This window comes from Staurois parvus, unplaced genomic scaffold (assembly GCF_062004578.1).
Source record: "Staurois parvus isolate SC_StPar_1 unplaced genomic scaffold, SC_StPar_1.0 ptg002256l, whole genome shotgun sequence".
Taxonomy (NCBI): domain Eukaryota; kingdom Metazoa; phylum Chordata; class Amphibia; order Anura; family Ranidae; genus Staurois; species Staurois parvus.
In genome coordinates, this window is record NW_028320052.1 from 708 (window position 1) to 144886 (window position 144179).

General features: G+C 43.8%; 1 protein-coding gene across 1 annotated transcript; it reads left to right on the forward strand.

The window, feature by feature from the left end:
- Positions 1 to 2986: 2986 nt before the first annotated feature.
- On the forward strand, positions 2987 to 89103 carry LOC149431453 (proteinase-activated receptor 1-like). The gene is made up of 7 exons (XM_089665591.1): positions 2987 to 3150; positions 8083 to 8345; positions 9852 to 9962; positions 39362 to 39419; positions 40332 to 40499; positions 62643 to 62669; positions 85905 to 89103. Exons 1-7 carry the CDS (start codon positions 3006 to 3008, stop codon positions 86879 to 86881), a joined length of 1749 nt encoding a protein of 582 aa, XP_089521717.1. The 5' UTR covers positions 2987 to 3005; the 3' UTR covers positions 86882 to 89103.
- The last annotated feature ends 55076 nt before the right edge of the window (positions 89104 to 144179 follow it).

The following is a 144179-nucleotide window of genomic DNA, read 5'->3' on the forward strand; positions in this document are numbered from 1 at the left end:
TAATTTAAAGGCTCTCTGAAGCCTAGAAAGCCTTTTTATAAGTTGAATTCGTAGCGAATAAATTCGCATCGAATCAAATTTCTTCCTCAAATTCGGCGAATCAGCCGAATCGAATTTTTGAATAATTCGCTCATCTCTAATAGTAGCACTGAAATTGATTTTTTTTTTTTAGATCTTACTTTACTAAATCTTAACGGACGTATTGTCACCAAATCCTTTTTTAAAACCACAGATCGTAATAGTTTTATTCCCCTAGGAAGTTGCCATCATCCCAGCTGGCTTTTAGGCATCCCAAAAGGACAATTCCTCAGACTAAGGAGGAAATGCACAGATATCAATACTTACCACACACAGGCAAACATTCTCAAGAAGAGATTCCTTGAAAAGGGCTACAACACAGAGAATTTGACTAATATTGTGGAATCGGTAGCTAATATGAATAGGGGTGAGTTATTGGGGACCCAAACCAAACCACCTAAAGATTTGGTCTGTCCATTCATCACAACATTTCGGTCCAACACAGATCTATCAGACACATAATAAATAAAAACTGGGGGATTCTGAAGGCAGATTCCACTCTGGCGAGAATACTCCCAGAAAAACCCAAGGTTATTTTCTGGAGATCCACCACCTTAAGGGACAAAATTGCTCCCAATGTTGTTACAACACCCACACCACCTCCCACTCTGTTTATTTACACGGGTTTTTACCCGTGTAATAAGTGCATTGCCTGTAAGTGTAATGGCAAGAGGAAAAGGATAGATACTTTTGTCTCCAACCAGACCAGCAAATCATACAATATTGATAAATTTATTTGCTGCAACAGCAGATGTGGTATATTTACTAGAATGCCCCTGCCTAAAACAATACGTAGGGAGAACAACCAGGAGGCTTAGGGATCACCTCCACGAACATATCAACAATATAAAGAAAGGATACAAGGAACATTCCTTGTCCCTCCGTTATAGGAGACACCACAATAGAGATCTGTAGATTTGTAGGCATAGATACGGTAACCTCACATTGGAGAGGAACTTTTAAAACCAGGGCCGTCTCACAACTAGAGACAAAATTTATTTATGATCTGGACACTCTTCACCCAGCGGGACTTAATATTGAATTGGACGTCAACTGCTTTATCGATAACAGTTGAGTCCATTTTTAGCTGATTTTATACTTACCTGTACTACTGTGGTTCCATTCTTCATGACTGTTACTTTTACACAAATTAGATGGATATATACATTTACCTTTCACATTTATATATAAACTATCATGACCTTTACATTTAGCACGTGCGTCTATTGTACATGCTTTTAGGCCATTGGATCAGTCTTTACCTCCAATTTTACCTTATTTTATTATTTATATTATGTGAGACAATGGATCACACATTTGTTTCATGTCCATGACATACGTTTACTACACATGCATTTACGTCTCTTAGCCACTTTTTAGGTATGTGCGTGTTTTTTATACACGCTTATGTTTTTCAGCCACTGTATATAATTTCTGCCTAACCCACTTTATGTGGGATATGTACCATGTATGATCTTTTTATGCTTTTTTACCATGAGGGTTTCTTTTATATATATATATAATTTATTTATTTTTGACACATATTTCGACTATTTAATCTCCATTTATCTAATTGTAATTCTATTTAAATCCTCCCTATATGCTTATCAGGTTCCATAAGTATAATAATTCCCCATACCTGATATATATATTTTAATACTTACCTTTTTATATACAATGACCATTTACTACTTTTAATTACAAATGTCATTTTACACATTTTCAGTGCATGATTATATTCCCTTCTCTCGTGCACTATACAATTGTGGTGTATACCTCCATTGAAGTATTATCTTCTGAATACCAAATAAACGGAGTTGCTTCAAGCACCATGCACCTTTTGGCATCATCTGCCACCCACACACGATCCGAGCTCTGTCTCTGACATTCTCGTTACGATCGTATATTATACCCATGGTAAAATGGCGTCCGCGCATGCGCACTTGGTTAACACGGCCGTTCCGACTCTGGCAAGATGGCGCCGTGATAGTGGCGCATGCGCCAGTTACTATATATATATTATATATATATATATATATTTTCTATCAGTCCTCTGCTCTACCTGAAGAAGTGCGTGCGCACGAAACGCTTCTGGAGCAAAGGAAACCGTGGACACTACGACGCCGGTGCCACGTGGAGGCCCGGCGGCCATCTTTGTATTTAAAGGGTCAGTTTGTTCACCCATATCTGGCACCATTGCGGTTTTACTATACACCCTTGCTTTTATAATAGTCAGTTACCTACTACACTATGAGTTTTTCCCTGTGTCTCCTGCGAAGAGCTCTTTCAACTTTTACAGCCCCACAGTGATTCCTGTGTCAGCTCCTGAGAGGGGGAACTACATCTTGGCAGATTTCTCTGACCTGCTGGACCACATCTTCAACCACACGAGGGCGCTTCATCTTCACTTTTTCCAGTTTCTTACTCGTGATCAGACCAGAAAAGAGGGGAATCTTCAGGATATTTACTCACATGCGTATTACCAATACGCTTCTGGCTAGTGCGCATTTCTACCATCTGCACTGGGAATCAAGGAGCACCTTTTTTACTGGACTGTGACCTTTTGTTAATCATTTATTATTTCCTTCACTCATGTTTGGATATCACCACAACCACTTATGATATAGTAATACCAGATAGCGCTGCATTTTTTATATACATTTCTTAGGACTTTTTTTGCATTTTTCCTTGAATGTTCAGCTGCTAACTATTGAGAGCGCTCACTGCAGTTTTATATTTCTTCTATCAGTTCAATTTAGGTGTCTAAAGGTGGTGTCACGTACCACCTAGCCATGTCCAGCCTTGTTTCCTATGTCTACCATCCCCCGACCACACATCATTTTGTCTTCCTACACTTGGCAGTCATGTTCAGATGTAACCTATCTGTATGTTTTTGGTTTACAGATGGGACCCTCATAGAAGAATCCATGTCTCTAAAAACCTTGGTGACCCCACTTGGACATCCATTTACCTGTGAAGAAGTAATGTTGAGGATTGATCACAGATTGAGTCTTGTGCTCCTGGATGTCCAGGTTCAGGCCTTTACACTGGATGGGGACCATTTCCCAAGAGGTAAGTCACACTGGGATGACAATATTATAAATGTGCGGCTCTAGTGCTACCTTAGTGCACTTTAACAACTCTAATATATCAAATAATAAAACATTTGTGTCCCCACTCAGTGTCTGATATAAAATCCACCATTTATCAATATTTATATATTCCACCCTAAATTGAAATTCAATATAACTGTAGTGCCCCTAAACTTAGCTAGGGGGAGCAAGCTAGTTTTTTAGGTAGAAGCTGAGTAGCAGCCTGGGATGAGTCAGCCTGGGAGTGAGGTAGTCAGGTTACCTAGAACAGGGCAGGGAGATTCTGAAGGTCAGAGCTCTGGAGGCTTCCCACCTCTCTAGAAACCTGAGAGCTTTCTGGAGGAGGGGAGGAAGCTTCGATCTACTTACTTGAGGGACCTCGGCAAATCCCCTGGCAGAAAGTGTGTCATGGTGACCAAGGCAACCTTTACATACTGCAGGACCTTGGAGGAAGTGGTCAGAGTGTCAGGTGGAAGATGAACTGAAGGCTGGAGTGTGGAGCCTGGGAGGGGGCCCAGGAGAGGGGCTTACCTACAGGCAGGATCTTGAAAGGAGGCACTCTCTGCCTCACTGTCCCCTGAGAGAGGACAACCTGGGGAGCAGGGAAGGAGCCAGCCCAGCATATTGCCTGGAAGCAGCCACCAACCCATCAAGTTCACAGGAGAGACAGAATGAGGAATCCTACACCCCCTGGGCTGGATAAGGGGAGAGGGTAGTCAGGTGGAAAACCCAACTAGCTTCTCCTCTGGGCATGCTCTACTAAAAGTGGCAGCTTCTGGGTCCCCTTGCCCAGGGATTCACTCAGACAGCTGGATGAAGAGGAGGATTCATATGGGGTTGGAGGAGGTACACCAGAGAGCTAGCATGCTATTAAAGGAGAGACTGTTGCTAAGTCACAGTTTCCCTGGGCATCATATACACCCCTCAACCCCATCCAAAATCTAAATCCTTTAATAAAATCATTAAGCCAAGCTCAAGGACTGTTTCCGTGTTTTGTTTCACTTTGGATTTGGTATTCATTTTGTTTCCTCATATTCGGTATGTTAGAATTATCCCTTTTCGGAAATAATTTCTTATATTCATTAATTTCAAATTGGGCTGAATTTAGAAATCCAAATTTTGACATTTGAACTTTGAAATTTAAATTTTGGAAGATGGTTACAGTATATTTGATCTGTTTTATTCTATTCTGTTATGTTTTATGCTATTCATTTCTTTTTATTTTCTATTCTATTCTATAAAGCTTATTTCACTTTTATACCTTACTATATTTATTTCAATTTGTTTCCATTTCAAATTCATTTTCAAATTCAAGTGCAATTTTGTATCGGAATCCGGATAATTTGTTTGGATTCATTGAAATTTGTTTACTATTGTGATTCAGAAATTCAGATACATACGAATCTACGAATAACGGACATTTTGTCAGAATTGTGATTCATAATGAAACGAATCTCGCAGGTCTAGTTGCTTATTCTGCAGAGCTCTTCTGTAAAGGTCTCCCCCCAAATATGAATGTTCACATAAACCTCCACCTTGCTTCACATACAATCTCCTTCAGAATCAGATGTGATCTCGCCTTGTTTCTAGGACCCAATATTATGTTCCAGCTCCTGCTGCCAATTCCACTGATTCCCCTGCTCTGTGACAACAGGCAGAGGATCCTCTCCCCCCACCTGCTGTCACTTTTTGAAAACAAAATGAACGATCATCCTGAGGAAGAAGTGGGACTTTAACCATCTCCCGCCCGCCATATAAGGAAATGACCGAGCAAGGCGGTTCTCTTATTCTGGGAGGACATCATATGACGTCCTCCCCCTCTAACTGCTCATGCGCGCCCCCAAGGGTGCGCAGCGTGGCGATCAGTTTTGCGCTGTGTTCTGGGACACAGCGGATCACCAATCAACAGAAAAAAGATGAAGACGGCGGCTCTGTCACATGATCAGCTGTGTCCAATCACAGCTGATTGCATGTAAATAAGGAAATGCCAGTTATTGGCATTTCTCTTCTCACGAACTGTCACGTTGACAGAGGAGAGGAGAGCCGGTAATCGGCATTACTCAGAGGGGACATCTACACTGATCATCAGGGCACTGATGATCAGTGTTGCCCCATTAGTGCCACCTGTCAGTGTCCAATGCCACTTATCAGTGCCAGTCAGTGCCACCTATCAATGCCACATATCAGTGTCTACCAGTGCACATCAATGCCACATATCAGTGCCCATCTGAGCTGCCTTTCAGTGCCACCTATCAGTGCTGCCAGTCAGTGCTGCCTGTCAGTGCACATTAGTACAGCCTATCAGTGCCGCCTATCAGTGCACATCAGTGCAGCCTCATTAGTGCACATCAGTGAAGGAGAAGAAATCACTTAATTACAAAATTTTATAACAGAAACTAAGATGTTTCTTTTTTTAAACATTTTCAATTGTTTTTGGTTTGTTTAGCAAGCAATAAAAACCCCAGAGCTGATTAAATACCACCGAAAGAAAGCTCTATCTGTCTAAAAAAAAAAAATGATAAAAATGTAATATGGGTACAGTGTTGCATGATCGCGTAATTCTCATTCACAGTGCGACAGCGTTGAAAGCTGAAAATTGGTGTGGACAGGAAGGGGGTGGAAATGCTCGGCAGGAAAGGGGTTAAAGGCAACGGAACTAATACTACAAATACCGAGTCATTTTATTACAAATTCATACAAATCACATGACAGACATACTATATGTGTGTTATTACAAACACTGATTGACTGAATACAGAGATATGTGAGTGTCAGCTTGATGTAAATGAAAATCCTCCTCATCCCGATGGAGGAAATAGACAGGAAAGGATCCTTCAGTGAAGGACTGACGCATTTCAGAAAACATATTTCTTTCCTCAGGGGTAGACTGAAGAGGATGGCAAGATAGAACTCATCCAATATTGATACAAATGTTCACAAACAGCCATATTTAGTTAAAAACCCTCTCCCATCACCCACTGATGCCTCCAAAAACCGCCATCAGAAGTCCCCCCCCAAGGGTCCGCAAAGACCCCACACTGAGGTCACCCAGCAACATCCACAGCCAGGTTGTACAGCTGGTGCAGGATAGTTGTCAGAGGAATGTAATATATCTACTGAGCAACATATCAGCATGGATGTCACACCACGACCTCAAACTCAAACTTTCCAAAACCGAGCTTGTAATATTTCCTCCCCCCGACCCCCCACTCATGGCTTTACCATTGAGATCAGCAGCACAACCATTGGTCCTTCCCCTCATGCCAGGGTGCTCGGTGTAATCCTTGACTCTGACCTCTCCTTCAGCCCCACAACCAATCACTGGCTAAATCCTGACGCCTCGACCTCCGGAACATTTCCAGACTTCTCACCTTCCTGACTAATGGAACCACAAACCAACTAATCCATGCCTTGGTTATATCCCGCCTTGATTATTGCGAGTTCCTCCTCACTGGCCTACCGTTACACAGTCTATCCCCCCTTCAGTCTATTATGAATGCTTCTGCTAGACTCATCCACCTTACCAACCGATCAGCGTCTGCTGCCCCTCTCTGCCAATCCCTTCACTGGCTTCCACTAACCCAACGTATGAAATTCAAAATACTAACCACAGCTTACAAAGCCATCCACAACATTTCCCCTAGCTATATCACCAGCGTCATCCACAGATATCGTCCAAATCGCCCACTCCACTCCTCCCAAAACATCTTGCTCTTCAGGTCCCTCATCACCTCCTCCCACATTCACCTCCAGGGCTTCTCAAGAGCCCCTCCCATCCTCTGGAACTCGCTGCCCCAGTATGTGCGGTCAGCCATCACCCTCTCTGCCTTTAGGTGATCTTTGAAAATTTACTTATTCAGGGAAGCCTACCCCTCCTCCACCTAAGACCTGTAGTTGAGTCACCTCCATCAGATCATCCCCTGGAGCTATCGCCTTTTGTATCATTTCCTCCTTCCTTTAGATTGTAAGCTCCATGATCCGGGCCCTCCTATTCCTTCTGTACTGAACTGTGATTGGAATGTCCCCCTTTATATTGTAAAGCTCTGCGCAAACTGTTGGCGACATATAAATCCTGTATAATAATAATAGAACCGATGGTGTTTGCAGGATCAGTGCCAAATGGATCAAATGGATTTCATTTTTTGAAAAGAACAACTAGACAACTATCCTGAGAGTCTGCAGGAGCCCTGCATTGCACCTGCTCTGCAGGAAAAAAATATTCAATGCATCTGCAAAAAATGTGCATTTAATATATTTTATGAAAAAGTGAACTTATCCTTCAATAATGTCCACAGATCACCATTTTATAAAGAAAATCAGACTTCAGGTTCCAGGAGAACCATCCAGGTGATGTACACAACCTCCCAGATCCATTCTTCTCCAGGATTCCAGACAAGATGTGCTCCGAAATAAGACCTAGAAATGATCAGACTGCTTTCTGTTGTAATTAACCTAAACACCAATTCCAGACCACGCACATAGCCCCCCCCCCCCCGAAACAGGGCATCTGGACCCTAAATGTGCCCCCCACCAAACACTGTGCCACCAACTGTGCAGCATTTACCCCAGATGGTTTTGGAGAGTAATGTAATGTTATTATGGACAGGATTGGGGTAAGAGGACCTGTCATGTTATTATGGACAGGATTGGAGTAAGAGGACCTTTCATGTTATGGACAGGATTGGGGTAAGAGGACCTGTCATGTTATGGACAGGATTGGGATAGGATGACCTGTAATGCTATTATGGAAATATACCTCAAAATGTGGAACTTCTACAAATAATAAGCTGCTATCATTTATGATCCATGAAAAGAGATCGATTGATTGTTGATTTAGTCACCAAAAACCATCTCAGCTGTAGCCGTCATTGAGATGTCACTCATCTGTCTTCATCTCATCTTTGTATTGCAGAGTACACCGGAGGCATTGAGGCCGTCACACCAAGACCGACTACTATGCAGAATATAACGACTCCGCAGTGTCAGAATTGTCAAAGAAATACTGCCGACCACAACACCACACATCGTACCATTGTGCTACCAACCAATCATACCGCACAAGGACCTTCTCCTCCACCCTCTCCCACAGAATATATTCTGATTGGTGGATCAGGAGTCTGTCTAAGAATAAAGGCAATCTTTATACTAATACTGAACACCTCCGAGATCAGAAATGTAAGTCAGTCCTGAGCATGGGTGTGCTATGCACAGAGTGCAGGGATCAGGGGTGTGCTATGTACAGGGTGCAGGGATCAGGGGTGTGCTATGTACAAGGTGCAGGGGTCAGGGGTGTGCTATGTACAGGGTGCAGGGATCAGGGGTGTGCTATGTACAAGGTGCAGGGGTCGGGGGTGTGCTATGTACAGGGTGCAGGGATCAGGGGTGTGCTATGTACAGGGTGCAGAGATCATGGGTGTGCTATGCACAGGGTGCAGGGGTCAGGGGGGTGCTATGTACAGGGTGCAGGGGTCAGGGGGTGCTATGTACAGGGTGCAGGGATCAGGGGGGTGCTATGTACAGGGTGCAGGGTTCAGGGGGGTGCTATGTACAGGGTGCAGGGTTCAGGGGGGTGCTATGTACAGGGTGCAGGGTACAGGGGGGTGCTATGTACAGGGTGCAGGGTTCAGGGGGGTGCTATGTACAGGGTGCAGGGTTCAGGGGTAAACCACATACAGAGTGCAGAGTTGAGCTCTCTTTCACAGGCCCTTACCTCTGCATCCTCCATACACATCTCAATTCCACCCCTTGTCAGCTCTGACTTCTGCACCATTCCCTCCATCTCCCAACTCTGCACATCCCCCTTTACTGCTCTCATCTTCCCCCTCCCCCCATTCCCTCATAGCTTCCACACATTTTACCTTTATAAATCTCCCTGCACTGTAGGTGACTCTTCCTTTCTTATTTGTATCTGTGGAGCCACTGGGAGAGGCAAGCTGTCCTTGTAAGCATGGAAGCCAGGCTTCTGTGTATACAAGTGACAGTGGTAAACAGGGAGTGGAGGATGAGATCCAGAGGTGGTAGCACTGAGTTCCACCAAGTTCTTGCTGAAGAAAGCCCTGGTCCTGAGTATAATCTAGAATTTGTAAAGGCTTGAGAGCCAATGAAGATAATTAGATCCAGGTGTACAAGTTAGGATTGGTTTAGATTATCCCATCAAATCCCGTGATTTCCAGATCAATGACTATATGACATCCTGTTCTGAGGCCATAGACAGGGCTGCCAGCAAAGGGCACTGGCCATAAGTCTTACAACAGTGTGCTATTATCATTGGTTGTGACAGTAAAGATCCCCCAGCTCTTATCATTGTGGTGGGTGAGGGAAGGGAGATATGAAATCTGGAAACATTCACCCAGTGATTGGAGTCATTCATTATACAGTATGAATATGGTGTCACTGAAATATGATTGGATAAAAACTCCAACATAAAACGTACACTGCTGGAAGCAGCAAAACCAAAAAGAAAAGCTATGAAATGAAGAGAAGAGATTATATTGGGAATAACACATTCATGAAAAAATATACTAAAACATAAGTCAGTGAGTCTGATAGTTTAGGCAATGTTTAGGCCAGCAGAGAAGACTTTACTGGCTCTGATGACCCAACACTGCAGAAAACAAAGTATTTTTAAGTCCTCAATCTGGTCTGTTCTACCCTGATCATTGTCTGTGTTGCATTTTCTAGGTCACCATCCCATCACCTCCAATCACAGAGGCCAAAGGATTTTGTCATCACTTTGGAGCATACCTAAAATTGGTCTTTTCAGAGGGACATCTTATCCTGGCATTCACAAAGGTATGGAGGGAATAGACTGGGGAATGGGGTGAAATGGGTGGATAAGACATGGAGGGTAAAATATGTCTTACCTGGCTATAGATTGATCATTATCCTAGATTGTAAGCTTGAAAGAGTAGGGCCCTCTTACCCCTCGTACGCTGTCTGTTTTTATTGTACTGTGCCATGTATTGTCCCCCTTATTGTACAGCGCTGAGCAAACCCTTTGGCGCTATATAAACTCGATGTAATAATAATAATAATAATTATTATTTTTTCAATCATCCAGCAGGCTGCTGAAAAAAAACAAATAGATTCCCCCATCCACACCAGTGAGATGACTGAAGGAATCCTCCTTGCAGTAACATTGATGACTGATAATGAAGATTTAACCAACAGGAATGTTCAACAGAAGTCAATTGTTAGATCAATGTCTGTAGAGCGGGGGCAGCCACACATAGTTAATAATTCATCTGGTCCCTGTTGAACCGGCTGAATTTTGATCCATCTATGGCCAGCTTCATAGTCACAGGCTGTCCAGCAGGTAGAGAAATGATGAGTAGGGATGACATTCGGGTGTTGCTACTGAGAGTTTGCGGCAAATCCTGCGTGTTCGCAGACTCAGCAAGATAATCTGAGAATTCACTAGCCTGAATTTGTAAATATTATGCACTGCCTGGCCTCTGAACCTTGGTCAGCTAGCCTAGAAGGACCAGTAATGGAGGCGTTGTTATGTGATAATCTCCTCACTATAAATAGGTGGGTTCCCAGCAGCAAGAAGTGAGAGCTGAAAATCCATGGGGGGGGGGGGGGGGGTAGGATTTTGCTATACAGTGCTATCCTGTGCTGTATTGTGCTACCTATTTCTTGTGCACCCCCCATGTTCATAGTTCAGCAGAAAATGTTGCTGTTTAGCTGGGTTTATTAGGGTTTTTCTTACTTTTTATATTTTACAATTTTATTTCATGTTTATCCATAAAATTTTCTAGTAGGATACAAAATGGGATTGGAGGCGTGGTTTGGCACATGAAGAGGATGGCTGCATGTTAGAGGAGCTCTGGCTCTACAGCAGGAAATCCACAGCCTAAACTAAGACTATCCACCATGGGCAAAGTACGCATATATGCTCAGCCTTTTAAAACCCCACACTCACAACTCAGTACAAATTTACCCTAAATTTTCCAGACCCAACCTAGCTCCTCCAGCCAAGGCTCTATGGTGGCTGCAACATCCAACGTGCCTCATGGCTCTCTGGCTCAGGACTATAACAGGGTAGGAGATGCTATCTTACTCTCCCTAATGCAGTAAATAATGAAAATGTCTGACCTGCAAACGATAGCCTCAGACATTAACTACTTGCCAACCACAGATAGCCGAATGATGGCTACACTGCGGACAGCCAGTTCTGGGAGGGTGTCATATGACGTCCTCCCAGAATGCGCTCTCCTGTGTGCCCCCAGGGGTGCGCCCCCGGCGATCTCCATGATCATTGTGTCCTACGGACACAGCTGATCACGTGATGTGGTAAAAGGCCAATCACAGTGGCCTTTTACCACGTGATCAGCTGTGTCCAATGACACACTGATCACCGGGAAATGCAATTGTCGGTTCTCGGCTGCACTTTCCTCACGCTGTCAGAGTGTGAGGAAAGTACTGCAGAGAACTGGCAGTTGTCATAGCAGGGATCGGCACCAATCATCAGTGCTCTGATGATCAGTGCCCAGCAGTGCCGCCCACCAGTGCCCATCAGTGCAGCCCAGCAGTGCTGCCAGTCAGTGCCACCAGTCAGTGCCCAGCAGTTGCACAAGTCAATGCCTAGCAGTGCCCAGCAGTAATTCCAGTCAGTGCCACCTATCAGTGCTGTCTCAGTGCCACCTAGCAGTGCCGCCTATCCATGACACCCCATTAGTGCTGCCTATCAGTGCCCATCAGTGCTGCCTATCAGTGCCCATCAGTGTCGCCTATCAGTGCCCATCAGTGCTACCTATCAATGCCCATCAGTGCCGCCTATCAGTGCCCATCAGTGCTGCCTCATCAACGCACATCAGTCAAGGAGAAAAATTACCTGTTTGAAAAAGTTTATAATAGAAACAAAGAAACTTTTTTTTTTTTCAATTTTTGTTGCACTTTTTTTGTTTATAGCACAAATAGTAAAGTGCCTGGCAGCGATTAAATACCACCAAAAGAAAGCTCTATTTGTGAGAAAAAAATTTATAAAAATTTTATATGGGTACAATCTTACATGACCGCGCAATTGTCAATCAAAGTGCGACAGCGCTGAAAGCTGAAAATTGGCCTGGTAAAGAAGGGGGTATAAGTGCTTGGTAGGTAAGTGGTTAAATCTGTTCTTTCATCTGTTATATTGAGGATTTGAATAACGGGGTGAAGGAAGAATGTACAGGTCCGGGGCAAACCTGAAACACTGGAACTTGACCAGATACGCCACACTTCGAAAACTATTTTCACTGAGCTCCTGGAGAGGCCTCAGGACTCCCTGACAGAGTTTGAACAATACCATGTGATCGCCCAGACACAGCGCTAATGTGATCACAACAGCAATCATCGGCTCCCAGGTGCATGCTCTGTGAGCCATACATGAGCCTCTGATGAAGGGGGACGTACGGGTACACCCACCTGCCTCAGTGCTGCTCCCGTCCAGCCATTTCTGTACATGGGCCAGATGGGAAGCAGCTAAGAAACATTGCAGCACAATTTCTGCTTACAGAAAGAGGAGATGGAAGAAGGAGGCAGAGTGCGGCCCTCTTGCTGTCTACTGCCATCCTTCAGGTGCTGCTCCCACCGAGCTGTGTGGTGAGAAGTCATGTCTTCTTCATACATGCAGGACCCAAATGACTGATGCTATTACTATGCTTGAAACGCTGGTGACAGATACTGATAACAGCTAAGGTGTGGTCTGCAACATGTGCTGAAAAAGGCAAACACAGGTGAACCCTGTGGAGTGGACTGGGGATGACAGTTGCCTCACCATGGAGCTCTGCTATCTGGTGGAATAGGGGTGTCTGTTCCTTTCACTCCCCTGTGAAATCCCCCAAATTACATCCTGCTTTGCTGATCTTGTGCTTCTCCCTCAATTTCCTCCATTACTATATCTGACACCCAGGTATGGGTGGAAACCTCATCATCACACCTTTTCCTCACTGGAGGAGCCAACTTTGCAAACTGAATCTACAGGAAACATCTGTGCCAATTGGTCCTCCATGCCTTTTGTTCCCTTTCTCTATGCTCCTGTAGCTGTCCTCCTCAACCTATGATGCAATGAATTGCTGTGCATCCTTTTGCAGCAAGTGGCTGACGCTGTGTTTTAATAATTCAGCTGACCCCTCAATGCCAGTTCGTGAGGTAATGGTAGGAGTAGCTTTGGATGAGGAGGACAAGCAGGGTGCCCTTGTAGCTGAAGATGAATTCAAGATACTCTTCTCCTGGGAGACAAAGGAGGTTCTAAGGTTAAAAGAAAGGTAGATGCGTCCTGTCTCTTGATGCTGCACCCTGACCCCTGCTCTGATGTGTGCATACAGAAGCCACTTGCCCCCTAATAGCTCTAGGGGAACCTCTGCCTCTCCCATTAGGCCTCCCAGACTTTATGCTAGTGTGAAGGTTATTACCTACTTGTATTAACAGCTATGAACACATCCTCATTTTACAGTTTTCTCGGAGGTCCATGCAGTCCTCAACCAATCAGAGAACAGGGAGAGAAAGGCCACAGGCAGCTATACATTCTGCAACCATCTGGCTATTACTTTCACTTTAGTTCCCTGTTTTCTGATTGATTGCAGACCATATGGACTGCCTATATATGTGTGAGAGGGATAGGTAAGTCTTATGACTGCCCTATGTATGAAGCAATGCAGCCGCATAGTGTACATACATGGTGCACGCATCCATGCCACCATTATACCAATCATCTTGTGTGCGTAGTGGCTGTAGGGGAAGATAAGAGATGAGACACTCAGCACCATATTTGTTGGTGCTGGCCCATAGGGAAGACATACAAGGAGGACAGCTAAAGGTAAAAGCATAGGATTGTGGGCAGAGGGCAAACCTTATGTAGGACAGTCATGACCAATGGATGGCTAATATTGGTCTGATGATGTAAAAATAATTTTTCAGATTGTATTACAGAATACTGCAATATACTTTGTTTTTATCTTAGGTGACTCAAGTAATCTGTGGATTGATAAAAAATGGTGAAAGGAAGGAAGGGGGTGGATGGAAGGGATGGATGGAAGGAAGGGGTGGGTGGAAGGAAAGAAGGGGTGGGTGCAAGGAAGTAAAGAAAGAAGAGGTGGATGGAAGGAAGGAAAGGATGGGTGGGTGGAAGGAAAGGGTGGGTGAGTGGATGGAAGGAAGGAAAGAAGAGGTGGATGGAAGGAAGGAAAGAAGAGGTGGATGGAAGGAAGGAAAGAAGAGGTGGATGGAAGGAAGGAAGGGGTGGGTGGAAGGAAGAGTGGGTGGAAGTAAAGGTGGGTGGCGGAAGGAAGGAAAGGAGGGGGTGGGTGGAAGGAAGGAAGGGTGGGTGAAAGGGAGGATTGGGTGGATGGAAGGAAGGGATGGATGGAAGGAAGGGGTGGGTGGAAGGAAAGAAGGGGTGGGTGCAAGGAAGTAAAGAAAGAAGAGATGGCTGTAAGGAAGGAAGGAGTGGGTGGAAGGAAGGGGTGGGTGGGTGGAAGTAAGGAAGAGTGGGTGGAAGTAAAGGTGGTGGGTGGGTGGAAGGAAGGGTGGGTGAAAGGGAGGATGGGGTGGGTGGAAGGAAGGAAGGGGTGGTTAGAAGGAAAGAAGAGGTGATGGGAGGGGGGGGGTGAAAGGAAGGAAGGGGTTGGTGGGTGGAAGGAAGGGGTGGAAGAAAGGGTGGGTGAAAGAAAGGAAGGGGTTGGTGGGTGGGAGGAAGGGGTGGATGGAGAGAAGGAAAGAAGAGGTGGATGGAAGGGGTGGGTAGAAGGAAGTAGGGGAGGGAGGAATGGGTGGAAGGAAGGAAGAGAGGGGTGGAACGAAGGAAGGAAAGAACAAGTAGATGGAAGGGAGCGGTGGGATAAAGGAAGGAAGGAAGGGGTTGGTGAGTGGAAAGAAGGAAGGGTGGTTGGGTAGAAGGAAGGAAGGGGTGGATGGAAGGAAGGAAAAAAGAGGTGGATGGAAGGGAGGGGTGGGTGGAAAGAAGGGGTGGAAGGAAGGAAGGATGGGTCAAAGGGAGGGGTGGGTGGAAGGAAGGAAGGGGTGGGTGGAAGGAAGGGAGGCATGGATGGAAGGAAGGAGTGGGTGGGAAGGAAGGGAGGGGGTGGAAGGAAGAGGGTGTGGAAGGATGGAAGGAAGGGGGGTGGAAGGATGGAAGGAAGGGAGGGGGGTGGAAGAAAGGCAGGCCGGGGGGGGGGGGGAACGGAGGGGGAGTTGGAAGGAAATCATGGATGGGAGGAAGGGGGGTAGGTGGTGGAAGGGGGGATTGTAAGGATGGAACGAAGGAGGGAGGTGGAAGGATGGAACGGAGGGGGGGTGGAAGTAAGGAAGGGAGGGGGGAGGTGCAAGGATGGAAGGGAGGGGGGAGGTGGACGTGAGGGTGGAAGGAAGGGAGGGGGGTGGGATGAAAGAATGGAAGGTTAGGTCAAACTCACCAAGACTCCTTCAGAAGCATCAGAGCTGTCACTGTCAGCTGCTGTGTTCCGTTTCCCATCTACACCTCCTCTGAAGCTGCACAGACTGGAGTGTGGGTGGGCACAGGGGACAAAGCAGATCCAGCCTCTCTCCCCTTTTCTCCTATTGGTGTGGAGGATGGAGGGAGGGGCTGGGCACTGAGAAGAACACAGCGGCTGGAGGCGGCGGGAGGGGAGACAGAAAGAAAACTGAACTATTCTATGCAGCAGTGGGGGCGGCGAGCAGCACCGGGACTACGGGTGTGTGGGAGGGGTGGCGTTGGTAATCTCCTGTATGGCTTTAAATGAAGCAGCTGGAAGTCGAATCTCCTCCTCTCCCTCCTGTGGCTTTCAGCTGCTTCATTGAAAGCCATACAGGAGATCGCTGCTTGTCATCGAAACCACCACCACCCCTCACACACACACCCCTAACCCCGGCGCTATTCACCAGCTCCACCCTATTTCCATTCGCAGGCGAGTAGAAATTTTGAGGGCTGCAGCCTGCAGGGATGGTTGGCAATCCCAGATCCCTGGTGATCTCAAAGCTTGTCAGGGCTTCATCAACCAGTGCTCAATCCACTTCGAGCTAGCAGCCCACCATTTTTCTACTGATCGTTCCAAGGTGGCGTATAGGATTTCCCTCCTATCTGGTGAAGCATTGGCTTGAGATCCAACTATTGGTAGCCTCCCAGCCTTCCTGCAAGCTTTCCATAAGACATTCGATGTGCCCGGCAGGACTTCATCTGCCGCAGGAGCTCTTCTTCGTCTTTGTCATGGTAGCAGGACTGTGGGACAATATGCAGTTCTGTTTCGCACCTTAGCCTTAGAACTGGCATGGAATAATGAGGCCCTCTATGCAACCTTTTGGCAGGGTCTAGCAGACCGTATTAAGGATGAACTAGCTGGAAGAACCATACCCTCCTCCCTGGATGACTTGATTGCTCTTAGCATCCAGATCGATATCCGCTTCCAGGAGCAAGATCTGGAAAGGGCTCATCCAAGTCACCCTCCAGTGGGTTCTCTTGCTCCTGTTTTCTAGAAGGTCCCTGATAAAATTACCTCCGCAACTGTACCAACGTCTGAAGAGCCCATGCAGTTAGGTCGAACACACCTTACTCCACAAGAGCGATCGCGTTGCCTAAGATTCGGTCTATGCCTTTACTGTGGGCTGAAGGTCATCTAATTAGGTCTTGTTCTGTCCGCCCACCTCGCACTGTACCCATGGCTGTGGCCACCACCTCTTCGATGCTCTCTCAACATTGCCAGACCTTACAAGATGTTTCTTGTAGTAAGGCTGCTCCCCTGCCCACTCCTATTGCGGGCTCCCTTCCGGTGCTGTCCACCTCTAGTTCCTTACCCCCTTTGCTGCCCAAATCTTTGGTCCCTTTACATATGTTGCAGCTCAGAGCTCTTATATCGTGACCTTCTGGTTGGCTGGAGGTCCCAAAATCTGTGACCTCTGTACCATCTGAGTTCCCAGATTCATGTGCTCTGCATGCTGAGACCCCAAAACTTCCTTCAGCTGCTTGGAATCCAGCTGAGTTTTCCACATTAGTAGCTACTGTACTCTCTGTCCCCTGTCCTGCCCTCCTACACCCTACTGTGCCTTCTGTCCCCTGTCCTGTCCCCATACATCCTACAGTGCCCTTTGTTCCTTGTATCACCCCAGGTTCCTGTTCTGCACAGCCTGTTTTGTCCACTGTACAAATCAAAACCTTCTCACCTACTCCTGTGCCCTCCCTGGCAGCCTCCTCACCAGACCCTTCATCCTGGTCATTGGGGTCTGCTCCAGTCCAGATTCCTGTCGTATGTTCTCCTAGTCTTACTCCTTCTTTGGCAAATGTTTCCAAGAGTGTACATCGGTCATCTTCTAAGTACAAAGTAGCTGCAGATTGTCATCACCGGGTGAGTCCCAAATATTTCCCGGGTGACAAGGTTTGGCTCTCTACCAAGAGTTTCCGTTTACGGGTACCCTTTATGAAATTTGCTCCTCAGTTCTTTGGTCCCCTTACCATCCTTCGGCAGGTCAATCCTGTTGCTTTCAAACTCCGCCTCCCTTCACATCTGAGAATCCCTAATGTTTTCCATGTTTCTCTTCTGAGACCGTATATTGTCAACAGATTTCCCTATCCTCATTATCATTCTTCCCAATAGCAAGTTCTTCGGATCAGTATGAAGTAAAGCAAATCTTGGATTCTAAATTCATTAGGGAAGCTCTTGTATCTAATTGACTGGAAGGGATATGGTCCTGAGGAGAGGTGTTGGATTCCTTCTACTGATGTTTCTGCACCCCGTCTGGTGGAATTGTTTCATCAGAGGTTTCTCCTTAACTTTGGCCCTAAAAAAGTGGGGAGACCTCGTAAGAGGGGGGGGGGGGTACTGTCACAAGTTAGCTTGCAGCGTCTTGTGTGTTTACTCTTACCTCCTTGCTGCTCTTGATTTCTTCACATGTGTGTTTGTCTGTGCTCACCTGTGGGTGGTGTCTGCTATTCCCTGGGTTTTATGTCCTTCCCTTCCATCTCTTCCTGTCCTACCTCCTTGTCTGCCTGTCTATTTAAGATGTGCTCAGACTGGGCCACATGGTCTGAGCAAATTCATCTGTTGTCGGAGTTCCCACGTGTTTCTCCTGTGGTTCCTATATAGTCTTTCTGTGTACCGACCCCGGCTTCATTCCTGACCTTGCTTATAGTCTATCTGTGTACCGACCCCGGCTTTGTTCTTGACATTGCTAGTTTTCTGAGGATAATAAAATATATAGTAAGCGCTCATCAACAAAATAAAGCAGCTGAACATTAAAGGAAAACACATAAAAAGTCCCAAAATTCATAAAATAGAAAAAATGCAGCGCTCTTATGAAAAATAATGATAGACACAGTCCGGTGAAAACAGTGCTCCTTGATTCCCAGTGCAAATGGTAGAAATTCACACTAACCAGAAAGCGCATGGGTTATATGCATGTGTATATATATATCCTGAAGATCCCCCTCTCCTCTCAGGTCTGGTCAGGGAAATAACTGGGAAAGATGGAAATCCTACGCCCTCATGTGGTGAGAAAATGGTCCAACAGATCAGAGCAGTATCAATCTGGATAGGCCTCCAAAGGAGCTGATACAGGAATCACTAGAGCTGCAAGGATGGAAGAAGCTCCTCACAGGAGACATAGGGAAGCACTCATAGTGTAGTAGGTAAAAATTATTTTATTCCAGACAACACAGGTGCATAATGAGTATCACATAGCCAAGTATGAGCAAACACACTGACCCTTTGAAAATCAAGATGGCCGACGGGCCTCCTCGTGGCACCGACGGCTTAGTGTCAACGGCGTCCTGGGCTCCACCAAGGTGGAGACACATTTGTACTCATTATGCACCTGTGTTGTCTGGAATAAAATAATTTTTACCTACTACACTATGAGTGCTTCCCTATGTCTCCTGTGAGGAGCTTCTTCCATCCTTGCAGCCCTAGTGATTCCTGTGTCAGCTCCTTTGGAGGCCTATCCAGATTGATACTGCTCTGACCTATTGCTAGTTTTCTGCCTGTCCTGACCTCGGCTTGCCAACTGGATTTCCTGTGTCTACTCCTGGTGTACCCTGTTCCCGCTAGCGGTCTTCTCTATCTCAGCTGGGTGTACCTGGGGCCGAGACCTGGTTCCAGCTTGCTCCAAGTCCATCCCCACCATCAGGGGCCCTGGTGAACAAGCAGGCTGGGGCTTAGATTCCGCGCCATGGGGAACCCCAAGCTGTGGTTTTATAGAGCTCACTACCATAGGTGCTGACAGGAAGATAGAGGTGTGGAGAGGAGAAGAATGGAAGAGATACACTTTGTGACTCCTAGTGTTAAAGGGTTAAATAGCCCTGGAAAGAGATTTGGGATTTTTCAAGAAATTCAACATAGATTTTCTGCAGTGTTTTTTTTTTTTTTTACAGGAGACATATTTTGTTGCAAGAATCAAATGTGAAATTAAATTCCAGATATTATCCAATGTGGTTTTATGCAGATTCCCCAATTAAACGTGCCAAGGGATTGGCAATAGGTTTTGCGAAAAATATAATGTTTAAGCTGGAAGACAGATTGGTAGATTCAGAAGGGAGATTTCTGTTTCTGAAGGGAAAATTACAGGAAATAGACTGTATATTAGCAAGCATTTATTGCTCGAATAAGAAACCAGAAGGTATTCCTAAAAAATACTCTGAGGAAGTTAATGGATTTCAAAAAAGGCAATTTTAAGTGGCAGGTGATTTCAATCTTTGCATGGATCCCCAGATGGATATGACATCCCCTGTGCAGAGAGATGGTAGTAGGTCTCTGAATTCCTTGAAAAAATTATATACCAATGTCAACTTGTAGATATATGGAAAATTAAGCACATGAAGGACAGAGACTTTACATTTTATTCTCATGCACATGAGATGTATTCAAGACTGGATTATATATTGCTGGACCAAAGAATTATCAAGTCTCTGGTCAAACTAAAAATAGAAGTGATGTCAATATCAGACCATGCCCCTGTCACAATGCAATTATTATGGGGAAATGAGCAGATCGGGGGAAAATTATGGAGGTTAAATGAGATACTTCTCCAGGATTCAGAGGTGGATCAAATAATTAAAAAAGAAATAGAGCAATATTTTTAGGAAAATTATTCTGGGGAAGTGTCCATAGCAACAGTGTGGGAGGCTCATAAGGCCTATATTAGAGGAATCCTGATAGCGATTGGAGCAAAAAAGCAGAGGGAAAAAAGAGAAAAAATAAACACACTTTTTAGTGAACTCTGTGAGTTAGAGCAGATACATAAACATAAAGTAACAAAAGAGATTATGCAGAGGGTAATAAATAAAAGAGAATCATTAAATAAATTTCTGGAAGAGGATAAGAGAAGCGTGTTTAATAAAATGATAAGTGAGAGATACAAATAGGGAGATAGGCCAGGAAAGTATTTAATGAGGGCTCAGAGAAAAAAAAAACCTAGGAACTATATAGAGAAAATAAGAGACCACAAAGGAGAATTAATGTATTCAACTAAAGATATAGCTAAAGTGTTTAAAGAATATTATAATAAGCTATATAATATTATCCCCCACAGCTCCATAAGTAAAGATGAAGTAGGAAAAATAGAAAAAAAGACAGACATACTTAAAAAAGGCAGGATTACCAAAATTAAGTGAGGAGCAATTAAAATCCCTAGAATCAGCAATAACGCAGGAGGAAATACACTTAGCATTAAAGAGCACTATAGCTGGGAAAAGCCCCGGACCTGATGGATACACAGTAAGATATTATAAAAAATATAAAGAATTATTAGTACCTAAACTCAGGATATATATGAATGCATTGGGAGGAGAGATGGAAATGAGGAGGGAATCCCTACAAGCCCATGTAGTTCTCATACATAAGGAAGGTAAAGATGATACTCACTGTTCAAGTTATAGACCAATTTCCTTATTAAACACAGATACCAAACTATATGCAAAAGTTCTGGCAAATAGGTAGAAAGACCCAATGTTGGAATGGATACACATAGACCAAGTAGGCTTTGTCCCAGAGAGAAAGAGTAAAGATAATGGACTGAGATCTCTGTTTCTCATACAAAAAAGTAGGAAAGATTGATGCTGAAAAGGCATTTGATAGAGTAGATTGGGGATATATGTTGGATACATTAGAAGTATTGGGGATGGGACCTAGAATGAGAGAGTGGATAAGGAAATTATATAGTCAACCCTCTGCAGCAATCATGGTTAATGGGGAATTGTCAGAGTATTTTGGGATGCAGAACGGAACTAGACAGGGTTGCCCTTTGTCTCCATTGCTATATGTTTTATCATTGGAATCTATTTTGGCTACAATAAGCAATAATATATATATAAAAGGAATTTGGATAGGAGATAAGGTGGCAGCTTATGCAGATGACATGCAGTTCAATGTGGGAAACCCAAGGATAACATTGCCAAATTTAATGAAATCACTGAAAGATTGTGGGGATATGTCAAATTTAAAAATTAACCCAACAAAAACAGAAATTTTAAACATAAATCTTCCAAATAGAGAGAAAAATAGGTTACAGGAGGAATTTCCCTTTGTTTGAAGAGAAAAAGAATTGAAATATCTAGGAATAAAATTAACTGTTTCCTCCAAGAACTTGTATAAATTGATTTATATCCCATTGTTAAATGAGATCAGGGATGAACTAAGGAAATTAAGTGGGAGAACCCCGTCATGGATAGCTCGTAAATATTTGATAAAAATGGTGATTGTTTCAACAATATTATATAAATTTCAAATGATACCAATTAAACTACCAGAAGTATTCTTTAGATCAATTGAGAAAATGTTAATAAGATTTATTTGGAGAAATAAAAAACCGAGAATAAGCCAGGAAATTTTATGTAGAAATAAAGAGAAAGGAGGATTGGGAGTCCCAGATTTAAAAAGATATTATAACTCGGTAATAATGGCGAGAATTTTAGACTGGACATATAATGCAGAGGGGAAAAGCTGGGTTAAAATAGAAAATATACTAAGTAATACTATATTAAGTGGAATTGTATGGTTACCTCCACAATACAGGGGATTAGCAGACAGCACAAGTTTGTTCACATTTAATGTTTTAAGAGTTTGGGATGTTTTACAAAAACAGATGGGATGGGAATTTAATTCATTGTTAATGCCCTTAAAGTCCACAGAGTTTTTCCCCCCGGGTAAATAAGGTATCACAGGGAAGTGGATTAAGAAGGAAGATGCACAATTAAGGGATATAATGGTGGGGGAGGATATAGAATCACTTAAGGAATTGGAAAAAAAGTTTTTACGAGAATGGATGAGTGGCGTTATTTTCAATTGAAACACTTTATTGGAAAGCTTCCAAAGCCTTTAAGACTAAGAGGATTGGAATCCTTTTGAGCACTTATTAGGTATAAGGGGAGGTGGGAAACACGCAACCTCTAAAATATATACGATTCTCACTGAAATAAACACAGATATAAGTCCTACATATATAGAAAAATGGGAAAGAGAAATAGGAGTAACAATAGATGCGGAGAAAAAGAGAAAAATGCATAGAATAATCCACTGAAATATAAATAGGCAGGAGGTAGAAATAAATTATAAGTGTTTGGCAAGATGGTATATCACACCGAGTGTAGCACACAGTTTGAGTGGAGATATTTCACCTTTATGTTGGTGTGGATGTGGAGGTAGAGGCACAATGTATCACATGTGGTGGAAGTGTTCTAAAATACAAGAGTGTTGGGGGAATATAGTAAGCTTGATTCAGAAAATTACAGAGATTGATATTCTAGTAGACCCAGAGATTTGCCTTTTTCATAGTACTAAGCTTTCAGCTAAAAAATACAAAGAATCTGGTTTATTGTACTATTTGAATGCAGCAAAGGGAATGATACCCAAGTATTGGAGGAGACAGGAGGTGCCGAAAATAAAAGACTGAGTGGATAGGGTGGATCAAATATGTAAATTGGAGGAACTTTATCATTTGAATGAAGATAAGATGGAGAGTCACCATACAAGATGGAACAAATGGGAGGAATTCAAAAAGTGAAGGCTAGCCTTAGAGGTGATGGGGGATTAACATAGAATAATATGGAAACATATTTTGCTCTTCTTTTATAGGGATTCTGATCTCCAGAAATGAACAGGAAAATGCAGAGCAGAAGGGGTTAAGGATTGGATGGGGGGAATGGGTGGTATATAGGTAGGGGAAGGGGGGGGGGGGGGAAGAGATGAAGCGATAAATGTTTTGATAATATGCTAAGGTTTTAATGAGTATGTTTGTATAATTGTTTATCTGAAAAATTAATAAATATTTAAATTAAAAATAAAACAAATGTTGGAAAAGGCTTGGTCTTCAAGAGTGCATGGCATAAGCTTCTAATGTTGGCCCTGAAATGCCAGGATAGTAGAAGCTCTTTTTGGAAAGTAGACACTCCTAGGTGTTTGCTAAGAGGCATGGTGAGTATTTTGCAGATCTCATTTTTTGCCACGTTTTTGGAAAATGAAGAAAGAAAAAGTAAAAAAGTAATTTTTTTCCTTTTTTTTTTAAAAAACTCTGTGACAAAAATGATATCTGTAAAATGCTCACCATTCCTCTTATCAAATTCCTTGGGGTGTCTACTTTCCAAAAAAGGGTCATTTGGGGGATGTTTGTACTATCCGGGCATTTAAGAGCCTCCGAAACTGTGATAGGTAGTGAGTAAGTGGTATGAGGAAATATTCCCTTTGAAATCCTGAAGGTGGTCATTGGATTTTGGGAGCCTGTATGTAGATAGGTTGCCAAAAAGTCTCTCACATGTGGTATCCCCATACTCAGAAGAAGTAAGAGAATGTGTTTTGGGGTGTTATTCCACATATACCCATGGCATGAGTGAGAAATATATCATTTAAGTGACAAATAACAAAATGTGTCGTTTTTGAAAAATTTGTGGCAAAACATAAAATGTTCCATGCACTCAACATGCCTCTCTGCAAAATCCTTGGGGTGTCTGCTTTCCAAAAAGGGATCATTTGGGGGGGGGGGGGGGTTGTAATGCCCTGGCATTTTAGCACCTCAATAAAAGGTCAGAAAGTACCGTATTTTTCGCTTCATAAGACGCACCTGACCATAAGACGCACCTATGTTTTAGAGGAAGAAAGCAACAACAAAAAAATATTCTGAACCAATAGACTGCAGACATAGTACAGGAAATGACCAGAGACTGCGGACATAGTACAGGAGATGAGGTAAAGAAATGGTAAAAAAATGGGATGCCCCTATATCAGTTATAAAAAATTAACCAACAGGAGGGATGTCAACCGAAAATTCCCTAATTGAAAATAATATATGAATACCGGCTCACATGAGAATGACACAGTGGTGTCCTCAGAACTAGAGATGAGCGAATCGAAGTAGGCGAAGTGGAATTCGTTTCGAATATTAGGAAAATTTCGAAATTTTTCCTAAAATGGCGGCGACATGTGCGGCGACGGAGCGGGGATGTCTGGGAAGGCGCGCAGACAAGGCGCACTGACCCATAATGCATTCATTCATGACATGTGATCGCATTAGCCAATCAGCAGCCAGCCAGCCAGCACAGTGTAATGGTCGAGCTATAAATGGCGGCCATTTTAGAATTCTCCATTAGCCTCCGGTCATTCAACAGAGGCAGACCTGTCTGTATTCAGGGAGAGAGTTAGGGCCACAGAAACGTTACTTAGGGCCATAGAAACGTTACATAGGGCCACAGAAACGTTACTTAGGGCCACAGAATCGTTAGTTAGGGCCACAGAAACGTTACTTAGGGACACAGAATTGTTACTCAGGGACAGACAGAATTGTTACTGAGGGATACAGAATTGTTACTGAGGGCCACAGAATCATTACTTAGGGCCACAGAAACGTTACTTAGGGCCACAGAATTGTTACTTAGGGACATACAAAGAATTGTTACTGAGGGACACAGATTTGTTACTGAGGGCCACAGAATCGTTACTTAGGGCCACAGAAACGTTACTTAGGGCCACAGAATTGTTACTTAGGGACAGACACAGAATTGTTATTGAGGGACACAGAATTGTTACTGAGGGCCACAGAACCGTTACTTAGGGCCACAGAAACGTTACTTAGGGCCACAGAATTGTTACTTAGGGACAGACAGAATTGTTACTGAGGGACACAAATTTGTTACTGAGGGCCACAGAATCGTTACTTAGGGCCACAGAATTGTTACTTAAGGACAGACACAGAATTGTTACTGAGGGACACAGATTTGTTACTTAGGGCCACAGAATCGTTACTTAGGGCCACAGAAACATTACTTAGGGCCACAGAAACGTTACTTAGGGCCACAGAATTGTTACTTAGGGACAGACACAGAATTGTTATTGAGGGACACAGAATTGTTACTGAGGGCCACAGAACCATTACTTAGGGCCACAGAAACGTTACTTAGGGACACAGAAACGTTACTTAGGGCCACAGAAACGTTACTTAGGGCTACAGAATCGTTACTTAGGGCCACAGAAACGTTACTTAGGGACACAGAATTGTTACTCAGGGACAGACACAGAATTCTTACTGAGGGACACAGATTTGTTACTGAGGGCCACAGAAACGTTACTTAGGGCCACAGAAACGTTACTTAGGGCTACAGAAACGTTACTTAGGGCCACAGAATCGTTACTTAGGGCCACAGAAACGTTACTTAGGGCCACAGAAACGTTACTTAGGGACACAGAATTGTTACTCAGGGACAGACACAGAATTGTTACTGAGGGACACAGATTTGTTACTGAGGGCCACAGAAACGTTACTTAGGGCCACAGAAACGTTACTTAGGGCCACAGAAACGTTACTTAGGGCTACAGAAACGTTACTTAGGGCCACAGAATCGTTACTTAGGGCCACAGAAACGTTACTTAGGGCCACAGAAACGTTACTTAGGGACACAGAATTGTTACTCAGGGACAGACACAGAATTGTTACTGAGGGACACAGATTTGTTACTGAGGGCCACAGAACCGTTACTTAGGGCCACAGAAACGTTACTTAGGGACACAGAATTGTTACTCAGGGACAGACACAGAATTGTTACTCAGGGACACAGAATTGTTACTGAGGGACACAGAATTGTTACTCAGGGACACAGAATTGTTACTCAGGGACACAGAATTGTTACTCAGGGACAGACACAGAATTGTTACTCAGGGACAGACACAGAATTGTTACTGAGGGACACAGAATTGTTACTGAGGGCCACAGAACTGTTACTTAGGGCCAGAGAAACGTTACTCAGGGACACAGAATTGTTACTCAGGGACAGACACAGAATTGTTACTCAGGGACAGACACAGAATTGTTACTCAGGGACAGACACAGAATTGTTACTCGCACAGACACAGAATTGTTACTCAGGGACAGACACAGAATTGTTACTGAGGGACACAGATTTGTTACTGAGGGCCACAGAACCGTTACTTAGGGCCACAGAAACGTTACTTAGGGACACAGAATTGTTACTCAGGGACAGACACAGAATTGTTACTCAGGGACACAGAATTGTTACTGAGGGACACAGAATTGTTACTCAGGGACACAGAATTGTTACTCAGGGACACAGAATTGTTACTCAGGGACAGACACAGAATTGTTACTCAGGGACAGACACAGAATTGTTACTGAGGGACACAGAATTGTTACTGAGGGCCACAGAACTGTTACTTAGGGCCAGAGAAACGTTACTCAGGGACACAGAATTGTTACTCAGGGACAGACACAGAATTGTTACTCAGGGACAGACACAGAATTGTTACTCAGGGACAGACACAGAATTGTTACTCGCACAGACACAGAATTGTTACTCAGGGACACAGAATTGTTACTCAGGGACACAGAATCGTTTAATTAAAGAGTATGTCAGACAACATGCAGAGGAGTGGCAGAGGAGGCAATATTTTAGGAGCGAGCAGACGTGGCAGCAGAGGAAGGGGTCGAGGCAGCACTATTCGCAGCCAGAGGCCAGTGCTCCCGGTGTCATCCAGCGGTCGTGTCTCCACCGACAACCCTGCCGTCATCGATTGGTTGGCTCGGTCGTCTTCCTCTTCCCAGGTCACCTCTGACACCTACAGCCAACGGTCGGTGGGTACGTCAGACACAACCGTTAGTTGGCATGGCCCGGGAGCAAGCCCACTGAAATCACGTGTCCTCTACCTGCCCCTGTCCTTTGGTGTTCCCTCACCAAGCGAAGTATCGCATGCTGTGGGCTCAGCCCCACTGTACAGTGAGAAAGAGCTAACAGAGGGCGGTCAGGAACGGGGGGAGACATCCGCCTCTTCAGAAGCCAGGCGAAGAAGTAGTGGCGAGGAGAGTGGCTCGGTAGCCGGTCTAGAGACAGGTCTGTCTCCTGACCCACACGCAGCCGAGGGGGCTAGTAGTGAGGCGGAGACCCTAATTGATGATGATGAGGCTGATCGCACTTGGCAGCCTCGTCGTCATCAGGCTATTGCTTCCGCATCATCAGGAGAAGAGGGTGGCAGCTTGGCAGCGAGCAAAACAGTCGGTGGGTTGCCCAGGAGGCAGCAGGGTCGCAGCAGTGTCAGTGGAGGCAAACGGCCACGGAGTAGAGCACCAGCTCCACTGCAGCCTACCACCACGGCCAGTAGTGGTGCCGGTGTGCACGGAGGAAGCAGCAGTCAGCCAGTGAGGAGTATCGGGGGCAAAGTTTCCTACTCGGCGGTGTGGCAATTTTTTGTCAAGCCGCCCGAGGAAGTAAACGTAGCCGTATGTCGACTATGTGGCCAGAAAGTCAAGCGTGGCCAGAGGGCCCATGTTGGGACTACAGCGTTGCGGCAGCATATGCAGCGTCGCCATTCGGTGGACTGGGAAAACCGTGATAAAGATACGGCGGTTCTGCCCGCCCCAGCCCCCGCTCCATCACCCGCTCCGTTACTTGCTCCGTCACCCGACGTCAATCGCCCTCTATCAGCCAGTCAAGGCTCCAACACCTCTGCTGAGGGGAGTTGTCGCTCGTTGGCATCTACCGCTCGTTCAGATGCTCCTTCTCCTGCTACTCCTCTTCACGGATTCCGTCAGCAGTCTTTCTTGGAATCCGTTTCCAAGAGACAACAGTTTGCGAGCACGCACCCGACGGTGCAAAAGCTGAACGTCCTCCTGTCCAAGTTGCTGGTGCTGCAGTCCCTCCCTTTCCAAGTGGTGGACTCAGCACCTTTCCGAGAAATGATGGCTAGTGCCGCGCCGCGGTGGAGAGTGCCAAGCCGTCATTTCTTCGCCAAAAAGGCAGTGCCAGCCCTGCATTCACATGTAGAAGACATGGTGGGCCAGTCTTTGAGCATGTCGGTCTCTGCCAAAGTGCACGGCAGCGCCGACGTGTGGAGCTGTAACTACGGTCAGGGACAGTACATGTCATTTACGGCCCACTGGGTGAACGTGGTGCCGTCACAGCCGCACCAGCAACTTGGACAGGTCACGCCTCTTTTGCCTCCACGTTTGCACGTCCTTGGTCCACAAAAGATGTCCGCCTCTACCACCTCTTCTTCCTTCGTGTCCTCAGCCGCCACCCCCCGTGCCAAGTCCCATTACCCGACCGGCATATCACATGTGCAGGGCGCAACGGTGTCACGCTGTGCTGCACCTGGTATGCCTTGGTGAACGTAGTCACACAGGGGAGGAACTTCTGAGTGTAATGAACAGAGAAATCGACAGATGGCTGTCTCCGCTCAAACTGAAAATCGGAACCATGTTGACCGACAACGGAAAGAACATGGTGTCTGCTCTGCGTCAAGGAAGGTTGTGCCATGCGCCATGCATGGCTCACGTGTTCAATCTGGTTGTCAAGCGGTTCCTAAAATCCACCATCCCACTGCAAGACATCCTTAAAATGTCACGTAAACTTTGCATGCATTTCAGCCATTCCTACACCGCAAAGCACACCCTCCTTGAGCTGCAGCGGCAGAACGGAATTCCACAGCATCGCCTGATCTGCGACGTTGCAACAAGGTGGAATTCAACCCTACACATGTTAGACCGCCTTTACGAACAGCGAAAGGCCATCACCGATTTCCTGATGTTACAAGCGGATAAAGGTACTCCCCTGTGTAACTTCGATGTCAGCCATTGGCAGCTCATGCGTGACACCTGCCGCTTGCTCAGGCCCTTTGAGGAGGCCACGCTATTCGTGAGTCGGCAGGACTATGGGATGAACGACGTCATTCCTCTGTTGCACGTCCTGGAACAAATGCTGTTAACAATGGCTGGTCAGGGTGCGGTAGACGTGGCACAGATCTCAACGCCACATGACCCCTGTGGGGGCAGGACAGGAAGAAGAGGAGGAGGTAGAGGAGGACAGTTGTGCTCAGGAATTATTGAGTGAAATGGGTGGTTTTTCCACTCAGCGGACAGGAGTGGAGGAGCAGGAGCATGTGGTAGAGGAGGAGGAGACAGAGGACCCAGACGCACCGTGGCAGTATGCTGTGGAGATGGAGGCAGGGAGTCCCTCGCATTCCTTGGCACAAATGGCCCATAGCATGCTCGGTTGCTTGCGTAGCGACAGCCGAATAATAACCATCAGACAGAGGGATGACTTTTGGCTGTCCACCTTGTTGGACCCTCGCTACCGTTCAAAAATGGTGGCCTTTTTCACACCTGCTGAGAGGGAGGCCAAAATAACGTACTATAAAAACCACCTATGTAGTCAGTTGGTCTCTGCCTTTGTGCGCCAACGTCCATCCTCAGACACTGTGGGCCCTGTGCGCTCGCGTTCCACTGCCATGGCAGCAGGGGAGGGGTGGGGTGGTAGGAGCAGTGGTAGCTACACCAGCAGCGGCTGCCTCAGTTTGCAGTCGATGATGAGTAGCTTTCTTCACCAGCGCAGTGAGGAAACTACTAACCAGCCGCAGCAGCAGCAGCAGCAGCAGCAGCATCAGGTGGACCTTGAGCAGGACCTCAAACAACAGGCTTGGGCCTACTTGGACAGCACCCTGCCAACCGAGGTAGACAATCCCCTTGACTACTGGGCAACGAAACTTGACCTTTGGCCCCAACTAGCTGAATTTGCCCTTGAAAGGCTGTCATGCCCGGCCAGTAGCGTGGCATCGGAGCGCGTGTTTAGTGCGGCAGGAGGTATTGTAAATCCGCGGAGAACACGACTGTCCACCCAAAGTGTGGAGAGACTCACGTTTGTGAAAATGAATCAGGCGTGGATTAGTCTGGATTTCAAACCACCAGTTCCTGACACAACTGACTAAATCCGCCATGAATCATGCCCCTGCCATGTGCCACTTTCACGTCTCCTCACACTGCTGGTGTTTTCCATTTTTTGTCATAGGGTGCTGGCAGATTACGGGCCTCCCATAGCTGCTGCCAGGACCATAATCTGCCATGGGCCCCTGTACTGCCTCCTCATGCTGCTGCCAGGTCCACAGTGTCTCATGCCATGTGCCACTTTCAGGTCTCCTCACACTGCTGGTGTGTTCCATTTTTTGTCATAGGGTGCTGGCAGATTACGGGCCTCCTATAGCTGCTGCCAGGCCCCTAATCTGCCATGGGCCCCTATACCACCTCCTCATGCTGCTGCCAAGTCCAGAGTCTCTCATGGGTCCCTGTACGGCGTCCCATTGCTGCTGTCTCCATCGCCACACTCTGCCATGTGCCACTTTCAGGTCTCCTCACACACTGCTGGTGTGTTCAATTTTTTGACATAGGATGCTGGCAGATTACGGGCCTCCCATAGCTGCTGCCAGGCCCCTAATCTGCCATGGGCCCCTGTACCGCCTCCTCATGCTGCTGCCAGGTCCACAGTGTCTCATGCCATGTGCCACTTTCAGGTCTCCTCACACTGCTGGTGTGTTCAATTTTTTGACATAGGGTGCTGGCAGGCTACGGGCCTCCCATAGCTGCTGCCAGGCCCCTAATCTGCCATGGGCCCCTATACCGCCTCCTCATGCTGCTGCCAAGTCCAGAGTCTCTCATGGGTCCCTGTACGGCCTCCCATTGCTGCTGTCTCCATCGCCACACTCTGCCATGTGCCACTTTCAGGTCTCCTCACACACTGCTGGTGTGTTCAATTTTTTGACATAGGGTGCTGGCAGATTACGGGCCTCCCATAGCTGCTGCCAGGCCCCTAATCTGCTATGGGTCCCTGTACCGCCTCCTCATGCTGCTGCCAGGTCCACAGTGTCTCATGCCATGATCCACTTTCAGGTCTCCTCACACTGCTGGTGTGTTTAATTTTTTGACATAGGGTGCTGGCAGATTACGGGCCTCCCATAGCTGCTGCCAGGCCCCTTATCTGCCATGGGCCCCTATACCGCCTCCTCATGCTGCTGCCAAGTCCAGAGTCTGTCATGGGTCCCTGTACGGCCTCCCATTGCTGCTGTCTCCATCGCCACACTCTTCCATGTGCCACTTTCAGGTCTCCTCACACTGCTGGTGTGTTCAATTTTTTGACATAGGGTGCTGGCAGATTACGGGCCTCCCATAGCTGCTGCCAGGCCCCTAATCTGCCATGGGCCCCTATACCGCCTCCTCATGCTGCTGCCAAGTCCAGAGTCTGTCATGGGTCCCTGTACGGCCTCCCATTGCTGCTGTCTCCATCGCCACACTCTGCCATGTGCCACTTTCAGGTCTCCTCACACACTGCTGGTGTGTTCAATTTTTTGACATAGGGTGCTGGCAGATTACGGGCCTCCCATAGCTGCTGCCAGGCCCCTAATCTGCCATGGGCCCCTATACCGCCTCCTCATGCTGCTGCCAGGTCCAAAGTGTCTCATGCCATGTGCCACTTTCAGGTCTCCTCACACTGCTGGTGTGTTCAATTTTTTGACATAGGGTGCTGGCAGATTACGGGCCTCCCATAGCTGCTGCCAGGCCCCTAATCTGCCATGGGCCCCTGTACCGCCTCCTCATGCTGCTGCCAGGTCCACAGTGTCTCATGCCATGTGCCACTTTCAGGTCTCCTCACACTGCTGGTGTGTTCAATTTTTTGACATAGGGTGCTGGCAGATTACGGGCCTCCCATAGCTGCTGCCAGGCCCCTAATCTGCCATGGGCCCCTATACCGCCTCCTCATGCTGCTGCCAAGTCCAGAGTCTCTCATGGGTCACTGCACGGCGTCCCATTGCTGCTGTCTCCATCGCCACACTCTGCCATGTGCCACTTTCAGGTCTCCTCACACACTGCTGGTGTGTTCAATTTTTTGACATAGGGTGCTGGCAGATTACGGGCCTCCCATAGCTGCTGCCAGGCCCCTAATCTGCCATGGGCCCCTATACCGCCTCCTCATGCAGCTGCCAGGTCCACAGTGTCTCATGCCATGTGCCACTTTCAGGTCTCCTCACACTGCTGGTGTGTTCAATTTTTTGACATAGGATGCTGGCAGATTACGGGCCTCCCATAGCTGCTGCCAGGCCCCTAATCTGACATGGGCCCCTATACCGCCTCCTCATGCTGCTGCCAGGTCCAGAGTCTCTCATGGGTCCCTGTACGGCCTCCCATTGCTGCTGTCTCCATCGCCACACTCTGCCATGTGCCACTTTCAGATCTCCTCACACTGCTGGTGTGTTACATTTTTTGTCATAGGGTGCTGGCAGCTTACGGGCCTCCCATTGCTGCTGCCAGGCCCGTAATCTGCCATGGGCCCCCGTACCGACTCCTCATGCTGTGACGTTGCAACAAGGTGGAATTCAACCCTACATATGTTAGACCGCCTTTACGAACAGCGAAAGGCCATCACAGATTTCCTGATGTTAAAAGCGGATAAAGGTACTCCCTGTGTAACTTAGATGTCAGCCATTGGCAGCTCATGCGTGACACCTGCGCTTGCTCAGGCCCTTTGAGGAGGCCACGCTATTCGTGAGTCGGCAGGACTATGGGATGAACGACGTCATTCCTCTGTTGCACGTCCTGGAACAAATGCTGTTAACAATGGCTGGTCAGGGTGCGGTAGACGTGGCGCACAGATCTCAACGCCACATGACCCCTGTGGGGGCAGGACAGGAAGAAGAGGAGGAGGTAGAGGAGGACATTGGTGCTCAGGAATTATTGAGTGAAATGGGTGGTTTTTCCACTCAGCGGACAGGAGTGGAGGAGCAGGAGCATCTGGTAGAGGAGGAGGAAGAGGAGACAGAGGACCCAGACGCACCGTGGTAGTATGCTGTGGAGATGGAGGCAGGGAGTCCCTCGCATTCCTTGGCACAAATGGCCCATAGCATGCTCGCTTGCTTGCGTACCGACAGCCGAATAATAACCATCAGACAGAGGGATGACTTTTGGCTGTCCACCTTGTTGGACCCTCGCTACCGTTCAAAAATGGTGGCCTTTTTCACACCTGCTGAGAGGGAGGCCAAAATGACGTACTATAAAAACCACCTATGTAGTCAGCTGGTCTCTGCCTTTCTGCGCCAACGTCCATCCTCAGACACTGTGGGCCCTGTGCGCTCGCGTTCCGCTGCCATGGCAGCAGGGGAGGGGTGGGGTGGTAGGAGCAGTGGCAGCTCCACCAGCAGCAGCTGCCTCAGTTTGCAGTCGATGATGAGTTGCTTTCTTCACCAGCGCAGTGAGGAAACTACTAACCAGCCGCAGCAGCAGCAGCAGCAGCAGCATCAGGTGGACCTGGAGCAGGACCTCAAACAACAGGCTTAGGCCTACTTGGACAGCACCCTGCCAACCGAGGTAGACAATCCCCTTGACTACTGGGCAACGAAACTTGACCTTTGGCCCCAACTAGCTGAATTTGCCCTTGAAAGGCTGTCATGCCCGGCCAGTAGCGTGGCATCGGAGCGCGTGTTTAGTGCGGCAGGAGGTATTGTAACTCCGCGGAGGACACGACTGTCCACCCAAAGTGTGGAGAGACTCACGTTTGTGAAAATGAATCAGGCGTGGATTAGTCTGGATTTCAAACCACCAGTTCCTGACACAACTGACTAAATCCGCCATGAATCATGCCCCAAACATGTGCCACTTTCAGGTCTCCTCACACTGCTGGTGTGTTCCATTTTTTGTCATAGGGTGCTGGCAGATTACGGGCCTCCCATAGCTGCTGCCAGGCCCCTAATCTGCCATGGGCCCCTATACCGCCTCCTCATGCTGCTGCCAGGTCCAGAGTCTCTCATGGGTCCCTGTACGGCCTCCCATTGCTGCTGTCTCCATCGCCACACTCTGCCATGTGCCACTTTCAGGTCTCTTCACACTGCTGGTGTGTTCCATTTTTTGTCATAGGGTGCTGGCAGATTACGGGCCTCCCATAGCTGCTGCCAGGCCCCTAATCTGCCATGGGCCCCCGTACCGACTCCTCATGCTGCTGCCAGGCCCGTAATCTGTCATGGGCCCCTGTACCGCCTCCTCATGCTGCTGCCAGGTCCAGAGTGTGTCATGGGCCTCCCATTGCTGCTGTCTCCATCGCCACACTCTGCCATGTGCCACTTTCAGGTCTCCTCACACTGCTGGTGGTTTCCATTTTTGTCATAGGGTGCTGTATGGCCTCCCATTGCTGCTGCCTCCACCGCCACACTGTGGCTCCATACTCTGGTTTTGGCCCCGTGACTGCCCAAATGAGTGAAGTGTGCGGTGATTCTAAGATCAACGGCACTCATCTGCATGTCATACTGACTGTCAGTATTATTTCTCTTCCCCAGCAGACTCCAAGGGCATTTAAATTAAAGGTACAGTGTTCTGCACTAATATAAAGGCTCTCTGAAGCCTAGAAACACCCTTTTATAAGTTAAATTCGCAGCGAATATATTCGACTCGAATCAAAAATTTTCCATGAATTCGCCGAATCAGTCGAATCGAATTTTTGAATACTTCGCTCATCTTTACTCAGAACCAATAACACCATGGAAAGAACAGGAGAAGGGAGACCAGGGGAAAGAAATCCCTAAGGTCAAGAAGTCCCAATGAGGACAAACTGCGGCTAATTCTTAGTGAACAACCTATATAGACATAAATGGATAGACCTCACCACCACCAACAGGAAAGATGAAGGATGGAGATGACCTGATAGACCATGGTTACTCCATGCAGTAGGAAATCCCGATACCTGTGTTAGAGTGCCGTGCCAAGTCCCGAGAGGAAAATGAGGACAGGAGAGCCGTATGATAAATCTATGGAAAATTGAAGACCATCAATATGCATGCAAAAGATAATATCATAACAATAATTCTAATGCCAGGGAATAGTCTCCTCAATCAGACTTCCTTGTGAACAGGAAATAGTGACAGAGGGAGAGACACAAGAAATGAAATATGATATAATATAATATATTCTTCCAGATGGTAGGTAAGGATGGGGTCTTCTTGTATAAAGGAACGGATTCCAGAGTCCTCTGGGATAAAGGCAGCTCCTCCAGTGATAATCAAATAAAGATGGTAATACCATCATAGTCCCCTTGGTGGTAGGGCCTCATCATAAACATACTGCAGATGTATTGAATAATAATCAGCACAGAGATAATGATGATGATAAACACAGTTAGATTTGTTGTATAATGACTTTCATATATTTCCAGCTAACTGGGTCAAGTGATGACCATAGTGCTAGTTACTGGCTTAGATTATTATTATTATTATTATTATACAGTATTTATAAAGCGCCAATAGTTCGCTCAGCGCTGTACATTACAAAGGGGGACAGAACATGTGACAGAACAATACCAATACAATGTGATACACGAGGGGTTCGAGGGCCCTGCTCTTTCGAGCTTACAATCTAGGAGGCCATATATTATATAACATAGAGCTGCTGAGAAGGTCTCCCCACTCACTATCCCACATAATGGAGGGGATGTAGTCCCACAATATAACAAGGTGAAGGAATGGCCATGGCTGCTGGCTGGTTTAACCAGAATGGTATATCATATGCATGCAAATAACAATTCAAAGGTTGCCCTTTAGGGATAAGTAGCGTCAAACCTTCCATTCATGAGTGCAGAGTATGCAGCGGTGTGGTTCGATCCACCTGAAAAGTCAGGGATATGTATGCACAGCTTTCCTCATGATAATTGCAGAGTATGCAGCGGAGCCATTTGGTTTTCCTGAGGTATCAGGAGTATTTACAGAGCCTGCAGCTGCTTGGCCGGATGGAAGTTCCGTTGGTGGTAGCGTGGGAGACCATAAATGAATCCAGGCAGAGTGCGCAGGAAGGAACAGCGTGTCACTGCCGGTGTGGACCGCACAGATATATTCACAGACGCTACTGGAACCAAAAAGTTCCATATAAAACATTTTGCTAATTGTACAACTACTAGAGTGATCTACATGCTATGCTGTCCTTGCAATAAATTTATGTAGGTAAAACCAAATGCCCATTTAGAGTCCGAATGGGTGAACATATCAATAGTATCTGTAATCACCAAGACCGCACTCTAGTGGCGGAACATTTCGCACAGGTGCACCAGTCTTCTCCCACTGGACTGCAGGTTAAGGTTATTTATAAAAATAACCAAATTCTCATAAATAATTAGTAGTGATTAGTATGAATCCAAACATCATCAAAATAATAGTCCCATTGAATAAACAATTGTTTATATATAGTGACTTGGTGCTTGTTGTTCTTCAATTTGTGACTTTTGTGAATCCTTCAAATAGTGAAGATGTGCGCTCACCTCCTTTGATGCCTACAATTAGGCTATACACACTTTCGGTTCACTTTCCCTGGAACCTGCTGGACATATACTTTTGCTGGTAAAATTGGGAGATCCTTCCTTTAGGAGTAATGGATGTATCCTCTGGTGGCTGATTATCTCCTCAGGGATTACACACTCCTTTTGTTATCTCAGACCTCCTAATTATCCTCTCCTTGTGTTACTCCGCATGCAGGAAGAAATAGAGGACATAGTGCTTTACCTTTTAAAACTTTTTATTCCCACCATCCAAGTATTAAACTCACATTATACAGGTTTAAATAACGCAATATCCCATTGGAAATCCTCTGCTGGCCTCTGAGTCATACACCTGCCGTCTATCGTGTTGTGCAGCTCCTCTCCGAGTGATGACGTAGCCCTCCCCTACGCGTTACGCCTCCAATTACGTGGCTTCATCAGGGGGTTGTGATAGGTCAATCACTCATCCATTGCCAGCTTATATATATCCCGTCCTCCATTTTCCCGTAGATGTACTGGAGGCGGCCATGTTTTTGGGGTCAATTGGAAGAACAAACTCTCCTTCCTTTTGACACATTTGTTTCAATTACTACGCTACTATCTCGGAAAGATACTTTGCATATGACTCATCGGACTGCCTGTATTTAAACAACCTCTTCTTTTACTATGCATTACAATCTTTTTAATAATACATATAACGATTTAAAATAAGTGTGCCAATTAAAAAATGGCATAAATAACAAATAATGATACCATTAAACAAATAATAATTATATAAAATCAACAAATAATTTAATTAAAAATAAAAATAATTAAAAAAAAAATAAAAAAATTAATAAAAAGATAATAAAAAAATATATATTTATTAAAATAAACATTTTAAATGGTGCAGAAAGAATCCCTCACACTCAATATACAGGTCTGCACCTGTTTTAAATTCATACTGAATGTAAAAAGTACTCTCCCCCACTCACATGTTCTACATACTTAAAACCAAAAAATATATCATCCTATCATATATGTACGTATTATCCAAACCTAAATGTCACTGATAAAGCAGGATAAATCAAAATCCTTGTTCAAACCATCTGGTGCTAAACTTCCTAACTCACCTCTGGACTTGTCACCTCTGGACTGAATATGTGGCATAAAGATCTTGTTTTTATATGATTCCTACTTGTCCCCTTTAAGAGATGAGTGCAGAGTATGCTGCGGACACAGTACAGGGGATGACCAGAAACTGCAGAGATACTACAGAAGATGACCAGAGACTGCGGACACAGTACAGGAGATGACCAGAGACTGTGGACATACTACAGGAGATGACCAGAGACTGCGGACATACTACAGGAGATGACCAGAGACTGTGGACATACTACAGGAGATGACCAGAGACTGCGGACATACTACAGGAGATGACCAGAGACTGCGGACATAGTACAAGAGATGACTAGAGACTGCGGACATAGTACAGGAGATGACCAGAGACTGCGGACATAGTACAAGAGATGACCAGAGACTGCGGACATAGTACAGGGGATGACCAGAGACTGAGGACATAGTACAAGAGATGACCAGAGACTGCGGATATAGTACAAGAGATGACCAGAGACTGCGGACACAGTACAGGGGATGACCAGAGACTGCAGACATATTACAGGGGATGACCAGAGACTGCGGACACAGTACAGGAGATGACCAGAGACTGCGGACATAGTACAGGAGATGACCAGAGACTGCAGACCTTTGGTGAGCGGGTACCTGAATTTGACAGGTACCTCCTCCCACTTCCGCTGAATTTTCCTCCCTCCCTCCCTCCCTGTAGTCTTCTGGGACACATTACAGGTCCCAGAAGACTACGGGGCCATTCACAAAGTGCATCGCTTCTCGCACATGTGCAGTGGGCCTCCGGCTGTACACAGCCGGGTGCCCACACTAAAGATGCCGGCATCGGGGAGAGAAGACGGTGAGGACACCGCTGGACCGAGGAGCAGGTAGGACAGAGGAACAGGTAGGACCGAGGAGCAGGTTCTGCTGCACAGAAGAGCCGAGAGGCCGGCCCGGTGTTGACGCACAGACATTTTCCCCCAATTTTTTATATGTTTTATAACAAAAAGTTAAACATCTTTACATTTTTTAAATTTTTGTCCTTTTTTCTTTTATATTAAAAAATCCCAGTGGTGATCAAATACCAACAAAATAAAGATCTATATGTGTGAAAAGATATAATTTTTGCTTGTGTACAGCGTTGCATGACTGCGCAAATGTCAGTTAAAGTAGAGTATTGCCTCATACCAAAAAATGGCCTGGTCATGAAGGGGGGCAAATCTTCCGAAGGGCAGGGGAATAATGAGGGGGCTGGCACATAACAAAGCCTCCAGGATTGGTCCTTCTAAGCCAGCTGACCTAAGTTCAAAGCCTGAGCAGTGCATTATAATGACAAAGAATTGCATTAGTTCTCCAGGCTGGTGAACCTCAAACATGCAGGATTCACTGCAAACCCGTGATAGCGCTGAACCTGAAACATATCCCTAGTGATGACAGGCCGGTATCATGGGAAGCCATTTGTAATAAGAGGGGCTCATTGATCTCCAGATATCAGACAATATCAGTTGGACTATTTGGAATTGCGTATCCGGAAAATATGTATTTATGAAATATTTCTTTAATGTTCTTCTTGCAGGATGAGTATGACAGTTTGTTTTCCCTGTTGTACATTGACATTTCCATCAAGAGAAAAGGTAACATGCCAAAAAATGTAAACTGTAAGGATATTTTAACAACAAATTAAACTTGTCCGCACAGTGTTCAGATGTAAATGTACTAGTCCAAGTGTAAGGGCCATTCCATGGTTCCCAGGTATGCAAACTTGTAGTGGTGACTATGAGGAGTTCTCACAATACCTGCCCTGAGATCCAGGGTCTGCATATCTGCTGTGCCTATTATGAGGAGTTCCACCATCCCTACACAGAGTTCCCAGCTCTACATACCTGCTGTGCTCATGGGGGACATTTTTATGACACCCACAGTCATGTTCACCACTGTTGGTGCATGTTCTCACCCTACCTATCCCCGATAATTTCTGTACAAGTATCATTGTTATCTATGTGCAGAACTGCTCTCTGTGTACTGAGTCCCTGTGTCCTAGTCCATTTCCTGCTCAGCATTATATACTAGCAGTCTGGTTTTTATCTAAGACCATCTACACCCAGTATTCACCCCGGACACAGTAACCCCATACAGGTTGTATCTTTGCCTAATATTATATTCTTGAGTACTAGTCTTAGTCTTGTTCCTTTCATCCATTTTCATTAGTCCCTACTATAATCAGTTGGTCCATGGTGTTATGGCCTAAACTGCCTTCTGTCCATACACTAATCTAGGCAGGATTACAACCATTTTCCTTGATAACCCTACTTCTATTTTTTTCATTGTTTGTTTGGGAAATGCTCCTTATGATCCTCAGCTGGGCTGCCTTACAAATCAGTATATTAGTCTAGGCAGGTATAGCATCGTTCTCTTTGTATCCCAGCTCTAGCCATGTCCAGCCTTGTTTCCTATGTACAGTATACCATCCCCTGACCACACATCATTTTGTCTTCTTATACTTGTCAGTCACGATCAGATATAAACTGTCTATTTTTGCTTTACAGAGGAGAACTTCATAGGTAAATATGTGTTTAGAGAAGCCATGGTTACCCCATTCGGACAATCATTTACCAGTCAAGAAATTAAATTTAGGGTTAGTCCTGAGGTGAGCGTTGTGTTGGTGGATGTCGAGGTTCAGGCCTATGAACTGGAAGGGGACAATTTTGGAAGAGGTAAGTCACTCTATAGGATGACAATATCAACATTCATTATTTAGTATTTTTTCCACAGTAAAAATATATTAAACATTTTTCATGGTTACAAAATAACCTTGTACAAGAAACAGTACCACATCTCCGTTACAGCACAGGAAGGTAGCAAAATGGAAGACATGCGACATACAGAGTCCTCATGAGATTATATCACATAACAGTCAATACAGCAAAACACAGATGAGAAATATCACCATTACATTCATAGATAAACTTAGCATTATAAATAAAAAGGGGGAGGTGAGGGGCAAGATCAGGTAGAGTTTATCCATGTGGGCCAGATTTTATCATGCTTAGTTGGACAATCTCTCATCATATACAGCAAATGATACATAGAGAGCAGAACACCAGTCATTATAAGATGGAGGGGTAGGGCGTTTCTATTTGAGCAGGATCTCCCATCTATAATAATAAAATACATAAAGAATTAGAAGTTTGTTATGCTTTTGAATACAAAGATTGTTATGAATACCCAGTAATAGCACAAAAGGGTTTTAGGGGTGGGCCGATACCACTGCCAACTTTTTCGCAACCTGTTTTAAAAAACCAAGCAACAGTGCCATATCATATGATAGAAGGTACCGGTGTCACTTTGATATTTATTACAAAGAGGAGAAAGGGCTGGGTTGATAGGATGTAACTTCTGGGGACTGTAATATTATATTCTATGGGGAAATTTCAATAGGACAAATTTGTCTCTAGCAGAGATCATCAAATGAATGTATCAAGTCACCCCGTCCTCTCACTCTTCCTCTGATATAGCTGGTATATGGCTCATCCACTTTTGGAACAGAGATCTTAGAGGCCATGATGAGTTAAGAAGAGGGCATATATAGAAGAAATTTGTTTTTGGAGACCAGGCGTTCTCAGAGATTCAAGGGGATACTGCTGGAGAGATAGTGAGTGAAGAAATCAAACTCTAACAGTATGCCTAAGGTGGAGATATTAGAAGAAACTCTGGTTTGGAAGCCCATAGTCCTCTTTCAGAGAATTATTGGTATGGAGTTTACCCACTTGGAAAAGTTGGTTACCCACTCTCTACCAGACAAAAGGGTCAGGGTGAATAGTTAAAGAATAAGCATAAGGGGTGCATGCGCGACCGGCTCCTGGATGGCCACAAGTTGAACTCCACTCCGTCCACCCGCCAGAGCTGACGCGGCACACACCGGCACCGAGGGACACCACTATCCCAGGGAGTAAGATAAGAGGTATACTTACCTCAATACCCATGCCACGCTGCCACAAAACCCCTGGATCACCAGGGAAACTCACTGACTTCTTCTCCCCTGTCACGGCCGGATTCCAAGATAGCGCCGGTGGCAGCACTGAGAACTGCGGCAGTCATGAGGGGGATCACACAGCTCAGCCCATGGATGCCAGGCTACACTATCCACTATACCCTAGGGACCCTGGTGAGTCTTCTCCTCTTCTGTCCCCTACTATGCGCAGCCCTGTTAAGTCCAAGCCACGACTGAACATAGACCCCACAACTGACCACCAGACCCTCAGTCAACCACCCCCTCACTTCAACACTGACATACCAGGGATGGAAACGTTCCCTGCATCAGACCAGCCGCTCACGGAGAGAAGCATGAAAAACAAGCTATTATCACTTAGGCAGACCCTACAGAGCAACCTACAGTCATTAGTTCAGATTACATCCGTGGTCCAAAAACATGAGTGTAGATTACAACATATTGAATCCAAAATGGAAGACATAATTGTAGCGCATAACGATCTGATTGACGCGCATACTGACCACACAACCGAGATTGAACAAATAAATCTGAAGCTAGCAGATCTAGAAGGTCGATCACGACGAAACAACATCAAATTCAGAGGTATTCCTGAAAACATTTCTAATGAGGCATTACTATCCTATACAGTTGTGGCCAAAATTATTCAACCCCCAATGCTGTAAAGGGGTTTAGGGACTATAGTGTACATTTGGAATTGTATTCAGAATCAAATCCTACAAGGACGTTGTAACTACCCAAATGCAACTAAAATGACATCAATTGTTTATGTAATACAGTAGTAAATGGTTCTTATGTGGTTTCTTCATTGCCACAATTATTCAACCCCTTAAAGACTACCACTCTGAAGAACAGAGGTTCATACAGGTGCTTTCCATCAGGTATTGAAAACACCTGTGGATGTCACCGAGCAGCAATCAAGCATAATAAGCACCAATTAGGCAGCTTTAAAATGACTGTGATACTCAGCTCCTTCTAGACATTTACTGGTGTGGTTACAAACATGGTGAAGGCAAGAGAATGGTCCAGGAAGACAAGAGAAGAGGTGATTTCTCTTCACAGGAAGGGCAATGGCTATAAGAAGATTGCAAAGATGTTAAACATACCAAGAGACACCTTAGGAAGCATCATTCGCAAATTCAAGGCAAAGGGCACTGTTGAAACGCTACCTGGTCGTGGCAGAAAGAAGATGCTGACTTCGACTGCTGTGCGCTACCTGAAGCGTAGAGTGGAGAGAAGTCCCCGTGTGACTGCTGAGGAACTGAGAAAAGATTTGTCAGATGTGGGTACAGAAGTTTCAGCCCAGACAATAAGACGCACACTGCGTAATGAAGGCCTCCGTGCCAGAACTCCCAGGCGTACCCCCTTGCTGTCTCCAAAGAATAAGAAGAGTCGACTGCAGTATGCCAAAAGCCATGTGGACAAACCACAAAAGTTGTGGGATAGTGTTCTGTGGACTGATGAAACAAAATTAGAACTGTTTGGGCCCATGGATCAACGCTATGTTTGGAGGAGGAAGAACAAGGCCTATGATGAAAAGAACACCTTGCCTACTGTGAAGCATGGTGGAGGGTCAATCATGCTTTGGGGCTGTTTTGCTTCTGCAGGTACAGGGAAGCTTCAGCGTGTGCAAGGTACCATGAATTCTCTTCAGTACCAGGAGATATTGGATGGAAACGTGATGCAGTCCGTCACACACCTGAGGCTTGGGAGACGTTGGACCTTTCAACAGGACAATGATCCCAAGCATACCTCCAAGTCCACTAGAGCATGGTTGCAGAGGAAAGGCTGGAACATTTTGGAGTGGCCATCGCAGTCACCAGACTTAAATCCGATTGAGAACCTCTGGTGGGACTTAAAGAAAGCAGTTGCAGTGCGCAAGCCTAAGAATGTGACTGAACTGGAGGCCTTTGCCCATGAAGAATGGGCGAAGATACCCGTAGATCGCTGCAAGACACTTGTGTCAAGCTATGCTTCACGTTTAAAAGCTGTTATAACTGTAAAAGGATGCTGTACTAAGTACTAAGATTGAATGTCACTTGGGGGTTGAATAAAACTGATAATGCTGTGAGCACAGAAAAGACATTTGTGGTTATTTCATTATAACTGTTATGTTATATTTGTCTGACCTACAAGTGCCTCTTTAATGTAAATGTAAGCAAGATGACTGAATGATCAAAAGCAATGTCAAACTGGCCAAAACACTCAATTTCAGTGGGGGTTGAATAATTTTGGCCACAACTGTATACAGCAGTATGTAAAATACCTCATCCCGTCTGCATCAGATTTGGAGCTAGCCATAGACAGGGCTCACCGACTACCCAAACCGTCATTTCTAGCTGCAACAATCCCAAGGGATGTTCTGGCACGCATACACTTCTATCATATCAAGGAAAAAATTATGTCAGCAGCCAGAAATCCGCACTCACTCCCGCCATCACACGCCAATATCCGGCTATTTGCGGACCTATCCAAGGCTACGCTCCTTAACCGTGAAAAGATGATCACTATCACCAAAGCTTTATGAAACCACGGTATAAACTACCAATGGGGGTTTCCAACTAAACTTACCGTTAAACAACATGGTAAAATATTCACAATTAAAAACCTAGAAGCGGGCCTGGATTTACTGAAGGCATGGAACATACTACCTACAGATCCTCCACACCCCAATCACACTAATCTCCAACAAATGGAGGCAGAATGACGCTGACTATACACTCCCTATTCATATACTTTCAACGCTCCACCTTGGGTGCTACACCACATCCCACTAATCTCTGGCGATCGGTCCTATCTAAAAAATATTTTGGTTATCAGATAATGTTTGGCATGACCTTTTTTACGGTCAAAGCCTTCCCAAACCCCCCAGTTTTGAAGTAGCCATTTTGCTATTTATGTTGCTTGCGTTCTATGCAGGCCTTTTTTATCTTGTTCCACCCTCTTCCCTTCCTCTTCCACCGAACTCACCAGTCGATCAACTACACCATTCCTTCATCTGAAATTCACAAAACTTTATGGAATACCCGTCTTAATCCGTCGATCGAACCAAGAACACACCTTCACAATCTCAAAACTCGCTGCCACACGGCTTTCATCTTCCATCCACACCCTTCTCAAGCAACACCTTGACCCTTCCACAAACCTCAGAATCGCCTTATGATTAATATAACATCATTCAATGTTCGGGGATTAAATTCACCCTTTAAGAGACTGATGCTTCAAAAAGAAACTCGAAAGCTTCAACCCGACATCCTCTTTTTACAAGAAACGCATTTTGCAACAACCATGGCCCCTAAACTACAATTACACTGCTTCTCACACATCTTTATGGCTTCCAACTCCAAAAAAAAAAAAAACAACAGTGTCATTACAGCTATAAAGGACTCTGTTCAGTTCCGTTACATATCCGAATTAGCTGACCCGCAAGGCCGATACCACGTTCTAATTTGCCACATAAATGACATTCCCTACACTCTGGTGAACGTTTATGGCCCCAACAATAACCAACTCCAATTCTTCCACATCTCTATGCCACCATCTCTGCCCAAAAACAAGGCAGACTTCTCATTGGTGGGGACTTTAACCTGGTTGTCAACCCACTCCTAGACTCATCCTCTAACAGAAGATCCCCAAAACAAAATTTCAACCGATTCCTAAACGACCACGACCTCTATGACATCTGGAGATGTCAACACGGCGACGAAAAAGACTACACCTACTTCTCCCCTGCTCACCTATCTTATTCCAGAATTGACTTTTTTATCACGGATAAATGGACACTACAACATGCAATATCATCCAAAATCGGAACCATAACCTGGTCGGACCATGCTCCAATCAACATAACTTTAGACGACAATCAACGCTCTACAATTCCTCCTATATGGAGACTGAACTCTACAATTCTCAAAAACTCAGAAAACCAAAAATACCTACTGGAAGCACACAACCACTTCTTCGATTACAATCATACACCGGACATTTCTATAACTACTCTATGGCCCGCATACAAAGCTTACATAAGGGGTACTCTTATACAATTAAACTCCCGACTTAATAAACAACGATTCTAACAAATTGACCAACTTATAAATTCCAGAAAAATAAATGAATAAAAAGAACCCAAATGCCTCTACCTCTAACTCTTTAATGGCAGACAGAAATAAACTGAGACTACTATTACTCCACAAATATGACCTCAACCTTCAAAAGACAAAGTCACAATTCTATTCCTAAATAATAAGGCAAACTCACTCCTCATTAAAATAATTAAACAAAGACGGCTTAAATCCAAGATCACTTCAATCCAACACCCCTCCACTCACACCTCACTTACAAATCCACAAGACATAGCTAATGCTTTTGCAAATTATTAGCAAAACCTATATAATATTAAAGACGACCCGGACCAGGGGCGGACTGACAACTCATGGGGCCCCCGGGCAATTGGGGATCATGGGACCCCTGTGTCCTTACCCATACTCAAAAAAGCCTATGAAAAAGGTACCAGGGGCATCTCATGGAGCCCCCTACTGACCCCGGGCAGATTCCAAATGGTCAGTCCGCCCCTGACCCGGACACAACCCAACCGACTACCGCATCCATACTCAATTTCCTGGCAACCACTAATCTTCCCCAACTCACCACTGCACAACTCAAGTAGATATCTGCACTGATATCTTCCACAGAAATAGAGAAAACCATAAAAACGTTACCTCTCCACAAATCTCCAGGAAATGACGGTTTCACAAACGAATACTATAAAATATATGCCCCCAACCTTGCTCCATGGTTGTCCGCTCTTTTTAACCATGCTGCCTCCTCAGGACAATTCCCCAAGGGGATGCTACAATCTATAATCACAACTATTCCCAAACCTGGTAAAAACCACCAAATATTCCAGAATTACAGACCAATCTCACTGTTAAATACGGACATCAAACTCTATGCCAAAATAATTGCCCAGAGGTTACTCCCCCACCTCCCTACGTTAATCCACCCAGAACAAGTGGGATTTATCCCTGGTCGACAAGCACCAGACGCCACCAGAAGACTTATATCACTTATACATAAACTTGAAACCACCAGACAACCTTCCTTACTCCTATCTCTAGATGCTGAAAAAGCATTCGATTGGATACATTGGCAATTCATGAAACTCACACTTCAAAAATTTGGTATCACAGACTGGATGTTATCGGCCATTCTATCCCTTTACTCCAACCCTTCAGCCAGAGTTCTAACTAACGGCACACTTTCTCAAACCTTTCATATATCCAATGACACTAGACAAGGCTGCCCCCTGTCTCCCATAATTTTTGCTTTACTTATCGAACCCCTAGCATCCAAACTTAGAGATGACCCAGCATTCTCAGGCATTACACAGCTCAAAAAAGAGCACAAAATTAGCCTTTTCGCTGACGACATCATTCTGATGCTTACCAACCCCTTCAAATCTCTCCAAATGATCCACGTACATCTCCACAACTACTCAAAAGTCTCATATTATAAACTCAACAAGCCCAAATCCTCTATATTAAATCTCTACACACCAGAGAAAACCCAAAAACTACTAACCAAACACTTCCCGTTCTCCTGGGAACAACAAAGCATCCCCTACTTGGGGATCAAACTCACCACCACAACTGACCAACTATACTGCACTAATTATAAAACGCTACTTGAATCCATCCGTCAGGAACTCAAAAACCTACACACATCAACCCTATCAACACTGGGGAGAGTGGCAACTTTAAAAATGTGTATATTATTCAAGATCCTTTACATATTCCGCACTCTCCCCATTCGAGTTCCCAATATCTTCTTCTCCAAATTACAAACAACTCTTACCAAATTCATGTGGAACTCGAAAAGACCCAAATGCACTTCAAACCTATTAATACGCCCAACATACAGAGCAGGAGCAGGTCTTCCTCATCTAAAATCATACTACCACGCCTCGCTATTAGACCAGATCTATTTCTGGTGGCACCCAACTACTGAAAAAACATGGTCCACCATGGAAACGACCCCTTACCTCCCACCTACACCTGATAAAATGCTGTTCCTACCACAAACTTTGCATCACCAAATCATATCCAACCATCCATGCACAGGAGCCTCCCTTCAAGCCTGGCATGATCTTCTAACACTCAATGAAACAGATACCAGACAAATTCCTATCCCAATTACAGCTCTACGATACATCACTCCTGCTCTAAACCTACTACAGTGGGAAAACCAAGGCATCTCACACATTCGAGACATCTATACAAACAATAAACTAGACCTCTTCTCAACACTTCAAGAAAAATTTCAACTCCCTAATATGGAATCCTTCACTTACCTGCGTGTAGCGCACTCTCTGCAAAAAATCAACATTCCACATACAATAGCAATTCTTACCACTGCACTCAACTTCTTACAAAACCACACTACCCAAAAAAAGGAATATCAACCTTCTACTTGCTCATAACCAATGCTCACTACACTCTAAAAACGACTTCCCTAACCTCCTGTGAGACTACCTTTGCACGACTGATACAACCACACACAAGGGAAAGAACCTTCTCTATCACCTACAAAGCCTCCAGAGTGGCTCCCACTGGGAATCATACATGAAAATTCTACAGCAATGGTATTTAACTCCTGCTAAACTCTCCCTATTCTACTCTCAACATTCCCCCAACTGTTGGAGACAATGCGGAGAAGTAGGATCCACTTTCCACATACTATGGGCTTGTAAATCGCTCAAATCTTACTGAAACAAAGTATTCCAATTGCTCTCTTCAGTCACTGGAGCCCCAGTGACACCGAACCCAGCTCTTGCACTCCTACACATAGGAATTGATAAATTTCCTGCCGACTCCCACACCATCATCACCCATACATTAACAGCCGCCAAAACCAACATTGCTAAACTGTGGAAATCATCCAAAACTCCCTCTCTTACAAATCTCCTTACTGACCTTAATCTCCAATGAGAGATGGAAAAAAGATCAGCCTTTCACAATTCCTCATACCAAAAATTCAAGTACCAATGGTCTCGATGGTTAAAAAAACCCAATTGTACTATAAACTGATATCCATATAACCATACCATACTAAAAATATGCAATTGACTGGTGTCCAGTTCTTCTCCCCCCAGTTACCCTTCCCCCCCTCCCCCTTTCCCTCTCTCCCTTCTCCTACCCCTCACCCACTTTATGTAGAATAGTTTACTTAACCTTGGTTCACACCACTCCAAGAATACCTCTCAGGTAAACAGGCCTACCTCTTTGCTGCCCCTAGCCACTTGGTGGAGAATCTACTATCTATATACCTTGATGTACCTATTGTGAACCACATCAATGTACCATATAATGTCATGTTGAAAATCTTTTAATAAAAAATATTTAACCATAAAGAATAAGCATAGGGCTGTTCCATAGAGAGGTACGCGAGTACCAGAATTCAGGAATTAGGTACCAGTTGATATTTCCTGAATTCTGTAAATGTAGAGCAGGTCAGCATGGATGCATGTCTATCCAGGGCAACAGGGTGGACTCGAACCAAGTTATCTTAATACAAGGGTAATGCTTGAAATTATTAAAGGTCTGTAGGGTGGCCATCAAGGAGAACTGCACATCAGTCAAATACAGCAACACATCATCTGCATACAAAGATAGTATATTTTCCAATGACTCCACCCAAAAATCATGAATATTAGGCCAGAGGTTCCATAGCCAGTGCAAAGAAACCTGTAGAGAGGGGACAGCCTTGCCTCCAACCTCTATGGAGGGTAAAAGGAGTTGAAAGGACATTGTTATGTAGCATTTTACCTGCATCTTCAGGTCATGGTAATCTGATCTCAGCATTGCGGATGGATCACCAAACTTTGGAGAAGTTATTTATTATATGTCTTCTTCCTTTATTAACATTTGCTTTTCATGACATAATTAAGTTGGTTTTATATTATTGTAAACCTTAAGGCAATTTTTATGGTTTTGAATAGATTGGAGAGGGATTAGAGCCCCTGTCAGGGTTTCACTGGCATCTGTGAGATTTATAGATGTGGTTATAGTAGATGTCTATGTTTTCAATTACACATGGTAAAACCTCATTTACATCCACAGCTAATGGTAATAGTTAGTTGATTGAATTGTTTCTAGACTTCAGTGCGCAATATGTTATCTACAGTATATTATAGAATGCCCCTGTGGTCTACAATATGTTGTACGTAATATGCAAATGTTATGGAAACGTCTAAATAACACAGGTTCAGTATACACACAAACTTCTAAAAAAATAGTCTATCTAAACATTTTTCACAATACCATATGAATGACCCAATAGCATTCTGTACTACGTCTATCCAATCAATTCCAAATTCTATGGAGTACAATAGATTTACTAATTTGTGAAACTCTGAAATTGATGTGGATCTATAAACGAGGTACATTATTTCTGGGTGATCTTAATAAGAGTTTCTATTAAAATAAAATGATTTAATGTACAGCGCTGAGCGAACCATTGGCGCTTTATAAATACTGTATAATAATAATAATAATAATTTATTATATTGAACCTATTTATCACCCTGTTATGGCTCTATACAGTCATGGGCAAAAAAATATTGGCACCCTTGCATTTCTGTCAGGTAATGCACATCTTCAAATAGGTCATTCACCCTCGGTGTCTATTAGAAACTACACAAAAGACACCTTTACACTAACATCATCGCGCCATTGTGTTTAAATTGTAAATATAAGCATTGTGTGCTGCTATGAATAATAATACACTGTAAATAATAATACATTGTGATAAACCAAATAACCACAAATAATAGCGCAACCCTAAACCAAATCAATAAATAAATAAAATGATATATACAATATATTAATAAATTAATATATCCACCACCATGTGTGTGCAATAAATTAATCAGTGCAAAAATCATATATAGGAAGTCCACATATAATCCATTCAGAAAAGTCCATATATTGTTGAATATGATCCTCAATAAATGAAGCAATGAGATCCTCCTTCACCAATGTGATATTCAGTGCACAAAACACCCCATCAAATTGCACACTCACCACAAACTGGTGATAAACCAGCATATCTTTAAATATCCAGCATTCCACCACTGAGCTCCAGCTTAAAGAAATCCTCACATTTGAATGAATAAAAAGAATACTCGTCATTGTGCAGTATCATCCAGCAAATTTATTAAGATAACAAACCCTCCATTAAAACCGCACTCACAATGAGTTTGAAAATATACAGCATTTGTTAACAATCAGAGCCACATGCTCTCTCTCCAGCGTAAATGAATTAAATTAAGAGACAGTTTAAGGTCAGGGTTCTTGAACATTTGAGGAATAGTAGTAAGGGTTATAAGTACCACAGTGTATCCTTACACTTTAAGAAACATCATAATTGTGATCCAACTAATATAACATTTTGTGCCATAGAATCTATTCCTAAAGCTTGGATGGGATCTAACAGAATTAGGGAGCTATCAAAATGTGAAACCAAATGGATATATTTAACTGAAGCTTTATCTCCCAAGGGATTGAATGTTGAACTAGACTTAAATTGTTTCATTAGTGATGCATAATTTTATTTTATTTTAATTTTATTTAATTAGTTTATCTCATTGATTTATGTATTTTATTAATGTATTTTATTATAGCATTTAATGTATAATTGTGGTTATAATTATGTTGATTGTTATTCCATTTATATGTATTGATATTGCACTGTTACTATACTATTTGCATACAAGATGGTGCTGTTGTAATGAGGTAGTCCTTTGTATATACATTGGATTGTGCATACTAATGGAATTACACCTTCAGGTGTTTTATTGATTGGGCCAATTAGAAAGGAGGCGGCTCTTTAAGAGCACGCTAATGTCAGGGCTCCAGGTATGACCAGAGGGGTGTGGACTGACACAGGGAAACTCAGGCTTCAGATATGGTATAAACAATATGATTTATTAAGACTAACAATACAAAACGCAGTGCAAAACTAAACATAAACACAGTGCAAACAAACCAAACCACCCACCGATAACAATACATACAATACAAAGAGTAGTCAGGCAGGCCGGGTCAGTAGCAAATGGGCAAACGGAATACCAGGAACAGGCGGGAGAGTGGTAGGGGTCACAAGCTGGGTTCAGTAACTCACGGGCAGCGCGGTACAGAGGGTCGGGCAGAGAATGGTCAGGGTCACAAGCCGGGGATCAAGCAGGAGAAGTCAGCAGAGGTCAGGATCAGGCAGGGTCAGCAACAAGTCAGACAGGAACAGGAATACAGGATACAAGGTACAGGGGCCCATGGAAAAACACACACCAAGGCCCTGACTTTAAGTCTGGCCATTCCTTAAATACAACCCCTGCAATCAGCTTCAGATGTTTGGCTGATTGCAGGGGTGAGTCTCTGATTGCTGAGAGCACCCGCTGGCCAGCCCTGGTACTGAAGCCCACAAGGCAGGTGAGTCCCACCATTATTTGCAAGTCCATTCCTGACAGCTCCACGCACTGCATACCACTCCCTCAGAAGAAGTCGTATGACGGAACGCATTAGGGCGTGGCTAGCCGGTGACATCACCACGCACGCTGATTCCCATGTCCGGACCACGTGATTGCACCATCGCCATCTTGGTTGCAGGCAGGCTGGTGAGAAGCTGGAGAGAGAGCATGTGGCTCTGATTGTTAACAAATGCTGTATATTTTCAAACTCATTGTGAGTGCGGTTTTAATGGGGGGTTTGTTATCTTAATAAATTTGATGGATGATACTGCACTATGGTGAGTATTCTTTTTATTCACATGTACTATTTGGAAATGTGAGGATTTCTTTAACCTCCCAGGCGGTATTCCTGAGTGTAGCTCGGGGTAAAGTTTCAGTACCACAAACGGTAACCCTGAGCTACACACGGGAATACCATGTGGCGCTGCTCCGCGATCCCTCGATCACTTACCTTGTCCTGCGCTCCCGCGATGCCCCTCCTGCAGTGTCCCTGGCAATGTAATACGGCGGATGCCGGCATCTGTCTTCTGGGTTCCGTCCCCTGCGAGTGTTGGGACGTACAGGGAACGGAACGGCGGTAAATTTGAAAATGACAAAAAGTGACATTCACTAAAATCACATAGTAAAACCTTACTGTATCAAACCATTTCACATACATTTTGTCCCGAGTGCTTTGTCCGGCGCCCTGCCTGCATTTTTACTGTTCTTATTGCCTGGAAATTGAGAAACGTCCATGGTGACCAAAAAGCGTCACTTTAGGTCAAAAGCGGTTTTAGAACCGGCTAGAGAACAGCGATAGTAAATCAGAACCACTTGCAGAATTGAGTGATAATGATTTGAGGGGGAAATTTGTCATTAGACACTGAAAACAATTTTGCAGCGATGTGCAAATTTGGCGCTATATTTTAAATTTCAGTGTTTTTGGTTTGATTTATATTATTGAATTAAATTTATTATTATTATTATTATATTATTATTTTTTATGATTATTTATTAAATTATAATTTATGATTTCATGTTTCAAGTTTTCTCCTACCCGGGATGTTTACTAGGCTCTTGTTCGCACAGATTTCAGTGAGTTATTCCTAAGAATTACAGGCCTACAATATAAAACGCCAAATTTCCATGCAAAATAATGGTACCGCTTTCAGCACCAAAAATCTGAAATAATCCTACCGCCAGGGAGGTTAAGCTGGAGCTCAGTGGTGGAATGCTGGATATTTAAAGATACGCTGGTTTATCACCAGTTTGTGGTGAGTGTGCAATTTGATGGGGTGTTTTGTGCACTGAATATCACATTGGTGAAGGAGGATCTCATTGCTTCATTTATTGAGGATCATATTCAACAATATATGGACTTTTCTGAATTGATTATATGTGGACTTCCTATATATGATTTTTGCACTGATTAATTTATTGCACACACATGGTGGTGGATGTATTAATTTATTAATATATTGTATATATCATTTTATTTATTGATTTGGTTTAGGGTTACGCTATTATTTGTGGTTATTTGATTTATCACAATTTATTACTATAATGCACCACTTCGCCCAGAAAATTGTTGCAATTATAAATGTTTCGGAATTCTCATGTTTATTTTAGTTTGTTTGCATTGGTATGACACAAAAAAGTGGAGAAACAAAAAGCAAAATCTGATACATTTCACACAAAACTCTGAAAATGGACTGGATAAAATTATTGGCACTCTCAATTTAATATTTGGTAGCGCACCCCTTGGAACAAATAACTGAAATCAATTGCTTCCTGTAACCATTAATGTGTTTCTTACACCTCTCTACTGAAATTTTCGACAACTCTTTTTTTCTCCAAATACTCTTTGGCTCTTAGATTGGAAGGGTTCCTTTTCCCAGCTTCTGTTCTGAGATCTCTCCACAGGTGCTCTGTGTTATTGAGATCTGGACTCACTGCAACCAGTACAGTTCTCTCCAGCACTTTGTCTGGAACCATTTCTGGGGGCTACTTGGCAGGGCAGCTTCAATCCCTCCATGTGTATTTCCCCTCTGAACTATCACCTTTTTGACATGTGCTTTAGGTCATTGTCCTGCTGTAAGACCCATGACTGCTGATGGAGACCCAACTTTCTGACACCGGGCCCTACATTGCTCCCCAGAATTCTTTGGTAGTCTTCAGATTTGATAATGCCATGCACACAATCAAGACATCCAGTGCCTGAAGCAGCAAAGCAAAACCAAAACATCAGTGATCCTCCACCAAGTTTGACTGTATGGACTGTATTCTTTTCTTTAACCCCTTGCCCTCCAGAGGATTTACCCCCCTTCCTGATCAGGCCATTTTTTGCATTACGGCGCTGTGTTATTTTAACTGACAATTGCACGGTCATGCAATGATGCAACCAAATGAAATTTGTGTCCTTTTTTCTCACAGACTGTGCTTTCTTTTGGTGGTATTTGATCACCTGTGCGTTTTTTACATTTTTTGCACTATAAAAAAAAAATAGACCGGCAATTTTGAGAAAAAAAACAATATTTTTGCTATTAAACATGTCTAGTAAAACAATTTAAAGAATCACAGTTTGTCATAAGTTTAAGCCAAAATGTGTTTTGCTATATATCTTAGCTAAAAAAAAATCCCAATACGTGTAAATTAATTGGTTTACATGAAAGATATAGCGTTTACAAATGGTGGTGTATATACCAACTTATTTCGGGACTGCGGGACTGTAGTGGGCATTCTGACACTGAGGGGGAACTAACTTGGTGTCACTGACATCCCCAGTGACACCAACACACTGATCAGTTAACTGTGTGCTGTTTTACTAGGGGCTGTGTGTTAGTGCTTCACTGTGAGCACACTGCTTTGCATGGCTGTGCCATACACAGCCATGCAAAGCAGTGTGCACGAGCTGACAGGGAGGACAACTGTTTTGTTTACAATCAGTTCTCTCCCCCCATTGGAGATGCTCGGCAATCACCGGGCGCTATTGTGTAATCACCTGTTGGGACCCGGTGATTAACAGACGCGGCTGTGATTGGCGGCGTGGGTAGGGTGCGCGCATGTGCCCCTTACCTGGAGATGCAAAATCACATATATATGCGTAACTTTGTGTATCCGTGCTGCCCTGTAGCAGTACTTCTGTATCAGTACTTCAGTACGGGAAATGGTTAAAGGCCTCATTTCTTTTTCTGAAAAAGCTGTCATTTTGTTTCATCTGTTCACACAGCACATTCTCCCAAAATAATTTTGGCTTCCTCAGGTAAGTTTTGGTAAACTCCAATCTGGCTTTTTTATGTTTCTGTGTCAGCAGTGGGGTCCTCCTGGGTCTCCTACTATAGTGCCCCTTTTCATTCATTCAGACTCCAGGTCCATGCCCACCTCTCTATTAGCAACACACCTTCATATGCCACTCCACAAAGTTGACCCCTCGAACCAGTCTCTGGACTGCTAAGTATAACATTTTTTTTCTATTCTGCACCCATATTTTATCTCTTAACATCAAGGATCTTAATTCTAACACCAGAAACACCTGGTGCTAAGGGGGTTTAGGCATTCTACAGCAGATATCATTTTTGTACAGAAGACTCATCTGAGAAAAACTGGTATGAGGGCATTTGCTTTTAAAGGCTTAAGGTTTTTTACCGGAATGTATTCAATTCTAAACTCTCCCTTATACAGGTGAAACTCAAAAAATTAGAATATTGTGCAAAAGTTAATTTACTTCAGTAATGCAACTTAAAAGGTGAAACTAATATATGAGAGAGACTCATTACATGCAAAGCAAGATAGTTCAAGCCGTGATTTGTCATCATTGTGATGATTATGGCTTACAGCTCATGAAAACCCAAAATCCACAATCTCAGAAAATGAGAATATTGTGAAAAGGTGCAATATTCTCGGCTCAAAGTGTCCCACTCTAATCAGATAATGAAGCCATAACACCTGCAAAGGGTTCCTGAGCCTTTAAATGGTCTCTCAGTCTGGTTCAGTAGGAATCACAATAATGGGAAAGACTGCTGACCTGACAGTTGTGCAGAAAACCATCATTGACACCCTCCATAAGGAGGGAAAGCCTCAAAAGGTAATTGCAAAAGAAGCTGTATGTTCCCAAAGTGCTGTATCAAAGCACATTAATAGAAAGTTATGTGGAAGGGAAAAGTGTGGAAGAAAAAGATGCACAAGCAGCAGGAATGACCGCAGCCTGGAGAGGATTGTCAGGAAAAGGCTATTCAAAAGTGTTGGGGACTTTCACAAGAAGTGGATTGAGGCTGGAGTCAGTGCATCAAGAGCCACCACACACAGACGGATCCTGGACATGGGCTTCAAATGTCATATTCCTCTTGTCAAGTCACTCCTGAACAAACAACGTCAGAAGCGTCTTACCTGGGCTAAAAAAAACCAGACCTGGTCTGTTGCTCAGTGGTCCAAAGTCCTCTTTTCTGATGAGAGCAACTTTTGCATCTCATTTGGAAACCAAGGACCCCGAGTATGGAGGAAGAATGGAGAGGCCCAAGGACCCAGAGTATGGTGGAAAAATGGAGAAGCCCAAAGACCCCGAGTATGGAGGAAGAATGGAGAGGCCCAAGGACCCCGAGTATAGAGGAAGAATGGAGAGGCACAAGGACCCCGAGTATGGAGGAAGAATGGAGAGGCCCAAGGACCCCGAGTATGGAGGAAGAATGGAGAGGCCCAAGGACCCCGAGTATGGAGGAAGAATGGAGAGGCCCGAGGACCCCGAGTATGGAGGAAGAATGGAGAGGCACACACTGCAAGATGCTTGAAGTCCAGTGTGAAGTTTCCACAGTCTGTGTTGATTTGGGGAGCCATGTCATCTGCTGGTGTTGGTCCACTGTGCTTCATTAAGTCCAGGGTCAACGCAGCTGTCTACCAGGGGATTTTGGAGCACTTCATGCTTCCTTCCGCAGACAAGCTTTATGGGGGGATGTTGACTTCATTTTCCAGCAGGACTTGGCACCTCCCCACACTGCCAAAAGCACCAAAACCTGGTTCAATGACCGTGGGATTACTGTGCTTGATTGGCCAGCAAACTCGCCTGACCTGAACCCCATAGAGAATCTATGGGGCATTGCCAAGAGAAAGATGAGAGACATGAGACCAAACAATGCAGAAGAGCTGAAGGCCACTATTGAAGCCTCCTGGTCTTCTATAATACCTCAGCAGTGCCACAGGCTGATAGCTTCCATGCCACGCCGCATTGAGGCAGTAATTGCTGCAAAAGGGGCCCAAACCAAGTACTGAGTACATATAAATGCTTATACTTTTCAGAGGTCCGATATTGTTCTATGTACAATCCTTGTATTATTGATTGCATGTAATATTCTCATTTTCTGAGATTGCGGATTTGGGGTTTTCATGAGCTGTAAGCCATAATCATCACAATGATGACAAATCACAGCTTGAACTATCTTGCTTTGCATGTAATGAGTCTATCTCATATTAGTTTCACCTTTTAAGTAGCATTACTGAAATAAATTAACTTTTGCACCATATTCTAAGTTTTTGAGTTTCACCAGTACTTACCTGAGCCCAATCTTGACCCAGCGATGTGAAGAAGAGCAGCTCTATCCCTTTTCATTGGCTCAAAGATAACAGTAGGAGCCATTGGCTCCCACTGCTGTCAATCACAGCCAGTGAGGAGGGAGCAGGAGATAGGGTGGAGCCACACTCTGTGTGTCAATGGACACAACAATCAGGGCTCTGGAGCAACTCTGCACAAGTGTCCCCACAGCAAGTGGCTTTCCATTGGGAAACTCAGCAGAGGGGAGGAGCCAAGAGCACTGTTGGGGACCCAGGAAGAGGAGGATTGGGTCTGCTGAGTACAAAACCATTGCACAGACCAGGTAAGTATAACATGTTTATTATGTTTAAAAAAATAAAGTTTACAATTACTTTAAGCATTTCCCCAAATCTATATAGCTTCTAATTCTAAGAAAAAAGCAGGTGTAGCAATCCTCATTAGAAAAAGGTTCTGCATGCCAATTTGAAAATTTCCCACTGACACCCTAGGCCAGTGATGGCGATCCTTTTTGAGCCCGAGTGCCCAAACTGCAACACAAAACCAACTTGATTATTCCAAAGTGCCAACACTGCAATTAAACCTGAATACTGAGGTTTTAGTTTAGAAAAAACAACTTGTACAATTGTCCGAACTAGATAACATCTTTTGTCTTAAAAGAAAAACACAATTACAGGGCTTTCAGTGATACAGATTTTGATGGGTAGCACTGATGGGTGACACTGCTGGGCACTGATAATCGGTGCCCTGATTTTTAGTGCAGATCTCCCCTGTCATCTGCCCATCTGCTGGTTATTGGCAGTACATTCTCTACACTGTGACAGCATGAAGAAGGACACATAGGACACAGCGATCACTGACAGCACCAGGTGTGCATCACTGGGGGTGCACAGGGGGCATGTTCTGGAAGGCCATATTTTGGCTATAGTGCAGTTGGCAAGTAGTTTTAATCTCACCTCCGATAGTGTCGGTGTGGCTTCCAACCAAGCAGCCTATTCCCATCCACACTGAACTCGTCACCCCTGGCCCCGGAGCAGTGTGGGAGCCGCTTCCTCTCATCCACGCCCATCCCTTGATATGTCACCCCTGGAGCCAGAGCCGTGTGGGAGCCGCTTCCTCTCATCCACGCCCACTCTGGCCCCAGAGACATGTGGGAGATGTAGTTTGATGGGAGGTATAGTGTGGACAAGATCTGGATGGCCGGTCTGTGTGCGCTCATCTTCTTCTTCATAGCGTGCCCACTGAAATGGCTCTACGCGCCAGCTCTGGCACGCATGCCGTAGGTTCATCATCACTGCCCTAGGCCATTCATTCTTAAAACAACATGGAAGACCACTGACCTTACCTTCTGTAATCTATACCTTCCCAATTCAAATCAAACAACCTTTCTGGCAATGGGCTACAAATATCTTTTCAGCTTTCAACACAAATCTCTATACTCTTGGTTACTGGTGGGATTCAAACATGTCCTATTCCTCCTGTATTAATAAACCCACAATCAACAAAAAAAAAAAATAAAAAAAATATATATATTTATATATATATCACTTTCCATAAAACATGCCTTGTTCAATGTGTGGAGAACAGCCCACGCGTTGGATGAGCTATTTACTTTTTACTCGTACCCTCACAAATCCCATTCGTGAATAGATTGCTTTTTGTTATTGCATCAGCACTGATTGTATGTAGAGGCCCCAACATTCACCCTATATCTTGGTCTGACCATGCGCCCATAACCCTTTCACTTTCACTTCATCACATGCCATTTAGATCATTTGTTTTTACTCAAACATGGACAACATGGACAAGTGCATATGTATCTGGATATCCAAGATAGCGTCCACGTCCGGAATGACATCACCAAGCCTCGCCCTGTCACTACGTGCCGACGCATTGCGTCACGATAACCACGTGACCCTGAAGAAGTCACGTGGTTATAGTGATGCAATGCGTCGGCACTTGGTGACAGGGCGAGGCGTTGTGATGTCATTCCGGACGCGGACGCCATCTTGGATATCCAGATACATATGCACATTCCCTTAGCAGTGGATCTTTGTGAGTTATAAGCATCTTCCATGTGAGTGGGCAATTTTATTCTTCATTAATAAAGCGGTTTGCAGTATTACACTATGGGAGGTCTGTTTTGTTGTTTATGACTCTCTGGTGAGATCGGGTACGGATTGGAGCCAGGTGACAGGAGACCATGGTGGAGACATTTGAACATCTAGAGGGGCTCATCAGCGGTTGTGACCATCCTGGTTTATGTGGATATTCCACAAAGTGAGTTGACCCTTGTGGTCGCATTAAGGAGGTGAGGAGGCACTTTGGCTGTTCATGGATATCACTTATAGAGTGTGGCACTTATGATCATCATCCACCATCCGTGTGTCTGTGTTCCTGCACCTCAGTAGAGCATTTGGACTAATATTTATACACAGTGTGGACTTTTTACACGTGTTATGTTCCCTTGAGAGGCATCACTTGTGTCACTATCACTTGATCCCCATATTGGGTGTTTGTTTTGTTGATGGTCACATGTGTGTATATGTCCTTAATCATTTATTTAGATGCACATAGCGCTACACCATTTTTTGCATTACTATTAAGAGCTTTGTGGTTGAAGTTAGGTGTTAGCTGCTTAGGAGAGGGCATCCATTTGCAGCACAGGAGGCCTTTCTTTTTCTTTGTGTAGAGGGGAGACTGTTGGACAGAGTAGCAGTGGAAGCGGCACTTGGAAGAATGAATGCAAAACCTTTGTCACAGTGCCGGAGTCCAAGAAGTAGCAGAGCCGGCAGTGGTTTCCCTAGCCTGTCCCTCATCATCAGAAACCTCTCCCTAGAGCTAAGAATGCTGCCCCTATCCAGCCTGGATCCTGTCCCTAGTATATTCATTTTGCAACTGTGTGCCAACTGCAGCAGGGCATTGCCCCTACTAAAGATGGCTGCTGAGATCATCCAGTGTTGCAGTGTCCTGTTGGATCACTGCTCCTCTGGTGACACCTAAGCAAGCTGAAGAAGAACTGTGTTCCTCTCACCCTCCATTTTCTCTGCACAGCGGTCAGCAACACAGCGCCATCTACAGAATGGAGGGTAAACTACACCTGCCTACAAGTGGAAAGAAAAAATGCCAGGTGTTAAAGGTTAATGAGTTTTAAAAATACAATGTAAAAGGAACTGTCACCGACACATACAGCATAATCAAAAAGGTACAAGAGGAGAGAGTATGCATATCTTAAAAAGAAATGTTATTTACACCATCTAAAACCAAGCGAAACATAATGTGATGAAATGTTAAGTTACAGCTGGAAAAAAATAGAACTCTGAATGGTTATATGTCTCTTTGGTAATTCCAGTTTTTAAAGACTGTGGATGTATAATCAAGTTTTTAGCCAGGACTTGGGGTTTTAGATGGTCAACGTCTGTGGTCAATGGAGGGTGGGGGCATTGGTGCTCTGTGGGGGGGGGGGGGGGGTAAGGGGACACCCAGTCCTCAGTTTGGGGAGAGAAGGGCACAGGTACTCTGTTAAGGGAGGGCACTGGTGTTCTGTGGAGGGAAAGAAGTAACACTGGTATGATGTGGAAGGAGAAGGGGGGCCATTGGTATGTTATGGAGGGAGAGAGGGTACTGATACTCTGTAGAAGGAAAGGAGGGGCACAGGTATGCTTTGGATGGAGAGGGGGCACTGGTACTCTGTGGAGGGAGAGGGGGCACTGGTACTCTTTGGAAGTGGAGGGGGCACTGGTACTCTTTAGAAGTGGAGGGGGTGCTGGTACTCCATGGAGGTGGAGAGAGCACTGGTATTCTGTAGAGGTGGAGGGGGCACTGGTACTCTGTGGAGGGAGAGGGGGCACTGGTACTCTGTGAAGGGGGAGGGGGCACTGGTACACTGTGGAGGGGGAGGGGGCACTGGTACTATGTGGAGGGAGAGGGTGCACTGGTACTATGTGGATGGAGAGGGGGCACTGGTACTCGGTGGAGGGGGCACTGGTACTCTGTGCAGGTGGAGGGGGCACTGGTACTTGGTGGAGGGGGTGCTGGTACTCTTTAGAGGGAGAGGGGGCACTGGTACTCTGTGGACGTGGAAGGGGTACTGGTACTCTGTGGAGGTGAAGGGGCACTGGTACTATGTGGAGGGAGAGGGAGCACTGGTACTATGTGGAGGTGAAGGGGGCACTGGTACTCTGTGGAGGTGGAGAGGGCACTGGTACTCTGTGGAGGTGGAGGGGGCACTGGTACTCTGTGGAGGTGGAGGGGGCACTGGTACTCTGTGGAGGGAGAGGGGGCACTGGTACTCTGTGGAGGGAGAGGGGGCACTGGTACTCTGTGGAGGGAGAGGGGGCACTGGTACTCTGTGGAGGGAGAGGGGGCACTGGTACTCTGTGGAGATGGAGGGGCACTGGTACTCTGTGGAGGTGGTGGGAGCACTGGTACTCGGTGGAAGGGGTACTGGTACTCTGTGGAGGTGAAGGGGGCCCTGGTACTATATGGAGGGAGAGGGGGCACTGGTACTCTGTGGAGATGGAGGGGCACTGGTACTCTGTGTACCTGCAGTACTAGGAAAATCTGTTCAGAAATTTGCCAGGACTGCAAAATTTAATACCCCCAAGTTTCACCTTGAACCCATGGCAGCAGTGCACCCATACTTCATCCCTATTTACTGATTATTATTCTTGAGGTTTCTAGAAAAAAAACCTAACATGGATAGTTGGAAGTTATATTTTTTAATTGAAAAAAATTGTTTAATAAAGAACTGAATTGTATGTCCTGATTGGATGATTCTCTGACATTATACTCTGATACTTTTGCAGATGACGATTCCACGTTTACCATCTTAGGTAAGGAAATCATCATACAATATTATTTCATGTTTAACAAATTACTGTTTTGACTTCAAATATGTCTACAAGTTGTTTTGTTTCTATCATTCTCCTATTTGCTTTAAAAGGTATAACTCTTTGCCCTGAGATACGGACACTTTAGTTCCAGCAATATGTATATCACCTAATGTTCTAATTATTATTATTATAATATGGGATTTATATGTAGCCAACAGTTTATGCAGTGCTTTACAACTTAAATAATGATCAGGACTGGGGTAAGAGGACCTGTCATGTTATTATTATACTGGATTAGGGTAAGAGGACCTGTCATGTCAAGCCAAAAAAAAAAATCTAATTTCTTTATAAATTTAGGCCAAAATGTATTCTGCTACATGTCTTTGGTAAAAAAAAAAATAGTCCCATCAAGTGTATATTAAGTGGTTTGTGTGAAATTTTTAGTCTACTATGGTATATATATTTGCAAATTGATCAATCCTGATGTACTGACGGCCAGTCTCATTTCGTGAGGCCCTAAAATGGCAGGAAAGTACAAATACCCCCCAAATAGCCCTGTTTTGGCAAATGGACAATCTGAGATATTTAGTAAGAGGCATGGTGAGTTTTTTGCACTTGCAATTTTTTGGAGTATGAAAAAAATTAGTTTTTTCTCACTTTTGTTTCTTATTACATACTGTCACTAGAGCAGTACAGCGTCCTCGTATGACAGGTGTATCGGTGGTCAGGGATACTGACTGGTGAAAGCATGTAGAACGAAAAACTTTTTTCCTTTTTTTTTTTTTACTATTTTCTTTTTACATCCTGTCATCAAAGTAGCTCAGTGTCACCATATGACACTGTATTATTCTGGGGGGTGATCAGGAATGTTTTTACACTGTTTTTTTGCTTATACAGTGAGGATCACTGTATACACAATAGTTTTTGCTGTCATGAATGGGTTATCCATTCATGAACAGCTTGCTTATGGTTGTGATCTGTGATTGGCTACAGCTAATCATAAAGTACAGGTAGCCAGGTACCATGTGATTGCTATGAGCCAATCATAGATCACAACAGTAAGCAAGCTTTATATCAATGGAAAACCATTCATGACAGGTTGTTAACATTGTTAACCTGTAATCACTTTGACCGATCACATGATACCCGGATACTGGTAACTGTGGCAGGGCGGCAAGTGGCTGATGGACAGCTTGAATTTTGAATTTGGAGTTTCTTTAAGACCTTCTCTAAGAACTCCTTATGCTATTCATGGCTTCTACTAAAGACAGTCATATCTTCCACGTACCCTATTACCTCAGTCAAGTTTAGGTTGCTCACCATCTGCTCCATCAGTCGCTCGAAGGTTGTAGGAATTCAAAACAGATTTTTGGGGGATCCTGTCATATTCATAGAACCCCAACAGGCAGATGAAGGAAGTCTTTTCCTGATCTTCTGGATGCATGGGAATCTGATGGTACCTACTGCTTGGGTCCAACACACTGGACAGCTTCACCCACGATAGACATTGTAGAGCATCCTCTATCCATAGGGTGGTATACTGGTCAGGAATAGTCCTTCTGCTGAAGGTGCGGTATTCAATGCACATCTTCAGGGAACCATTCTTCTTTATTGGTTCACCTTCTGTAACATGGGATACATGCCCTTTTAAACATGTGCAATTAGTTTTGGCCTGAATCTAAATTCGGACAAATGTTTGGTTATTTAGAGATTCGTATGTATTCAAATCTCTGAGCAACAATAGTAACAAATTTCATTAAAATTTTCTTTGTTTTTTTCTTTTCTAACAACTTTCAAATTTTCTGAACAATTTGAATTGGTTGAAAAATGTATCAATGGATCTGAATTCTGTGTGAAGACTAACTGAATGTTAAGAAGTGGTCTGGGAAGCCGTCCACCTTATCCCTAACAAGCGATGATTCATCAGCTGTCTCCCCACTGACAGCAGAATGTAAAAAAACTAATTTATCTGAAACAAAATATTTTTTTTTTGTTCTGCACATGTCTATTCTATCACAGAGCTCCTTGTAAGTCCAGGAGGAGGATGAGGGCACACAATAACCAAGGTGTTGAGTGTATTAAACTAGTACAGATGGATAACATGCCAGTCCGACAGGCTAATACCCATCATAAGGGAACTGTTTAGCTCCAATATCCCCAGTTTCCAGATCCTCCAGATTCAGCAGGCGTAGGTGTTTTAAATGTTTATAGAAGTCCTCCTACAGCAGGGTCACTTGAGCATCCAAATCAATATGGGCATTTGTGTAGAAACTGGGGTTGCAAATCCATGTGGTCTATGCTTGCACTTCCCTCTAAGCATGATGATGCTTTTGCTGTCTATTCTGAGTTTTAGAAGATTGGCATGTATGGTCTTTCCTGGATGAAATATCTGGGGTCAAAGAAAGTGAGTTGGATGGTCTTTCAGCAGGTGCGGCCCTATCTGAGACTTTAGGCCTCCCTTGTCATTTCTTTTGTTCTTTAGAATTGAAGATGGCTGTCATGGGTGGGCACCTGGTTGCCTCCTGTCACTGGCTTTTGGACTTTAACTGTCTCATACAACTGTGTCAGCAGTGTCCCACTCCTCCACAATTAATGCAAATCACTTGGCTTTGAACAGGGTTTGAAGATGGATCATACCCCAGAACACTCTCTTTAGGGGATTTAGTGATTTTGTCAACCAGTAGTCATCATTTCTATCACTTGTGACATCTGTGATTTCAGGGTTGCTATTTTTAATTTGACTTCTACCTCATTCACTGACCCAACTTCACCTGACAATCCCATTCTCAAACTAAGCATGACTTCTTGGCCTCAGACATTGCCTCCACTTCTCTCTCTCTACCATAACGAATTTTGCATATCTTAGCAATGTGTCCTTTTTCAATGTCTTCAACTGGATCCAGACTGGGTCAGAATGTAGGGCACCTCTCAGGATCTGCTTAACTACAGCTGTATCTACAATTACAGGCTTTTTGCTTTTTCAGCACAATTTGGTACAGTGTCTTGTATATTTTCTGGATATACTCAGACAGTCCCTAACTCTTATGTTGAAACGTGGTTGAACTAATAAAATCATAAGAATTCTCCTTTCTCCCAAATTACTGTAGCAACTCCTCTCAAACTCTTGGTGACACATTGTTTCTACTGAGCTTCTGATATTTCCTATTCTTTCAAAGTCTGCACAGTCTGTTCCATTCGGGTCTCATATTGTTCTTCAATGAGCATTGGCTGTAGCCCAGAAAAGATTCTTCAGAGCACCCTGTAGCTTTCTCCTGAGTAGACAATGCTAACCTGATCACACCTGTCTTGAAGTCTCCCAAAGTAGTAAAAGATGTGACCACAGTGGTGACTGAGGTTGTTGAAATAGAAACCCCTTCCATTGGTGTTGCCTGAATTTTACACTCTGGGTTGGCAGTTTTAGCTGAAATAAAGCAGCCTCAAGTTGTTGGTCATCTGTAGATTAGCCCCTTGGAAACAGGCTGGGACTCCTCTCTTGACAGAGGGTAGGTGCAGGAGTTTGCCTGGTACACTATATCCAGCATTGTTTTGGAGTGAATGCTATCACTGCCTGACAAATCTGTTGTTCGTCTCAGGGGACTCCAGGGACATCCAGAACTACAATGAGGCTTGGTTGGCTGTGTTTCTCTCTGCACCACTGGGCAGCTCTGACAGAGTCCATGATGGCCATTGCTATTTACTCATGGAACAGGCAATCCCACATTCGAGTTCCCACATGTAGTGCTCCCCCCAAAAAAGAAGTATCTGATGTATGGGTCTCTTGATTCCTGATTCTCTTCATTGGTGTGCCAGAGGATGTGGCAATAATACCACAACGTCTGGCACACCAAGGCTGAAGGAGAATGTATTTGTTATAAACACTCTTTGAGGCAACAATGAAAGAAAAAGCAACATCAATAAACAGTAACAGATAAACAAATTTGTACAATGCCAAAAACGAGGACCACAAGCCTCTGCACCTGAATCCTGGATCTGGGGAGTGCTAACTAAAAGGATCATACTAGAAACTAAAAAGGTCCTTCAGTCTTTCCAAACCCCCCACCAGCTAGTGAATTTTTAATCATGGGACCCAGTGTTCCTGTATGCATCATATTGTGGGATCCACCTAAACCTGAACGTTGCAACAAATTCCCAAACTATATCCCAAGTTAAGGTCACATCATCCTTTGAAGAAGTGGTTAAGTTGTGACCAACAGCCTCTCGCCCCTATGTAGTCTGTAAATAAGTCTCCTTCCACTCTCTGGCATCTGGAATCAGTGACATTGGCAACAATTCAGGACCTGGTAATGGCAATCTCTCCCATAAACAGTGATGCCCCTATCCTCCAACTCACCTGGTCTGTCTATGACAGCTATGAACTCTATGCAAATTTAGTAGCCTAGTCTCTCCTCCTTCTGAACCCCATCCTCCTAGGACCTGTAGTCCCATCCAGTGCTTGGCTTAATAGAGCTTGTATCCTTATGACTATATCCCCTGTAGTCTCTTCAGAGTTTTCAGGGCTGCAGGATGTGAAACACTCATTCATACTATCAGCAAGTGTCTCCTGCTTAAAATCTCCTCAGGGTCATTTAAGGAAGTCTCTCCAAATTTGAATATATGCATTGAGACTCAGGAATAAAATCATTCCCTCGGTCATGGCTGCAGCTCCCTGCAAAGCCTCACACTAACAATGCAAAAGTCTGAAAGCAAGAGCTGCTTACCGATAGTAAGATACCAATACTTATAAGCACCAGCAGAAAATTAAATGTTGTGTTTACAAATGCTAGAAGTCTAGCTAACAAAATGGAAGAACTGGAGCTGCTGATACACAAGGAGGATTTCAACTTTGTGGGAATATCAGAAATTTAGTTTGACAGCTTATATGACTGGCTTGCAACTGTCCACGGGTACTCTTTGTATCGGGACAGGGAAGGTAGAAGAGGTGGAGGGATGTGTCTGTATGTCTAGAATGATTCACCGATGAACACAAGGGATGAAATTACTAATGGGCCAAGGGAGGAGGTGGAATCCCTGTGGCTGGAGCTTCAAAGGGAAGAATCAAAAGGGGAAATGAATAGTGTATGTATTCTACAGACCCCTAACCTTAAGGATGAGGAGAATTCTGATCTCCTGTTACAGTTAGGAATGGTAGCAAGGCAGAGCAATGGTATTATAATGGGGAACTTCAATTATCCAGATATTGACTGCATATACAGAACTGTTCACTCATCTAAGGGCCATCATTTCTTAAATGTCTTGCAGGTGGATGACTGGACTAGAAGGAATGCTCTGCTAGACAAATCTTACAAATCACACAGATAGGGTTGCAGATGTGGAAATTAGGGATGCTTACTGTAATAGTGTGAGGCCCTGTCACTTTGGAAATGATCAAGAAAAGCACACAGGGTTTGCATGTTTGCCAAGTGCAGGACTACGGAGTGTTGATTTTGATTGGAGAAAGCTACTTTTGCAGATATCTCCAGATCTTGGTATTTGTGGATGGGACTCAGCAGTCTGGAGATCTGAAAGTGCCTTGGGAGGTAAGAAATCTCCAACCCAGTGTTAGGGGTTTGTGGAAAACCAGAAGGGTATGTGCCCAGGTACACACAGCCCTTATAATGATGGTTTGGGGAGAGCAGGTGGAGGACAGAGGTGGAGAAGCACTTGCAGCTGTGTGGAAACAGACCCCTGTTCACAGACTGAATCCCTGCTGTGGGACTTCTTACCAAGGGACTGGGAAATTCACGACAGGTACAAAAGCCTGGGAAACCAAGAGAGGGTCTGGGAGGTTGAGAAAACTGAGGTGCATAATGGGTCCAGAAAGGTTGGAGAAAATCTAGAGGTCTCCAAGAGAGTGAGTGGACCTGGGGGAGATGGGGCTGGAGAAACCTTTTTAAAGCCAGGAGTAGGCCTCAAAGAATCCCAAAAACAATATCTTAATAGTAAGAAAGTAAGGTCACACCATATTGACTCTGTAACCAACGTCTCCCGATTATCCTTTTCAAATGACAAGGAAAAGGAAAATGTACAAAATGCATTGTTCTCAGTTTTTACAAAGGAAAAAAAGGGGGTATAATAATCAACACTGTATTGTTAATAACACAACAAGGAAACTTGTAGTTAACAGAAGCCAGTGTCCAAAAAAGAAATGAAAAATTTAACATAAATACAGTGGGGCCAAAAAGTATTTAGTCAGCCACCAATTGTGCAAGTTCTCCCACTTAAAAAGATGAGAGAGGCCTGTAATTGGCATCATAGGTAGACCTCAACTATGAGAGACAAAATGAGAAAACAAATCCAGACAGACAGACAATCACATTGACTGATTTGGAAAGAAATTATTTGCAAATTATGGTGGAAAATAAGTATTTGGTCAATATCAAAAGTTCATCTCAATACTTTGTTATATATCCTTTGTTGGCAATGACAGAGGTCAGACGTTTCCTGTAAGTCTGCACAAGGTTGGCACACACTGTTGTTGGTATGTTGGCCCATTCCTCCATGCAGATCTCCTCTAGAGCAGTGATGTTTTGGGGCTGTCGCTGGGCAACAGACTTTCAACTCCCTCCAAAGGTTTTCTATGGGGTTGAGATCTGGAGACTGGCTAGGCCACTCCAGGACCTTGAAATGCTTCTTACGAAGCCACTCCTTCGTTGCCCGGGCGGTATGTTTAGGATCATTGTCATGTTGGAAGACCCAGCCATGTTTCATCTTCAATGCCCTTGCTGATGGAAGGAGGTTTGCACTCAAAATCTCACGATACATGGCCCCATTCATTCTGTCCTGTACATGGATCAGTCGTCCTGGTCCCTTTGTGGAGAAACAGCCCCAAATCATGATGTTGCCACCCCCATGCTTCACAGTAGGTATGGTGTTCTTTGGATGCAACTCAGCATTCTCTCTCCTCCAAACACGACGAGTTGTGTTTCTACCAAACAGTTCTATTTTGGTTTCATCTGACCATATGACATTCTCCCAATCCTCTTCTGGATCATCCAAATGCTCTCTAGCAAACTTCAGACGGGCCCAGACATGTACTGGCTTAAGCAGGGGGACACGTCTGGCACTGCAGGATCTGAGTCCCTGGCGGCTTAGTGTGTTACTGATGGTAGCCTTTGTTATGTTGGTCCCAGCTCTCTGCAGATCATTCACTAGGTCCCCCGTGTGGTCCTTGGATTTTTGCTCACCGTTCCTGTGATCATTTTGACCCCACGGGGTGAGATCTTGCGTGGAGCCCCAGATCGAGGGAGATTATCAGTGGTCTTGTATGTCTTCCATTTTCTAATTATTGCTCCCACAGTTGATTTGTTTACACCAAGCTGCTTGCCTATTGCAGATTCAGTCTTCCCAGCCTGGTGCAGGTCTACAATTTTGTTTCTGGTGTCCTTTGACAGCTCTTTGGTCTTCACCATAGTGGAGTTTGGAGTGTGACTGTTTGAGGTTGTGGACAGGTGTCTTTTATACTGATAACAAGTTCAAACAGGTGCCATTGATACAGGTAATGAGTGCAGGACAGAGGAGCCTCTTAAAGAAGAAGGTACAGGTCTGTGATAGCCAGAAATCTTGCTTGTTTGTAGGTGACCAAATACTTATTTTCCACCATAATTTGCAAATAAATTCTTTTTATTGAGTTTGTTGTGGATCTTGGCAGAGTGTTTTGAAACTCTGGGGTCCAGGAAGCCACTTTCAATAGTTTTTCAATGTTCATCAATCCTTGTTCTCAGTTTTTGTGTTGTGCGACCCACATATTGTAGGCTGCAGGGACACTCCAAGGGGTATATTAAATCTTCTTTGTCACAGATAATAAGTGATTTAATGTTAAGTGTAACCTTAGTATTAAAGGAGGAGAATGTCCTTGTTCTATTTGCCATGACTGGGCACATCATACACTTGGGGTGTCCACATAGCTGTTTGCATTAACTTTTTTAAAAGAGGTTTTTGAGGTGTTTAGTGATGTGGAGATTTTAATCCTGAAAGCCAATGTCCTTAGGCTCTGTTTGGCAGGTAAATATGAGAATGCCTTTCTGTTTAGAATTGCACCAAGTCTGCAATTGTGTTCGGATCATCTTCCCATACGATAAGGTCATTGATATGGTGTTTGTATAGAATGATATAGGGTGCATATTTAGTGTAAGTGCTCAAAAGGTCGATCTCAAGATATCTCCGTATCCCATAGCTGTGGCTTTCTTCTGTATATAAAATATAACTATGCAGTGCTACACAACTGATATAAATAAATATGTGAACTTTGTGAATAATAAAATTCATATAAAAAGTCCCAATAGATTTCTTCTGATCAAATATCCCTCAAAGTATGGGCTTTTTTATATATAAACCTTGGTGTATCTGAAAGAACAGAACTAAGATGTTTATCCAATTTAAGTATGGGCCAATATTGCCTGACAATATGCTCGACTTGTTTCAACTGGATATTATAATCCACAATCACTGGTACCCCTTGCATCATATCAGCCACCTTATGTTTATCTAACAGCAGGGAAGCTCTGTCCAAAGATCTTACTTTATCGCTTTCAGATTCTATAAATCGTGGTTCATATCCCTCTGTTATGAATCTATGTGCAAACATAAAGTGAAGGAAATAACTATTTGCTCCCCTGCTGATTTTGAATGTTTGCCCACTCACAAAGAAATGATTAGTCTAAAAATCAAATGTTCGGTGTATTGTACCGAGAGACAGAATAGCAACAATTCAAAAGAAATGCATGTCTAACAAATGATGCATTGATTTGCATGTTCATGAGTATTTTATCCCCTATCATTCAGCTGGATTTCTGGCTACCAGGTGTCTTTCATACAGGTAACAAGCTGAGATTAGAAGCAGTCTCTTAAAGGGAGTGTTGCTAATCTCATTTTGTTACCTGTGATTTGTCATGTAAGTTCTAATCATTATGTAATTGTTAGTCTGGGTCAGGTTCAGAGACGAGTTGCTATAGCAGTGTAAGGCTTACCTTAAATCAGCAGGAAAGGTACACAGGCAGGTCACCCCGGGAAATAATGCAGGCTCACCTGAGGTGCGGGGTCTAAGCATTAACCGGTTTTCGCCAGAGCTCCTAATGATGGAGATGGATTTGGCTGCGTGTCAATACCAGGTCGCAGATCTCAGGATCACCCCACCAGGGAATGAGCAAGCTGGTAACCGATAGCGGATCAAACAGATTAGGGATAATCAGAAGCAGAGTCAAACAAGCCAAGGGTCGGTCACAGATGGTAGTGGATGAGGATGAGACAAAATAGTGGTCAGGAACAAGCCAAAGGTCGGTAGCGGAGGTATAGACGGCAGCAGGAACAATAAGCGGGATATTGGCTGGTAAGGCACAATAATCTGGCAAGGAGGAAGTGTATGGACATGGCTTATATAGGAAGTTCATGGGAGGAGCAAGGAGTTCAAGGTTCAAGAGAAAACAGGGCCAAGGCAGGATCATCCAAAGAATTGTCAAAGGAGCTGTCCAGCATTCCAGGTGGCTCAGCGAGAAGAAACATTGTCTCTCACGGCAGAAGGCCTAGGTTCGATCCCAGGCTCTGACAGTACTCCCCTCCTCACAGAACGTCCCCTGGACATTTTAGGACCAGGCTTGTGTGGAAACCTCTGTTGGAATTCTCTTGTTAGTCTAGGAGCATGACAATTTTCCTCAGGCTCCCAAGAATTTTCTTCTTGCCCATATCCTTCCCATTGGACAAGATATTGCAACTTTCCTCTAAACATCCTAGAATCAAGAATCTTCTCCACCAAATATTCTTCTTCCCCCTGTACCTCAACAGGTGGAGGAGGTGGAAAAATTCTTCCAGAGAAAGGATTTTCATGAAATGGTTTGAAAAGCGATACATGAAAAACTGGGTGAATCATCATACTGTCAGGAAGTTTTAAGCGAAAGGTGACTGGGTTGATCTGAGCAGAAATCTGAAAAGGACCCACAAACGTTTGACCCAACTTAGCAGATGACACATGTACCTTCAAATTCTTTGTTGATAACCAAACTTTGTCACCCACATTAAATGTAGGAAGTGATCTCCGGTGTCTGTCAGCAGCCTTTTTGTAATATTCCTGAGCTTCCCTCAAAGTCTCAATCAATTTCTCCTGAATCTCCTGCAATGTAGTTAGTCTGTTGGTAATAGCAGGAATTGGAGTTGTAATAGGGAGACCAGGAATAAAAACTGGATGATAACCGGTGTTTGACTAAAAGGGACTTTGAGAGGTGGAACTATGTTTAGAATTGTTGTATGCAAACTCTGCAGTGGGAAGACAGTCCACCCAGTCATCCTGAAGATAAGTGACAAAGCATCGAAGATACTGTTCCATTGTTTGATTAGTTCTCTCAGTCTGACCATTAGACTGGGGATGAAAAGCAGAGGACAGATTGATTGTAACACCAAAGGCTGAGCAAAAGCTTTTCCAAAATTTTGAAGTAAACTGCACACCTCTGTCAGACACCACATCATCAGGGATTCCATGCAGTTTAAATACTTCTCGAACCATTAGTTCTGCTGTCAGGAATGGACTGGCCAGCAATGGTGGGACTCACCTGCCTTATGGGTTGCAGTACCAGGGCTGGCCAGCGGGTGCTCCCAGCAATCAGAGACTCAACCCTGCAGCCAGCCAAACACCTGAAACTGCTTATGCAGGTGTATTTAAGGGATGGCCAGACCTGCAGACTCTGCCTTGGTGTGTGTTTTTCCTGGGCCCTGTATCTTGTTCCTGCATCCTGTTCCTGTCTTGTTGCTGACCCTGCTTGATCTGGACCTCTGCTGACTTCTCCTGTTCTGATCCCTGGTTTGTGACCCTGACCATTCTCTGCCTGACCCCCCTGTACCTACCTGCCTGTTAGTTGCTGTACCCGGCTTGTGACCCCGACTACTCTCTGCCTGCTCCTCCTGTTCCTACCTGCCCGTTTGTTATTGACCCGGCCTGCCTGACGACGCTTGCATTCTATGTATTGTTATCTGTGGGTGGTTTGGTTCGTTTGCACTGTGTTATGTTTCAGTATTGCACTGCGTTTATGTTTGTATTGTTAGTCTTGAATAAATTATATTGTTTATAACTTATCTGAAGCCTGCGTTTCCCTGCGTCAGTCACATACCTCTGGTCATACCCTGGAGCCCTGACATCTGCAGTCTGTTCAGCAGTGGGCACCCCCTTCACTGGAACAAAATGGGCCATTTTTGTGAGATGGTCAACCACCACCAAAATGGTGGTCATTCCTTTTGAGGGAGGTAAATCCACCACAAAATCCATAGAAATAGACCCCCATGGTCTCGATGGAACAGGGAGTGGCTGAAGCAACCCCAAAGGAGAGGCTTGGGGAGTTTTATTGCGTGCACAGGTCAAGCATGAGGCCACATAGTATTTGACATCCTTCTTGCACCCCGGCCACCAAAAGGAAAGTGACAACAGTTCTTCGGTCTTAGTAACTCTAAAATGCCCAGCAAGTTTGGAATCATGAACCAACTTGAGAGCTTCCACCCGAACAGACTCAGGTACATAAAGATGATGTCCTTGAATCCAAAAGCCACTTTTGTACACCAGGTTCATGTCCCTAGGAGGATCATTGAGAAGTGGGTCATTCTCATACTCCTCTTTGAGAAGACTCAAGAATGTCTTTGCACTTGTGGCCCCTAGGAAGTTCTTTTGTGTTAGGATGGAACATTCAGAATTGCCCTCCAGGGGAGGCTCGGACAGCATCCTTGATAAGGCATCGGCCTTGCCATTCCTCGATCCCGGTCAATATGATATAATAAAATTAAATCTGGAAAAGAATAGAGACCAGTGAGCTTGTCTAGAAGACAATCTCTTGGCCGAATGAAAAAATTCCAGATTTTTATGGTCAGTGAGAACAGTTACAGGATGATTAGCCCCTTCTAGCAGATGCCTCCATTCAGAAAAGGCTTCCTTAATTGCCAGTAGCTCTTTATTTCCAATGTCGTAATTTCTTTCGGCTGAGGACATCAAACAGGAAAAGAAGGCACAAGGATGAAGCTGCATCTTTTCAACACTTCATTGAGACAGGATTGCTCCCACAACAGAATTGGAGGCATCCACTTCCACTATAAAGGGTAGTTCAGAAGTGAAAAGAGTTTTTAGTTTTTCAAACACAGCTTGTACCTCAGAGGTCCACACGAAGGGTACCCCTTTCTTTGTAAGCTGTGTTATTGGAGCTATCATTCTAGAAAAGTTTCTTATAAATTTTCTGTAAAAGTTGGCAAACCCGATGAAACGTTGAATTTCCTTAACATTTCCAGGTGCTGACCAATCTACCACTGCTTTGATTTTCTCGGGATCCATGCTCACGCCCTCTGGAGAAATGATATAGCCTAAGAACTGGATCTGGGTTTGTTCAAACTCACATTTCTCCAATTTAATGTAGAGTCTATTCTTCCTTAATCTTTCAAAGACTGTGCAAACATGTTTGCGGTGCTCCTCCCAATTATTGGAAAAGATAAGGATATCATCCAGATAGGCAATCACAAGTTGGTCCAACAGATCACGAAAAACATTGTTGACAAAATGTTGAAACGTTGCAGGGGCGTTGCAAAGTCCAAACTGCATCACCAAGTACCGTATTTTCCGGCGTATAAGACGACTGGGCGTATAAGACGACCCCCCTACTTTTCCTGTTAAAATGTAGTGTTTGGGCTATACTCGCCGTATAAGACTACCCCTCTTCCAATGCACACCAGTGGGAAGAATCGTGCCCCATCATTAGTATCAGTGGGAGGAATAGTGCCCAATCATTGGTGTCAGTGGGAGGAATAGTGCCCCATCATTGGTATCAGTGGGAGGAATAGTGTCCCATCATTGGTATCAGTGGGAGGAATAGTGCCCAATCATTGGTGTCAGTGGGAGGAATAGCACCCCATCATTGGTGTCAGTGGGAGGAATAGCACCCCATCATTGGTGTCAGTGGGAGGAATAGCACCCCATCATTGGTGTCAGTGGGAGGATTAGTGTCCCATCATTGGTGTCAGTGGGAGGAATAGCACCCCATCATTGGTGTCAGTGGGAGGAATAGCACCCCATCATTGGCGTCAGTGGGAGGAATCGTGCCCCATCATTGGTGTCAGTGGGAGGAATCGTGCCCCATCATTGGTGTCAGTGGGAGGAATAGTGTCCCATCTTTGGTGTCAGTGGGGGGGGGAAAGTGCCCCATCGTCGGTGTCAGTGGGAGGAATAATGCCCCATCATTGGTATCAGTGACACCAATGATGGGGCACTATTCCTCCCACTGACACTTGCTGACCAGTATGGTGCTGCTGCAGCAAGCATATATGGTTGCAGCAGCACCTGTGTACGGCACACTTACCTTCACTTGATTTTCGCGGGGCCGCTCAGCTCCGCCTCCTCCCCGGTGATTGGCCGCCTGTGTGCCTTTCCTGAGCTACAGTTCTGGCGGCCAATCACCGGTGAGGAGGCGGAGCCGAGCAGCCGCACGAACATCCAGTGGCCGAACTGAAGGAAGGAGCAGCTGCGCTTCCTGGACTGGATCATCGTGGGACCGGAGCCAGGTAAGAAACAGAAGCCCCTGCCCACCCCTGTACTTAGTTTCACTTCCGTTGGAAGGGGGGGCGGTGGCGGCACCGCACCGCCCCCCTAAAAAGTGTCAGCATGACGTATACCGGCGTATAAGATGACCCCCGACTTTTGAGAAGATTTTCAAGGGTCAAAAAGTCATCTTATACGCCGGAAAATACGGTATTCAAAATGCCCATACCTAGTTCTGAAGGCAGTCTTCCATTTGTCTCCTTGACAAATGCGGACAAGGTTAAATGCCCCTTGTAGATAAAGCTTGGTAAAGATCTTGGCAGAACAAAGTCTTTCCAACATTTCAGAGATAAAAGGTAATGGATAGCAGTTTTTAATAATAATTTTATTCATGTCTCTGTAGTCAATGCATGGACACAAGGTGGAGTCTCTCTTTTCAACGAAGAACAGGGCTGCCCCCGCAGGAGAAGTTGAGTGTCTAATAAAGCCCTTCTCCAAATTCTCATCGATCCACACCCCGAGTACTTTTAATTCAGGTTCCGACAGATTGAAGAGGCGGCCAAAAGGTATTTCTGCCCCTGGGAGCAGCTCAATGGGGCAATCATATGGGTGATGAGGGGGTAATAGATCTGCATTCTTCTAGTCACAGACGTCCCAGAACTCATGGTAATGTGTGGGCAAGTTGTCATATGACTGGGTAGCCACTATATCACCTTGCGCTTCCTTGGTCAGTGATGAACTTGGTCGGCAAGGTTTTTTGTAATGTTTTTCACAGTGGGAGGACATAAAATCTATAGTCCGTGCTCCCCAGTTGATGGAAGGATTGTGAGTGGAGAACCAAGGAATGCCCAGGATGATGGGAAACTTGGGTGACATAATCCGCTGAAAGCTGATGGCCTCACAATGGTCAGCCTCAAACAGCAGTTTCAGGGGAGCCGTTTTATGGGTAACAGGTCCTGAAGATAAGGGAGACCCATCAACTGTCTCCATATCAATAGGGGTAAATGTATTTCTGGCTTTAAAATCATGGTTGTGGGCAAACTCTATATCCATAAAGTTCCCCCCAGCCCCGGAGTCCAGCATAGCTGAGCAGGAGATTTCACAGCCCTCAGATACAAGTTTAATGGGGATAACAAAATGAGAGAGCAGGGCGTTCACTTTATTCTCTTCCGGAATCAGTGGGGAGACAGACTGGCTTATAGAGTTTATTTGTTCAGGTGCAATCACATCAGTCACAGCAATTGTTCTTCTAACCTTGTTAGGACAATTAATAGCATAATGACCAGAATCCCCACAATATAGACACAAGTTCTCTGAATGTCTTCTCTCTTTCTCCTGAATGGAAATGGATCTCTTGATAGCATCAACCATAGGCATAGGCTCAGGAGTGTTAGAACCCAGAGAGACTCTTGAATCCTTCTGAACAAATGGACTAGCAGAGAGATGCATGCCCCTATTACCTCCAAACATTCCCAACCTCTCCTTCCTCCTTTCTGTAAGTCTTTGATCGATTTGGATACACAATTGGATGTATTCCTCAAGATCATTAGGAATATCTACTCTGGCAAACTCATCCTTTACCTGTTCAGAAAGCCCTTGGCGGAACTGGCTCTTTTGTGCTGCAGGGTTCCAAGTGGTATCTGCCATCCAACTTCTGAATTCGGCTGTGTATTCAGTGACTGAGCGTCTACCCTGCCGCAGACTATGCAATTTTGCTTCGGCAGTAGCACAACGGTTGGGATTGTCAAAAACCTGATTCATCGTGGTCAAAAAGGTATCAAAATCATTCAACATGCCATGGTTTTGCTCTATATAAGGGGAGGCCCAAGCTAGAGCTTCCCCAGTCAGAAGCCCAATAATAAACATTACCTTCTTTTTCTCTGAAGGAAACGCAGCAGGGTACATTTGGAAGTATACACAACATTGATTAAGGAAACCCCTGTAGTGGCGGCGGTCTCCATTAAACTTAGCTGGTTGGGGCTGGAGCATATGTGAGCTAGGATCATCTCGGTTCAGCAGTTCTCTGCAGAGCCTGAATCTCTCCCTGTTGCCTATCCACAATGTTTTCTAGTTTGTCAACTTTCTCTTGATGGGTAACCCCAAATTCCTGCAGCTCAGCAATTTGCTGCCTAACGTTTGCCATAGCGGTCTCCATGTTTAGGCCAGATTATTCTGTCACGGTCTGGGTCAGGTTCAGAGACCAGTTGCTATAGCAGTGTAAGGCTTACCTTAAACCAGCAGGATAGGTACACAGGCAGGTCACCCCGGGAAATCATGCAGGCTCAAATGAGGTGCGGGGTCTAAGCATTAACCGGTTTTCGCCAGAGCTCCTAATGGTGGAGATGGATTTGGCTGCGTGTCAATACCAGGTCGCGGATCTCAGGATCACCCCACCAGGGAATGAGCAAGCCGGTAACCGATAGCAGATCAAACAGATTAGGGATAAGCAGAAGCAGAGTCAAACAAGCCAAGGGTCGGTCACAGATGGTAGTGGATGAGGATGAGACGAAATTGTGGTCAGGAACAAGCCAAAGGTCAGTAGCGGAGGTATAGACGGCAGCAGGAACAATAAGCGGGATATTGGCTGGTAAGGCACAATAATCTGGCAAGGAGGAAGTGTATGGACTTGGCTTATATAGGAAGTTCATGGGAGGAGGAAGGAGTTCAAGGTTCAAGAGAAAACAGGGCCAAGGCAGGATCATCCAAAGAATTGTCAAGGGAGCTGTCCAGCCTTCCAGGTGGCTCAGCGAGAAGAAACATTGTCTCTCATGGCAGAAGGCCCAGGTTCGATCCCAGGCTCTGACAGTCTCCTTTTAAAGTTGAACACAAGATGGCAATAGGGAGTAATCATTTGGTCCTCTCCTGATAATACGTCTATTTAGGCAAATCAGTAGAGTATGTGCCATCATGTGCTCATTCATTAGAGGGCAGTAGTGCATCAATTAAAGCCAACCTATCGGAGTACGAGTGGCTCTATAACAGTCCATATGTCTGACTTCTGATCACACCCTCGGATGAAGTCATGTGACAAAAGGCGTTAGGGCGTGATCGAGCAGTGACGTCATCACGTACGCCACTACCATGTGGCCGGACCATGTGATTGCAACCGCGTCATCTGTTGCTGAGTACGGCTGGTGAGATGCCACTATGGGAGCTGGAGACTGTTTGTTGCAGGCTGCAGACGTATTTATATTATTGAAGGCTTTTTTTTAACTTGCATATTGTGAGTTTGGTTTTAAGGGGGGAATTTGATATAATAAATAGTAAAACATTATTATGCTATGGCGAGTGTTCTTTATTTATCGACATATGGATTATATTTACCATGACGGAGTATAATGGGATGAACCATCTGATGAATGATTATAATTTGGAGTAATTGTTATGCTTAGAGATGAGCGAATTATTCAAAAATTCGATTCGGCTGATTCGCCGAATTTCAGGAAGAAATTCGATTCGGTGCGAATTAATTCGCTACGAAGTTAACTTATAAAAAGGGTTTCTAGGCTTCAGAGAGCCTTTAAATTAGTGCAGAACACTGTACCTTTAATTTAAATGCCCTTGGAGATGAGGAAGGAGAAGGAGAAGGATGAGAAGAAGGAGAAGGATGAGAAGAAGGAGAAGGATGAGAAGAAGGAGAAGGATGAGAAGAAGGAGAAGGAGAAGGATGAGAAGAAGGAGAAGGATGAGAAGAAGGAGAAGGATGAGAAGAAGGAGAAGGAGAAGGATGAGAAGAAGGAGAAGGAGAAGGATGAGAAGATGGAGAAGGAGAAGGATGAGAAGAAGGAGAAGGATGAGAAGAAGGAGAAGGATGAGAAGAAGGAGAAGGAGAAGGATGAGAAGAAGGAGAAGGATGAGAAGAAGGAGAAGGATGAGAAGAAGGATGAGAAGAAGGAGAAGGATGAGAAGAAGGAGAAGGAGAAGGATGAGAAGAAGGATGAGAAGAAGGATGAGAAGAAGGAGAAGGATGAGAAGAAGGAGAAGGAGAAGGATGAGAAGAAGGAGAAGGAGAAGGATGAGAAGAAGGAGAAGGAGAAGGATGAGAAGAAGGAGAAGGAGAAGGATGAGAAGAAGGAGAAGGATGAGAAGAAGGAGAAGGAGAAGGATGAGAAGAAGGATGAGAAGAAGGAGAAGGATGAGAAGAAGAAGGATGAGAAGAAGGAGAAGGATGAGAAGAAGGAGAAGGATGAGAAGAAGGAGAAGGATGAGAAGAAGGACAGTTCTGTGACAGTTTCTGTCTATTTCTGACAGTTCTGTGACATTCACTCCATACAGCGGTTGAAACATTGTATCTATTTGTTTCCATAAATGGATCCATTTATGGAAACAAATAGATACAATGTTTCAACCGCTGTATGGAGTGAATGTCACAGAACTGTCAGAAATAGCGGAGCTCTGCAGATACACTTAGAGGAGCTCTGCAGATACACTTTTTGCCGGCTTGGAATTATTCTTATTTTCATCCTACTTCTTCTTCTTCTTCTTCTTCATCCTCATCCTCTTCTTCTTCTTCTGAGGATGAGGATGAGGATGAAGAAGAAGAAGTAGGATGAAAATAAGATTAATTCCAAGCCGGCAAAAAGTGTATCTGCAGAGCTCCTCTAAGTGTATCTGCAGAGCTCCTCTAAGTGTATCTGCAGAATAGAGGAGCTCTGCAGATACACTTTTTGCCGGCTTGGAATTATTCTTATTTTCATCCTACTTCTTCTTCTTCTTCTTCTTCTTCTTCTTCTTCTTCTTCATCCTCATCCTCATCCTCTTCTTCTTCTTCTGAGGATGAGGATGAGGATGAAGAAGAAGAAGAAGAAGAAGAAGAAGTAGGATGAAAATAAGAATTCCAAACCGGCAAAAAGTGTATGTGCAGAGCTCCTCTATTTCTGACAGTTCTCTGACAGCTTCTTCACATGTACAGCGGTTGAAACATCTGTATCCTAAATTGAAACTAATAGATACAATGTTTCAACCGCTGTACATGTGAAGGAACTGTCAGAGAAATGTCAGAAATAGCGGAGCTCTCTGCAGGGACACTTTTGCCGGCTGATCGGGAAAAATCCGATTCACGCACCCGAAGTAGGCAAATATTCGGATTCGACGCGAATCGAATTTTTCCTGAAATTCGTATCGAATTCCGGTTCGCCTGGTTCGATTCGCTCATCTCTAGTTATGCTGCTGAATTTTCCACATCCACTGATATTTGAAAGATATTCTGATTAATCACCAGCATCTGGTGAGTTAGCACTTTGATGGGGTGTTGAGCACAGAAGAATTCACGATTGTGGAGAATATATCTTTATTGAAGAAATATTTATATATATGGACTGCACTTAGTGGACTTTTTCTGAGTTTTTTTAAATTGCTTTGGCACAATATTGGCACTTTGTTTGGTGGCAGTTTTTCTTTTTCTTTTTTCATATGTTTATATATATATATACATTTGTTAATAATTTTTTAATTTAATCTAAGTGTATTTGAGGGTTGAGAGCGCTGTTTATGGTATTTCCATTTACTTTACACGTAGTTATTAAATGTCCTATTGAAAAGAAGGTCATATTCCTTCAGGTGATCTTTCAGTGGATTATATGACAGTTTCTGGTAGTAAGTTTTTTGATCCATTTTTGTGATCAGTGAAGTGAAGTAATTGGATGTTTTACTAAAGCAGATGACTCGTGCCTATCCTTTGAACAAACACATCTGGTGCCTCTGCCAATCTAACTACCTGTGGGCCCTCTTTGTGATGACTCTTTCTACCACAGCAGGGTGTAAAAACTTATGAGGTAGACAACCACATGGCAAATGAGGTTTAATGCAAGAATCCAAGATGGAAAAAGATCTGGTGGTTCTAGTAGATCATAGGTTCAGCAAAACCATGAAATGCCAAGCTGCAGCAAACAAAGTTAGAAGAATATTAGCATGTATTAAAAGGGTATTTACTCAAGACATACAACTATAATTCTGCCGCAATGCAAATCTCTGGTCTGGTCACATCTTGAATATGTCATCCAGTTCTGGTCATCAATCCTCAGGAAGAATACGCTGGAACTGTAGAGAGTCCAGAGAAGGGCAACAAAGCTAATAAGGGGACTGGAGGACCTCAGTTATGAGGAACATCTACTGTACAAGCATTAACCACCTCCCGTCCTGCCGTTGTATATAAAACGGCCGGACGATGGCAGTGCAGGGTTGGGTAACCATTTATAAATAGTCTCCCCGCCCCCTGCTTGTGCCACGCTCCCTGGGAGCACACAGCACCACAATCCGGTGCCTGCTGTGTCCTCCGGACACAGTGGAACACCAATCGCCGTACGGGACCTCTGTGCGAGGTCCCGATCATGTGATCACTGATTGGCCAATCAGTGACCACATGCAGAGTAGTAATCAAAATGCCACATCTGACATCATTGCTTACTACTTGTAAAATCTGTGAATGATCACAGAAGTCACATGGTACAAGGCTATTCACAACAGCCTTGTACTATGTGACAAGCTGTGACCAATCACAGCTCACACAGAGAGAAGGAGAAATGATTGCTTTAACAGCCTGTATGGGTGTAAAAGCAATCAGTGTAGAAAAAAAAAAATCTTCATCACCCCCCATAAGTAGTACAGTGTCCCCATGGTGACACTGTACTGCTAGGGTGGCAGTATGTAAAAAAAAAAAAATAATATAAAAAAAGTAAAAAATTATAATGTTTGGTTATAAACCAATTTGGGTTATTTTTGTTTTCACTAAAAAGATAACTGAATAAATTTTGGCCAAGATTTATGATGAAATATTCTTTATTTGCAAAATTTTATAAGAAAAACACTTTTTTTCAAACTTTTTGGACTTTTTCATTTATATAGCAAAAAAAAAATAAAAATCCCAGTGATGAATAAATACCACCAAAATAAAGCTTTATCTGTCTCAAAAAATGCTAAAAAATTGATATGGGTACAGTCTTGCATGACCGCGCAATTGTCATTCAAAGTGTGATAGGGCTGAAAGCTGAAAATTGGCATGGACAGGAAGGGGGTGAAAGCATCCGGACTTGAAGTGGTTAAAGAGATATGATACTGATTAACAAATATCTGAAAGGTGATTCTATCATAGGGAGAGGACTACTCAGTCTCAGGTCGCTTAAGAGGACACATGGGCACTCAATGAAGTTGGAAGAGAAGCAGTTTCTGACTTGTAAATGAATGGTGTTGGCCACCAATCCCAGTGTCAACCTAGCCATGTCCTGTAAAAAGACAGAAGAGCTGAATTTTAAAACTCTGCAATGTAAAATTCTGAAAAAATTATATTTATTTTGAAAGACACCTTCAATTGCCTTTGGCTTGACCTTTAAGGCTTGTTGGTGCTGACATCCAAATGTGGTACCATGACAGTGTTACATGAAACATGATACCCAATATAAATATGCAAAGGCTGACACTCTAATTTGTTAACAAGACAGATATTTTTTTTGCAATGCTATGCCATGAAAATGGAGTGTCACCCATAACCTATTAACCAGCCAACGCAGAGGGATGAAGCTCTAATTTTTGTTACTAAGGCAAGTGCCAACCATCACGTTTATTGTTGTCCTAAGTTTAGACCTTCCTTTCTGCACAAGGCTTGGCCCACAAAGGCCACCAAACCCTCTCCAAAGCCCTTTGCACAATGAAGAGGAGCCTTCACTCCTAAGAGTGAGGGGACATCTGTTACAGTTTGCATCCCTCTGGATCACAGATGACCCAGACCTATGGGTTCAATTGGTACTTTCAAAAGGATAAAGGATAGAGTTCAAAACTATCACCTCAGTGCTTTCATCTTTGAAATGAACAAAGGACAATCTTATTTGCAGAAGGACTTGAACCACCTCTTGTCCCTGGGAGTAGTTGTACCAGTACTAACACAAGACAGGTTTAACCACTTCAGGTCTGGACACTTTACCCCCTTCCTGTCCAGGCCAATTTTCAGCTTTCAGTGCTATCACACTTTCAATGACAATTGTGCGGTCATGCAACACTGTACCCATATTAATTTTTTATAATTTTTTTAACACAGATAAAACTTTATTTTGGTGGTATTTATTCGGCACTGAGATTTTTAATTAATTTTTTTTTATATAAAAATGAAAAAGTCCAAAAATTTTGAAAAAAGTGTTTTGCAAATAAATAATCTTTCTTCATAAATCATGGCCAAAATGTATTCGGTTATCATTTTAGTAAAAACAAAAACACAAATTAGTTTATAACCAAAAAATATAATTTTTTAAAACATTTTTTTATTTTTTTTTTATTTTGCAATAATATTATTTGTTTTTTTAAAAATTTTAACTACTGTCACCCTAGCAGTACAGTGTCACCATAGTGACACTATACTACTGGGGGATGATGAAGATTTTTTTTTTACGCTGATTGCTTTTACACCCATAAAGGCTGTAAATGCAATCATTTCTCCTTTTCCCTGGCTGCATTCCTGCAGCCATTGAGAAATACTATGTGAGTTGTGATTGGTCACAGCTTGTCACATGGTACAAGGCTGTTGTGAGTAGCCCTGTACCATGTGATATCTGTGATCATTCACTGATTTCACTAGTAGTAAGCAATGATGTCAGATGTGGCATCTTGCTTACTACTATTCATGAGATCACTGATTGGCCAATCAGTGATCACATGATCCGGACCTCACACAGAGGTCCTGTACAGCAATTGGTGTCCCGCTATGTCCTCCAGACACAGCGGGCACCGGATATCATTGCCGTTTGCTCCCAGGGAGCATACACAGCTTGAAAATGCTGGCGTCATTTATGAATGGCAACCCGCTCCTGCACTGCTCCCTTCCAGCCGTTTATGTACATGAGCTGGAAGGGAAGTGGTCAAATCAAACCTCTTTATGGTACCAAAGCCCAATTGAGGTATCTGTTTTATCCTGGACTGTAAATTCCTCAACAAATCCCCTCACATTCCAACATCTTTCATGGAATCTGCAAGTGCAGTGTTTGCTTTTGAGACAAAGGGAACACACGGCATCCATGAACATCCAAGATGCCTGTCTATATGTTCCTATTTACCCACCTCATCAGTGATTTGTGCACTTTGTAGTGGCAAATGGCCACTTTGTTGATTTTGATTACAAGAGCATATATTCTAAAACATGCACCCTCCAGTACAGATCTTCAGAGTCTCCCGGGCCTTTAAGCACCAAGTTTCTGTTGCCCAACTCTGTAAGGATGCTGCCTTGCCTTCTATTCATACTTTTCAAAGTTTTACCAGGTTAATGTCCAATCTGCACATGAAACTTTTGGCCACAATGTTATTGTAGCAGCACTGTGAAATGTACCCCTGTTGTTTTTTTGGGGGCTTTGGTTGCCTAGTTGTTGTCCACCCTTTAATTTATTGCTTTGGGATGTTCCATTGTGTCTGAATAAGTTGCCTGTGTCCTATACTGTATGACTAAAATCAGAGGAATTTTGACTTACCTGAAAACTTGGAATACAGTACAGGGCACAGCTCCCCCCCCAACTCTCCATGATAGCGTCCAATCACCTGAAGATATGAGCCGATAACCCAAGGTGAATGAATAAGTTGCCTGTATCTTGTACTGTACTCTAAAATGTGGAAGTTACAGGCAAGTCTAAATTCCTGTTTTTTTTTTCTTTATACTTTTATTCGCTATTCATTTTGATGTTTAAAATTGAATTCCTCTTTAAAGAAAAGATAAACATATCTGGTTCATTTATTTATGCTAATATTGTGTTTTACTTTTCTTATTTCAGATAATGACTTAAGTATTGCATTCACACATTGGAGTGTGACCAAGCTTGCCCCATCGATCTATACTGTTGTGTTCCTGGTGGCTCTTCCTCTCAATATCATGGCGATCGTCATATTCCTGGTGAAAGTGAAAATCAGGAAGCCGGCAGTGGTCTACATGCTGAACCTCGCCACTGCAGATGTCCTCTTTGTTAGCATCCTACCTTTTTATATTGCCTACCGATTCTTGGGATCTAACTGGCTCATTGGAGAAGGAATGTGTTGCTTTGTCACCGTAGCATTTTACTGTAACATGTACTGCTCCATGCTGCTCATGACAAGTATCAGCGTGGACCGTTTCCTGGCCATTGTCTACCCGGTGCGGTCTCTCTCCTGGCGCACAGTGACCCAAGCCTGGCTGGTGTGTGGTGTCATCTGGGTCATCTCATTGGTCAGCACTGCTCCTCTTCTCAAAACAGATCAAGCCTGGAAATTTTCTAACCTAAATATCACATTATGTCATGATATTCAGTACTTTGGTATAAATCTTAAGTTCTATTATTACTATTTCATCTCTCTTATCTCACTTTTCTTTTTCTTACCATTATTCATTACAACTTTCTGTTACATTGGAATCATCCGCAGTCTCAGCAGATCAAAATTTGATCGCACACATAAGAGATCCCGAGCTATCCGCCTCACCGTGGTTGTGCTGAGTGTGTTTGTCCTTTGTTTTGGCCCCACCAATGTCATCTATTTAATTAACTATGTGAAGGTGTATGAGAATTATGATCGCTCTCTGTATATTCCCTACATCCTCTGTGTCAGTATCAGCAGCATCAACTGTTGTCTGGATCCTCTTATCTATTATTTTACATTCTCCGAGTGTAAGAGATACGTCTACAATTTGCTGTGTTGGAGGAAAGGTTATCACCCTCCAGTACAAAGTCTTCCCTTACACACAAGGAGCAGCAACCAGAGAGGACCAGAGGAGACCTAATCTGCTCAACCCAATAGGAAGGGATGATTTATTTCAACACCTCTCCTTATTTTATCTCACAGTAATTCTCCTGAAATATATTTCAATAACACACATCACTAAGATCTGTAATGCCTAAAGGTCCACTTTACTGCCCTGTAAATTATGTTTTTACTGATCCTCATGGAAAAGCTGGGTGCTTGAAATGCTGTGTGAATCGATGACATCATAGACATGTGATAGTTTGAATAAGGGACTTGGCAGGCATACTATAGTTAAAGATTATTTTTTTCTAGCTGGTTGTTAAGGAGTAAAGGGACCCCAGATCCATCCCCCATGTGAATGAGTACCGGGGTACATAGTACCACTACTCATTCACCAAAAAAAAAGTGCAAAGTAAATAAAAACACACAGCCAGTTTTTGAAAAGTCTTTTTTTTAACCACACGCCGCCCAGCCACTGTAGAAATACGGTGGCAGGGCGGCACGGCTGGGCAAAATCATGTTTTTAAATGTGTGTTTTTAAAACAGGTAGGAGGTGTGCGCGAGGCGTGCCGCCGCTCTACCTGTCCCGCCGATCACGGCCGCGGATGTCAGTCGCGGGGTCACAGCCAGTCGTTACCGGCAATGTCCCGGCGATTAGCGACAATCAGTGACAGAGAGCACAGCTGCAGTAGCTGTGCTTTCTGTCAGTTCCATGACAGCTCCTCACACGCTGATCGGGACAGAAGAGTTTATCTGTCCCGATCAGCGGTGTTCCCTGCAGTACACACCCCCGCCCCCTAGTAAAACACTCCCCTCACACAGTTAACCCTTTCACTGAATAATAAAGTTAACCCCTTCCTCCCCAGTGCCATTAGTACAGTGTCCGTGGTTTTTTTTTGCACTGGTCACTGTATTGGTGTCACTGACATTGGGATGTCAGTGACCCCAAGTCAGTTCCCCCCCAGTGTCAGAATGTCTGCCGCAGTCCCGCCATAAGTTGCTGATCACCGCCATAAGTCACTGATTGCCGCCATAAGTCACTGATTGCTGCCATAAGTCGCTGATCGCCGCCATTATTAGTATAAAAAGAAATTAAAAATCCCAGTATCTTTCCCGCCATTTGTAAACGCTATAACTTTCACGTAAACCAATTAATTTACACGTATTGGGATTTTTTGTAGCAAAGACATGTCGCAGAATGCATTTTGGCAGAAATTTATGACTAAATTTGATTTTTAAATTTTTTTTTACTGGACATGTTTTATAGCAAATAGTCCAAAATATTGTTTTTTTTCCTCAAACTTGTCAGCCTTTTTTTTTATAGCGCAAAAAATTAAAAATGCACAGGCGATCAAATACCACCGGAAGAAAGCTCAATTTGTAAACTTAATTTATATACCGTATTGCATGACCGCGCAATTGTCCGTTAAACTAGCGCAGCGCTGTATAGCAAAAAAATAGCGTAAATTGCAGTATCTATACCATAGTTTGTAGACGCTATAACTTTCTCACAAAGCAATCAATATACACTTATTGGGATTTTTTTTTACCAAAAACATGGAGCAGAATACATTTTGGCCTAAATTTATAACTAACTTTGAGTTTACTATATATTTTTTATAGCTGAAAGTAAAAAATATTGTTTTTCTTCAAAACTTTTGGTCTTTTTTTGTTTATAGCGTGAAAAATAAAAAGCACACAGGTGATCAAATTACACCAAAAGAAAGCTCTATTTGTGTGAAAAAAAGGACGTAAATTTTGTTTGGAAGCAGCATTGCATGACCGCACAATTAGCAGTTGAATTAGTGCAGCACCGAGTAGCAAAAAGATGCCTGGTCATTAAGGGGGGTAAATCCTCAGGAGGGCAAGGGGTTAAAAAGTCAAAAGGCCCCTGAAGTAGATCCAATGTCAATCACAAGGAACGCTGGGCACTGACTCAAATGAAAAAAAACAAAAAACAACTTACACCAATGCTTGGCTGCTATCATATGACATCTCGGCCACCTCCTGCCACTAAATAAAGTAAGGGGCTGGGCCACCCAATGACATCACCAGGTGAATACACCCCCTTTTGAGGTCATCAACCCAGCATTCCCTGTTTTATGTCATAAAGGGGCGGAGTTACCCAATGCGGCAAGTATCAGTGCAGGTTGTGGTTTTTCTTGTTCAGGTCAGTATCTGGCATTCATCATCGTTGATGTTGGATCTACTTAGGGGGTCATTTTTTGGGGGGGCTTTCAATAAAGGACTTATCAAAAACTGGCTGTGTGTTTTTATTTGCTTTTACTTTTTTATTTTTACTATGTACTCCATACTCATTCACATTGGGGGGCAAAATCTAGGGGGCTTCCAGATGCCGATAAATCAGTCCCCCACACCCTCACAACCACCAGGCTAGGGTTGTGGGGAAGAGGCTCTTGTCCTCATAAATATGGGGACAAGGTGCTGTAGGTGGGTATGAATTTCGGATTTATTAAAAAAAAAAAAAATTGCCATGGGGTTCCCTTTAAAATCCATACCAGATCCGAAGAGCCTTTTCTTTAAAAAAAATGTAAATGCCATCATTTCTCTTATTTACATTCTGCTGTCAGCGGGGAACCCCGCTATTTACTTGTTGTTAAGGATGCAGCCTACTCCCGCTCCTTAGCAACCATGATAGTTTCTTGTTGTTAAGAACGCTGGCTGCCATCCGCATTAAAATTCTGCTAGCTTTCACTATTAAAATACATCATCACTTCATAAAATAGCTCAAGAGGAATTTTAATAGAGTTTATAAATTAATTGCAAACTTTGTTTGAAAACGCTAAGAAGTATTTTACTGCAGTTCCTAAAATGGTAGATACTGCTTTGTGAATTGAGCCCAATGTGTATAAAATAAATACGCTTAGTAGTGGGGATGTATCTCAGCTTGTTGGCAGCTTCATAGTTACTTGGCTTGTAAATGTAGATATAAACCCAATACAGACCTACAGCACTGCTTCCAGCTGGCCACGTCTGTACGCTGTATGGACCTGACATTCCTCCCTCTTCCAGCCAGCTGTCATCTTCCCAACTCTCTAACCTCTCCCACTGGTTTCAGGGCACCCACAGAGGCTTTACAAATATTTTTCACACATCCCCCTGTTGCTCTGACTCCTCCTCAATGCCCCAACCCCCCTTTGGATCCCTCAGCATCCATCCCTGCTGTGCTTCTGGCTGTCCTTCCCTCCTCCCCCTCCTGCCTGCTGCAGCTGCTGCTTGGGGACACAAGCTGTCAGGATGGAGAGCAGTTGGGGAGGGGGTGTTGCTAAACATGTGTTTACCAGCCAACTTCCTTTTCTTGAATGGGAGCAGTGAGCGATCACTACTGATCACTACTGTGTCCATTCATGACTGTAGCATAGTAAATAGTGTTTCACTATTATGCTTCAGTTTCTGAATGAAGCCTCTATGCAGACTCCTATTCATTCATGTAGTGTGCAGCTCAGGCCGCAGAGAAAGGGACTTTCTGTCAAAAAAGAGACATCAGAGGTCTTTTTAGACCTCTGATATCTCATTAAAGCCCCACCCATAAAAATACAAAATATAGAAAAAAACATAATAAAGCCCTGCAAGGCCGTGTTTACCTGCACAAGGGATGTGCAGATGTTGCGTAAACCTTTATGCATGCAGTCCCATTGATGGCATTAGGGTTGTAGACACTGCACAAAAAAGTCATTGCTCCTAATTTGACATCTATATGAGTTTGGGTTCATTCCCCTGTGCTTACACCATCTGAATTTGGGGTCGTGCACCCACATGGATGTCAGATTGGGAGCAGTGGCTGTGCCCGTGCAGTCATTGTATCCCATTTGACATGAATAAGACTGCCTGCATGGGATGCATGGTACACCTGTGCATCCCCGTTTGGGTAAACACGCCTCTTCCATTGGTGTACACCTTAGTATGCCCCATGTGAACGAGGCCTTAGTAGCAATTTAGCAGGAATTGTGTAAGTTATGTTGTGTTTGTGTGCGCTAGTAATGAAAATAGTGATTTGGTGAACATTTGTGCAACTATTGAGGCCCTAAAAAATCAGTAGCACATTTATTTTATTCTACAGGTCATGTGCTTTCAGAAAATATATGGTTTGGGGGGGTCTTTTCCAAACTCTGAAAGCTCTGTAAGCTGTACTGATTTTAGTGTATTTTTTGTGGAAATAGTGATTTGATGAACATTTGCGCTAATATTGCGGAGACTAAAAAATCAGTAGCACCTTCCTTTTATTCAAAAGGTCATGTGCTTTCAGAAAATGTATGGCTTGGGGGTCTTTTAAAAACTCTGAAATCTGTAAGCAAAAAATAGTAAATATCAGATTTTTAAAGTGAATTCTTACAATTTACAGTTTTGCGCACCTTCAGAATTCCCCATTTTCACAAAAAGGCGCGATTTAAAAAATACAAATATTTGTAATATATTAAAATTTTACAGTTTTAGATTTTATATTTAGTAGGGATTTAGCAGGAATTTTGTACATTTTGCCATGTATAACATGTTTGTTATTTTTTTATTACAACCTTTAGAATCACTTTAAGGAAGAGGGAAACCTTGCCGTGTTGATGATACTGAGCATGTGCAGAGTGCCGTGTAGTGGGTGTAACTACATTGCACTGAATGTTTGCTATGACTCAGTTACATAGAGTGTGAGCCTACTTGCAGTATACACCGCACACAGAAGCTGCAGTCCTTGTACCCACAAAATACGTCTTACAGGATATGTAAACCTAAGAAAATAAATGTAATATATTGCAGATTACCAGTCCTTGGATGTGATGGCTGTATTAGTTATCTTTTTTTATAACTAAGTTCCATTTCTGGAAGTGCTGGTTGATCCTGCCAGAAAATCCAGTGTCCTTGTAACTTCCTGAATTGATATATTAAATACGCATGTTATCGGCAGGATTACCAGGTGACATAAAAAAATCCTGAAAAAAAGAAAACCAATGCAGCCTCCACATCTAAGGATCGATAAACTGGATTGAAGTAGTTGGTGACTTCTTAGCAAATCATAAACAGCTCAGATAATAAACACCTTGGTGTAATGTACAGTGAAGCTTACAGAGTAGTGAGGTTAGGACTATGTAATGTACAACATATTGTGTAGGGTGCAGGGGTCAGGACTATGTAATGTACAACACATTGTGTAGGGTGCAGGGGTCAGGACTATGTAATATACAACACATTGTGTAGGGTGCAGGGGTCAGGACTATGTAATGTACAACACATTGTGTAGGGTGCAGGGGTCAGGACTATGTAATGTACAACACATTGTGTAGGGTGCAGGGGTCAGGACTATGTAATGTACAACACATTGTGTAGGGTGCAGGGGTCAGGACTATGTAATGTACAACACATTGTGTAGGGTGTAGGGGTTATGACTCTGTAATGTACTACACATTGTGTAGGGTGCAGGGGTCAGGGCCATGTAATGTACAACACATTGTGTAGGGTGCAGGGGTCAGGACTATGTAATGTGCAACCCATTGTGTAGGGTGCAGGGGTCAGGACTATGTAATGTACAACACATTGTGTAGGGTGCAGGGGTCAGGACTATGTAATGTGCAACCCATTGTGTAGGGTGCAGGGGTCAGGACTATGTAATGTGCAACCCATTGTGTAGGGTGCAGGGGTCAGGACTGTGTAATGTACAACACATTGTGTAGGGTGCAGGGGTTATGACTATGTAATGTACTACACATTGTGTAGGCTGCAGGGGTCAGGACTGTGTAATGTACAACACATTGTGTAAGGTGCAGGGGTTATGACTATGTAATGTACTACACATTGTGTAGGCTGCAGGGGTCAGGACTATGTAATGTACAACCCATTGTGTAGGGTGCAGAGGTCAGGATTATGTAATGTACAACACATTGTGTAGGGGTCAGAACTATGTAATATAGTGAACCTTACATTACTGGTCAGTGGGAGGTGGAACACATCGTAGGTGTTATTGGGAAAATACCTGGGTGAGGAAAAAATACTTTGATGTTGTTTGGAGAAAAGATTCCTCAAGGTTAATGGTAGGAAAAATTCCACAGTATTAGTGGTCGTTTTGAGGAGAAAAAATCCCCCACATTGGTGGTCAGTGGCAGAAGACATTCATGAATAGTCAGCCAGCTTGGTCTGGCAGCCACTTATTCTCTTCCATGGTGGACAACTGCAGAGGCGGCCTAATTACTTCTATGATGAAACCTTTTCAGGATCTGCAGAACTAAGGGACAGTTAGAGGGAATAACAGTGATGGCTTTATGATATGACATGACAATCAGATTGTATGAATTCTGTACAATCTCCTTTAGACTTACCAAATCCATGTAATATGAGGGCCTAGTTAAACAATCTGTATATTATGGGATATGTATCCAGGCCAGATAGTCAGATTGTAGATTTAAAGAAGATTGTACAATCAGATTGTGGGGAGACATTTTGTTTATTCTATTAGAGTTTTTTAAATGAAAGATTGATTGAATTATTTAATTATTTGATTCTGTATTTGCATAACAGAGCACTCAGGGCACCCATAGGACATTGTACATGGGGGACGGAACAATGTTAGTGTGCTCTAGACCTGATGTCCAGTAACCTTCTCCTAGGACCACCCTGTACACCGAAGCCCCTTGGTACTTTCTTGACATAATTCCTCTGTCCCATCTTGTTGAAGTTATGGACTTTTCTCTTCATGGGTGTATTCTCAGAAATTCTGGCTTATGATAGGAAGCCAAATTGACCAGTCATAAACTGGCCACACAGAGAACACGGATTCCTCATAGGAAGGTCCAGCAGGGATTGATACATGACCACCACTGCCTGGAGTTATGACTGGTGAATTATTATACATAAACACAGCAGGAAGATAACATGCTATTGAAGAACATCTAAGATTAAATATAATTTCATTGTCCAAAAAAAGTGCCCCACCAGAGCCCCCACCCTCCATGGATGTCCATGACTTCATGCTTTGGGGATTCTGGGAACTCTAGAAGATAATAATTGAGGTATGGGAAGGCTTTCCATCCTCCTGTATGCATTATTACAGGTCCTCTTTGAATGGCTCAGCTCTCTTGTACAATAATTATATATTCATGTATTTGATACTATTTGTTATTACTCTGCTTATAATAAAGACGATTGTTAAGTGTCAGATTTGTGTCCTGTCTCTGTGATGAATTGTACGGCTGAAAATATAAAAGAACACAATGACCAAAAACTCGTTTTAGTCCACCTGGAAAACGTACAGCGGGCTGTATGTTAGGATATTCATGGAGAAAATCCAACTCTAAAAGAATAAACACTTCTGCTCAGTTCTCATTGCTGTCCCATTGGAGAGATTTCACCTCATTTCCTGTGTGACAGCAGGTGCTTGAGGATTGCCCTATCTGGATTAAATTGTTAAGATTAGATATGACCCAATATCACCCCGTGATTCTTCCAGAATAAAAGTAACACAGTGTATCATTGATATATCTCAGCTTCACACCTACAATCTCCTAACCCAAACAAAGCTCAAACATTGCTTGGTTGGACTCGTGTGTCTTTTCATGCTGACTTCGTACTGTAACTATGTCAAGACAAAATAGTGACCAATCTTTCATGGGAGAAAAAAGTTACATACTTAAGTGAAAAACTATTGCAGTGAGCTTCATTCCAATGAGGCAAGGCCTAGAGGAGAAAGAACGCTCTGGAAGGTTTGCTCCAAACATTTATCACCTTCGCTCAGCTCCACCACTGAACAAACTCCTCATTGATTGGCTGGGGTGGATAAATATCATGATTCATATATTGTTCCATTCCACACTAACAAATGGAGACAAGTCTACAGCAGCAGGCACATGGAATGAGCTGAGGAAAAACCTACAGAGCACAGAAAAGGAAAACAAAGCTCGGGCTTGCTACAGCCTCATTGACAAAGGAAACACAGAATTATAATTACAGACACCCCAGCTTAGGGCAGGGTCCCTACACTCTCCCCCTACTTAAAAATGGCTTTGTCCTCATAGGCCAAGCAAAAAAATACTCACAGTCCTGAGAATTGGGTATCCTGCTTTAAAATGTATAGGAAAAGGGTAACTGAGGGGAAAAACAAACAGATTGGCTGTTATAACCTCACATGTGAAATCTTGCATGAAATAGTTACAGATGACTGTAGTTACATACCACTAAATAACAAAGGATAGGTGTCACTAGGCCCAAACAGTCAGACAGGGAGGTTACTGTTCAGTACCTAAAGGTAACATTACATCATATAACAGCAGAATCCTACTACTGTCTAGTAGTTATGAGCAGAACACACCTGGGTTTGGTTTCAGCAAGGTTCACCAAACATGAATAAAGTTCAGGTGCCGAATGGGAAGGGAAAAAACAGTTCTGAATAATTTCTAGGTTAATAGAAACAATTGAGTACTGTCCGTGATACTTTTTTTATTTGCACTAACATACAATTTTGAGGACAAGCTTTCGGGGAGTGTCCCCTTCTTCAAGGTCCAGGCAGTATGTTAGTGCAAATAAAAAAAGTATCACGGACAGGACTCAATTGTTTCTGTCGCAAATGCACTAATACGGCTACAATCACCTCAAGCAAAATAGGTTAATAGGCAATATATTGGAAAAACATTATTATACACAAAGGTGTCACTTCAATAAGATATTTCTCACACAATCCATGGGTATTCATGGAATTACATCCCAAAACACTTTTTGCTACTTCTCCTGAGTATTGGGATTCCATATGTGTTAGTCTTTTGGCAGCCTAGGCACATACAGGGGCCCAAATCCAATGACCATCTTCAAGCTTTCTGAGGGCATAACTTGCACATTTGATTTGCTGACTACCTATCACAGTTTCAAAAGCCCTAAAATGCTAGGGTAGTAAAAACAGGAAAAAAAGTATTCTGAACCAATGGACTGCCGACATAGTACAGGAAATGACCAGAGACTGCCGACATAGTACAGGAGATGACCGGAGACTGCAGACATAGTACAGAAGATGAGCAGAGACTGCAGACATAGTACAGGAGATGACCAGAGACTGCTGACATAGTACAGGAGATGACCGGAGACTGCAGACATAGTACAGAAGATGAGCAGTGACCGCGGACATAGTACAGGAGATGACCAGAGACTGCTGACATAGTACAGGAGATGACCGGAGACTGCAGACATAGTACAGAAGATGAGCAGTGACCGCGGACATAGTACAGGAGATGACCAGAGACTGCAGACAGTACAAGAGATAACCAGAAACTGCAGACATAGTACAGGAGATGACCAGAGACTGCGGCCATAGTACAGGAGAAGGACCAGAGACTGCGGCCATAGTACAGTAGATGACCAGAGACTGCGGCCATAGTACAGGAGATGACCAGAGACTGCGGCCATAGTACAGGAGATGACCAGAGACTGCTGACAGTACAGGAGATGACCAGAGACTGCAGACACAGTACAGGAGATGACCAGAGACTGCAGACATAGTACAGGAGATGACCAGAGACTGCAGACAGTACAGGAGATGACCAGAGACTGCGGCCATAGTACAGGAGATGACCAGAGACTGCGGCCATAGTACAGGAGATGACCAGAGACTGCAGACACAGTACAGGAGATGACCAGAGACTGCGGCCATAGTACAGGAGATGACCAGAGACTGCGGACACAGTACAGGAGATGACCAGAGACTGCGGACACAGTACAGGAGATGACCAGAGACTGCGGACAGTACAGATGACCAGAGACTGCAGACAGTACAGGGGATGACCAAGAGACTGCAGACAGTACAGGGGATGACCAAGAGACTGCGGACAGTACAGGGGATGACCAAGAGACTGCGGACAGTACAGGGGATGACCAAGAGACTGCGGGACAGTACAGATGACCAGAGACTGCGGACAGTACAGGGGATGACCAAGAGACTGCGGACAGTACAGGGGATGACCAGAGACTGCAGACAGTACAGGGGATGACCAAGAGACTGCGGACAGTACAGGGGATGACCAGAGACGGTGGACAGTACAGGGGATGACCAGAGACTGCGGACAGTACAGGGGATGACCAGAGACTGCGGACAGTACAGGGGATGACCAGAGACTGCGGACACTACAGGGGCTGACCAGAGACTGCAGACATAGTACAGGGGATGACCAGAGACTGCGGCCATAGTACAGGAGAAGGACCAGAGACTGCGGACACAGTACAGGAGATGACCAGAGACTGCGGACACAGTACAGGAGAAGGACCAGAGACTGCGGCCATAGTACAGGAGATGACCAAAGACTGCGACCATAGTACAGGAGATGACCAGAGACTGCGTACACAGTACAGGAGATGACCAGAGACTGCGGACACAGTACAGGAGATGACCAGAGACTGCGGACACAGTACAGGAGATGACCAGAGACTGCGGACACAGTACAGGAGATGACCAGAGACTGCGGACAGTACAGATGACCAGAGACTGCAGACAGTACAAGAGATGACCAGATAGTGCAGACAGTACAGGAGATGACCAGAGACTGCGGACAGTACAGGGGATGACCAGAGACTGTAGGACAGTACAGGGGATGACCAGAGACTGCAGACAGTACAGGGGATGACCAGAGACTGCGGACACTACAGGGGCTGACCAGAGACTGCGGACACTACAGGGGCTGACCGGAGACTGCAGACAGTACAGGGGATGACCGGAGACTGTGGACACAGTACAGAGGATGACCAGAGACTGCGGACACAGTACAGGAGATGACCAGAGACTGCGGACAGCACAGGAGATGACCACAGACTGCGGACACAGTACAGAGGATGACCAGAGACTGCGGACACAGTACAGAGGATGACCAGAGACTGCGGACACAGTACAGGAGATGACCAGAGACTGCGGACAGTACAGGGGATGACCAGAGACTGCGGACAGTACAGGGGATGACCAGAGACTGCGGACAGTACAGGGGATGACCAGAGACTGCGGACAGTACAGGGGATGACCAGAGACTGCGGACAGTACAGGGGATGACCAGAGACTGCGGACAGTACAGGGGATGACCAGAGACTGCAGACATAGTACAGGGGATGACCAGAGACTGCGGACAGTACAGGAGATGACCAGAGACTGCAGACAGTACAGATGACCAGAGACTGCAGACAGTACAAGAGATGACCAGAGACTGCAGACAGTACAGATGACCAGAGACTGCAGACAGTACAGGGGATGACCAGACACTGCGGACCTTTAGGGAGGGAGGGGGAGAGAGTACCTGAATTTTACAGGTACCCGCTCTCACTTCCTATACTGTGGGCACCCGACTTTGACAGCCGGGTGCCCACTGCGCATGCGTGAGAAGCGCTGCACTTTGTGAATGGCTCAGCGACTTTTGGGACCTGCGCATGCACAGTGGGCACCCGGCTGTCATAGATGCCAGGGCAAGAAGCAGCCGGCACCTGAAGACTACATCGCTGGACCGAGGAACAGGTGAGTTCCTGCCGCAGAGAACAGCTGAGCGGCCGGCCCGGTATTCTGACGTGGTGGTGGCGGAAATACCGGACCGGCTGCTTTATATTCGCTCCATAAGACGCACTGACATTTTCCCCCCTTTTTTTTGGGGAAAAAAGTGTGTCTTATAGAGCGAAAAATACGGTATCTGCCACAGGTTTTTCAATAGAGAAAAACATTTTTTTTTTACACAAAGTTGTCACTTTACTGAGATATTTCTCACATACGTCATGGGCATACATGACATTACACTCCAAAACCCATAATGCTACTTCTTCTGAGTATGGGGATACCACATGTTTGAGACTTTTTGGGAGACTAAGCTGCATACAGGAGCCCAACATCTCAAATGAGCACCTTCAGTCTTTCAAAGGGTGCAACTTGTGCATTTGATCTCCTGACCAACTATCACAGCTTCACAGTTTTGGAGGCCCTAAAATGCCAGGATAGTAAAAATAACTCCCAAATTACCCCTTTTTGAAAAGTAGACACTCCAAGGTATTTGATGAGAGGCATGTTGAGTCTTTGGGGGATCTTTTTTTTGCCATAGGTTTTTGGAAAATGAAGAAAGAAAATAAAAATGTCTTTTTTTTCAATTCATAAATAATGCTCTTTGAAACTCTGAAGGTGGTCATTGGATTTTGGGGCCTATACTTGGTAAGGCTGCCAAAACATCCTCTCATATGTGACATCCCCATACCTGGGAGAAGTAGCAGAATGTGTTTTAAGGTATAATTCCACATATACCCATGGCATGTGTGAAAAATATGTAATTAAAGTGACAATTTTGTATAAAGAAATGGAAAAACCTTTTTTGCCATATTCCAAAAAGTTGTTGTAAAAATAAGTTTTTTGATGGACTCAACATGCCTCTCAGCAAATACCTTGTGCTTCCTACTTTCCAAAAAGGGGTCATTTTTGGGCATTTGTACTGCCCTGGCATTTTAGCACCTTATGTGATAGGCAGTAAGAAAGTCAGAGCTGATTAATATACAAATATTCAGATTTTTCTTTTATCAAATACATGTAGCAGAATACATTTTGGCCTAAAGTTTTGAAGAAATGTGATTATTTTGGATATGTTTTATAACACAAAGTGGAAATATTGTTTTTTTTTAAAAAAATGTTCAGTCTTTTTTAAAAATAAATCCAGTGGTGATCAATACCGCCAAAAGAAAACTATATTTCAGTGAAAAAATTATATAACTTTCACTTGGAAACAGTGTTGCATGATCATGCAATTGCCAGTTAAAGTAGCTCAGTGCTGAATAGCAAAAATTGTCTTGGTTATGATGGGGATAAGAGTGGGTAATCTATACCAAAGCCTTATCCCAGATATGGGTTTCATATAGATGTTAATAGGGGGCACACACACACACACACACTCACTCACACACACAGACTTATACTTTTTTTTAAGGATTTCTCTAAAGCTTTGTGCCTGCTTTTCTTAGGCCCCATTCCTGATAGGATGTTTTCAATCGTGAGCAAAATCTCTGTGATTCTGCCCATGATTTCAAATGCTCTGTGATTGTCACGCGATAATTGTGCTGCAATCGAGGCAAATTGCATCACATGACGCGTGTCATCCAAAGCAGTTCTTAAACAACAACAACAAAAAAGTAGATCTTTGTATACAGATTCATGGTGCCTTCAACATGTGTAGTGAGTGTTACTCTGAGTGGTGGTTTAAACATGTTTAACTCGTTACTTCATCAGGAAACCACGATATTCCAAAGAACACGGCACAGAAAAGAACGTCATAAATGAGATTATCCGTACACAATCTTCTCACCATCCTTATTACCATATATTTTGTGTTCACTCAATCAAGGAGCACATACCCCTCTGCCCCTCCAGCACCACCCCGTCCTCCAAAGGAAAGAAACTCCCGGCAAGCGGCCCAATCCAGCCAATGGGGGCATTTTGGCACTGATATCCAATAAATATTTTTGGAATAGTTTGACAGTATTAGTACACTTGCCTGTCTCCTCCTATGTTTCACATTCTGCTCCTCCCCCATTGGCTGGATTTAGGTGTTAATGAATTAATGCGAGAAACATGTGGAAACTCAGAGTAACACTCGGTAAACATGCTGAAGGCACCTTGAATGTGTATACAGACACGTGTACTATTTTTACTGCTTATTTTTCACTATTTTAAACCAGCATCCTTATTTATTTTTTTTGTATAATAAAATTTTAGTTTATTATAAAATGTATGTTTTCTTATTGGCACCTGAAAAGTCCCACTTTTTACTGCTTGAATTGTGGATTAACCACTTGTCACTGAAGCCAATTCTGACATTTCTCTCACACATGTAAAAATCATATTTTTTTTGCTAATTGCTTAGAACCACAAAACATTGTATATTTTTTAAGCAGAGGTCCTAGAGAATAAAATGGGGGTTTTCAATTTTTTATGCTACACGGTATTTGAGTAGTTAAATAGTAGAAAAATATACACTTCAATGAATTTTAATACACACAAACATAAATATAATGCACATGTTTTGGTAAAATATTAAAGAGAATGTTATGTTGAGTAAATAGACATCTAATATGTCATGCTATAAAATTGTATACGTCTGTGGAATGGCGCAAAAATTCAGTATCTAAAAATCTTCATTGGTGACGCTTTAAAAACCTTTACAGCTTACCCGTTTAAAGTCACACAGGAGGTCTGGAGCCAGCGATATCTTTGGAGAACAGGCTTCCAGAGGTCCCATATAGCTGAGCAGTCTCGGTTGGTGGCTTTGACTTTCTCCGCAATGAGGAAAGATCCCACCGATGCCAACCAATTGTGGCGGAACCAGGGGCGGACTGACAACTCATGGGGCCCCCAGGCAATAGGGGATCATGGGGCCCCTGTGTCCTTGCCCAAACTCAAAAAAGACTATGAAAAAAGTACCAGGGGCATCTCATGGGGCCCTCTACTGACCCCGGGCCCTCGGGCAGAGCCCGAGTTTCCAAATGGTCAGATCGTCCCTGGGCGGAACTGTTCCACCTGGGCTTCCTCGTGTGGAGCGATGTGTCTCAGCAAAATGGTCCCCTTTTCCGGCAAGTCTTCCAGTGCTCTGTCAAGGCAGGTATTAGAGCTCAAAGACAATCCTTCCCTGATATCCCAAACCACGAGTCGGAACTTCATGTAGAGTGAAATGAACCAATTTTTATTGAACACAGCTCAGTATATACAGCTTCATCCCAACCCCACCAGACAGTCTGGCACCTGGTTTTCCCCACCCACAACAAAACCCTACAACACAACAATACAGTATGAATTCTATAGAAGTGAAAGACTACAAGTCCCCATTCCCCTAAACAAACAGTGCAGAATGTCTGTCTACATAACAGCTGCTAAACATATACAGCTTTACAAGGGGAGAAAAGGCCCATATCTTAAATATAGACACAAAACTAAATTCTAAAGTACTAGCAATGAGACTGAAGGATACAATGCATAACTGTACATTGCGTTAGAGTGTACAGTTCGTTAGTGTACAGTGCGTTAGTGTACAATGTGTTAGTGTACAGTGCGTTAGTGTACAATGTGTTAGTGTACAGTGTGTTAGTGTACAGTGCGTTAGTGTACAGTGCGTTAGTGTAGAGTGCATCAGTGTACAATGTGTTAGTGTACAGTGCGTTAGTGTACAATGCGTTAGTTTACAATGTGTTAGTGTACAATGTGTTAGTTTACAGTGCATTAGTGTAAAGTGTGTTAGTGTACAATGAGTTTGTGTACAATGCATTAGAATACAATGTGTTAGTGTACAATGCGTCACAGTGTACAGTGCATTAGTGTACAATGCGTTAGTGTTCAGTGCATTCGAGTACAGTGTGTTTGTGTAAAATGGGTTAGTGTACAGTGAGTTGGTGTAAAATGCGTTAGGGTACAGTGCATTAGTGTACAGTGCGCTCGTGTACAGAGTGTTAGTGTAATCAGTTAGAGCACAATGTGTAAAAACTATAAGAAATGCACTGACATTCCGGAGGTGCATACCGCACCATGTATGATGAACATCCAGTAATGACCTTCTTTAGGCACTAGATGGCAGTAATGATACGGGCCCTTGCCTTACACAGTGTTATGATGTTTGGAGCCTGGACTGGTCTATGCTGCTGGGGATGATACTGCCATCTAGTGCCTAAAGAAGTACATTACTGGATGTTCATCATACATGGTGCGGTATACACCTCCGGAATGTCAGTGCATTTCTTATGGTTTATTGTGCAATAAAAGATTTTAAACCCTTACTCTCTAGAGGTTAATATACAGTGCGTTAGTGTACAGCGTGTTAGTGTACAGTGCGTTAGTGTTCAGCGCTTTTGTGTACAGTGTGTTAGTGTGCAATGTGTTAGTGCACAGTGCGTTAGTGTACAGTGCGTTAGTGTACAGTGCGTTAGTGTAATGAGTTAGAGTATAATGCGTTTAAACTATAAGAAATGCACTGACATTCCGGAGGAGCATAACGCACCATGTATGATGAACATTCAGTAATGACTTTCTGTATGCACCTCTGGAATGTGAGGTCATATCTTATGGTTTATTGTGCAATAAAAGATTTTAAACCCTTACTCTCTAGAGGTTAATATACAGTGCGTTAGTGTACAGTGCGTTAGTGTACAGTGTGTTAGTGTTCAGTGTGTTAATGTACAGTGCGTTAGTGTACAATGTGTTAGTGTAATGAGTTAGAGTACAATGCATTTAAACCATAAGAAATATTCACATTCCGGAGGTGCATACCGCACCATGTATGATGAACATCCAGTAATGACCTTCTTTAGGCAATAGATGGCAGTAATGATAAGGGCCCTTGCCTTGCACTACACAGTATGGTGACCTTTGGAGCCTGGACTGGTCTATGCTGCTGGGGATGATACTGCCATCTTGTGCCTAAAGAAGTACATTACTGGATGTTCATCATACAAGGAATGTGAGGTCATTTCTTGTGGTTTATAGTGCAATAAAAGACTTTAAACCCTTACCCTCTAGAGGTTAATATACAGTGCATTTCTGTGCAGTGTGTTAGTGTACAATGCGTTAGTTAGTACAGTGTGTTAGTTAGTACAGTGTGTTAGTGTACAGTGCGTTAGTGTACAGTGTGTTAGTGTATAATGTTTTAGTGTACAGTGCGTTAGTGTACAGTGCATTAGTGTGCAGTGCATTAGTGCACAGTGTGTTAGTGTAATGAGTTAGAGTACAATGTATTTAAATCTTAAGAAATACACGCACATTCCGGAAGAGCATACCGCACCATGTATGATGGACATCCAGTAATGACCAATGACCTTCTTTAGGCACTAGATGGCAGTAATGATGCGGGCCCTTGCCTTGCATTACACAGTGTGGTGATGTTTGGAGCCTGGACTGGTCTATGCTGCTGGGGATGATACTGCCATCTAGTGCCTAAAGAAGTACATTACTGGATGTTCATCATACATGGTGAAGTATGCTCCTCCAGAATGTGAGATCATTTCTTATGGTTTATTGTGCAATAAATTTTTTAAACCCTTACCCTCTAGAGGTTAATATACAGTGCGCTCATGTGCAGTGCGTTAGTGTACAGTGCATTAGTGAACAGTGTGATAGTGAACAGTGCGTTAGTGTACAATGCTTTAGTGTATGGTGTGTTAGTGTACAGTGCGTTAGTGTACAGTCTTTAAATTTACTGTGCGTTAGTGTGCAATGCTTTAGTGTAATGAGTTAGAGTACAATGCGTTTAAACCATAAGAAATGCTCTGACATTCCGGAGGTGCATACCGCACCATGTATGATGAACATCCAGTAATGACCTTCTTTAGGCACTAGATGGCAGTAATGATACGGGCCCTTGCCTTGCATTACACAGTGTGGTGACGTTTTGCAGCCTGGACTCCTCTATGCTGCTTAGGATAACACTGCCATCTAGTGCCTAAAGAAGTATATTACTGGATGTTCATCATACATGGTGCGGTATGCACCTCCGGAATGTCAGTGCATTTCTTATGGTTTATTGTGCAAAAAAAGATTTTAAACCCTTACCCTCTAGAGGTTAATATACAGTGCATTAGTGTGCAGTGCGTTAGTGTACAACGCGTTAGTGTGCAGTGCGTTAGTGTACAGTGCGTTAGTGTACAGTGCGTTAGTGTACAGTGTGTTAGTGTACAGTGCGTTAGTGTACAGTGTGTTAGTGTAATGAGTTAGAGTACAATGCGTTTAAACTATAAGAAATGCACTGACATTCCGGAGGTGCATACTGCACCATGTATGATGAACATCCAGTAATGACTTTCTTTAGGCACTAGATGGCAGTAATGATACGGGACCTTTCCTTACATTACACAGTGTGGTGACCTTTTGCAGACTGGACTCCTCTATGCTGCTGGGGATGATACTGCCATCTAGTGCCTAAAGAAGTACATTACTGGATGTTCATCATACATGGTACGGTATGCACCTCCGGAATGTCAGTGCATTTCTTATGGCTTATTGTGCAAAAAAAGATTTTAAACCCTTACCCTCTAGAGGTTAATATACAGTGCGTTAGTGTACAGTGCGTTAGTGTATAGTGCGTTAGTGTGGAGTGCCTTAGTGTACAGCGTGTTAGTGTACAGTGTGTTAGTGTACAGTGCGTTAGTGTACAGTGTGTTAGTGCACAGTGCATTAAATGTACAGTGCATTAGAGTAATGAGTTAGAGTACAATGTGTTTAAACCATAAGAAATGACCTCACATTCCGGAGGTGCATACCGCACCATGTATGATGAACATCCAGTAATAACCTTCTTTAGGCACTAGATGGCAGTAATGATACAGGCCCTTGCCTTGCATTACACAGTGTGGTGACGTTTTGGAGCATGGACTGGTCTATGCTGCTGGGGATGATACTGCCATCTAGTGCCTAAAGAAGTACATTACTGGATGTTCATCATACATGGTGCGGTATGCACCTCCGGAATGTCAGTGCATTTCTTATGGTTTATTGTACAATTTAAAAATATTTAACCCCTTGCCCTCTAGAGGTTCATATACAGTTTGTTAGTGTGCAGTGCATTAGTATAATGAGTTAGAGAACAATTAGTTAGTTTACAGTGCTTTAGAATGTACAGTGCACTATTGTACAGTGCGTTAGTTTAAAGTGAGTTAGTTTACAGTGTGTTAGTGTACAGTGCATTTGTGTACAGTGCGTTAGTGTACACTGTGTTAGTGCACAATGTGTTAATGTACATTGTTTTAGAATGTACAGTGTGTAATTGTACAGTGCGTTAGTGTGCAGTGCATTAGTGTATAGTTCGTTAGAGTACAATTTGTTAGTGTTCGGCGTGCTAGAGTGTACAGTGCGTTAGTATAATGAGTTAGAGAACAATGCGTTAGTGTTCAGTGCTTTAGAGTGTACAGTGCGTTATTGTACAGTGCATTAGTGTTCAGTGTGTTAGTGTACAGTGTGTTAGTGTACAGCGTGTTAGTGTACAGTGCGTTAGTGTACAGTATGTTAGTGTACAGTGCGTTAGTGCACAGTGCATTAAATGTACAGTGCGTTAGTGTAATGAGTTAGAGTACAATGCGTTTAAACCATAAGAAATGCTCTCACATTCCGGAGGTGCATACCGCACCATGTATGATGAACATCCAGTAATGTACTTCTTTAGGCACTAGATGGCAGTAATGATACGGGTCCTTGCCTTACATTACACAGTGTGGTGACGTTTTGCAGCCTGGACTCCTCTATGCTGCTGGGGATGATACTGCCATCTAGTGCCTAAAGAAGCACATTACTGCATGTTCATCATACATGGTGTGGTATGCACCTCCGGAATGTCAGTGCATTTCTTATTGTCTATTGTGCAAAAAAAGATTTTAAACCCTTACCCTCTAGAGGTTAATATACAGTGCGTTAGTGTACAATGCATTAGTGTACAGTGCCTTAGTGTACAGTGCGTTAGTGTTCAGCACTTTAGTGTACAATGTGTTAGTGCACAGTGCATTAGTATAATGAGTTAGAGTACAATTAGTTAGTTTACAGTGCTTTAGTTTACAGTGTGTTAGTGTACAGTGCATTTGTGTACAGTGCATTAGTGTACACTGTGTTAGTGCACAATGTGTTAATGTACATTGTTTTAGATTGTACAGTGCGTTAGTGTGCAGTGCATTAGTGTATAGTGCGTTAGAGTACAATTCGTTAGTGTTCGGCGTGCTAGAGTGTACAGTGCGTTATTGTACAGTGCATTAGTGTTCAGTGTGTTAGTGTTCAGTGTGTTAGTGTACAGTGTTTTAGAAAGTACAGTGTGTTAGTGTACAGTGCGTTAGTGTACAGTGTGTTAGTGTAATGAGTTAGAGTACAATGCGTTTAAACCATAAGAAATGCACTGACATTCAGGAGGTGCATACCGCACCATGTATGATGAATATCCAGTAATGACCTTCTTTAGGCACTAGATGGCAGTAATGATACGGGCCCTTGCCTTACATTACACAGTGTGGGGACGTTTGGAGCCTGGACTGGTCTATGCTGCTGGGGATGATACTGCCATCTAGTGCCTAAAGAAGTACATTACTGGATATTCATCATACATGGTGCGGTATGCACCTCCGGAATGTCAGTGCATTTCTTATGGTTTATTGTGCAAAAAAAGATTTTAAACCCTTACCCTCTAGAGGTTAATATACAGTGTGTTAGTGTGCAGTAAGTTAGTGTACAGTGTGTTAGTGTGCAGTGCGTTAGTGTACAGTGCGTTAGTGTTCAGCGCTTTAGTGTACAGTGTGTTAGTGTACAGTGCGTTAGTGTAATGAGTAGAGTACAATGTGTTTAAACCATAAGAAATGCACTGACATTCCGGAGGTGCATACCGCACCATGTATGATGAACATCCAGTAATGACCTTCTTTAGGCACTAGATGGCAGTAATGATACGGGCCCTTGCCTTGCATTACACAGTGTGGTGACGTTTTGCAGCCTGGACTGGTATATGCTGCTGGGGATGATACTGCCATCTAGTGCCTAAAGAAGTACATTACTGGATTTTCATCATACATGGTGCGGTATGCACCTCCGGAATGTCAGTGCATTTCTTATTGTCTATTGTGCAAAGAAAGATTTTAAACCCTTACCCTCTAGAGGTTAATATACAGTGCGTTAGTGTACAGTGCGTTAGTGTTCAGCACTTTAGTGTGCAATGTGTTAGTGCACAGTGCATTAGTATAATGAGTTAGAGTACAATTAGTTAGTTTACAGTGCTTTAGAATGTACAGTGCATTATTGTACAGTGCGTTAGTTTACAGTGTGTTAGTGTAGAGTGCATTTGTGTACAGTGCGTTAGTGTACACTGTGTTAGTGCACAATGTGTTAATGTACATTGTTTTAGAATGTACAGTGTGTAATTGTACAGTGCGTTAGTGTGCAGTGCATTAGTGTGCAGTGCATTAGTGTATAGTGCATTAGAGTACAATTCGTTAGTGTTCGGCGTACTAGAGTGTACAGTGCGTTAGTATAATGAGTTAGAGAACAATGCGTTAGTGTTCAGTGCTTTAGAGTGTACAGTGCGTTATTGTACAGTGCATTAGTGTACAGTGCGTTAGTGTTCAGCGCTTTAGTGTACAGTGTGTTTGTGTTGATGCACAGTGCGTTAGTGTACAGTGTGTTAGTGCACAGTGCATTAAATATACAGTGTGTCAGTGTACAGTGCGTTAGTGTAATGAGTTAGAGTACAATGCGTTTAAACCATAAGAAATGCACTGACATTCCGGAGGTGCATACCGCACCATGTATGATGAACATCCAGTAATGACCTTCTTTAGGCACTAGATGGCAGTAATGATTGGGACCCTTGCCTTACATTACACAGTGTGGTGACATTTGGAGCCTGGACTGGTCTATGCTGCTGGGGATGATACTGCCATCTAGTGCCTAAAGAAGTACATTACTGGATGTTCATCATACATGGTGCGGTATGCACCTCCGGAATGTGAGAGCATTTCTTATGGTTTATTGTGCAAAAAAAGATTTTAAACCCTTACCCTCTAGAGGTTAATATACAGTGTGTTAGTGTGCAGTGCGTTAGTGTACAGTGCGTTAGTGTACAGTGCGTTAGTGTTCAGCGCTTTAGTGTACAGTGTGTTTGTGTTATTGTACAGTGTGTTAGTGTACAGTGTGTTAGTGCACAGTGTATTAGTGTAATGAGTTAGAGTACAATGCGTTTAAACCATAAGAAATGCCCTCACATTCCGGAGGAGCATACCGCTCCATGTATGATGAACATCCAGTAATGACCTTCTTTAGGCACTAGATGGCAGTAATGATACGGGCCCTTGCCTTGCATTACACAGTGTGGTGATATTTTGCAGCCTGGACTGGTCTATGCTGCTGGGGATGATACTGCCATCTAGTGCCTAAATAAGTACATTACTGGATGTTCATCATACATGGTGCGGTATGCACCTCCGGAATGTGAGGTCATTTCTTATAGCTTATTGTGTAAAAAAAGATTTTAAACCCTTACCCTCTAGAGGTCAATATACAGTGTGTTAGTGTGGAGTGCCTTAGTGTACAGCGTATTAGTGTACAGTGCGTTAGTGTACAGTGCGTTAGAGTAATGAGTTAGAGTACAATGCGTTTAAACCATAAGAAATGCACTGACATTCCGGAGGTGCATACCGCACCATGTATGATGAACATCCAGTAATGACCTTCTTTAGGCACTAGATGGCAGTAATGATACGGGCCCTTGCCTTGCATTACACAGTGTGGTGACGTTTTGCAGCCTGGACTGGTATATGCTGCTGGGGATGATACTGACATCTAGTGCCTAAAGAAGTACATTACTGAATGTTCATCATACATGGTGCGGTATGCACCTCCGGAATGTCAGTGCATTTCCTATTGTCTATTGTGCAAAGAAAGATTTTAAACCCTTACCCTCTAGAGGTTAATATACAGTGCATTAGTGTACAGTGCGTTAGTGTTCAGCACTTTAATGTGCAATGTGTTAGTGCACAGTGCATTAGTATAATGAGTTAGAGTACAATTAGTTAGTTTACAGTGCTTTAGAATGTACAGTGCGTTAGTGTACAGTGCGTTAGTTTACAGTGCGTTAGATTACAGTGTGTTAATGTACAGTGCATTTGTGTACAGTGCGTTAGTGTACACTGTGTTAGTGCACAATGTGTTAATGTACATTGTTTTAGAATGTACAGTGTGTAATTGTACAGTGCGTTAGTGTGCAGTGCATTAGTGTGCAGTGCATTAGTGTATAGTGCGTTAGAGTACAATTCGTTAGTGTTCGGCGTGCTAGAGTGTATAGTGCGTTAGTATAATGAGTTAGAGAACAATGCGTTAGTGTTCAGTGCTTTAGAGTGTACAGTGCGTTATTGTACAGTGCATTAGTGTTCAGTGTGTTAGTGTTCAGTGTGTTAGTGTACAGTGTTTTAGAAAGTACAGTGCGTTAGTGTACAGTGTGTTAGTGTACAGTGCGTTAGTGTACAGTGCGTTAGTGTTCAGCGCTTTAGTGTACAGTGTGTTTGTGTTGATGCACAGTGCGTTAGTGTACAGTGTGTTAGTGTGATGAGTTAGAGTACAATGCGTTTAAACCATAAGAAATGCACTCACATTCCGGAGGAGCATACCGCACCATGTATGATGAACATCCAGTAATGACCTTCTTTAGGCACTAGATGGCAGTAATTATAGGGACCCTTGCCTTACATTACACAGTGTGGTGACATTTGGAGCCTGGACTGGTCTATGCTGCTGGGGATGATACTGCCATCTAGTGCCTAAAGAAGTACATTACTGGATGTTCATCATACATGGTGCGGTATGCACCTCCGGAATGTGAGAGCATTTCTTATGGTTTATTGTGCAAAAAAAGATTTTAAACCCTTACCCTCTAGAGGTTAATATACAGTGTGTTAGTGTGCAGTGCGTTAGTGTACAGTGCGTTAGTGTACAGTGCGTTAGTGTACAGTGCGTTAGTGTTCAGCGCTTTAGTGTACAGTGTGTTAGTGTACAGTGCCTTATTGCACAGTGCGTTAGTGTACAATGTGTTAGTGTACAGTGCATTAGTGTACAGTGTGTTAGTGTAATGAGTTAGAGTACAATGCGTTTAAACCATACGAAATGCACTCACATTCCGGAGGTGCATACCGCTCCATGTATGATGAACATCCAGTAATGACCTTCTTTAGGCACTAGATGGCAGTAATGATAAGGGCTCTTGCCTTACATTACACAGTGTGGTGATATTTTGCAGCCTGGACTCCTCTATGCTGCTGGGGATGATACTGCCATCTAGTGCCTAAATAAGTACATTACTGGATGTTCATCATACATGGTGCGGTATGCACCTCCGGAATGTCAGTGCATTTCTTATAGCTTATTGTGTAAAAAAAGATTTTAAACCCTTACCCTCTAGAGGTTAATATACAATGTGTTAGTGTGGAGTGCCTTAGTGTACAGCGCGTTAGTGTACAGTGCGTTAGTGTTCAGCGCTTTTGTGTACAGTGTGTTAGTGTGCAATGTGTTAGTGCACAGTGCATTAGTGTACAGTGTGTTAGTGTACAGTGCGTTAGAGTAATGAGTTAGAGTACAATGCGTTTAAACCATAAGAAATGCACTGACATTCCGGAGGTGCATACCGCACCATGTATGATGAACATCCAGTAGTGACCTTCTTTAGGCACTAGATGGCAGTAATGATACGGGCCCTTGCCTTGCATTACACAGTGTGGTGACGTTTGGAGCCTGGACTGGTCTATGCTGCTGGGGATGATACTGCCATGTAGTGCCTAAAGAAGTACATTACTGGATGTTCATCATACAAGGAATGTGAGGTCATTTCTTATTGTCTATTGTGTAAAAAAAGATTTTAAACCCTTACCCTCTAGAGGTTAATATACAGTGCGTTAGCGTACAGTGCGTTAGTGTACAGTGCCTTAGTGTACTGTGCGTTAGTGTACAGTGCTTTAGAGTTCAGCACTTTAGTGTGCAATGTGTTAGTGCACAGTGCATTAGTATAATGAGTTAGAGTACAATTAGTTAGTTTACAGTGCTTTAGAATGTACAGTGCACTATTGTACAGTGCGTTAGTTTACAGTGCGTTAGTTTACAGTGTGTTAGTATACAGTGCATTTGTGTACAGTGCCTTAGTGTACACTGTGTTAGTGCACAATGTGTTAATGTACATTGTTTTAGAATGTACAGTGTGTAATTGTACAGTGCGTTAGTGTGCAGTGCATTAGTGTATAGTGCGTTAGAGTACAATTCGTTAGTGTTCGGCGTGCTAGAGTGTACAGTGCGTTAGTATAATGAGTTAGAGAACAATTCGTTAGTGTTCAGTGCTTTAGAGTGTACAGTGCGTTATTGTACAGTGCATTAGTGTTCAGTGTGTTAGTGTTCAGTGTGTTAGTGTTCAGTGTGTTAGTGTACAGTGCGTTATTGTACAGTGTGTTAGTGTACAATGCCTTAGTGTACAGTGCGTTAGTGTACAATGCCTTAGTGTACAATGCGTTAGTGTGCAGTGCGTTAGTGTTCAGCGCTTTAGTGTACAGTGTGTTTGTGTACAGTGCGTTAGTGTAATGAGTTAGAGTACAATGCGTTTAAACCATAAGAAATGCACTCACATTCCAGAGGAGCATACCGCACCATGTATGATGAACACCCAGTAATGACCTTCTTTAGGCACTAGATGGCAGTAATGATACGGGCCCTTGCCTTACATTACACAGTGGGGTGATGTTTGGAGCCTAGTCTGGTCTATTCTGCTGGGGATGATACTGCCATCTAGTGCCTAAAGAAGTACATTACTGGATGTTCATCATACATGGTGCAGTATGCACCTCCGGAATGTGAATGTATTTCTTATGGTTTATTGTGCAAGAAATGTTTTTAACCCCTCGCCCTCTAGAGGATTTACCCCCCTTAATGACCAGGCCTCTTTTTACTACTCGGCGCTTCTCTAATTCAACTGATAATTGCACGGTCATGCAATGCTGCATCCATACAACATTTACGTCCTTTTTTTCACACAAATCAAGCTTTCTTTTGGTTGTATTTGAGCACCTGTGCTCTTTTTATTTTTCATGCTATAAACAAAAAAATACTAAAAACTTTGAAACAAACTATATTTTTTTACTTTCGGCTATAAAAATATATAGTAAACTTAAAGTTAGTTCTAAATTTAGACCAAAATGTATTCTGCTACATGTTTTTGGTAAAAAGATCCCAAAAAGTGTATATTGATTGCTTTGTGTGAAAGTTATAGCGTCTACAAACTATGGTATAGATAATGGAATTTACACCATTTTTTTGCTATACAGCACTGCAGTAGTTTAACTGACAATTGCGCGGTCATGCAACAAGGTACATAAATGAAATTTATGTCATTTTTTTACACAAATAGAGCTTTCTTTTGGTGGTATTTGACCACCTGTGTGCTTTTTATTTTTGACACTATAAACAAGCACATTTGATAATTTTTTTTAAAAAAAGCAATATTTTCTCATTTCTGTCATAAAAAATATCCAAAAAACTAAACTTTCACTATACATTTAGGCCAAAATGTATTCTGTTACATGTTTTTGGTAAAAAAAAATTCCCAATAAGTGTATATTGATTGCTTTGTGTGAAAGTTATAGCATCTACAAACTATGGTATAGATAATGGAATTTACACAGCTTTTACTTTCTGACTGCCTATCACATTTATTGAGGTGCTAAAATACCAGGACAGTACAAACACCCCCAAATGACCCCTTTTAAGAAAGTAGACACCCTAAGCTATCTGCTGAGAGGCATATTGAGTCCATGGAAGATTTATTTTTTTCCACAAGTTTCTGGAAAATGACAAAAACATTTTTTTACACAAAGTTTACATTTAAATTATATATTTCTCGCACAAGCCATGGGTATATATGGAATTACACCCCAAAATACTTTCTGATACTTCTACCGAGTATGGGGATACCACATTTGTGAGACTTTTTGGGAGCCTAGCCACATACAGGAGCCTGAAATCCAATGACCACTTTGAAAGCCTGAAGGTGCGTAACTTCCTCATTTCACTTCCTCACTACCTATCACAGTTTTGAAGGCCCTGACATGCCAGGATAGCACCAAGCCCCCAAATTACTCCTTTTTGGAAAGTAGACACCCCAAGGAATTTAAAAAAAAGAAAAGAAAAAATATGTTTTGTTTTCTTTCTTCATTTTCAAATACTTGTGGCAACAAACGAGATCTGCAAAATACTCACCATGCTTCTTATCAAATTCCTTGGGGTGTTTACTTTCCAAAAAGGGGTCATTTGGGGGGAGGTTTGGTTCTATCTTGACATTTCAGGGCCTCCGAAACTGGGATAGGTAGTCAGGAAGTGTAATGAGGAAATAAAGTCCTTTAAAAGCCTGAAGGTGCTTTTTGGATTTTGGAGTCCTGTACTTGGCTAGACTGCCAAAACATCTCTCACATGTGGTACCCCCATACTCGGGAGAAGTAGCAGAATGTATTTTGGGGAGTAATTCCACATATACCCATGGCATCTGTGAGCAATAAATCATTTAAGTGACAATTTTGTGTAAAAAAAAAAATTTCTTTTTGTTTGTCATTTTCCAAAAACTTGTGGTAAAAAATACATTCTTCTATTTATTCAACATTTCTCTCAGCAAATAGCTTGGGGTGTCTACTTTCCAAAAAGGGGTCGTTTTGGGGGGTGGGGGTGTTTTATGCCCAGCATTAGAAGTTTATGCCACACATTATTCACTCTTCTAACCACCTGAAGACCAAGCCTGTTCTGACACTTTTTGTTCACATGAAAAAAATCAGTCTTTTTTGCTAGGAAATTAATTTAAACCTCCAAACATTATATATTTTTTAAAGCAAACACCCTAGTGAATAAAATGGTGGGTGTTACAATTTTGTATGGCACATAGTACTCGCGCAGCAGTTTTTCAAATGCAATTTATTTTAAAAATACACTTTTTTTACTTTTAATGCACAAAAACACAATATATTGGCCAATTATTTGGTAAAATATAAAAGATGATATGCCGAGTAAATAGATACCAAACATGACATGTTTTAAAACTGTGCATGCCCTGTGCAATGGCGACAAACTGCATATGTTTTTAATATCCATAGGCAATGTTTAAAAGCCTTTACAAACTACAATTTTAGATTTACAGAGGAGGTCTAGTGTTAGAATTACTGCCCTTGATCTGACATTTGTGGCGATACCTCACATGCATGGTGCAACTGCTGTTTCCATACGGGCACAGGGTCAACGCTCATGAACACAGATGTGCGCATGCGCGGGGAGCGAGGGTACTTTTTTTTTAAGTTATTTTGATTTTTTAAATTATTTTTACACTGTCCTTTTAATTTTTTTTTTATCCCTTTTAATGCTATCACAGGGAATGCAAATATCCCCTATAACTTCAATGGGCATTGTCATATATTATTTTTTGAGAAATCTGGGGTCTATCAGACTCTAGATATCTCCTCTGCCCTTACATTATCTAATCAAACCAAAATCAGTGTGATCAGATGCTTTCCCAATTTACAAATGGCGCTGTTTATATCCTGCAAAACTGAAGTGATGAAATGCTCGTAACTTCAAAATTATTAGGCTATAGAGATGATCGGCACCACTCTGGTCTCCAATCAGCTCTATGGTCAGCTGGTGGAAACACCGGCTGCATTCTCAGGTTCCCCCTATGGCTCGGGACTGCCCGAGAAGGCCGTGGAAGGCAGCGGGGGAGGGGGGGTATTGTCTCCTGCTGCTTGTAAAAGAAATCCTGCAGTTAATTGCCACTAGGATTGCTTTTACATTAAAGCTGATCGCCAGCTGAAAAAAATGATACCAGGATAATGCATGCAGCTGTAGGCATCATCCTGGTATAACCACTCAAAGTCCAGTGATGTACCAGTACGTCGCTGGTCCTTGTTGGGTATATATGCTATGTTCTTTTGTTTTTTTTTTATGCAGCCTGCAGACTGAATGAAAAAAAAAAGAGAAGAAATCTTTGCCAGAAAAAGTGTGTTGTATGCCCACCATAAGAATATGCCACCCTGCATCCACCCACTTCTAATGGTGGGCACACATTAGGTCACACGGTGCCACAAGTGCCAGTTCCAAGATTGAACAAATGTCTAAATAGTGGCACGCTTGAATAAAAATTGTCCACGTATAAGTGGTACCCCATATGGAAAAAGGATGACACCAAGTCCCAAACTATCTTGACACTGCTTCCCATGTAGTCTGGGCATCCGTGGGGCTCCACATGACTATCATTTCCCTCGTAAAACCGAAACATATAAGTATAGCCTGTTGCCCTCTCACAAGTCTTCTACATCTTGACCCCATATCTGGCACGCTTGCTGGGGAGAAATTGTTTGAATGCAAGGCGGCCAGAAAAATTAATGAGGGACTCATCAATGCAGATGTTTTGCTGGGGAGTATAGACATGTGCAAATTTTTGGTTAAGGTGATTTGCGAGGGGCTGAATTTTGTGGAGCCGGTCAAATTCAGGGTCACCCCGAGGATGACAGAGTGTGATGTTTTGAAATGCATTAAACACATTATACTCTCATATCTATGCCTGGCCATGGCAGCAGAGAACACGGGCATATGATGAATGGGGTCTGCGGACCAATACAACCGCAATTCATTTCTTTTAGTAATGCCCATGTTGAGGGTTAGGCCCCCCGAAAAAGTAAATCTGGAAACCGTAATGGGTTTCCATGAGAATGGTCTGGCAAGGTTTGAATTTGGGTTGCTGGCGATAAATTGTTGTGTATATATCCACAATCAACGCATACAGATCTAGCGTGAAAAACAGCTCCAAAAATCAAGTTAAATTTTCTATTTCCACCTGAATTCCGGGTTGGGCAGTGAATGGGGGAAGTAAAAGTGCTGCAAAATTTGGGGACTGCCAATTGGGATTTGCAAGCACATTCGGAAGGATAGGGGCTCTACGGGCCTATGTGAAAATTCTTAGTGGCTGCGGGACAATACTTGTGCTCACCACAGCACCAGTTTGTACTGCATTTATGGGACTCACCACGTTGCCAAGTCATACTGCAGTGCTGGTATTATTATTATTATTATTATTATTATACAGGATTTATGGCACCAACAGTTTGCTCAGCACTTTACAGTATAATGGGAGACAATACAGCAACAATACAGTTCAATACAAGAGGGTTAGAAGGGCCTGATCCTGGGAGCTTACAATCTAGAGGCAGCATATGAGAGTCATCAAAATTTACCGGCAAGCGCTAACAGAGATCAGGCCTGATTCTGTGAACACTGTGGTTTTGTGTGTAATATATCAAGTGACAGTGACCTACTGACACTACACTTGCTGGCTGAGAAGGGGGGGTAAGCGTAGGGGCTAAACGCAGGTGCTGGAAGGTGCTGGGGCTGGTCCCGTTAATGCTGTGTTTTGGGGGATGCTATACTAATGTGAATGCTGGTATAGTGCTGATCTGATCAAAGATATTGATCCGTTCAGACACTATACTAGCAATGGAGATTTATTGTGTATGAGCGTGTTGCTGGCAATCAAGAGGTTAAATGTGATTACTGGTGTACTGATGGGCAATCTGTCGCCATCTTTGAGGGGCGGGAAAACCACGGGAGCACAAATCATGTATATATTTTGCGCACTTGTGCTGCTCTATTTCTGCTATAGGGTGGTCAGGAAGCAGTTACAGAAGTGGTTTGTGTTACGGCACTACGTTACTTTAACTGACAATTGCGCGTTCATGCAACACCGCACCCAAATTAAATTTATTTCCTTTTTCCCACAAATTGAGCTTTCTTTCGGTGTTATTTGATCACCTGTGCTATAAAAAAAAAAAGGCTGACAATTTTGAGAAAAAAAACAAAATTTTTGACTTTTTGATATAAAACATGTCAAGTAAAAAAATTTAAAAATCAAATTTTGACATAAATTTCAGCCAAAATGTATTCTGCGACATGTCTTTGTTAACAAAAAAAATGCAAATACGTGTAAATTAATTGGTTTACGTGAAAGTTATAGCGTTTATAAATGGCGGGAAAGATACTGGGATTTTTTTGTTATAATAATAATTGTGGCAATCAGCGACTTATGGCAGTGATCAGCAATTTATGACAGTGATTAGCGACTTATGGCGGGACTGTGGCGGACATTTTGACACTGGGGGGGGGAACTGACTTGGGGTCACTGACATCCCCAGTGGCACCAATACAGTGATCAGTAAAAAAAAAACACTGACACTGTACTAATGGCACTGGGGAGGAAGGGGTTAACTTTTTTATTCAATGAAAGGGTTAACTGTGTGAGGGGAGTGTTTTACTAGTGGGTGGGGGGGGTGTATTTCACGGGAACATGCTGTCCCGGAAAGCTAATCTCTGCTCTCCGTGACAGTGTGTTAGGAGCTGACAGGGAGCAAGGTGCAGTGTAAACACTGCAGCCGTGCTCTCTGTCAGTGAGTGCCGCTAATCGCCGGGAGCCAGCGGGTAATGAGCCGCCGGGATCCGGTGATAGACACCTGCTGCAGTGATTGGCCTCGCACCTCGTGCACACCCCCTACTTGTTTTGCTAGATGCTGTTTTTTTTGCGTGATCTAGCACAGCGGTGCCACCCTGCCGCAGTATATACACCCTGCCGCAGTATATAGGCAAGTGGTTAAACTGGTAACCTGTAAAGGCTTTTCAAGCGTCACCAATGAAGATTTTTAGGTACTGAAGTTTGATACCATTCCACAGATGTATACAATTTTAAAGTGTGACATATTAGGTGTCTATTTAATATTTTACCAAAAACATGTGCATTATATTATCTTTGTGTGCATTAAAATTCATTAAAATGTATTTTTTTCCCAAAAAAATTGCATTTGAAAAACCACTACTCAAATACCGTGTAGCATAAAAAATTGAAACCCCCACCATTTTATTCTCTAGGGCCTCTGCTTAAAAAATATACAATGTTTTGTGGTTCTAAGTAATTATCTAGCAAAATAATGATGATCTTTACATGTATGAGAGAAATGTCAGAATTGGTTTCAGTGACGAGTGGTTATTCAACAATTCAAGCAGTAAAAAGTGGGACTTTTCAGGTGACAACAAGAAAACATAACTTTTGTAATAAAATCAATTTTATTATACAAAAAAAACTACAAAATAAGGATACTGGTTTAAAATAGTGAAACATAAGCAGTAAAAATAGTACACGTGTCTGTATACACATTCAAGGCGCCTTCAGCATGTTTACCGAGCGTTAACCTGAGTTTCCACATGTTTCTCTCATTACTTCATTAGCACCTCAATCCAGCCAATGGGGGAGGAGCAGAATGTGAAACATAGGAGTAGACAGGGAAGTATACTAATACTGTCAAAATATTCCAAAAATATTAATGGAATATCAGTGCCAAAATGCCCCCATTGGCTGGATTGGGGCGCTTGCCGGGAGTTTCTTTCCTTTGGAGGATGGGGTGGTGCTGGAGATGCCCATGAGTTTAGGCAGAGGGGTATGTGATCCTTGATAGAGAGCACGCCACAATTCTAGTAATAAGGATGGTGAGAACATTGTGTACGGATAATCTCATGTAATGATGTTCTTTCCTGTGCCGTGTTCTTTGGAATATTGTGGTTTTCTGATGAAGGAACGAGGTAAACATGTTGAAACCACCACTCAGAGTAACACTCACTACACATGTTGAAGGCACCATGAATCTGTATACAAAGAACTACTTTTTTTTTTTCTTTTTAAGAACGGCTTTGGGTGACACGTGTCATGTGATGCAGTTTGCCGAGATTGCAGCACAATTATCACGCGACAATCATGGCAGAACCGCACCGCATTTTCAGGTTCTATTAAAATGAGTAGCACCTGAACACGCAGTTCCGTGATTTGTGATTTTTGCAGAGTGTTTTAAAATCATGGGCAGTATTGCAGTAATTCTGCTTGTGATTGAAAACATCCTATCAGGAATGGGGCCTAAGAAAAACATACACAACGTTTTTGACAAATCCTTAAAAAAAAGTTTAAAAGTGTGTGTGTGTGTCCCTTATTAACACCAATACAAGACCCATATCTGTGATAAGGCTTTGGTATAGATTAACCACTTTTATCCCCTTCATAACCAGGAACATTTTTGCTATTCAGCACTGTGCTACTTTAACCTCTTTCCACCCGGCTTATGGCCAAATGGTGGCCGGCAAAAACACTCACCTTTCTGGGTGGACACTCTATGGCGTCCTTTCGGGCATGCGCAGTCTGCCCACCTGCAGAGCCGCGCAGCGGCGCGATCTGTCACCGGCCATGTACCTCGGACACGGCCGATGACAGATCTGAGTACCGGCCCCGTTGCCAGTACCATGTGACCTGCTGTCACCAATCACAGCAGGTCACATGACAGTTGTATACAATGACCTGCTGTCACCAATCACAGCAGGTCACATGACAGTTGTATACAATGGATGGCTTCATTCATGCCATCCATTGTATACTAGTCTGTCTAGCTATGAATGGTCACAGCGATCACATGCACAAGCTGGGCCAATCATAGCCCAGCTGTGTCATGTGATTAGCCATGGCCAAATCACAGCTAAGCACAAAAAAAAAAAAAAACACAGAATGAATCAAAGTCATTCAGGTAAATGCTTGCTTATAGCAAAGTAATTCTTTGCTATAAGCAAATTGTGTAAAAAAAAAATACTGATCACTTCCCCAAAGTAGTACAATGTTACTATGGTAACATTGTACTACTCTGGTCATAGTGAAATATGAAAAAATTCTTTAAAAAAATGTAATAAAAACTTTAAAAATATTATTTTTTTTCATACTGTCACTAGTCAGTGTCCCTGCTCACCGCCATGCCAGTTATATGATGATGCTGTACTGCACTGATGACAGTATGTAAAAAAAATTGTAAAAATCATTTCTTTTAATTATGACAAAAAAATACAACTTCAAAAAACTTGCCATGCCTCTTATGAAGTACGTTGGACTGTCTACTCTGCAAAAAGGGGTCATTTGGGGGATATCTGTACTGTTCTGACATGTGGGGGATATCTGTACTGTCCTGGCATTTGGGGGATATCTGTACTGTCCTGACATTTGGGGGATATCTGTACTGTTCTGACATTTGGGGGGATATCTGTACTGTCCTGACATTTGGGGGATATCTGCACCGTTCTGACATTTGGGGGGATATCTGCACCATTCTGACATTTGGGGGGATATCTGCACCGTTCTGACATTTGGGGATATCTGTACTGTCCTGACATTTGGGGGATATCTGTACTGTCCTGACATTTGGGGGATATCTGTACTGTCCTGACATTTGGGGGATATCTGTACTGTCCTGACATTTGGGGGATATCTGTACTGTTCTGACATTTGGGGGATATCTGTACTGTTCTGACATTTGGGGGATATCTGTACTGTTCTGACATGTGGGGGATATCTGTACTGTTCTGACATTTGGGGGATATCTGTACTGTCCTGACATTTGGGGGCATATCTGTACTGTCCTGACATTTGGGGGGGATCTGTACTATCCTGACATTTGGGGGATATCTGTACTGTCCTGACATTTGGGGGATATCTGTACTGTTCTGACATTTGGGGGGTATCTGTACTGTCCTGACATTTGGGGGATATCTGTACTGTCCTGACATTTGGGGGGATATCTGCACCATTCTGACATTTGGGGGGATATCTGCACCGTTCTGACATTTGGGGGATATCTGTACTGTCCTGACATTTGGAGGATATCTGTACTGTTCTGACATGTGGGGGATATCTGTACTGTCCTGACATTTGGGGGATATCTGTACTGTTCTGACATTTGGGGGATATCTGTACTGTTCTGACATTCTTGGACCTCAAAAAATTAGATTGGCCGTCAGTACTTCAGGATTGATCAATTTTCAGATCTATACCATAGTTTGTGAACTCTATAACTTTCCTACAAACTAAATAATACATCCTAATTTGGGTTATTTTCATTAAAGACATGTAGTAGAATACATTTTGACCTAAATTTATGAAGAACAAGTATTTATTTGCAAACTTTTATAACCGAAACAAAGAAAAATGTGGGTTTTTTTTTCAAAATTGTTGGTCTTTTTTTGTTAATTTAGCAAAAAAATTAAAACCCCAGCAGTGATTAAATACCACCAAAAGAAAGCTCTAGTTGTGTGAAGAAAATGATAACATTTTAGTTTGGGTACAATGATGTATGACCGCGCAATTGTCATTCAAAGTGTGAGAGCGCTGAAACCTGTAAAATGGCCTGGGGGCAGGAAGGGGGTAAAAGTGCCCGGTATGGAAGTGGTTAACTGCCAATTGTGTGATCATGCAACACTGTATCCAAATTAAATTTATATCAGTTTTTCATGCAAATAGAGCTTTCATTTGGGGGTATTTGATCACCAGTGGGGTTTTTTAACCACTTCCCGTCTGGCCCATGTACATAAACGGCCGGATGGGAGCAGTGCAGGAGCGGGTTGCCATTCATAAATGGCACCCGCATTTTCAGGCTGTGCACAATCCCTGGGAGCACACAGCACCACGATACAGTGCCCAATGTGTCCTCCAGATACAGCGGAACACCGATCGCTGTACGGGATCTCTGTATGATGTCCCAATCATGTGATCACTGATTGGCCAATCAGTGATCACATGAATAGTAGAAAGCAAGATGTCACTTCTGACATCATTGCTTACTACTTGTGAAATCTGTAAATGATCACAGAGGTCACATGGTACAGGGCTATTCACAACAGCCTTGTACCATGTGAGAAGCTGTGACCAATCACAGCTCACACCTTGTTTCCCAATGGCTGCAAGAATGCAAGCAGAGAGAAAGAGAAATTATTGCTTTTACAGCCTTTATGGGTGGAAAAGCAATCGGTGTAAAAAAAAAATCTTCATCACCCCCCACAAGTAGTACAGTGTCACTATGGTGACACTGTACTGCTAGGGTGACAGTATGTAAAAAAATACAAAAACATAAATAATATAAAAAATATAATACAAATGTAAAAACAATTTTAAAAAATTAAAATTTTTGGCTATAAACTCATTTTGGCTATTGTTTTTTTACTAAAAAGATAAGTGAATAACGCTTGTCCATGATTTATGAAGAAAGATTATTTATTTGCAAAATTTTAAAAGAAAAATTATTTTTTTCAAAATGTTTGGACTTTTTCATTTACATAGCAAAAAAAATAAAAAATACCAGTGGTGAATAAATACCACCAAAATAAAGTTTCATCAGTCTCAAAAAATGCTAAAAAATTCATATGGGTACAGTGTTGCATGACTGTGCAATTGTCATTCAAAGTGTGATAGTGCTGAAAGCTGAACATTGGCCTTGACAGGAAGGGGGTAAAAGTGTCTGGACTTGAAGTGGTTAAAAAGACTAAACATTTTTGAAAAAAAAAAAAATTTTCACTTTCTGTTATAAAACGTATCCAAAATAATCACATTTCTTCAAAAATGTAGGCCAAAATATATTCTGCTACATGTACTTGGTAAAAAAAATCCCAATAAGTGTATATTAATCAGCTCCGACTTTCTTACTACCTATCACATTTCTTAAGGTGCTAAAATGCCAGGGTGGTACAAATGTCCACCAAACAACCCCATTTTTGGAAAGTAAACACCATAAGGTATTTGCTGAGAGGCATGTTGAGTCTATCAAAAATTGTATTTTTTACAACTTTTTGGAATGTGACTGAAAAAAGTTTTTTCTTTTCTTTACACAAAATTGTCACTTTAATTAGATATTTCTCACACATGCCATGGGTATTTGTGGAATTACACCTCAAAACACATTCTGATACTTCTTCCAGGTATGGGGATATCACATATGAGAGGCTTTTTTTGGCAGCCTAGCCAAGTATGGGCCCCAAAATCAAATGACCACCTTCAGTCTTTCAAGGAGCATTATTTTTATTTATGCATTGGAAAAAATACATTTTTATTTTCTTTCTTCATTTTCCAAAAACCTGTGGCAAAAAATAAGATCCTCCAAAGATTCAACTTGCCTCTCATTAAATACTTTGGGGTGTCTACTTTCCAAAAAAAGTAATTTGGGAGTTGTTTTTACTCTCCTGGCATTTTAGGGCCTCTGAAACTGTGATATTCAGAAGATCAATTGCGCAAGTTGCACCCTTTAAGGAGGTGCACATTTGAGATTTTGGGCCCCTGTATGCAGCTAGGCTCCCATGTGGTATCCCCATACTCAAGAGAAGAAGCATAATGTGTTTTGGAGTGTAATGCCATGTATACCCATGGTGTATGTGAGAAATATTTCAGTAAAGTGACAACTTTGTGTAAAAAAAAAATGTTTTTCATTTTTAAAAAACCTGTGGCAAATAATAATAAGCAAATACCTTGAGGTGTGTACTTTCCAAAAAGGGGTATTTGTTGGGTGTTTGTACCACCCTAGCATTTTAGGGATTTTGAAACTGTAAAAAGTAATCAGGAAATCAAATGTGCAAGTTATGCCCTTTGAAAGACGGAAGGTAGTCATTGGATTTTGGGCCCCTGTGCGTGGCTAGGTTGCCAAAAGTCTCACACATGTGGAATCCCCATACTCAGGAGAAGTAGCAAAAAGTGTTTTGAGATGTAATTCCATGTATACCCATGGAATGTTTGAGGAATATCTTATTAAAGTGACACCTTTTTGTAAAAGAAAACATTTTTCTTCCCAATATCTTGCTTATGAACCTAGAAATTATTCAGAACTGTTTTTTTTCCCTTCCCATTCGGCACCTGAACTTTAGTCATGTTTGGTGAACCTTGCTGAAACCAAACCCAGGTGTGTTCTGCTCATAACTACATATATTTATTTATAAATAAATAAAATAAATTATTATATATTATATTTATTTAGAGGAGCGAGCGAAACAAGCGGCTCAGGAACATTAACATCTTCCCATCAACAAGTGAAAGTGTGGACAGTGCTATGGAAGAGACTGACCTTCCCATTCCCAGCGTCCCACCTCCCAGGGATGACATCCGCGCTCACCTACGGGATCTATGCCGGCCAATGGGGAGGCACAGGCCAACCAAGGAGTTCAGGCATGGCTACATCCTTTCATCAACAAGTGAAAATGTGGACAGTGCTATGGAAGAGACCGACTTTCCCATTCCCAGCGTCCCACCTCCCAGGGATGACATCCGTGCTCACCTACGCCGACAAATGAAGAAGCGCAAGGCAAAACTGAAGATCAAGAAAAGAAAATACTTTCCACTACTGATGGACGTTCTCCGAACAAGTGTCAAAATTGCAGCTGCAAGTGCGGACAGTGCTGTGCACGAGGCTGATTTTCCCATTCCCAGTGTTGCACCTCCCAGGGATGACATCCGTGGTCACCCTTCCAGCACATCAACAAGAGGTTTACTCTTTCCAGCATTAGATAACACTTTACCATCAACGACTTCTGGCGTCTTTCCAACAAAAGACATGATCCTACGATCGAGTTCTGGCAATAGGCGAGAATGGACAACCATGACTGTCCATCCCAGTGTCCAATCCAGAGGTGAAATTCCTAGCGATACCGCCCGTTTTATCCTACGGGATTTATGCCGGGCAATGAAGAGGCGCTGGACAACCATAGAGTTCAGTTATGGCAAAATGTTCTCATCAATGAGTGACGTCATTCCACAGGTTGATGATACCGTCCCATTACTGAGTGATGTCATTCCACAGGTTGATGATACCGTCCCATCAACGAGTGATGTCATTCCACAGGGTGATGATGCCGTCCCATCAACACATGACATCATTCCTAAGAGATATTCTACCATGTCATCAATCAGTGACATCATCCAACCACCAAGCGATGACATTAGTTCTGGGACTGACCAACCGACTGGCCATCCCAGCGGTGCATCTCCTAGTGATGGCACCCGCTTTAATCCACGCAATTTATTCCAGCGAAAGAAGAAGCACAAGCGACCTAAGGTGAAAAATCTCAACAATCCCACCTCATACCAGGTCAGCGTCTTCTTGTGCGGGAGACATCCAATTATATGTCCAGCAGACTGTTTCATCTTCGACTGTGTCATCTCCTAAATATCGCAGCCGTATTCACCTATTGTCAGGGGTCGGGTGTTCTGCCGCGATACGCCGGGTGGCGCATGCACAGAACACCGACACGCTCTAGCCAGTGGGCCCTGGGCGATCGTGGCAGCGGCGATGGCCGCGCATGTGCACTCCCGATCGCGGACAGGCGCCTGGCACCAATGACAGCGCAGGGCGCGCTATTTAAACAGCACAGGAGGTATGTCTTATTATCCTGTTCCTGTCATCTGGTTTGTGAAGTTTCCTGTTGCCGACCTCTGCTTGATCCTGACCCTGCTGGTTGTCTCCTGCTTGACCCCTGGCTTGACCTGACCATTCTCTGCCTGCTCCTCTGGTACCTCGCTGCCCGCACGTTGCTGAACCCGGCTCGTGACCCTGACCACTCTCCTGCCTGCTCCTCCGGTACCTCGCTGCCCGCACGTTGCTGAACCCGGCTCATGACCCTGACCATTCTCTGCCTGCTCCTCCGGTACCTCGCTGCCCGCACGTTGCTGAACCCGGCTCGTGACCCTGACCACTCTCCTGCCTGCTCCTCCGGTACCTCGCTGCCCGCACGTTGCTGAACCCGGCTCGTGACCCTGACCATTCTCTGCCTGCTCCTCTGGTACCTCGCTGCCCGCACGTTGCTGAACCCAGCTCGTGACCCTGACCACTCTCCTGCCTGCTCCTCCGGTACCTCGCTGCCCGCACGTTGCTGACCCGGCCTGCCTGACTACGCCTTACGTCACGCTGACTGTCCATCCATCCATCCCGCAAGGATCAGTCGCTGCTGCAAGGCCTACCAGACTCTTCTCGTCAGGCTCTATTTCCCGCAACACCTCTGACGGTACTCTCTACCACTGCTGGACATACTCAGGGGTCGCGCCCTGGTCTCGGTCTGCTCCAAGTCCATCCCCACCATCAGGGGCCCTGGTGCATAAGCAGATTGGGACTTAGACCCCGCGTGCTGAGGAACCCCGCACTGTGGGCCGCTAGAGATACCGTCAGGTGGTGTCTGACACCTATAGAATGTATTGCGGCTAAAGAAGAAGCGCGGGCCAACCGAAGAGGCCGGCCAGAAGACTCAGAGAGAACATTAGATACACAGATATGATGGGGGAGGGGTGACACCCCAATATAGAGAGAACATTGTATATATAGATATGGGGGAGGGGTGACACCCCAATATAGAGAGAACATTGTATACACAGAAATGATGGGGGAGGGGTGACACCCCAATATAGAGAGAACATTGTATATACAGATATGGGGGAGGGGTGACACCCCAATATAGAGAGAACATTGTATACACAGATATGATGGGGGAGGGGTGACACCCCAATATAGAGAGAACATTGTATACACAGATATGATGGGGGAGGGGTGACACCCCAATATAGTGAGAACATTGTATACACAGATATGATGGGGGAGGGGTGACACCCCAATATAGAGAGAACATTGTATATACAGATATGGGGGAGGGGTGACACCCCAATATAGAGAGAACATTGTATATACAGATATGATGGGGGAGGGGAGACACCCCAATATAGAGAGAACATTGTATACACAGATATGGGGAGGGGTGACACCCCAATAATGAGAGAACATTGTATACACAGATATGATGGGGGGGGGTGACACCCCAATATAGAGAGAACATTGTATACACAGATATGATGGGGGAGGGGAGACACCCCAATATAGAGAGAACATTGTATATACAGATATGATGGGGGGGGACACCCCAATATAGAGAGAACATTGTATATACAGATATGATGGGGGAGGGGGGACACCCCAATATAGAGAGAACATTGTATATACAGATATGATGGGGGGGACACCCCAATATAGAGAGAACATTGTATATACAGATATGATGGGGGAGGGGTGACACCCCAATATAGAGAGAACATTGTATACACAGATATGATGGGGGAGGGGAGACACCCCAATATAGAGAGAACATTGTATATACAGATATGATGGGGGGGACACCCCAATATAGACAGAACATTGTATATACAGATATGATGGGGGAGGGGAGACATCCCAATATAGAGAGAACATTGTATACACAGATATGATGGGGGAGGGGAGACACCCCAATATAGAGAGAACACTGTATACACAGATATGATGGGGGAGGGGTGACACCCCAATATAGAGAGAACATTGTATATACAGATATGGGGGAGGGGTGACACCCCAATATAGAGAGAACATTGTATATACAGATATGGGGGAGGGGTGACACCCCAATATAGAGAGAACATTGTATATACAGATATGATGGGGGAGGGGAGACACCCCAATATAGAGAGAACATTGTATACACAGATATGATGGGAGGGGTGACACCCCAATATAGAGAGAACATTGTATATACAGATATGATGGGGGAGGGGAGACACCCCAATATAGAGAGAACATTGTATACACAGATATGGGGGAGGGGTGACACCCCAATATAGAGAGAACATTGTATATACAGATATGGGGGAGGGGTGACACCCCAATATAGAGAGAACATTGTATATACAGATATGGGGGAGGGGTGACACCCCAATATAGAGAGAACATTGTATATACAGATATGATGGGGGAGGGGAGACACCCCAATATAGAGAGAACATTGTATATACAGATATGGGGGAGGGGTGACACCCCAATATAGAGAGAACATTGTATATACAGATATGGGGGAGGGGTGACACCCCAATATAGAGAGAACATTGTATATACAGATATGATGGGGGAGGGGAGACACCCCAATATAGAGAGAACATTGTATATACAGATATGATGGGGGGGGGGGACACCCCAATATAGAGAGAACATTGTATATACAGATATGATGGGGGGGACACCCCAATATAGAGAGAACATTGTATATACAGATATGATGGGGGAGGGGTGACACCCCAATATAGAGAGAACATTGTATATACAGATATGATGGGGGGGGGGGACACCCCAATATAGAGAGAACATTGTATATACAGATATGATGGGGGGGACACCCCAATATAGAGAGAACATTGTATACACAGATATGATGGGGGAGGGGTGACACCCCAATATAGAGAGAACATTGTATATACAGATATGATGGGGGGGGGGACACCCCAATATAGAGAGAACATTGTATATACAGATATGATGGGGGAGGGACCCCAATATAGAGAGAACATTGTATATACAGATATGATGGGGGGGAGACACCCCAATATAGAGAGAACATTGTATATACAGATATGATGGGGGAGGGGTGACACCCCAATATAGAGAGAACATTGTATATACAGATATGATGGGGGAGGGGTGACACCCCAATATAGAGAGAACATTGTATATACAGATATGATGGGGGAGGGGAGACACCCCAATATAGAGAGAACATTGTATATACAGATATGGGGGAGGGGTGACACCCCAATATAGAGAGAACATTGTATATACAGATATGATGGGGGAGGGGAGACACCCCAATATAGAGAGAACATTGTATACACAGATATGGGGGAGGGGTGACACACCAATATAGAGAGAACATTGTATATACAGATATGGGGGAGGGGTGACACCCCAATATAGAGAGAACATTGTATATACAGATATGGGGGAGGGGTGACACCCCAATATAGATAGAACATTGTATATACAGATATGATGGGGGAGGGGAGACACCCCAATATAGAGAGAACATTGTATACACAGATATGGGGGAGGGGTGACACCCCAATATAGAGAGAACATTGTATATACAGATATGGGGGAGGGGTGACACCCCAATATAGAGAGAACATTGTATATACAGATATGATGGGGGAGGGGAGACACCCCAATATAGAGAGAACATTGTATATACAGATATGGGGGAGGGGTGACACCCCAATATAGAGAGAACATTGTATATACAGATATGGGGGAGGGGTGACACCCCAATATAGAGAGAACATTGTATATACAGATATGATGGGGGAGGGGAGACACCCCAATATAGAGAGAACATTGTATATACAGATATGATGGGGGGGACACCCCAATATAGAGAGAACATTGTATATACAGATATGATGGGGGGGGGTGACACCCCAATATAGAGAGAACATTGTATATACAGATATGATGGGGGAGGGACCCCAATATAGAGAGAACATTGTATATACAGATATGATGGGGGAGGGGAGACACCCCAATATAGAGAGAACATTGTATACACAGATATGATGGGGGAGGGGTGACACCCCAATATAGAGAGAACATTGTATATACAGATATGATGGGGGAGGGGAGACACCCCAATATAGAGAGAACATTGTATATACAGATATGATGGGGGGGGACCCCAATATAGAGAGAACATTGTATATACAGATATGATGGGGGAGGGGTTACACCCCAATATAGAGAGAACATTGTATACACAGATATGATGGGGGAGGGGAGACACCCCAATATAGAGAGAACATTGTATATACAGATATGATGGGGGGGACACCCCAATATAGAGAGAACATTGTATATACAGATATGATGGGGGAGGGGTGACACCCCAATATAGAGAGAACATTGTATATACAGATATGATGGGGGAGGGGTGACACCCCAATATAGAGAGAACATTGTATACACAGATATGATGGGGGAGGGGAGACACCCCAATATAGAGAGAACATTGTATATACAGATATGATGGGGGAGGGGAGACACCCCAATATAGAGAGAACATTGTATATACAGATATGATGGGGGGGGACCCCAATATAGAGAGAACATTGTATATGCAGATATGATGGGGGAGGGGGGGACACCCCAATATAGAGAGAACATTGTATATACAGATATGATGGGGGGGACCCCAATATAGAGAGAACATTGTATATGCAGATATGATGGGGGAGGGGTGACACCCCAATATAGAGAGAACATTGTATACGCAGATATGATGGGGGGGGTGACACCCCAATATAGAGAGAACATTGTATACACAGATATGATGGGGGAGGGGTGACACCCCAATATAGAGAGAACATTGTATATACAGATATGATGGGGGAGGGGTGACACCCCAATATAGAGAGAACATTGTATATACAGATATGATGGGGGAGGGGGGACACCCCAATATAGAGAGAACATTGTATATACAGATATGATGGGGGAGGGGTGACACCCCAATATAGAGAGAACATTGTATATACAGATATGATGGGGGAGGGGTGACACCCCAATATAGAGAGAACATTGTATATACAGATATGATGGGGGAGGGGTGACACCCCAATATAGAGAGAACATTGTATATACAGATATGATGGGGGAGGGGTGACACCCCAATATAGAGAGAACATTGTATATACAGATATGATGGGGGAGGGGTGACACCCCAATATAGAGAGAACATTGTATACACAGATATGATGGGGGAGGGGTGACACCCCAATATAGAGAGAACATTGTATACACAGATATGATGGGGGAGGGGTGACACCCCAATATAGAGAGAACATTGTATATACAGATATGATGGGGGAGGGGTGACACCCCAATATAGAGAGAACATTGTATATACAGATATGATGGGGGAGGGGTGACACCCCAATATAGAGAGAACATTGTATATATGTCTTCTGATGGTGGACGTCTCTTTGGTGCCTTCAGCCAGGTGCGATGTAACACACGTCATCCCGCAATTCTCATGCGTCTTGCCATGCGACAATTGCAGCAACATCACACTGCATTCGGGGCGCCATGTTGATGGTGAACGTCTCTTTGGTGCCTCTTCAGACATCTCCATAGAGGACGTCACTGGCAGGAAGGGTTCTCATTGGTCCCAGCAGAAAAGGCCTCAAGCTGGAAAGACTCCTCCTACTTCTGAAGCCAATCAGAGTTTCTTTCTTTTCTCCCAAGCTTCATCCTCCAAGAGCAGACCTAAGCCAGGGGCCCAGTTCAGTCACAATCCTGGGGCCCCTAATCCCTAAACCTTCAGACAAGCCCTATAAAACCTCCTGAAGGGAAGCCCCCATTTCCTAAAGTGGGGGGACGTCTGTTGGCCATTGGGGTCACCTGGTCAGCAGACATCTCAGAAGCTCAGGTAAGAGACGTGGTGTCCAGGGGCTACAGACTAGAGTTCATCTCCCTGCCCCCACCCCGCTTCGTGTTGTCCAACCTGCCGGTGTCCGGTGCCGGTGACTAGCGATCCTCCATGCTGCTCCTGCAGATCTGCTGACCCAAGGAGATCTCCCCATTGGACCAACAGCAGAATAGTTCCCGGTTTTTAGGCCACATTCACAGGGGACATACCAATGTGTACCGCCGTGGGGGGCCGTGTTTATTTGCAGGGGATGTCCCGGTGTTCATGCATCCCTGTGCAGGCAGTTCCATTGATGTCAGTTGGGACGTAGTGGTAACATGGACACAGATGCTGATCCCAATCTGACATCCGTATGGATGCATGGCCCTGAACGCACACTATCTGTGTTCACAGCTGTTCACCCGCACAGATGTTACATTGGGAGCAGTGTCTGTATCCATGCAGCCGCTGCATCCCAACTGACATCAATGAACCTGCCTGCACAGGGATGCATGAACACCGGTACATCCCCCAAGTAAACACGGCCCCCCACGGCTGTACGGATTAGTACGCCCCCTGTGACCGGGGCCTTACTCCAACCTTTTCCCTGTTCTAAAGCCTCCCAGCCGGTTCACACTATGTGGTGCGGGACACTGCATGGAGTCTGCACAGGAATCACACCGCATTCCTCTGCGCATTCCATGCACATGTCTGTGCGCTGCGATTTGGGCCATACACTTCCTATGGCTCAAATCACATCGCATCCGCACCACAAAGGTGCAGGATTGTCTTTAGATCCGCACCTGAATCACATGGTATGGGTCTTCTCACCCATGTCATGTGATTTCTGGCAATCACATCGCGTCTTGCCATCTGTTTCGGGTGTCAATAATTTATTACTGACTCCCGCACCAGATCGCATGAACGTGATGCGATTGCAATGCGGTGCGGGAAACGTACAGGATTCGCAGTGTTTCCCGCACCTCATTGGTGTGAACCCGAGCTCAAGGAGGACATAGGCTGCATTCACTCTGGGGATTAGGGGCATACAGGGGATTCCTGCGGATGGGATCACTGTGAACAGTGGGGGATGGGAAGTCTGTACAAAGCAATGACAGGCTGACAGGAGCCGCGACCATTCCCATGTATCCGCACATCCATCGGTCATCTACGGTTAGGGCCAGGATCGCTCATCCTTCCCTGACCACAGATGACCGATGGATGTGCGGATACATGGGAATGGTCCCGGCTCAGCCTGTCATTGCTTTGTACAGACTTCCCATCCCCCACTGTTCACAGTGATCCCAGCCCCAGGAATCCCCTGTATGCCCCCTAATCCCCCCAGTGAATGCAGCCTATGTCCTCCATGAGGCTTTAGAACAAGGAAACGGTTGGAGTAAAAACCCGGAAACCTTTCTGCTGTTGGTCCAATGGGGAGATCTCCTTGGGTCAGCAGATCTGCAGGAGCAGCATAGAGGACCGCTAGTCCCTGCGGAGACACCGGCAGGTTGGACAACACGAAGCGGGGTGGGGGCAGGGAGATGACCTCTAGCCTGTAGCCCCTGGACACCACGTCTCTTACCTGAGCTTCTGAGATGTCTGCTGACCAGGTGACCCCAAAGGCCAACAGACGTCCCCCCACTTTAGGAAATGGGGGCTTCCCTTCAGGAGGTTTTATAGGGCTTGTCTGAAGGTTTAGGGATTAGGGGCCCCAGGATTGTGACTGAACTGGGCCCCTGGCTTAGGTCTGGTCTTGGAGGATGAAGCTTGGGAGAAAAGAAAGGAACTCTGATTGGCTTCCGAAGAGGGAGGAGTCTTTCCAGTTTGAGGCCTTTTCTGCTGGGACCAATGAGAACCCTTCCTGCCAGTGACGTCCTCTATGGAGATGTCTGAAGAGGCACCAAAGAGACGTTCACCATCAACATGGCACCCCGAATGCAGTGTGATGTTGCTGCAATTGTCGCATGGCAAGACACATGAGAATTGCGGGATGACGTGTGTTACATCGCACCTGGCTGAAGGCACCAAAGAGACGTCCACCATCAGAAGACATATATACAATGTTCTCTCTATATTGGGGTGTCACCCCTCCCCCATCATATCTGTATATACAATGTTCTCTCTATATTGGGGTGTCACCCCTCCCCCATCATATCTGTATATACAATGTTCTCTCTATATTGGGGTGTCACCCCTCCCCCATCATATCTGTATATACAATGTTCTCTCTATATTGGGGTGTCACCCCCCCATCATATCTGTATATACAATGTTCTCTCTATATTGGGGTGTCACCCCCCCATCATATCTGTATATACAATGTTCTCTCTATATTGGGGTGTCACCCCCCCCATCATATCTGTATATACAATGTTCTCTCTATATTGGGGTGTCACCCCTCCCCCATCATATCTGTATATACAATGTTCTCTCTATATTGGGGTGTCACCCCCCCCCCATCATATCTGTATATACAATGGTCTCTCTATATTGGGGTGTCACCCCTCCCCCATCATATCTGTATATACAATGTTCTCTCTATATTGGGGTGTCCCCCCCCATCATATCTGTATATACAATGTTCTCTCTATATTGGGGTGTCACCCCCCCATCATATCTGTATATACAATGTTCTCTCTATATTGGGGTGTCACCCCCCCCCATCATATCTGTATATACAATGTTCTCTCTATATTGGGGTGTCACCCCTCCCCCATCATATCTGTATAGACAATGTTCTCTCTATATTGGGGTGTCACCCCTCCCCCATCATATCTGTATATACAATGTTCTCTCTATATTGGGGTGTCCCCCCTCCCCCATCATATCTGTATATACAATGTTCTCTCTATATTGGGGTGTCACCCCCCCATCATATCTGTATATACAATGTTCTCTCTATATTGGGGTGTCACCCCTCCCCCATCATATCTGTATATACAATGTTCTCTCTATATTGGGGTGTCACCCCTCCCCCATCATATCTGTATATACAATGCTCTCTCTATATTGGGGTGTCACCCCTCCCCCATCATATCTGTATATACAATGTTCTCTCTATATTGGGGTGTCCCCCCTCCCCCATCATATCTGTATATACAATGTTCTCTCTATATTGGGGTGTCACCCCCCCATCATATCCGTATATACAATGTTCTCTCTATATTGGGATGTCCCCCCACGTTGGGAAATGGTGGCTTCCCCTTAGGATGTTTATTAGAACTTGTCTGTAGGTTTGTGGTATTAGGGGCCCCAGGATTGTGACTGAACTGGGCCCCTGGCTTAAGTCTGGCCTTGGAGGTTGAAGTCTCAGAGAAATGTCAGGAACGCTTCTTGGCTTCAGAAGTGGGAGGAGTCGTCCCAGCTTGAGGCCTTTTCTGCTGGGCCAATGAGAACTCTGACTACCAGCGACGTCCTATATGAGGTTGTCTAAGGGTCAGGTTGGGGGCACAGAGGAGACCTTCACCATCAGAAGACATGAGCACGAAGCGTTCTTCACATGGCTGCTCCACAGACCAACATCTCACACAAAGAGTTCTCCTCATGTTCACAGACAGGACACTCATGTGGGAAATAAGATGGACGACATCCCCGAACCCGTCCACCCAATAATGTACAGCTGAAGACATCATCTCTAATCTCTACTGGACATCACTGATTTACCCCGCTCAGCGGGGGCGGGCCTTATACATCAGAGGCCAAAATATGGGCAGCACAGAGGCTTATTGGTTAGCCTTGCAGCACTGGGGTCCTTGGTTCAAATCCTGACCTGGACCCTATCTGCATGGAGTTTGCATGTTCTCCCTGTGCCTGCGTGGGTTTCCTCCGGGTACTCCGGTTTCCTCCCACATTCTAAAAACATGCAACCTCGCGTTGGTGGTGTAGTGGTTAGCATAGCCGCTTTCCAAGCAGCTGATCTGGGTTCGATTCCCAGCCAACGCAATATCCAAGATGGCTGCTTCGCCTCCTTAGTAATGACGTGATAATATTAATAATAGAAAAAATATTTATAATGATAATTATCCGAATAATAATGGCAATAATAGGATTAGAAATAGATTTTTTATTTGTAGGTGAGAAGCAAATACAACAAAACGTAGATTCCTCATACATTATAACCAATGACATGGCGGTAGAGGTCCTGTACTATGTGTACCATGTGATTGGTTGATGGATGAGAAGATTACGATTTATTGAATTTGTTGCGCACCTATAAATAAAACAAATAAAAAATGATTATTTCCATTCTTAATACTATTATTACCATTATTATTGGGATTATTATCATTATAAATATTAGTTTCATTATTAACCACATGCCGCTCAGCCACTGTATAAATACGGCGGCAGGGCGGCACGTGTGTTTTGAAAACAGGTAAGGGGCACGGCGAGGCGCGCCACCGCCCTACCTGTCCCGCCGATCACAGCCGCGGATGTCAGTCGCTACCGGCTATGTCCCGGCGATCGGTGGCAATCGCTGACAGAGAGCAGGGCTGTAGTAGCTGTGCTTTCTGTCAGTTCCCTGACAGCTCCAGGACAAGCTGATTGGGACAGAAGAGTTTCTCTCTCCTGATCAGCGCAGTACACCCCCACCCCCTCCCCCCCCCCCGCCCCCTAGTAAAACACTCCCCCTCACACGGTTAACCCTTTCCCTGAATAATAAACTTAACCCCTTCCTCCCCAGTGCCATTAGTACAGTGTCCGTTTTTTTTTTTTTTTTTTTGCACTGATCACTGTATTGGTGTCACTGGGGATGTCAGTGACCCCAAGTCAGTACCCCCCAATGTCAGAATGTCCGCCGCAGTCCCACCACAAGTCGCTGATCGTCGCCATAAGTCGCTGATCGCCGCCATAAGTCGCTGATCGCCGCCATAAGTCGCTGATCGCCGCCATTATTAGTATAAAAAACCATTAAAAATCCCAGTATCTTTCCCGCCATTTGTAAACGCTATAACTTTCACGTAAACCAATTAATTTACGCATATTGGGTTTTTTTTTTTTAGCAAAGACGTCGCAGAATGCATTTTGGCTGAAATTTATGACTAAATTTGTTTTTTACATTTTTTTTACTGGACATGTTTTATAGCAAAAAGTCCAAATTATTGTTCTTTTTTCCCTCAAAATTGTCAGCCTTTTTTTTTAAGGCGATCAAATACCACCGAAAGAAAGCTCAATTTGTGGGGGAAAAAAGGATGTAAATTTCACTTATGTACCATATTGCATGACCGCGCAATTGTCCGTTAAACTAGCGCAGCGCTGTATAGCAGAAAAATGGCGTAAATTGCAGTATCTATACCATAGTTTGTAGACGCTATAACTTCACACAAAGCAATCAATATACACTTATTGGGGTTTTTTTACCAAAAACATGGAGCAGAATACATTTTGGCCTAAATTTATAACCAACTTTGAGTTTACTATATATTTTTTATAGCTGAAAGTAAAAAATATTGTTTTTCTGAAAATTTCTTGGTCTTTTTTTGTTTATAGCGTGAAAAATAAAAAGCGCACAGGTGATCAAATACCACCGAAAGAAAGCTCTGTTTGTGTGAAAAAAAGGACGTAAATTTCGTTTGGGTGCAGCATTGCATGACCGCGCAATTATCAGTTGAATTAGTGCAACGCCAAGTAGCAAAAAGAGGCGTGGTCATGAAGGGGGGTAAATCCTCTGGCGGTCAAGTGGTTAACAGCTTCCTGACTGCCCCATAGCTGAAATACTGCTACAGGGCGACACGGGTGTACAAAATCACACACACACACATACGTGTTATTGTATTTGTGGTAGGGGGCGCACGAGAGGTGTGTACGCGCCCTACAAGCGCCGCCATTGGTGGTCGTGGCTGTCAATCACCAGGTGCGGGCCGGTTATCACTCACCGGTGCCCGGTGTTTGCTGAGGATCTCCAACGAGGAGAACTGTTTGTAAACAAAACATTTCTCCTCCCTGTCGGATCGTGCACACTGCTTTGGATGGCTGAGAACAGCACAGCCGTGCAAAGCAGTGTGATTACAGTGACGCTCACAGACACAGGACATAGAGAAAAAGCACACAGTTAACCCTTTGATCGCCCCCAGATGTCAATCTCTTCCTGCCCAGTGCCATTAGTACAGTGTCAGTGTTATTTTTAGCACTGTATTGGTGTCCAGGAAAAATGAATATAAAATGACTTGTGATTCACGGAGATGTTGATTTTAATTATGAAAAAGTTTGCTGGCTCCCAATCACATTCTCGTCTGCATGTGTGGTGACGTGTTACAATTAGAAATGGGTGCCGCGCCCTATAGATGAAGGAATATCTAGTTTAAACACTGGCTGTATAATATTTCCCCAGACCAATGGTGTAGTAGGTATTATACCCGGTAACAATATATATTCAATGAGGTGGTGACAATCTTCTAGTATAACCTCCATTCAGCTGCATACAAGGGTCCCCCCCCCCTTCATGACCAGGAACAATAGGGAGATGGAGCAAGCAGTGTAAGGAGGGAGATCCCACCATTCCTACACATGGTCACATCCAGGAGGTATATAGGAGAGCCATCAACTCATCCCATCCTAGAGGAATCTATTCCATCTCCTCCCAGGAAGCCATGTCAGCCTAATATTAGGCTTTGAGGAAGGTGAGCGCATAAAAGAGCGACTATCCAAGTCTATTCTCTGTATACAGCTCTCCCATCAGCAGGCAGAAAACACATTGGACTTTAAGCACCTCCCACCATATAGTCCAATGACGGGCGCAAGGCGGTTCTCTCGTTCTGATAGGACGTCATATGACGTCCTCCCATTCTCACTGCGCATGCGCGGCTCAGGGATCGCGCAGCGCGGCGATCGCCAGTGTGCTGTGTCCCTCGGACACAGCGGATCACGGAAAGAGCCGAAGATGTTGGCTCGGTCATGTGATCAGCTGTGTCCAATCACAGCTGATCACATGTAAACAGGGACATGCCGGTTATCGGCATTTCTCTCCTCTCGAGCTGTCACACTGACAGAGGAGAGGAGCGGAGAGCCGGTAATCGGCATTCCGCGGAGGGGACTTGTACACTGATCATCAGGGCACTGATGATCAGTGTAGCCCCAACAGTGCCACCTGTCAGTGTCCTTCAGTGCCTCGTGCCAGTGCCTATCAGTGCCACCTATCAGTGCACACCAGTGCACATCAATGCCACATATCAGTGCCCATCTAAGCTGCTTTTCAGTGTCATCCATCAGTGCCAGTCAGCGCCACTTATCAATGCTAATCAGTGCCACCTATCAGTGCTGCCAATCAGTACCACCTATCAGTGCAACTCAGTGCTGCCTATCAGTGCTCATCAGTGCCGCCTATCAGTGCCTGTCAGTGCCACCTATCAGTGCCAGTCAGTGCCGCCTATTAGTGCCAGTCAGTGCTGCCTATTAGTGCCAGTCAGTGCTGCCTATTAGTGCCAGTCAGTGCCGCCTATCAGTGCTGCCTATCAGTGCCATATATCAGTGCCCATCAGTGATGCCTGTCAATGCCCAGCAGTGCCACCTACCAGTGTCCATCAGTGCAGCCTATCAGTGCCCATCAGTGCCACCTACCAGTGTCCATCAGTGCAGCCTATCAGTGCCCATCAGTGCAGCCTCATTAGTGCACATCAGTGAAGGAGAAAAATCACTTATTTAAAACATTTATAACAAAAACTAAGAAAAAACTTTTTTTTTTCAAAATTTTCAGTGGTTTTTGGTTTGTTTAAGAAAAAATAAAAAACCCCCAGGTGATTAAATACCACCAAAATAAAGCTCTGTCTGTCACAAAAAAATGATAAAAATTTCATATGTGTATAGTGTTGCATGACCGCGTAATTGTCATTCAATGTGCAACAGCTCTGAAAGCTGGAAATTTTATGGAATTGACAATTGATACTTCTATTTCTTTCCTTGTATGCAGCTGAATGGAGGTTCTACTAGAAGATTGTCAGCACCTCACTGAATATATATTGTTACCGGGTAGAATCCCTACTACACCATTGGTCTGGGGAAATATTATACAGCCAGTGTTCAAAATAGAGATTCCTTCATCTATAGGGCGCGGCACCCATTTCTAATTGTAACACTGTACTGGTGTCACCGGGGATGTCAGTGACACCAAGTCATCCCCCCCCCCAGTGTCAGAATGCCCGCCGCAGTCCCGATATAAGTCGCTGATCGCCGCCCATTACTAGTAGAAAAGAAATAAAATCCCCGTATCTATACCGCCATTTGTAGACGCTACAACTTGAAATGTAACTAATTAATTTACACGTATTGGGATTTTTTTTTTCACAAAGACACGGAGCGGAATATATTTTAGCCCAAACTTATGACCAAACTGGAGCCCAAAAAATGGTCTGGTCAGGAAGAGGGGGAATCCTCTGGAGGGGGAGGGGTTAATATTGTTATTGCCATTAATATTAGGATTATTATTATCATTATAGTTGTCATTATTACAATTATTGAATAATTGGAGGATAAAAGGCTCCTCCCACCCAGGATAAATAGTGACACAAAGGTGATAATAATTCATTCCATGATGGCCGTGGTCGGATGAGTATCCCGGAGTCACCAACCATACCCATAATTCACTGTGTAAAAGCCAGTAAACCGATAGGATGAGTTCGATGTCAGACTTTCCACACACTGAATTATGGGTATGGCCGGACCCTCCGGGATCCTCATCCTCAACCTAGACCCGGTATAACCGCTTCCCAACCACGCCGCAGATATACAGGGACAAAGGGGGAGGGGAATCTCACAGTATACATATATATATGGACCAAGGGGGGAGGGGAATCTCACAGGATATATATATATATATATATATATACATGGACCAAGGGGGCGGGGAATCTCACAGGATATATATATATACATGGACCAAGGGGGGAGGGGAATTTCACAGTATATATGTGCGGTGTGTCCTGTATACGGTATATATGTGCGGTGTGTCCTGTATACAGTATATATGTGCGGTGTGTCCTGTATACAGTACATATGTGGGGTGTGTCCTGTATACAGTATATATGAGGGGTGTGTCCTGTATACAGTATATATGAGGGGTGTGTCCTGTATACAGTATATATGTGAGGTGTGTCCTGTATACGGTATATATGTGGGGTGTGTCCTGTATACAGTATATATGAGGGGTGTGTCCTGTATACAGTATGTATGTGGGGTGTGTCCTGTATACAGTATATATGTGCGGTGTGTCCTGTATACAGTATATATGAGGGGTGTGTCCTGTATACGGTATATATGTGAGGTGTGTCCTGTATACGGTATATATGAGGGGTGTGTCCTGTATACAGTATATATGTGCGGTGTGTCCTGTATACGGTATATATGTGCGGTGTGTCCTGTATACGGTATATATGTGTGGTGTGTCCTGTATACAGTATATATGAGGGGTGTGTCCTGTATACAGTATATATGTGGGGTGTGTCCTGTATACAGTATATATGTGGGGTGTGTCCTGTATACAGTATATATGAGGGGTGTGTCCTGTATACAGTATATATGAGGGGTGTGTCCTGTATACGGTATATATGTGGGGTGTGTCCTGTATACAGTATATATGTGCGGTGTGTCCTGTATACGGTATATATGAGGGGTGTGTCCTGTATACGGTATATATGTGCGGTGTGTCCTGTATACGGTATATATGAGGGGTGTGTCCTGTATACAGTATATGTGGGGTGTGTCCTGTATACAGTATATATGTGCGGTGTGTCCAGTATACAGTATATATGTGTGGTGTGTCCTGTATACAGTATATATGTGGGGGGTGTCCTGTATACAGTATATATGTGGGGTGTGTCCTGTATACAGTATATATGTGCGGTGTGTCCTGTATACAGTATATATGTGGGGTGTGTCCTGTATACAGTATATATGAGGGGTGTGTCCTGTATACGGTATATATGTGAGGTGTGTCCTGTATACAGTATATATGTGAGGTGTGTCCTGTATACAGTATATATATGGGGGGTGTCCTGTATACTATATATATGTGCGGTGTGTCCTGTATACTATATATATGTGCGGTGTGTCCTGTATACTATATATATGTGCGGTGTGTCTTGTATACTATATATATGTGCGGTGTGTCAGATGTATATAGCGCTTTGTATATAGAAGTAGGGTGTATATTGGATGTGGGGGGCCCCATGCTCAGTGTTGGACTAATGAATACAAAGCCTGCTGGGATTGGCTGGGTTGTGACATCAGCCCACCTCTCTGACTCAGCCAATCCAAGCAGCCTTTGTATTCATTAGTAGAATACATCGCTTGCTGTGATTGGCTCAGTGTATACTGTATGTAGCTGCAACTACCGTACGTACACACATCCAGCGGGCTGATTACAGTTGGGACGTACCGCTACGTTTTGAACCCGCTTGGCTCAGCGCAGAATCCTGTATATACGGCACATCCAGCGGGCTGACAGATTCATCTCTCACAGGGACATTTGTTTTCAGCCAGCTTGGCTCAGCGCGGTGTTCTGTATGGACATTACTGCATTCAGCCAGCCTGACCCAAACAAACTCAAGGGTCACATTTTATACCCCGCGTATAAGACCACCCCCAATTTTTGGGGTATATTTTCAAGTATAACAAGTAGTCTTATACGCCAGAAGATTTTTTATTTGTAGGTGAGAATACAATGAAACGTAGATTTCTCATACATTATAACCAATGACGGTACAATAAATCCCCCCTCCGGCCCCCCTCCAGTCTTGCACAGTAGAAGCGCGGAGCGGGGATTTATAGAAGAATACATTTATATATTGAACGTCGTTACGTCTGCAGACAAATATTGATTGGATCATGAAGTCCGTTCACAGGTGGGGTTCGCTGTTCATAGGGAAGGAAGTTCTTTTACTAACCATGTAAAGGCTCTTTCAGTATCAAGCCGTTTACATCTCCAAGTATAAAAGAACATTGTATAGGTTTCCAGAGCCGGGAATCCTCTGACATACACATGGGCAGATCTCTGCACACAGCCAGAGGAAGGGCTCTTTATACCCGCATTGCCCTCTAACAGTGATCACCGTTGGATCTCTTTTCAGAGGGCAATTGACAGGCAGCTGGGAGATGAGAAGTCACCTTCTCACTAAGTGATATAATCCTGTAAAGTCCCCGCCCCCGAGCAGCAACCACATGCATTGTACATGGATGCAGGGCAGTTGTGACGGGTCCCATTCACACTCAGCAGTACCGATGGCAAATGTGACAGAGGGTATCATTTCTGCTGCATCCGCAAATCATGTGTACAGCCCCTTCCATCCAAGCAGTCTGGGGGGTGGTAAAACCATGACCCACCCCACCATGGCTGATATACTTGGAAGGGGAGGAAGGACATTCAGGACAGGTTTTTGGGTTTTCTAACCTGCTTGATTATTGTTCACCCCCTTCATTCCCCAAAGCAGCTGGCTGGGAGGGGTCTGGGGCTCCCCATTGACATGAGAAGTTTTCAGAGGGCGTCCATCAACGTCCTTCCAGAACCCCCCCCCCCAACCCCCCCCCCCCAGGCGCGATGTTTGATCGCTGTGTCCTTCAGCCTCAGCTGATCATATGTCCAGGAAAGGGCCAATCAGAGCAGCCTTTTACCATGTGGTCACCTGTGCCCAATCACAGCCGATCAGTGTAAATCAGAAATGCTGGATATTGGCAGTCCTCTCCTCCCGCTCACAGCACATGAGGAGAGGAGAGCTGGGAAGCGACATTTCTCAGAGGGGACAAATACACTGATCATCAGGGCACTTATCAGTGTAGCCCCATCAGTGCTTTGTATGGGTGCCCATCAGTGATGGCTATCAGTACCCATCAGTGCTAGTGGTCAGTGCCCATCAGTACAGGCTATCAGTACCCATCAGTGCTAGTGGTCAGTGCCCATCAGTACAGGCTATCAGTGCCCATCAGTGGAGAAGCGTCATCAGTGCCTCATCAATATCCATCATTGCTGACTATCAGTGCCCATCAGTGCCGTCAATCAATGCCCATCAGTGCCGCCTCATCAGTGAAGTAGAAAAATCACCTATTTACAAAATTTTATAACAGAAATTAAAAAAAAATGTTTTTTTTTCAAAATGTTTGGTCTTTCATCGTTTGTTTAGAAAAAAAAATAACCCCCCCCCCCCCGGTGCTGATTAAATACCAACAAAAGAAAGCTCTATTTGTCAAAAAAAAAAAAAAAAAAAGCTATAAATTTAGTTTGGATGCAATGTTGCATGACCGTGCGATTGTTATTCAAAGTGTGACATCTGGCCTGGGCAGGAAGGGGGTAAAAGTGCCCGGTAGGCAAGTGGTTGATGTCACTTTAAAGCGGAATTTCCCCTTTTTGGTGGAGTTGCGCTTTAGTAAAAGGTCTGCATGCTGCATTATTTCCTCTATAACTCGCTGGCTTTAGATCTGTAAGTGTATGGTAATCCTTCCCTTCCTAACCAAACCGTTTATACAAAAAGAGCCGCAGAGGAGGCGGGGCTATAAAGAGAACCTGTTACAAAGTGACAGCTTTTCCCTTTCCCTGAATACTTGAGGCAGAATGAAGCAGAAGACTGAAATCAGGGACTTACATCTCCTCCGCTGTCCTTCATCCCGATGATGTCTGGGGGCGGAGCCAAAGTAACTACGGCGCCCGCAGGTAAGTGCACCCCAGTACTGGCGGGCATGCTGGACGAGATGACAGCGACTGGAGAGGCATCAGCAACCTGGAGGAGAATGTGCAAAA

Bases quoted from the DNA above. Each gene is read 5' to 3' on its own strand.
- LOC149431453 (XM_089665591.1), top strand. From the start codon at position 3,006: ATGTCTCTAAAAACCTTGGTGACCCCACTTGGACATCCATTTACCTGT. The intron at 40,500-62,642 runs GTAAGTCACTCT...ATACTTTTGCAG, and splicing joins AGGGGACAATTTTGGAAGAG to ATGACGATTCCACGTTTACC. The intron at 62,670-85,904 runs GTAAGGAAATCA...TTCTTATTTCAG, and splicing joins TTCCACGTTTACCATCTTAG to ATAATGACTTAAGTATTGCA.